Here is a 121039-nt window from a genome sequence, read left to right as displayed (position 1 = left end):
TTTTTTCCTGGAATCTTGCCTCATAGATTCTAATTGCCTGAACTTGACTCTAAGCTGAAACCTGATACCGTGGGCTATTTCAGCCTCAGCACAAATTGTGCTGGACTAAAAGCAAACAAAATTCAAGACTATGTTATCACTGCAGATTCAGGACACTCCTATTGTTGCTGGCAGATGCAGCTTGTGTCCAGGTTCTTGTCCTGTCTCAGAAAGAATTCAGAGGCAAGAAGTGGAGGTTAATAAAGTGAGGATTTATTAAGGGATGGATAGAACACTCTCAGGGGAGAGCGGGCAGGCTCAGGTGAGCAGCTGCCCTGAGTTTCTTCAGCAAGTTAATTACACAGGGTGTAAAAATGAATGGGAGGAATATTCATTCAGGAGGGAAGGGTGTGGGGTCACATTCCCTGATTTTCATCCCAACTCTACCTTCCTGAAGGGAGAGTTTTTGTCCTTATTTAGTCTGGATTGGAATCAGTGCATGTTGGGTACTTCTAATCTGCAAGGCTAATTTTATTAAAATGAGGGCATAATGAGCAAAAAGTTACATTCAGATACGGAGATTCCTGCCTTTTTCCACCTTTTTTTTCAGCCTCCAGGCAAATGGTCACCCCAAAAAGTGAGACCACTTATCAGCCCAGAGGTTCCTGCTTTTCTTTCTCTGCCCAGGGACTCCTGGTGCTTACATGATGTGTGGTTTTCCTGTATCTGGCTTGTGCCCCTCATTTCTGCCCAGTTCCTTCCATTTAGCCTGTGTCCCCGCTTCTCTGCTCAGATCTAGCCATCTGCCTGCTCTAACACTACGTGGGGCCACAGGCTATGAAAACATCATGGATGCTGGCTGGACCGCCTGGATCACACAAAAACATCCCCAGGAAATGGCTTATTCTCTAATGGGACCACCTAAAATCAGGCTGCCCATCAGCTCTCTATTACTCACACAAAAAGTAATTGCATTCTTAACCTGTTATTTCTGCCTCGAACTGCAAGTTTGGGGAGGGCTGGGAACTTCCTGCCCACCCCTGGCTGACTGGACTCCTGACCCCTCTCAGGGATGGCTCTCTCTTATTGCAGATTATGTTTGCCTTTCCTGATTAGCTTCAGTTCGCAGCAACAGCCTGGTAGACTGACCCAACTCTCCTTGTACACGTACGTTAGTAAAGCAAGTTGATCATTAAGTGCAGCTACCCCTTAAAAGGGATTAATCTTTTTCTAGATGCTCACTGGATACATCACCAGTTGAGGGAGGTTTTGAAGATCTATTTCGAAATTTTTAAAAGTTCAAGATTTTCTCTTGATCAGTTCCTGAACGTGCTGTGTCTTTCTTAGTTAAGTGGTATAAAAATGTGAAAATATTTTTTATCCCTTTTGCATACAACTCTTCCTGATGAAATGTCTGGATAAGAGCAGGAAATGATTAAAAAATATGAAATTATAATGGCTAAAAAGGACACACTGATTTTGCAACAATGGGAGGAAAACCAAAATCCTAGTGGTATCTGGAAGGCATGGAGAGATGTGGAGGGGCTGGTGGTCAGCGGCACATTCATGATCTTTGTCTTTTAAAAAAGATTCTAGGAAGCCTTCCCCTCTTTCAGAAGAAAAACCCCTCCTGCATCCTTTCCAAGCAGCTGAGAAAATTCTGAATTCAGACTGACTGTTGAAACCTGATTACTCACAGTGCTGGCAAGGGGACAGTGTGGGTGGCCCCGGCTTCTGCACTTTTCCTGAAAAACATGCAAAACTAGAACTGACTGCCTCCTCGCAGTCCTTCTAAAGCCAAGGACTCATCTGAAAACTTCCAACTGAACAGGAAATCCTAGGGCAGGGCATTGGGGCAGGCTTCCGTTAACCCGTGGGACGTACTGTGTGTCCTGCTTGGGGTGCGCTTATAGCTAAAATGCACACTTGGGGATTTTCATTTTTTTGTGTATCCCCTGAGCGTTATGACACTGCTTTGCTGGAAGGCATTCAGATCAGCTTCAGTTCATTGGCCAGGGTTATTCTGTGCCTGAATTGCTGCCTTAGGTCACATAAAAAAGATTCCTATAGAAACTTGAGGAGGAAGCCCTGTTTTTTTTTTTTTAATAAAGCTTTGTAGTTAATGGGATTTATTTTACCCCTGAGTGAGGAGGGCATATCTGAGATCAATAATGCAGGTTGGTCTTACCTGCTGCATGGGGGTCCTGCTGATGCTGGAAAAACGGATGTGGGGCATGAGGGAGGGCCGTGTCCCAGGCTTCAGTTGAGCCCCTGGGGCATGTCCCGCCAAGTGTGGATGCTTGGCTTCGCGCAGGAAAGAATTCAAGAGTGAGCCACAGTTGAGTGAAGGTAGATTTATTCAGAGAGATACATTGAAAGGCAAGAGAAAGGCCACGAGGTGTGGGAGTTGGGTGCTCAGATTAAAAGTAGGTACACACTCCATAGACAGAGTGCGGGCTGTCTCTGAAGAGGGAGAGAGAGAGGGGTGGCTGCTAGGCACTAGGCACTGTGTTGCCAGTTTTTATGGGCTTGGTGGCTTCATATGCTAATAAGTGGAAGGACCAGTCTAACTAGCTTGGGGAAGGGGCTAGGACTCCCAGGAAGTTGGCCGTTTCCCACTCTGACCTTTTGTGGCTAGCCTTGGGACTGTCATGGCGCCTGTGGGCATGTTATTCACCATGCTAATATGTTACAATGGGCGTATAATGAAGCTCAAGGTCTACTAGACATCAAATCTCCCACCATCTTGAGCCTCGAGGCTAACTGGGGGTTGACTCTTCCACCAGCTTGATGTTAATTGCTGTATCATTCCTTGAATGGCTGTGCCCTGCCCCATTCCTGTCTCACTACTGATAACTGTTTTGCTATAAAGACAGTTTGGCCAAGGCCAAGGGGATGGCTTGTGCTGAAAAGAGTTAACACAGTAGGCCTGAGACATCATTCTTAGGAAGGTTTGCCTGAAAGGGGGCCCTTGGCTGGTATCTGAGAACATGGATTTTATATTAGTTCTCATCAACCCTAACTGACATGGGTGGCTGGCTCACTGTGCCTGAACCATACAATGTGGTTTAGTGCTGAATACCTGCTTTCCTGCTGGGAATCTGGAATTTTGGTACACAGTAGGCAGAGGGTACCTACATGACCAGCCCTTAACCTTGGCCACTGAGTCTCTAATGAGCTGTCCTAGCTGGCATCACTCTGCATTGTCACACATCACTGCAGGAGGAATTAATCCGCCCCCCTCCATCAGATGTCAGCTTCACTTGGAAGCAGTGCTTGGATTCCTCCAGAATTTTGTCCACGTGCCTTTTCCCTTTGCTGTTTTTCTTCTGTATCCTTTCACTGTGATAAATAGCAATTGTGGAATAGAACAACTTTTGGGTCCTATGAGTCCTTCAAATGATTCATCAAGTCTAAATGTGACCTGACACAGAGGACTTTACCTAAACATGTTCTTTTTGGAGAAATATATGGAATTCTGGGATGTTCACAGGTCATTTAAACAATCTTTCAATAATATCTCCCTTTAGTGATCTCATAAATACCAGAAGAGAATATCTCACCAACATCAAAGTGTCAATGTTACTGAACTCAGATCTGGCTGTGCGCCTCCTGAGAGGCAATTGTTGGTAGAAAGTTGCCTTTAATCAAAATGCTGGCTATCTGGGGAGAAGGCAGACTTGTGTCCCCCCTCCCCCCCAAACCAACACTGAAGATTGTGCTTGGCCATGAAAGTTTTTCAAGGGGAAGAGCGGAAGTAATCTTAGTTAATCATTCATGTTGGAGGTCAGAGTTGTCACCATCCCCTGCTGCATGCAGCCTTGTCAATTTCTTGTGAACTTTCTTTTCGATGCTGTCTTGTTCACACATTTTGTTCATGAGATTACTGAAAGGGAAGCTAGGGAAGAGATCTGGTCATCTATTAATAACTTATTCTTCATTGTCACTTCTTTGATCCATGGAAAAATCCAACAGGTTAGTCAAAGTATAGTGTGATCAAAAGATTTGAAAAGTGTGCTTGGGCTGGAGGTGAGTAGAGCATGGGAGTGCCTGGTTTAAAAGTTAGTTACAAATAAAAGCAAGTTTCTACTGTATAGCACTGGGAACTATATTCAATATCTTGTAGTAACTTAAAATGAAAAAGAATATGAAAAGAAATATATATATATATGTACATATATGACTGAAACATTGTGCTGTGCACCAGAAATTGACACAACATTGTACACTGACTATATTTCAATTAAGAAAAAAGCAAGGCTTATGAAATACCATGGTGTTGGATATGATAGTCTGCAAGAAGATTTGCGTGCAGGCAAACCTGTATTCAGAATAAGTGTCTGTTTCAAGGTAAGTTTCTCTCTCATGATAGAAGCAGTCCACTGTAATCAACCTGCCACCAGAGAGTTGGCTGATCATCCCAGGGAATGGTGCCATACAGGAGACTCAGTGTTGGTCTCTGCTGCTGGCAGGTTGAACATCCATGAATGGCTGTAGCCGGGCTGGACTTGGTGAGTGGAAGTCCATGTTGTTGAGCAAGTAAGCGTATAAGCTCCATTGCTGTCACCACGGCCATTTGTTCATAAGCTCATTGGGCAATGACAGGAGTGGCTGGAGTAAAAGACTGACTGGTGTCCACAGAGCGGATCATTCAGCCCCTTAATTATCAAAATCCCCCTCTGCAGAGGTCACTGTTTGGTGAGCATTCACATGAGGCTCTAATTTCTTCACATTTTTCTCTCATTCAGAGACGTCTACCTACATCCTGTTTCTCTAGACTTCCTTGTCACCAATTTCCCAGTCACGTTCCTTCCAAGCCCCTGACCAGGTAACACCCAGTTCATGATGGGCAGCTCAGGTCTCATGGTAACCAGGTGGCTCTGATTAAGTGTTCAGTCCCTCTACTAAAGCCCAATGGCAAACGGAGCTCTATCTCAAAATGAAAGCAGTTATCCACAGAGGGTGCAGGGCTTTGCTCTAAAACCCTAAAGGTCTGTGCTGTGATCCACTTAGAGGGGACTTGCCAAAGTCTTCAAATAGCTTCTTTATCTGCCACTGGTACTTCAAGCACCGTTGGATCTGCTGGATATGGTCCAACTGGCAGTGCAGCTTGAACAACAGCCTGGGTGTGTTGCAGAACCTTCTTTTGTTCTGGGCCTCTCAAAACTCACAGCTTTTTGGATCACTTAGTGAATGGGCTGGAACAGCACATGCGAGTGTGTCCAGAGGCCCATGAGGCAATGTGCCTTGTTTCTGAATACAGGAAGGGCCAGATGTGACAACTTATCCTACACCTTAGAAGGGATAGCGTGACATGCTCAACATCACTGGACCTCTTGAAATTTCACTGAGATAGAATGCTCCCTGAATTTTTATCAGATTTATTTCTCACCCTCTGACAAGCAAACCTCTCACTTAATAAGTCGAGAGGAGTTGCTACTTTTTGCTCAATATATCAAATCAACATAATGTCATCAATATCAGACCAGCATGACGTCTTAAGAAGAGAAAGGTGATCAAGATCCCTGTAAACTAAATTATGACACAGGGCTAGAGAGCTGATATACCCTTGAGGTAGGAGCAGGAAGGTGCATTTTTGGCCTTGCTAGTCGAAAGCAAACTGCTTTGATGGTCTTTAGTAACAGGTATGGAGAAAAAAGCATTTGCCACTTCGATAGTTGTATACCAGATATAAGAAGATGTGTTAATTTGTTCAGGCAATGGTACCACGTCAGCTTTGGAGTCGTTGCCTGGTTAAGCTTAACATAATCCACTATCATTCTCCAAGATCTGTTTTCTTCACAGGCCAGACAGGTGAGCTGAATGGGGATGTGGTGAAAGCCACAACTCCTGCATCTTCCCTGGCTATGTTGGTGGCATATGTGTCATTAGTTTTGGTTTATTATTTTTCTGGGTAGAGGCAGTGTTAGTGGTTTCCGCTTGGTCTTTTCAACCATAATGATCCTCACTCCACAGGTCTGAGAAACAGAGGGATCCTGCCAGTTGCTGTTCCCAATGATTCATTCCAGAACTGGGGAAAGAGCCACAGGATGGGTCTGGGGACACAGAGGACCCAGTGCGAGATGGAGATGAGCTAAAATCCTATTGATCATCTGAACCCCGTAAGCCCCTACTCTGTTCAATTACAGAGAAATTGTCACTCGGATGAAAGACCAATAGGTACCTTTATGGCGAGAGATTAACAGTATGTTTTGACGATGTAGCATGGTCCTTCCTCAAGGGAATCCAGCTTCCTCTTCATTCAAGGGGTTACATAGTTTGTAAACTGGCTCAGTCTGGGAATTGGCTGAGGGTCCATGACTCTGTTTTTGTTTTTAAATTCCAGTTAGACTTCTGTTCACTTGATCTAGCGCCCTTTTGCTTATACAGATCAAGTAAAAGGTTTAGAAGATCGTCCGTCTATTTTACTTCAAGGAATGCCATCGCCTTTGTCCACGAGGGCTGCTATAAAAAGATACTACATACTGAGTGCCTTGTAAACAACGGAAATTTATTTTCCAGTTTTGGGGGCTGGAAATCCAAGATCAAGGTGTCAGCATGTTGAGTTCCAGAGAAGGCCCTCTTGTAGGTAGCAGAGTGCCAGCTTCTCTCTGTACCCTCATATGGCAGCAGAGGCAAGGGAGCTCCCTGTAGACTCTTTATAAAGGCACTAATCCCATTCATAAGTGCTCTGCCCTCATGACTTAATTACCTCCCAAAGGCCCCACCTCCCAATACCATCACCGTGGGGTTAGGTTTCAGCATAAGAAGTTTGAGAGTTCGTGGATGTAGACATCTATCAAAATTCATCAAACTGTACATTTGAAATATGTGTAGTTTGCTGTACAGGAACCATACCCCAATAAAGGTGTTAAAAAAATTTGAGGGGACACAAAAATTCAGACAACAGTGACCACAATCGACCTGCCAGCGCTTTGACTCTTCTGTCCATCATGGAGCCCATGCCCACCCCACCTTTGATGGTTAGGTGCCCCTATTCGTTCCCTGTCATTCTGGGATCCATTTCTTCCCCAATGCATGTAGGTTTCCAGTTCAGTGGCAGCAGTTCCCACTGTGACTTGTGACCTACAGAGAAATCTTTGATGCTCTTCAACGATCTGGGGGCTTCCCTCACAAATTTATTTCTTGCACTTGTCATGAAAGGCGGGTCCTCTGGACCCTTCTGAGATGAATGAGCAGGTCTACCATGATAAATCCACTCTAAAATTCTAATCTGTCTAAAGACTTTGGACCCTTTCCTCTGTAGTATATGGAGGCTGTCTGATGTTTCAACTTCATCTGGTAGGAAGTTGGTTCTTGCTGCAGTCAACCAGTCAAACTGCCAGACCCCCTTTCTATTCCTTTGAGCTGTAGCATTGAATTCAGAATCTCTTTAGTAGGCTCGTATCAATAATTTAGCCTGATCCAATTTTGTATTCTTTCTATGATTTCATAACCTTAATGTTCATTCTCACACATACTCCCCAGAATTTTGTTTGTATAAATTGGAAAATACCATGTATTCTTTTGGAGTGTAATGTACCTCTTCACTGGTCATATTTTGTATCTCACTTTTCAGGGCCTGCTAAGGCATCTAGGACAGGTGTAGAAGCAAACAGGGGTAACAGAAGTGGGTCCAGAGAAGTTGCAGTGTCTGGGTCATCTCAAGTATTTTTCATTGGCACCTTCCCCTTGATTTTGGATCACATTAATTTTATATTTGTAGTAATTAATGATTGAATGCCAGCCATTATAGATAATATGTTGCATAATTTATGAATTAGATTTTCTTCCGTTCTAAGAATTTGAATTTCACGTAGGTAGTTGAGTTACCTACCTAAACGCACAGCCTAGAAGTTGAGAATTATGTTTTATTCAGTGGTTTTTTTTTAAGACTTCAAGCCAGACAGGCAGCCTCTCAGATAGCTCTGAGGGACTGCTCTGAAGAAGTAAGGGAGGAGCCAGGATATATAGGGGGTTTTGCAACAAATACCAGGTAGTTGGTACCTCCAAAGATTATCATAATTAAAGAAAACCAGATATCTCAAGTTAATAAATGTAGCACTTTTCTACATATGGGAAGATGCAAAAGTCTGGACTCATTGAAATCCTTGCTTTGACATGCATCTTAGCTATCTAGGGCCAGTATCTTGTTCTTTCCCATCCTGAGTCCCCTCAGGGTGCATCCTTTAGGGGTGGCTGCAGTGGCTAAGGGCTTGGCAGCAGGCAGTCCATTTGTCTCCATCCTGAGTTCCTTCAGGGTTCACGGTCAGAGGTAGCTGTAGTAGCCTGATGGCTGCACCCTTGGTTTACTGATATGGGAGGCAACATTTTCCATTCACAATACCCATCACTTTACATAGTTAAATTTTATTTTATTTTATTTTATTTCATTTATTTATTTTATTTTATTTTATTTTATTTTATTTTATTTTATTTTATTTTATTTTATTTAGCATGCGGTGAGAACATTTAAGATCTACTCTCAGCAACTTTCAAGTATATAGTACAGTATTCTGTCACCATTTTGTACATTAGATCTCAGAACTTTTCTATCTTATCACTGAAATGTTGTGCCCTTTACCACACTCATTCCTTTCCCCCATCTTCCTTCCCCTAGCAACCATCAATCTACATTTTATATCTATGAGTTTTCTTTTTTTTTTTAAGATTCCACATACAAGTGAGATCATACAGTATTTGTCTAATTCTGTTTAACTTACATCACTTAGCATAATGTCCTCATGTTTCATCCATGTTGTTGAAAAATGGCAAGATTTCCTTTTTCACAGCTGAGTAATATTCCACTGGGTAAATATACTACATTTCCTTTATCCATTCATCTGTTGATGCACACAAGTTGTTTCCATGTCTTGGCTGTTGTAAATAATGTTACAATAAACATGAAGGTGCAGATATCTCTATGAGACATTGATTTTATTTTCTTTGGATATATACCCAGAAGTGGGATTGGTGGATCACATGGTAGTTATATTTTTTATTTTTCGAGGAACCATTATATTGTTTTCCATGGTGGATGTACCAATTTACATTCTCACCAACAGTACATGCGTTTTCTCTTTTCTCTGCATACTCACTATCACTTGCTATCTCTTGTCTTTTCAATAATAGTCACTGTAACAGGTGTGTGGTGGTGCCATATTGTGGTTTTACTTGGCATTTCCCTGATGGTTAGTGATGTTGAGCAGCTTTTCATGTGCCTTTTGGCCATCTGGATGTCTTCTCTGGAAAAATGTCTATTCAGAGCCTCTGCCCATTCTTTAATCAGGTTGCTTATTTTTCAATGTTGACTTGTATGAGTTCTTTGTATATTTTGGATATTAACCCTTTATTGGATACTTCATTTGCAAATATCTTCTCCTATTGAGTAGATTTTTTTCTTTTCATTCATAGTTTTCTTCACTGTGCAAAAGCTTTTTAATTGGAGCTAGTCCCGTTTGTTAATTTTTACTTTTGTTTCCTTGCCTAAGGCAACATATCCAAAAAATATTACTATATTACTAAGACCGATATCAAAGACATTATTGCCTGTGTGTTCTTCTAGATGTTTTGTGGTTTTACTTCTTGCATTTAAGTTTGGCCCATTTTGAATTTATTTTTGTGTATAATGTGAGACAAAGGTCCACTTTTTTTTGTAGGGGGGAGGTAATTAGGTTTACTTATTTATTTATTTTAATGGAGGTGCTGGGGATCGAACCCAGGACCTTGTGCATGCTAAGCACACACCTTCCCACTGAGCTACACCCTCCCCACTACAATAGTCCACTTTGATTCTTTTGCATGTAGCTGTTCACTTTTCCCAAAACTTTTCCCCATTGTATATTCTTGCCTTATTTGTCTAGGTTAGTTGGCCATGTGTGGGAGCACTTCTGGGCTGTCTATTGTGTTTCATTGATCTGTGTGTCTGTTATTGTACCAGTAGCATACCATTTTGATTACCCTAGTTTTGTAGTATAGTTTGAAATCAAGGAACGTTGTACCTCCAATTAGTTCTTCTTTGTCAAGATTGTTTTGGCCATTCAGGGACTTTTGTGCTTCCATACAAAACTTTAAAATTATTTGTTCTAGTACTGTGTATAATGCCATTGGTATTTTGTTAGGGACTGTATTGAATTTGTAGATCGTAAGATATGTCATCTTAACAATATTGATCCTGCCAATCCATAAACACCATTTATCTTTCTGTTTCTGTCATCTTCAACTACTTTCATCAGTGTCCTACAGTTTTCCAAGTACAAATCTTTTACCTCTTTAATTAGATGTATTCCTAGGTATTTTATTCTTTTTGATGTGATAGTAAATGGGATTTTTTAAAAATGGAAGTATAGTTGATTTACAAAGTTTGTTAGTTTCTGATGTACAGCAAAGTGATGCAGTTTCTCTCTCTCTCTTTTTTCTTTTCCATTGCGGTTTATTACAGGATATTAACATAGTTTCCTGTGCTATACAAGTGTGATCTTATTGATTATCTATTTTATATATAGTAATTTTTATCTGCTAATCCCAAATTCCTAATTGATCTCTCCCCCACCCCCTTTCTCCTTTGGTAATCATACGTTTGTTTTCTATGTCTGTGAGTCTGTTTCTGTTTTGTAAATAAGTTCTTTTGTATGAAACAGTTTTGCAAAAGCATCAGAATACAACAACTATCTATAAATGACAAAAGACTTAAAAAGGCAAAGTTAAAGACCGGATCACAAGGCAGTTGACAAATTTGGTTACTGCTCTGTGGCATATAACATTTTAGAAAATACCCAGAATTATGACATAACATTTACCAGGACATACCAAATTTTTAGGAGTTTCATATAATTTCTAGAATATCTGTATCTTTTATTTTTTTAAATTTCATTTTATTGAGTTACAGTCAGTTTACAATGTTGTGTTTAGAATATCTCTATTATTAACGTTTACCTTAACGATACAACATAAAAAGGTTTATCACCACTCACTTGCCAATGCTTCCCATGTAATTTAACATACCGACTGAGTGTGCATGCATACACATTTTCTTAATCCAGTCATCTGTTGATGGACAACTGGGTTGATTCCATGTCTTGGCTATATAAACATCGGGGTGCATGTATCTTTTCAGATTAGCGATTTCATTTTTTTTTCTGGGTATGTGCCCAGGAGTGAAACTGCTGGATCCTATGATAGTTCCATTTTTAGTTTTTTGAGGAACCTCCATACCGTTTTCCAGAGTGGCTGCATCAATTTACCTTCCCACCAGCAGTGTATGAGGGTTTCCTTTTCTCTGCATCCTCTTCAACTTTTGTTATTTGTAGACTTTTTACGACAACCATTTCGACAGGTGTGAGGTGATACCTCGTTGTGGTTTTCTTTTGCATCCTCTGATGATTAGTGATGTTGAGCTTTTTTTTTTTAAGCCTCTTGTCCATCTGTATTTCTTAGTGGGAAGAAAATATCTATTTAGGTCTTCTGCCCATTTTTAAATTGGGTTCTTCATTTTTTGACTTTGAGTTGTTTAAGCTGTTACTAATTTTGGATATTAATCTCTATTGGTCACATCATTTGACACGGCTGTGTTGCACCCCTCCTCACACATACCAACAGTGCTGCTTTTTTTTTAATGGGGGGTCCCAGGCTGTTCTGATTCACACCCCCCCCCCCAGCCCTCCAGTCCCCTGAGGCTGCCTCTGTGCCTGGGCTCCTCTCCCATCTCCAGCAGCCAGTCCTCACATCTAGGGACGGGGACCGCAGGGACCCTCTGTGTCAGTTTCCCCTACTTCTGTCTGCTTTCACTTTCTCCTCTGAGCCTCAGAAGCTCCGCTTCTGTCCCCAGCTACCTCCCAGCTGGAGAGGGGAGGTCCCAGTGTAACGGTGCCTTTCTTCCTATGCCACTCTCTCCTTTCAGGACTGGTACTGCACTGATTTTTTTTCTTTTTCCTTTTTTGTTCTTACCGGATTTTGTGAGAATCCTCTTGTATTTCAAAATGAGAGACACTCTGCCAGAGTTCAGTAGGTGTTCTGTGCAATTCAATGGGTTTGTAGATGTAATTCTTGGTGTATTTGTGGGAGAAGGTGAGCTGTGAGTCTCTCTACTCCACCATCTGGGCTCTGCCTCCCCTGGTCTCAATTTCTCATGTTCATATCTATCTTTTGCAGTGAAGCCACTAGGTGTCAGCAGAGCCTTGTGCCCTAAGATAGAGTCTGAACTGGTCAAGCTCTGGTCTCTCTTGTCAGCCTAGGAGGACACACTTTATCTTTAAATAACGATTTCATGATTTCTTCTCATGGCATGACATACTGCACCTGTAAGCTGAATTCAGTATAATTTTTCCTTTGCATTCTTATTTGCTTTCTCCCATGAGTAAGAATGTAATAGAGAAAAGAGTTGGAAGGATTTTTGACCAAGCTTCCTTGGGTGGATCCATCTTTCTGTCAGCTCAGATCTCAGCTTGAACCAGTATTGGTGGCGCCATGGCTGGATCTTCAAAGCTCTTCTCTCAGAGAATAATTTTTTTTTAAACAAATCATTTCCTCCAAAATTTTAACATGAATGTCAAAGGCATATTTACAAGGGAAAATTTCCTCAATAGCCTAAATATAAAACAGATAAAAGAAAATAAAATATGTTTAGTTGACACTGTATTTAATTTAGTTGCTTATAAAATATTTATTCACTCAACACATATGGATCAAGGATCTACTTTGAGCAACTGAGATCGAAAGAAATTACAATCTACTTAGCATGAATAGGTGATCAGAGGTAATAACAACTTAACGCACCGTCTTTCCCCCAGTGACCTTCTGTAGTAGAAAGGAGAGAGAAGGGAAATGAAATGCACTGAGGGAGTATTTGACAAGCTATGTTTTTCATACAGTATTTTGCATAATTCTAACAAATTTGCAGGTGAGATAACTGGGGCTGAGAGAAGCTATGGTTCTAGTGTTGGGTCAGTTTTCAAAGCATTTGCATCGCTGTTTAGACCAGCCTTTCCTGAGCACCAAAAGTGGCCAGCCTGGGACCATGGAGGCGGTCTACCAGTTTTCAAAGCCTGTGGAATTACGTAGGGTCATCTCCATGTCTTCACAGTTCAGAGGCGAGCCTGACTATTCATACACAACTTGGAATCACTCTTTTGATCTCTGTCATCTACTCTCCAGTCCTGTTTCGAGAAATGTGGGCATCAGTTTCCCAGCTCTACGCTTTGCATCTTACATCTGTATCTGTATCCAGAGCCGAGTGACACAAGCACAGAGAGGGAGAAAAAGCACCGGGGATTCACTCTGTGTTCTTGGAACCACAGTTTCTCTGGTTAAGAGAGAAGAGCCCCTCTCCTGAGGGTTAGGTGCCGTCTGCTCGTGGCTGTCGCTGTCCCTGCCTGGCTGCCACACGACACTGTGGTGTGGCCTTGGTTTTGTTAGAAAGGAAAACAGAAATATACTAGGGAATTCACCTGTCTCTTTCTCACCTGTAGGGGCTTATTGTTTTTCCTCTTAGACCAGAAAGGGAGAGATTCTTTTGGGATTCTTTTTGTCTGTACTGAGGATCTGTTTAGCTTTCTCTAAACCTCCTCTGACTGGCCTGTTTTGCATTTGCTTGTTCTTAGTTTTCAAAGTAAGAAAAATTGTGTGATTCTTCTGATGCTCCATAAGCCTAGGTTTTTAGATTAATGCAAAAGAAATTAAAAATGTGTTTTCTCCAAAAGTGAAAGGGCTCCAAACATTCCCACTTTCCATTTGCCCTTGGGTCATTTTTACACGAACATCTCTGTAAAATCTGAAATTGAGTATTGCTTCCAGGGACTATGGAGAAAGCACGTATAACCTTGACTTTCCCACTGAATACAGCCGTATATTCTAGACAGAATTCATGGAGCAGCTGTATGGGAACTATGCAAACTGAATGGTAGCAGACAGCCTGGGAAAGAAGAGCAGAATTTGAAGCTTCATCAAACAGGTGATGAATTCATTTTCTCCTTCTGGCATCACTTGCTCTGTGACTAATCCTGGCAAGAGGTGACGTGGCTTGCCCAAGGGCGGTAGTGATGAAGATGGAGAGAAATGGCAGGTCAGGGTACATTTCATAAGTCGATTCAGACCTTGATGGGAGATGAGATAAATGTGGGAGAATTAGGAATCTAGGGTGACTCCTGATTCTGGCTGGAGTGACTAGATCAGTGAGGGTAACATTTGCTGATAGCGAAGATCCAGGGGAGGAGAAGATTTGATGTTTGTTGTAAATATAATAAATTTGAGCTGCCTACTGTATAGCTAATGGGAGATGACAAGTAGGTTGTTTATGTATGGCTTTGTGGTTCAAGAAAGACATCACAACTGAACGTTAAAATTTGGGACCGTTGGACATATATCCAAAGTAATGGTCACCATGACTTTGAATGAGAGGGCACCCAGGGAGAAAAGAAAGGGATGAGGGCATAGTCATGTGGCTGCATCACTCTCGGACACGTGGATAAGGGGGGTCACAGAGAAGACTGAGAAGCAATAGCTCATCATATAGCACATGTATTTCAACTTAGAGATGTAGAGATATTTAGATTTATTCTTTGCCAATCCCAAGGACCTTCTTTAGAAAAGCTGCCTTTTATGAGAGTGAAAGATCATCTTGCTAAATGGGAAAATCAACAATTGCAATTTAAAAAGTATTGTGTGTAAAATTCTTCCTAAAATTCATATGTGATCTCAAGGTACCCTGAATAGCTAAAACAGTTCTGAAAAAAAAAAAAAAAGAAAAAGAAAAAAGAACAAACTTAGAAATCTCATACTTTCTGATTTCAAACTTGCTACAAATCTACAATAATCAAACAGTATATTACTGGCATAGAGACAGATACGGATCAGTGGAATAGAATGGAGAGCCCAGAAATAGATCCTTGCACAGATGCTAAAACCCACCACCAAAGAGAAGAAATTAACTACTTGATGATTGAGAGCACGTGGCCCCCAGACCTTCTGGTGCCTGAGGGTTGGTAGTGTTGCCCGCAACGTTCCCTCAGCATCACCCAATCAGCGAGTTGTGCACGAGCTGATCACATACACTGCGACCCCTCCCCTACTTACCTGGCCTTTGAATATGCTTTGCTGAAACCCTTCAGGGAATTCGGGGTTTTCTTGAGCACGAGCCACCCCATCCTCCTTGCTCAGCCCTGCAATAAACCTTTCTCTGCTTCAAACTCCAGTGTTTCAGTTTGGCCTAATGGTGCGTCAGGCACGTGAACTTGCCTTCAGTAACAGAGAGAGTGCCTGTTTTTACACACAGTCTCCTGTGCCAGGCAAAGCCTGTTTCTTAGTCTGTCTCCACTGGTAATGCTAGGGCTTTGTGTAAGATTCTGAAGTGACCTGTGCATCCCCATCCTGTCCTGGCAACGACATTCCCTTCCACTTGGGAGCAATTCCTTCGTTCCTGAGGCCCTGGGCTGTCGCTCCTGGTCCCCCGCCTCACCCCCGCCTTGACCCAGTCAGGGGCCTCCATGAGAGGATCCCAGTCCCTGAGCAGCAGCGGTTAGTCAGGGCACTTGCCTGGGGCAGCGTCTTTCTCTGAATTGATACCCAGACTTTGAGGGCCAGAACATCTCTTTTCTGACGGTATTAAAGGGATTGGAAGAATTGGCTCTGGGATCGGAATAACCATTTCCCCCTGTAACAGGGAGGAAGCCCAACTGCTTTAGGAGGAAATGAAGCCAAGAAACAGGAAAATAAAACCAAGAAGGGAGAAAAAGCTCTGATGTCATCACAAGCATATGGACTGTAAGAATCTTTTACAACAGGAGTTGTAAAACAAACTGTTAGGTAGTTAGATAAGTGGGGGCACCAGGCAGATAGGTGGGAGAGAGAGACGATGGTCCAGAAGATGACATTATGCCTGCCTCCAGCATAAAGAGATTTTACTTCTAAATGAGTGCCCGCAAGAAACCCATTAGAACCCGACAGCCATGACTGCCCGGAGGCAGAAAGACTGAACTGGACGAGACCCAATGGTCATTGCGTTATAGTTAATATTGTGGTTTAGTTCCCCACCCTGGGTTTTTCTGTGCACACCATGCGTAAGGACGTGCGCGAAAGGGCCAAACATGACTAAACGTTCCAGGGACAAGAGCCATCAGTCAATCAGAGGCCACCTCTAAGTGAGGGTATAAGAGAAAAGAGAGACAAAAACTGCCACTTTTTCTCCACTGGGTCAGCCCACCCCCCATTCTTGGAGGCGTAATTTTCCTTTTCTAAATGAATCTTTTAAAATTTTTTGCTCTCCAAAGCACCATCTCCCAACTGTAAACTTACCTTTTGGGTATGGCAAGAACGGGGGGCTTCACTTTTGGAAGTCACAAAACCTGTAAGCTGGGAGAGAAGAGGGAAGACGTAAAATGAGTGAGTTGATCCCTGGAGTTCCTCACTGCACTGAATACTTGACAACTGGGTTGGCAGCCCGGTCCTTACCCCTGCCCCCATTCCCTTGGTTCCTCCACTGGACCAGAACAAGGGTGAACCCATGAGCTGTGGAAAGCCAGCTCTGCTTTGTGGCCCGGGAAACACAGATATTCAGCCAGCTGAGACAGAAGGGGGAGGGATAAAGCTGACATATAGACATGAGAAAGAGAGGAAGAAAGAGAGGTAAACATCCAAGCAGTATAGGTGAGGAGGCTTGAAGCTTGAAAATAAAATTCCCTTTTTGACTTAACCTGCCTCTTTTCACTTTGAGCCAAAAGTCTCTCCTCTAACTCTAAAAACATATTTTGGTCTAAGGATGATGGTAATTTGGGAGACGACCTAATTGATTTCTCATGATCCTCCCCCAGGGCCATCTTCTTCCCCGGGTCTGGGACCTCGTCCACCACCTCTGTGACCCACCACCTGGATCCGGATGCCCCTCGCAGACAGCTGATGCGGGTCAGGACAAAACAGAATCACAATTAGCTACCACGTGTGCTCACTGTGGAAACGTAGAAAGGATATGGCTCAAGAGTCAGGTGCATTCTAACAATGAAAAGTGAATTAGAATTCTCATAATGTTTCTTATGGCAGATTGACAAGAACATAAAAGTAAATGTACAGAACTTCTATTTAGCCAGGAGAACTGGCAAGACATTTACATTAAAAATAATTTTTTTATTGAATCATAGTCAGTTTACAATGTGGTGTCAATTTCCAGCATAAAGCACAATGTTTCAGTTATACATGAACATATATGTATTCATTGTCACATTTCTTTTTGCCGTGAGCTACCACAAGGTCTTGTATATATTTCCCTGTGCTGTACATTATAATCTTGTTTATCTATTCTACATATGCCCATCAGTATCTACAAATTTCGAACTCCCAGCCTATCCCTTCCCACCCCCTCCCCTCTGGCAACCACAAGTTTTTATTCTATGTCTATGAGTCTGTTTCTGTTTTGTATATATGTTCATTTGTCTTTTTCTTTTCTTTCTTTCTTCTTCTTCTTCTTTTTTTTTTTTTAGATTCCACATATGAGCGAATCTCATATGGTATTTTTCTTTCTCTTTCTGGCTTACTTCACTTAGAATGACATTCTCCAGGGACATCCATGTTGCTGCAAGTGGCGTTATGTTGTCATTTTTTATGGCTGAATAGTATTCCATTGTATACATATACCACGTCTTTATCCAGTCATCTGTTGATGGACATTTAGGCTGTTTCCATGTCTTGGCTACTGTAAGGACATTTATTTACATTTTGCTGAGAGAAGTCAGGAAGAGGAGTGCAGTCTTTGCTTGAGTTACTTTGGAGAGTTGAATCACACACTTGGGAGGTAGGGAAAGGGGAAATAAAACATGGAATTTCCTAAACTACCTGAAAATCCGAAGGCCTTAGGAGAGCCAGTTCCTTAATTCCGTCAATTATTCCTACTATGCCAAATTGCATGATACTATCAGACATGCCCCCTCTTGGCAGGATGTTTCCCACCATGGGCTGCCTGAGAGATGGCAGTTATTCCTCAGAGATCCAAACCTAACGTATCATATGGGACCTGTCATCTCCAGGACAAATCAGAGTGTTGATGTCTTCCTCAGGATGAGCTCATAACACTCTCAGAAACTGCCATCCGCCCAGAGCAGTGGGGCCAGTCATGGGCAAGGGTGAGTGAGGTCTTTGTGGAAAACTGCTGTCAGTCTGCTGATGTCTGAATGAGACTTTGTCACCTCCAGGTTCAAAATCAGAGCCAGACAATCATCTGCACTGTGCTGATGAGAAGAAACAAGAAGCTCGTTCCTACCTGGGCCATCAGTTGCTTTTCATGTCTTGGTTCCCCTTGAGTTTGCTTTCTTTTCATCATATCCCTTCTCCTTTCCATCACCTCTGCTTTTGCTGGTAGCAGTCTTCAGAACTTGCCAGAAAGTTGACAACTTGAAGCGTATTTATTTCTGCTCATTTTTACTTAGTTTTTGAGGGGAGCAGTGGTCCAGGCAAGACATGATACTACCTCATCAAAGATGAGCTGTTTTTATTCTCCTTTTTATGGGGCGCTCAAAACACTTGATATATGCATTCTATTATCATGTACAATTGAATGAAAGGCTTGACTTCCTAACATTACTTTTGAATGGGAAATTTTTTTCTACTTCTTCCATGAAGGCATTTAAGCTTCAAAACAGGGGGAGAGAAGCCATTCTTCCTTTAACAGAAGTATTTTTTGAGCTGGCCCAAGTTCTAAAATCTGAGTTAAAAGGTTTCCCATTAAGACCTTTGAGATTATTAATTTTATAGGAAGTCATTCACTGTGCACATCTAGATGGACTCTTGTGTATCATTAAGTAGAGACTTTGTTTGGGTCTCACCCCACTTTATGTATTTCTCTCTCTTTGGCTTCTTTAAAAATACCAGGTAAATACATGGAGAGGCCAAAGGAAATGTGCCCTGCCCATAATTTGCCAGTTGAGCTGTTCACAGCATTTGTAATGATGGGGAATGAAAAGTGAGGGAACAGTGAAGTGTGGGAAACGAGAAATTCAACAGCTGATCATGGTAATGAGTGCACTTTGAACAGAGAACCCGTGTGATGGGTGATAAAAGACTGAGGTCATCAATGGAAGGGGATCTCTTGTTGCCAGATTAGCTCATCTTCCTCATGGCACGTTTTACTGGCGTCTATACGATTGCCATCATCACAGATTGTCATCAGGGTGATGATATGATTGTCATCCTCTCTTCCACCCGACCGTAAAGTCCATGAGAACAAGGGCTGGGTCTGTTTTGCTTAGCGCTGTATTCCCACCACCCAGCCCAGTGCCTGACACAGAGAAATTGCTCATTGCCCTTGGAGTCAAATGTAGATCTTTTGCTATGGCTCACACAGCTCTGTGTGACTGGCCTCTGCCCCATCCAACCTCACCAAAAATTCTTGGAAACGACTCCAGAGAAAGTGCTGATGCCTGGATCGGAAGAGGGAGATGGAAAGCTTTCCTGCATGGCAGAGTAGCAAGTACCAAAGCCATAGCCCTGCTCCTTGTTTTATTAGACACTGATTGAGAATTTTCTGTGCTCCAGGTACTGGGGAGACAAGAGTAACTTAATGAGATATAGGTCCTACCACATGACTCCTATTCTTCTGGAACTTCCAGTCTAGTGAGGGAGCTAGACCTCAGCGAGACAGCCCCAAACGGGAGTGTATAATTACAGTCTGAAGTCAGCTGATCAGCCCTGTAAACTCAAGGACTAGGTACCCATAAGTGCATCTGATGGAGCCCGGCGTGGAGCAGGGGAGTCAGAGAAGGCTCCTCGTGGGAGGTGACACTTCTGCTGAGAGATGCAGGAAGGCAGAGTGGGGCCTGCGCAGAGGCCTGTGTCTCAAAGAAGCGGGACTTCTTCAAGAACCTGCAGGAGGATGAGACGTCTGAGTCTTTGGAAGCAGGGGAACCTGGTGCTAGATGAGTTGGCAGAAGTTAGCAAAAACCAGATCAGAAAGGCCTTTAAGTGTTAAGGGTTTTAGTCTTTATTCTTAAAGAATGGATGGTTTTGAAGTAAAACAGAGGATGGCATGACAGGTGTATCAGTTATCTGTTGCTGAATAATAAATTAGTCCAAAGCTTAGTGGATTAAAACAGCTCACAGTATTATTTCACAGTCCTGTGGATAGGAAATTTGGGCACGGCTTGACTGGGTCCTCTGCCTCGGGGTCTCCCACAAGGCTGCAATGCAGCTGTAAGCTGGGGCTGCCGGTATCTCAGGGCTTGACCTGGGGGAGATTCATGGCCAAGCTCACTCATCTGGCTGTAGTCAGGCTTCAGTTCTCACTGGGTCTTGGCTGGAGATGTCTGTTTACTGACACATGGGCCTCTCCATAGGGCTCCTCACAACATGGCAGTTTGATTCCCCCAGAGTGGGGAAGAGAAGAGGAGAAAAGAGGAGAGGAGAGGAGAGGAGAGGAGAGGAGAGAAGGAAGAGGGGAGAAGAGAAGAAAAGAGATTGACTGAGAAAGCACGAGAGGACATACGATCTTTTTCTAAGCTAATCTCACACGTGACGTCTCATCATCTTTGCCAGATTCTATTCACAGGAGCAAGTCACTTGATACAGCCCACATTCAAGAGGAGGCTATTACACAGGGTGTGGCTATCAGGAGGTGAGAATCACTGGGGCTCATTCTAAGGGTTACTCACTATAGTGTGGAGAATGGACTGGAAAGGTCAGAGTTCATGTAGAGAGAAGGATGCAGAGGCTGTGGCAGGAGTCCAGGCAAGAGACGAGAGCTGATTGAACCTTGGACTAGGGTGATGGCAAACACCAGGCGAACGTGTTGGAGAGACGCTTAAGAGATAAAATTGACAGGTAATAGATTACAGACAGATTGAATACGGGGGAATGAGGAAGGGAGAGATGTTATGGAGAATTCTTAGGTGTCTGCCTGGTATGCTGGATAGATCATGATACCACTCATGGAGATAGGGGACATGAGAAAAGGACCAGGCTAAGGGAGAAAGACCAGGGGTTTGATATTGAATGGATTGACGTGGAAACTGAGCACAGGCGACTTAAGACCTTGGGTCATTTTACTGGAGATCCTGAACCGTCAGGTGGATGTGTAGTCTTGAGCCAGAGGTGAGATCCAGTTTTGAAATTTAGAAGTGGGATCATCAGCACATGGTTGCCTTGTGAAGAAAGTTCAGGGTGATGAGAGGGGGTTCAGGACTGAGCCTTGGTTAGCTCCACATGATATGGTGGGCAGAGAAGAAGGAGCTTAAAAGAAGGTAGATGAGGCAGGGCTGTATCAGAGAGACAGAAGGGAAATCAGGAGAGGGGATGTTTCAGAGACCTAGGGAGGAGAGTGTTCCAAAGGAAGGAGCAGCCAGCAGTGCCAGAGGCTACTGGGAGGCCGGGTGTGGTGAGAGCCACTGGAGGTCACCGGAGACCATCACTTACCAGCAAACACTTCCCGAGCACTTGCTAAGAGCGAGATTCAATGCTGGGCCCTGAAAGCACAAAGGTGAATATGTCTCCGTCAGTTGCTGCCTTCTGGACCTCTCATTGTGGGGTATATAGGAACGTGTACTGTTAAATCCTCCAGCAACAGACTGAGAGCTGCCAGGTTAATGATTATCAGCTAATTTAAAATCTGGATTTCCCTGAGCCCCTAGGGTAGCCGGATGGGGGTGATGACTCTTACATGCAGGAAATTTTTAAATAAATAGACCCCAGGTCCCCAGACTCTGGATATTCTAACTCTGTAGGTTAAAGGGACCTGGACAATTGATTATTTTTTTTTTATTGTGGCATACTTGATTTACAATATTATAAAAGTTTCAGGTGTATAACATAATCATTCATAATTTTTAAAGGTTATACTCCATTTATAATTATTACAAAATATTGACTATATTCCCTGTGTTGTACAATATATCCTTGTAGCTAATTTATTTTATACATAGTAGCTTGTGCCTCTTCATCCCCTACCTCTCTCTTGCCCCCACTTCCCTCTACCCACTGGGAACCCCGAGTTTGTTCTCTACATCTGTGAGTTTGTCTCTGATTTGTTACATTCACTAGTTTGTTTTCTAGCTTAGATTCCATATGAAAGTAATATCACACAGTATCTGTCTTTCTCTGTCTGTCTTATTTCATTAAGTATAATACTCTCCAAGTCCATTCATGTTGCTGCAAATGGTAAAATTTTATTTCTGTTTTTTATGACTGAGTAGTATTATATGGTGTATGTAATGCACATCTTATTCATCTATTCATCTGTTTCTGGATTCTTAAGTTGCTTCTATCTGGGCTATTGTAAGTCATGCTGCTATGAATACTGGGGAGCATGTCTCTTTTCCCATTCATGTTTTCATTCTCTTTGAGTAGATAATGAGTAATGGAATTGATATCGTAGTTCATATCGTAGTTCTATTCCATACTGCTTTCCATAGTAGCTGCACCAATTTATATTCTCACCAACAGTGAACAAAGAATCCATTTTCTCCACATGTTATTTGTGGTCTTTTTGATGACAGCCCTTCTGAGGTGATATCTCATTGTGGTTTTGTTTTTTATTTCTCTGATGACTAATGATGTAGAGCATCTTTTAATGTGCCTGTTGGCCATCTCCTGCCCATTTTAAAATCAGGCTGGTTTTTTTTTTTTTTTTTGATGTTGAATTGTATATGCTGTATATATATTTAGGACATTAACCTCTTCTGATTCATATCATCTGAACTGTTTTCTCCAGTTCAGTAGACTGTCTTTTTATTTTGCCCATGGTTTCTATTGCTGTGCAGAAAATTTTAAGTTTAATTAGGTCCCATTTGTTTATTTTTTGCTTTTGTTTCCTTTTCCTTTCACATATAGCTGTCCAGTTTTCCCAGCACCACTTACTGAAGAGACTGTCTTTTCCTCATTGTATATTTTTGCTTCCTTTTTGTACATTAATTGATCATATATTCTTGGGTTTATTACTAGGCTCTCTATTCTGCTTCATTGATCTATGTGTCTATTTTTGTGTCCGTACCATGCTATTTTGATTACTGTAGCTTTGTAGTATAGTCTGAAGTAAAGGCACATAATACCTTCAGCTTTGTTCTTTTTCTCAAGTCTGTTCTGGCTAGTCAAGATCTTTTGTGATTCCACACAAATTTTAGGATTATTTATTCTGGTTCTATAAAAATGTCATGGGTATTTGGATAAGAATTGCATTAAATCTACAAATTGCTTTGGGCAGAATGGATATTTTGACAATATTAATCCTTACAATCCATAAACATGGGGTATCTTCCCATTCATTTGCATCCTTTTTAGTTTCTTCCATCAATGTCTTACAGTTTTCAGAGTATAAGTCTTTCACTACCTTGGTTAAGCTTATTCCTAGATATTTTATTCTTTTTGATGTGATCCTAAGTGGGACTGTTTCCTTAATTTCCCTTTATGGTAGCTTATTGTTAGTGTATGGAAATGCAGCAGATTTCTGTGTATTAATTTTGTATCCTGCAATGTTACTGAATTTATTGATGAGCTCTAGTAGTTTTTTGATGGTGTCTTTAGGATTTCCTGTGTAAAGTATCATGTCCTCTACAATCAGTGGCAGTTTAACTTCTTCCTTTCCAATTTGGATTCATTTTATTTATTTTCCTAGTCAGATTGCAGTGGCTAAGACTTCCAATAGTATATTGAATAAAGTGGTTAGAGTAGGCACAGGGAGAGTAGGCATTCCTAAGTCTTGTTCCTGATCTTAGGGAAAATGCTTTCAGTTTTTTACCACTGAGTATGTATGATATTAGCTGTGGTTTTATCATATATGGCCTTTATTATGTTGAGGTTCATTGCTTCTATACCCACTCTGTGGAGAGTATTTATTATAAATGAATGTTGAATTTTGTCAAAAGCTTTTTCTGTATCTATTGAGATGATCAAATGACCTTCAATTTGTTAATATGCTGTGTCACATCGCTTGACATGTGGGTATTGAACCATCCTTGCATCTCTGAAATAAATCTAACATGATCCTGTTGTATGATCCTTTTAATGTATTGCTGGATTCATTTTGCTAATATTTTGTTGATGATTTTTCATCTATGTTTATCAGTGATATTGGCTTGTAATTTTCATTTTTGGTGATATCTTTGTCTGTTTTTAGTAACAGGGTGATTCTGGCATTGTAGAATAAGTTTGGAAGCATTCTTTACTCTCCAATTTTTTGCTAAATTTGCTGGTTTTGTTTCTCTGTATTGGTAGGTTGGTCACGTTTCCCAATCTTGGAGAAGTATCCTTTTGTAGATGTCTTATGCATCCCAGCAGCACAGTCCCCTCTGGTCACCAGAGCTATATGCTCTGGGGTGCTCCCTACATGGGTTGTGTGAGTCCTTTTGTTGTCATGAGTTGACTACTGTGGGTGGTCTTGTGGCCATGGATGGCCTCTGGTCCAGGTGATTTTCAGGTGCTGCCTTATTTGGAGGCTGACAACCACTGGTAGGTGGAGCCCAGCCTGGAGGCCACTGCTGTGGGCCCCAAGTGGTCCCAGGTGCTGGCCACTCATGGAGTTCTGGAGTGAGTGGTTGCAGATTGAAGTCTTGGATCTGGTGTTGGTCTTCTGATGGGATAGGTCAGTTCATGACACAAGTAGCTGCTTTGTCTGGGGTGTCCCAAAGCTGATGTTGGCACCTTGGTGAAGGGCTGGATCCGAGGTGGCTGGATGGTAAGTCCAAGATGTCTTGGAGCTTTTATTGACCTCCTAGAAGGTGAGGCTGGAGTTCAAGGGTTCCTGGAACTAGTGCCAGCTCACTGGTGGGTGGAGCTTTGTTCCCTGGTCCTGGTTGTAGGTCCCTTGAGGTTTAGCGCCAGTGCACTTGTGTGCAGTACTGCAGCCTGGGCCCTCTAGTGGACAGTACTGGGTCTTGGGATGGTTGTGGGCTCACAGGGTTCTTACAGCAGCCCACCTGCTTATGGGTGGGGCTGTGTCTCCGCCCATCTAGTTACTTCCCTGAGGAGTCCCAGTACTGGTATTGATAGCCTGGTGGGTGGGTCTGGGTCCTGGAACTAATAATCAAGAAGGAGGATTCCAAAACTGTGCTTGCCAGCACTACTGTCTATGTGGCAGAAGGAGCTCCCCCAAATTGCTGCCACCAGTGTCCATGTCCTCAGGGTTAGCTCCAGATTGCTTCCTGTCTCCACTGGAAGCTCTCCAAGATCAGCAGGTGAATCTGACCCACGCCCCTTTCAAATGACTGCTTCTGCCCTGAGTCCTAGAGCATGGGAAATTTTGTCTACATTCTTTTAGGAGTGGAGTCTCTGTTTCCCACAACCCTTTGTGTCTCCTGAAAGTCAGCCCCACTGGCTTTTAAAGCCAAACATTCTGGGGGCTCATCTTTCCTGGGTAGGACTCCTGGGTCAAGGAGGCCAGTGTGGGTATCAGACCCCTCATTTCTTGGGGAGAATCTCTTGAATTGTAATTACTCTCTGTTTGTGGGTTGCCAACCCAAGGATATGTGTTTTGACTATACTCTGTAGCTGTCCCTCCTACCCATCTTGTTCTGGTTCCTTTTTATATCTTTTCTGCTATTCTTCTGGTTTTTCTCAATCGTTTCTCTGTAAATAGTTGTAATTTTGGTGTATCTGTGGGAGGAGGCGAGTTCAGGGTCTTCTTACTGCAACATCTTGGCCACTCCCCTTTAACTACTCTGTGCCTGTTGCCAGTGACTAGGTTCTTGTCTCACTGCAGAAAGAATCTGGAGACCAAATGCGGAGATTAAGACAATAAAGGGGGGTTTATTTAAGAGACAGTACACTCTCAAGGGGAGAGTGAGAAGGCTCAGGTGAGAAGCTGCCCGAGTTTCTTTGGCAAGTAGGTTACACAGAATGTAAAAATGAATGGGTGGAATATTCATTGGGAAGGGACTCAAGAGTTTGGGCTCATAGTCCCTGATTTTCATCCCAACTCCACCTTTCCAAAGGGAGGAAGGATTTTTGTCCTTATTTAGTCCAGATCAGAAGTGTCATGGTATCAGTGCATGATTTTATTGTAATGAGGGCTAATTTTATTGTAATGAGGGCATAATGAGCGAAAGGACACATTCAGATACCGGAGATCTTGCCTTTTCCCACCTTTCTCTGTTGGCCTCCAGGGTACTTGTCACCCCAAAATGTGTGACTGCTTGTCAGCCCAGAGGTTCCTGCTTGTCTTTCTCTGCCCAGGGCCCCTTGTTGTTTACATGATGTAGGTTTTCGTGCATTTGGCTCCATGCCTCTCTCCTTTTTTTGTCCAATTCCTGCCATTTGGCCTGTGTCCCCCTTTCTCTGCCCATATCTATCTATCTGCCTGCTCTAGTTAGTGAAAAAGCAAAATAAAATAAAACAACAAACTATAGATTAGAAAAAATAAATTTAGGTCTTAACATACTTGTATAAGCCTCTATTAACGTTCTGAGTCAGTTCATTTGCTAAAATGATCACTGGTGCCTACTTTTGTACTCGGGAATGAGAGCCATAAAGATCACATGAAGGAACTTGACAAACCTGTCTCGAGCAGGACCCCAGAGGAATGAACAACAATGAACTCTTCCAAACTAAACAACTGAAACCTTACCTCTTTGGCATTAATGCATCTAATGTGAGTAAGACACAGCCTCACAGCAGAATGGCAAAACTTTGAAAGCATTCTCAAAGGACAAGAAGGGAGCTGAAAAAAAACAGAGAGTTTGGAAAAATGTCACAAACCATGGATAGATGAAATAGGGATAAACAATGTAAATTGCTTTTGAAAGCACTTTAAAATAGCACACGGAGGGAAAGTCTAAAAGCCTTTTCCTATGATGTCTTGTAGAGACTATGTTTAAAGGAAAGAGCCAATAGCTCAGGAAATAAGCTGTCGGGGAAGGATGGCAGAACACTTTACTTTTCTCTGGTGACCTCCAGGAAAGACCAAGTTCTCTACAGTGTCTCTCCTCTGCTCCTCCCAGTGGGGCTAAGGGTTCTTTCCATCCTTCTATCTGTGGGAACCTGATGCACCCCTGAGTGCATGGCGGGCAGGGGAGAGGTCTGAAGTCATCAAACTTCAAAATAAGGCAGGACACTTCAAAATAAATGTCCAGAGGAGTAGTAATTAAAAAAAAAAAAAAAAGGATTTCATGCTAACTAGAGCCCTGAAAAATCCTTCTAAATCCTACCTTCCAACTATTTAGATTGCTAACTTTTTCTCCAAAGAGAACTTCAAAAAATTGAGTAGGTAAAATCCAAACTCAAATACCATTGCAGCTCTATTTTTGGAAAAAATCAATCTTTGCTATAAACTTTCATGTTGCGTGGTATGATCCAATCAATGATTTAATAATAACAGTCATTAAAACAGAGCAATCGGCTCTCCTTGAATGTTCAGAATCCAAAGAGTAATGGCATTCTGGCTTTGATGCCTTCTGTTCTTGTTTACATAGCAAATGAGACTAGTATTAATAGCCTTTGGAAAGATGCCTTTTCATATTTGACACTGAGTTCATCTAGTACAAATAGAAAACCTTGAGAAAAGTGAATCTGTCTTCCCTGGAGGCCACCATTTATTATGTAAACACTGAGAGCCCCTTGTCCTGGCTGGATCTGTACATCATAGTTACCCTGGCGCCCATCCAGCCCAGGCAGCTGCCCTCTGATCAGCCCTTCAGCTGGACCCGCAGTTCCCTCACTTAGTGATGGGCTCCCCAGGCCCCTTGGTGACCTTGATTCTGTTCTTCTCTGGGGCATGTGAATGTCCTATGGTAACTGGGACTTTCACTCTAGATGGAGCCCAGGGACACCCCTCACCTGCTCACCACTGCCCGCTTATCTGGTATCAAAAGCAACCTTGCAGACCACCACCAGCTGTAAAAACCGATCTGATGTCCTAAATGTGTATGTCCTCCAGTGCCTTTGTGAAAAAAATATATAGTCCCAGCATCTACATTAGGAAGTCTTAGTAAACTGAGACTTGCTTGAAGTTTTTGATAATCATGACTCTAAGAACACCCAAGGCAGGACCCTGCACATGGTGGTGGAAAACAGATGTGCTGGCATGGATGAAATAATGACGCTGAATGATTTTCATTATTATTGTTAGTCCTGTGGTGGGTGATGTTAGGGTACTTGCCAAATTATAGAATTATTTCCTTACCAGCTTCACCCCACTGTCATACCTGGTCACCTGGAACAGAATTCTTAAATTGTGAAAAAAAGTGTATTTGCTGGAGGAGGAGGAAGAAACAGTTCCTCTGTTTGTTCAACCAAGTGGCTAAATGCACTGTGATTAAGTGCTGGGAACCTAAAAAGAGTCGCTTCAATTTACACCAAGCAAAGTAACGTCTGACGTTATATTAAGCATGAACACGGCTGTGGCAAGGATTTACAAAAAACAAACAAACAAACAAAAAACCAAACATATAAAAAGTTGTCCGTCAGTTGTCAATGTGAAGCAGTGAAAAGACTGTATGCCCCGGGTGTTGGATCTGGTCCGTGGTGCAGATGCTCCAGGCTGGGAGATCTTGGGCAAGTCACTGAACGTCTCTAAGCCTCTGGGTTCTCATCCGTTAACCTCACGGGGCTGCTGTAAAGAGTAAATGTGACCACGAATTTGGAGACCACTTTGTCAGTGCTACTGAAACATTCTTATTTTGAAGTTTATTGCTTTTAGAGCTGTATGGATTGGGTGTTGAGGCCTTTAAAAATTCTTCACCACATATGACAGGGTTCAGAGAGCCCTGATTCACATGACACTAATTCACAAATGTTGGCCACTTCCAGCTTTGGGGCTGCGTGGGGAGGCTGTGGCAGTGACAACTGCCTTCCCCACAAACCGTGGCTGCTGCCACTTTGGCTCCCTCTCTTCCTCCTTCCTCTTGTCCTCAAAACTCCATCCCCACCCACCACCAGCAGCACAGACCATAACTCTGGGCACAAGGTAGATTACACACACTTTCATACCTGGCTTATATAGTTGAGCACCAAGCATCATTAGGTGTCCATGTGAAAAGATTGCAACTTCCAAAGGATTGACGGATACATTTTGAAGATCAGTATATTTGGAATTTAAGGAACGCCCAGGCAATATTTTTTTTCATGTGTAGACCTGGCTTAATTTTTCTATAAATTAGATAAGGGATATTTGCAGCTAAAGGCAACACTCTGGCTAATGCTCAAAGTTATGAGCAAGGAGTAAAGCCATGAACTGTGATTTCCTTTATATGTCTATTGCCAAGGTTTAACCAAATTAGCAATAGAATGGAACTTCCTTAATCTGATAAAAGTTATCTAAAAACAACTTACAGATAAATATGGTGAAATATTGAACGTGTTCCCCTAAGTTAAGAACAAGACAAGGATATCCACTTAGACCACATATATTCAATACTGTACTGGAGGTCCTAGACAGTAGAGAAAATCAAGAAAAATAAAGGGAAGTTATAAAGATTAGAAAGGAAGAATCAGAGGTGTCTGTTTGTAGACAGTGATTGTGTGCATAGAAAATTCAAGGTAAATCATATGATGAAACTTTCTAAGAAGCTGAGAAATGTTATATATTATATATAACAAAAATATTATATATTTTGATCTAGGTGGTGGTTGCACAGCCATACACACATGTAAAGCCACCCAGCTGTACACTTAAGGTTTATGAATTTTACTTTATATAAATTTTACCTCCAGCTATAAAGCTTTAAAAATAATTTGCATTTACCTATAACCATTGATGGTTTCAAAACATGTCTGCAAATTATCTGACACACCTCCCTTCAAAATGTGGCACTTAATTCCCTTCCCCTTGAATGCTGACTGGACCAATGACACCCCTCTCATCACATTGGCTCAGTGGGAGGCCAGCTGCCATGACATCTAGACATTCAGTCAGCCTTGCAGGGACGCACACGTGGCAGAGAATTGAAGCTTGATACCAACAGCTGGCCAGCTGTGTGAATTGGCCGATATGCGTATAGGTCCTCCAGCTCATCCAGCCATCAGATCCTGGCAGCCTTCACCTGCATTTTGACTGTAACTTTGTGAGAGACCTGGAGCCAGAACCACGCAGTTGAGCTGTTCCTAAATCCTTGCCCCGCAAAAACTGGAAGAGATAATAAATGTCTATTGTTTTAAGTCAGGAAATTTTAGAGTAATTTCTTACACATCAGTAGATAATATCTGTCTTCAGGAACAGTAGTTATGTTTCAGTATGATGCTCCATGACAGTAAATGGTTAGAATGTCTGTGGTTCTTCATATCTTGTATTCTAATCTGAAACACCAGTGTGGAGTGCTGTGTATAAGGCATTACTTAAATTAAAACATATTCAGGCCTGAAAACAAAACAAAAAAATCCAAGTCATACTATGTTGTTAATTAACTAGAAATTTGTCCCTTCCTACTTTGGGATTGCTAGTGAATACAGTTTTCACGTATTCTGGAGAGGTTTTCTATAGCTATGGTGGGTGATGTTGGAACAACCTGCTGAGTAAGAATGAGAGAATCATAATAAAGTTACTCTCCGGGGAATTTTTTCCATAGAAGCAGACCTAAACACAAAGACTGAGGACCCTTCTTGTCCAAGGGACAGTGCGAGAAAGAACAGGAAGGAGAAAGAACAGCTCTCAGCATCTACCAATTTTGTTTTTCTAAACTAGATTTCAAGTCCCTATGAACCATCTTCTTGTTTATGCTTTTTTTAGTACCACATTTTTATTGAAGTATAGTTGATGTATAATATTGTATGTTACAGGTGTACAATATGGTGATTCTTGTTTATACTTTTGAAGCACTGAGAAGTCACCCAAGGATGAATGTCTGGTGAAGACGGTGTCCCCATTACCACAGTGGCCTCCCCAGTTGGCCACCTATTCTCCCAGGGCACCTTCAGATTTCAGAATGACTGTTTTTGTTGCTACAAGACACAAATCCTCCTACACACGCTGAGTGATCACACACAGACACCTCCAGTAACCCTCCTTTTTGCTTAATACTCAGAACACTAAGAGGAATGTAATTTACAACACACCGCCATGCTCTGCCGCTCAAGGGCTTCTCTTTCAGATCAACCCTTTCAGGGTTAACAGAAAGAAAGCTACACACATGTGTTGACTGAAATAAAATGCCCCACCTAAAAGTTGAGAGTTATGTTTTATTTGGCGGACTTTCTGAGGACTCGGTCCCGGGACACGAGCTCTCAGATCACTCGGAGAGGCTGTTCTAAAGTGGCAAGGTAGAAGCCAGGATACGTGAGTTTTTGCAACAAAGACCACATCAAAATATTACTGTCAGTTAAAGGAAACCAGACATCTCAAGTTAAGGAAATTAGCGCCTTTCTATATATGGGAAGGTGCGCAGGTCTGGGCTCGCTGAAATCATCCCTTTGATGTGCACCTGGCTGTCTAGGGCTAGTGTCTTGTTCTTTCCCATCCCGTGTCCCCTCAGGGGGCGCCGCTGGGGGTGGCTGCAGAGGCCGGGCCGCCTGCTTGTCTGCATCCTGAGTTCCCTCTGCTCACTGTCAGGGGGGTGGCGGCAGCCCCTGATGACTTGATGGTCCCAGCATTATCTGTTTACTGATATGGCTGGCAATATATTCGCTCACACGTGTTTCCAAATCAATGTCCTGTTCTTGTCCAATGCCACTTTTCTAGCCTTTCCTTTCTATACATGATTGCAAAATACAGTCATGAATAATTGTAAGAGTAAAATAATTTAAACCATAAGTGCTGGTAAGTAAACACCTGATTATGGAAATGTAAGACTTTCCCCTTAGAAAATCAGTATTTCTCTATAACAGCTAGTGGCTTTCTCAGAGCATCAATTTTCTCTGAAGAAGTAAGGAAATGTTGAGGGACAAGAATAAATTCTTGAACACTCAGGGCCCTCCTGTGCCTCTGAGTTGTCATCCCTGACCACAGGCACATTCTCCATGCCTTTTGCACACAGTGTGTCCTTGTGTGAAGCTCGTATGTTAGAAAAACACCTGGGGGTGGGGTGGGGAATGAGCAGGTATGGATAATAAAATGCAGACATCCGTGGAAATACTTTTCAAGCTGACAAAGTTAAGATTCAACAATAAAGCTATTAATTTCAAAAAATACAGAAGCAGAACGTTCTTATGTTAAGAGAGAGAAATTTGTCAGGATCAGAGTGGAAGTCAATGCTAAATGATAATAATAATAATGTTGATTTAAAAATCATGAAAACAATATAAAACCTTTTCCTTCTGTCCCCAGACAATCTGAAGTCCTTTCAGAAGCAGTTGGAAGACGAGACCACTGTAGAAAGAGATGAAGGAACCCTGGAAAGATTTCTTTTGAAACAAAGGAGCTTTGGAAAGATGTAAGTAGATAATAAAATTTGGGGGGATGTGTGACTACATTGCTGTGTGAATCAAGCTAAGTTACCTGCATTCTGCTCCAGTTGGAGTTTTGTTGGTTGACATGAAAAGAAATGAGCTGTGGCCAAGGGGAGAGGAGGTGAGGGTCATGGGGCACTGAGGGGAACACGCAGCAGAGGTGATGAAAGGCAGATTCGTGGAGATGATAAAAGGAAACACGGGGAGATAGGAAATGCCAGACTAAGGGACATTTTTGGTCACTGGAACCTTTGGCTCAGTGGGGCCAAGTATGGACAGGAGTGGTGGTGGCGAGGGGACAGGTGTCAGAAGGCTTTGGTCCATGACCTCATGACAGGCGCCTCTCTCCTTTTCATCACCTCCTCAGCCAGGAGCGCACAGGGTTATCTAAGCACGCTCTGGTCCTGCATGGGAGCCTTATGCATTTTGTTCTCACTTTGATCCAAGAGATTAGTGTGTTCTTCACCGTGTTCTCTGTGAAGAGGGTGGAGACAGGCAGGATTTAGAGGAAGCCCAAGGGACCCAGCCTACCAGAGGCTGTGCTTGGAGGCAGAAGGCATCCTGGCTTTTCCCCCAAGATTAAGTGAAACTTTGCAGAATGCCAGGACAGGAACCAGCTCCAAGATGGTGTCTGCATGAGGACATACTCTACAGTGGAGCCAGAGCCTGGGGATGGCTCACGGGGCCACTGCATTACCAAGCAGTCCTGATCATCACGTGATACCTCCAGACTTTTGATCAGCACGTGAGTGAAAACACGCTTACTGAATAAGCAGAGTGTGCAATTAAGTGGCGAGAGTTCAAGCACATTAAAGGGCCTTATCATCATGGGTCACATTTCATTCTGCTTTCCAATAGCTTTACCCATGATGCAAAGTGACCAGACGGTCTTTATTTATATCATTTCTAGGGTGCTGTTATACTAGAAGTTGCCTCTAAAAATGACATATTGATCAAAGTGGATTTAAAAAAAGCAAGGGTTTAGGCATCAAACCAGGTGCCAGATCTAGCCTGGTTCCTGGCTGAGGTGTGCTGGGCCAGCTGCCTGACCACTGAGTGTCCCCCCCACCCCCCTTTGTAAAGCTGGGATGCTCTCGTTGGTGTTGCTGCTGCTCCCCAAGAGCTCCCGGTGTTATGAATAACCCATAACGTGTGAAGGGTCATGTGGATGTCAGCTGCTCTTGCTGTAATGCAGGGTTGGTGTCCTTGGTCCTATGAAATCCCAAATCTACCCGGTCTGGACTGCGATGCCAACTGGTGCCCTCTGAGGCCCTGCAAACTCCATTCCTGGGCTCTCAGATGTCCGCCTGCAATCCTTCAAAAAGACCAAGTACAGCCTTTTCTGACGTGGGTTTGTCCTGGCAGAATTAGCAGCCCTGGGAAATGGCTAACCTCACAAAAGCTCAGGCTGACTTGTCTCAGCTCACGTTTCCTTTTCATTGGAGTCATAAATCCAGCCACCCTCCCATATACCAAAGCCCCTTGCCTCACTTACAGCCAAGTCAAAAATCTGTTTCCCCATCCCTTTGTGTGCACAGCCCCTTCAACGATAAAAGACCCTGCACATTCACCCTTGGAGCGCTCACACGGTCACCTCCCATCTGTGTGGCCCGCTGTTGACTGTAGCAGCAGCATATCTGCTAAACATTTCCTTCATTTCTTACATTTGCCTTTGTCTTTGTAAATTCTTTTACCGCCCACAACACCAGCTGGCCGTGTTCCCCAACCTGGCCTGTAGCAGAGCTTCCTGGAGTCAGGTGTGAGAAGTTCTCCATGATGGTTGTGGGTGCTGACACACCTCAGGTTCCAGGGAATGCCATCTCCAGACCCCACTGTCAGCCCCAGTGAGTGATGAGGGCTTCTCTGCAGATGCCGTGCGGCAGCAGCAGACTGGATGTCTTGCAGGTGTAGGCAATAAAAAACTCTACTTTACATTAGTTTTTGGAAATTACAAAATTCTTCAGAGATCTGAGTCTAGATTCAATAGTTTTGAAAACCTGATGAACAGAATCAAAGGAAAAGCTATGATTTAAAGACCATCAGATGTTTTCCTCTTTTAAGAGATAAAGTCTAAGTTAATAATTCTTCTACTTGAGAAAAGGAAAAAAATGCCCCTCATTATTGATTTTAGTTTTCCAAACATGAAGTCAAGATGCTGCTCTGGAATGGAGTTCAAGATGATGCAGAACCACGTGGTTTTCTAAAATAATGTCAAAGACGCTCTGTCCTGGAGGTGGACTTGCATTTCTTTGTTCATTCATTTAACTAGGATGCACTCAGCTCCCACTGTGTTCCCAGCACACCTCTCAGCCCTGAGCACTGCCCTCAGGGAGCTCACAGTCTAGTGAGAGAGAGCAGACACCAATGAAACATGCATAGGTTTGTTGCATGCTGAGTGCCGTGCAGCCAAGGGAATGCGTGACTTGTGCCAGGTCTGGTCCCGAAAAGTTACCCTGAATGAATAACTTTTAAGCTAAGATCTGCAGGATAAGTCGGACTTTATCATCAAAAGGGGAAGGGTGCTCACTTCAGCAGCACATAGATTAAAATTGGAACAATACAGAGAAGACCAGTATGCCCCTTGTGCAAGGATGACATGCAAATTTGGGAAGTGATTCCTTTTTTTTTTGCACAACAATGTGAAAGTGTAATGCTACTGAACTGTATACCTAAAATGGTTAAAATGGTAAATTTTATGTTATGTGTATCTTACCACAATTAAAAAAAAAAGGAGGATGCTGTTGGGATGGTCCCATTGCAGGCAAAGGGAAGAGAAGGTACAAATGTCCTGTGGGAAGAGGGACAGTGGATGAGAGGAAAGCCAACAGATCTGGGTTGTCAAGATTTGGGGGATGTTGTATGACCCCAGATGAAGCCAGAGTCATGGGCAGAGGCTGGACCACAGCGAACCTGGGGTCGATCTCTGTCCTGAGATAAGTGGGAGATTGCTGAAGGGCTTCCATCAGGGCAGCGAGAACTGTGTTTCAAAAAATGACGACCATGGACCAGGGTGGAGAGTGGGTGGAGAGGCAGTGGATGTGGCTGACCAGTTGGGAAGGTGTCAGAGTTCTTCAGGAGAGAGAGATAGGTGCTGGGGTTGAGATGGAGAGAGATAGATAGATTTGAGAAAAGTCAGAGGGCCGATGGTTGAGTTGTGGAATGGTTGCTCTGAGGGTGATGGGAAGAGACAGTCAAGAAAGCTTTCCATGTTTCTGGATGGATGGACTGTGCCAGCGACTGGGATAGGAAGCAGAGAGAAGGCGTTCGGAGAGGTGGATCGTTATTCTTGGTTTGGATGTACTGAGGTTGTGAGCCTCAGGAATTTTGCAGCTGTCAGTTCCGGGGATCCTAGGCTTGGAGCGCTGGTGCAGGGTTCACTGAGGCCCGCACTGATTTCTGGCAGAGTTTCCAGCGATGCTGCCTGGCTCACAGCACAGTGCTTGTTCTCTGAGGCATGTTTGTCACGGGACATGTGAGGACTCAGGATCACTCCCGAGAGAAAAGAGGTGGAACACCCAGTCTACCTCATGCAGCCGGCTGGCCTGCTCCACCGGGCAGACGACAAAAACAATTTCTTCTTCTTCTGAAAGGCCGCTCTGGGACAGAATCTTGACCAAAGCATACATGGTGTGGGTGGTAGATAAGATGGGGTTGGATGCATGCAGCTGGGGTACAACCTGTGTGTCCAACTGTAGCCTTTTAGACCCAGGGGTGAGAAGTGCTCACAGTGCTTCTGAAATGGCAAGCATAAGAGGCAGATACCCTGTGCTGACTAACTGAAACCAAATGTCATGTCCAGTCGCAGGGCGTGAGCCTCTGCAATCCTTGCCTTTTCATTGAATGATATTGGAAAATCAAAAACACACACATCTGAGATCCAGTTGCATTGGTGTTTTTGAGCTTCTTCCCTCCCTGTCTTGAGCTTGTCTGTAACACCTACCACTGGTCCAGACCCATCTGAAGTAACCTCATTCTTTATTTACCCCCCACTGATGAAACATACGCAAAGGCTTCGAATGAACGATCAAATGTCAAGAAAACAACACTTTAAAAGGCTCTAGCTTTAGGACATACCATCTAGGCAACTAAGCGTGTAATAAATGCCTGCAATTAGTCACACATGCCTCAAGAAGTAATCACTGGCTAGATTGAATGGCAGCTTTTAATCTCGCTCATGGACTGAGTTCTCACAGTGGTGTAGAAAGGTGTCCAGGCCGAATTCTGGGGTAAGTTCAGAAATTCACTGCTCTGGAATTGGCTAGTCATAATCAATTTAAAAGTGGATCTGAGTATGAGAGAGATAAACTGTCAGGTTTGATGGTAAGTATGTACTAAGGGAAACTTGTTAATCCATAAAGGTCAACCTGGATGAACTTGATGTGTCCTCAAGGAAATATGACATGATGAGAACAAGGCTGCATATAAACAAACAAATATTACACAACCTACGGAATGAGAGAAAATACGTGCCAATGATGCAACTGGCAAGGGCTTAATCACCAGAATATACAAACAGCTCATACAACTCAATAACAAAAAAACGAACAACCCAATAAAAAAAATGGGCAGAAGACCTACAGAGACATTTCTCCAAAGAAAACATATGGATGGTCAGTAGGCCCATTAAAAAATGCTCAATATCACTAATTATCAGAGGAACGCAAGTCAAAACTACAATGAGGTATCACCTCACACTGGTCAGAATGGCCATCATTAAAAAGTCCACAAATGACAAATGCTGGAGAGGGTGTGGAGAAAAGGGGACCCTCCTACACTGTTGGTGGGAATGCAGTTTGGTGCAGCCACTATGGAAAACAGTATGGAGATTCCTTAAAAACCTAAAATCAGACTTACCATATGATCCAGCAATCCCACTCCTGGGCATATATCCAAAGGAAACTCTAATTCAAAAGGATGCATGCCCCCTAATGTTCATGGCAACGCTATTTACAACAGCCAAGACATGGAAGCAACCTGCATGTCTATTGACAGATGGTTGAATTAAGAAGTTGTGAGATATATATATATATATCATTACTCCTCAGCCACAAAAAAGAAGGAAATAATGCCATTTGCAGCAACATGAATGGACCTGGAGATTGACATACTAAGTGAAGTCAGCCAGAAAGAGAAATAGCATATGATACCACTTATATTTGGAATGTAAAAAATGATACAAATGAACTTATTTACAAAACAGAGACAGATTGACAGACATAGGAAACAAACTTATGGTTATCAGGGAGGAAAGGGAGGGTGGAGGGATAAATTGGGAATCTGGGGTTTGCACATACTAACTGTATTAACTACTATATATAAAACAAACAACAAGGTCCTACTGTGTAGTGCAGGGAACTATACTCAATACCTGTAATAGCCTATGTGAATGAAATACACTGCCACCCATATCAGTAACCATTATGCTGTGACCATCAAGTCATCAGGGGCTGCCGCCACCCCCCTGACAGTGAGCAGAGGGAACTCAGGATGCAGACAAGCAGGCGGCCCGGCCTCTGCAGCCACCCCCAGCGGCGCCCCCTGAGGGAACACGGGATGGGAAAGAACAGGGCACTGGCCCTAGACAGCCGGGTGCACATCAAAGGGATGATTTCAGCAAGCCCAGACCTGCGCACCTTCCCATACATAGAAAGGCGCTAATTTCCTTAACTTGAGATGTCTGGTTTCCTTTAACTGACAGTAATATTTTGATGTGGTCTTTGTTGCAAAAACTCACGTATCCTGGCTTCTACCTTGCCACTTTAGAACAGCCTCTCCGAGTGATCTGAGAGCTCGTGTCCCGGGACTGAGTCCTCAGAAAGTCCGCCAAATAAAACATAACTCTCAACTTTTAGGTGGGGCATTTTATTTCAGTCAACACTTATAATGAAAAAGAATATGAAAAGGTATATATATGTGTGTATACAGTGATTCACAACTGAATCACTATGCTGTACACCAGAAATTAACACAACATTGTAAACCGACTATACTGCAATGAAAAGAAAAAAAGAAAAGGAAACAGAAGGGTGAAAGTGCACCTGGAGTGAAAGAAAAAGGGTCAAAAAATGAGAATGTGTAGGGTTTTGCCACTGTTATGCACCGTTCTCTTGTTAATTTGGCCCTGAATGTGGAAGGCACCGACAATTTGGAACAATGATTCTGAATTACCTAATCAAAATATTCTTGATTGTATATTGATGTACCGCTATTCAGATTCATATAATCTCTTTGATAAGTTTGATTGGCGCTAATCTGTTCCGTAGCCTCTAAACTGGTTTGATTCTTCTCGGGACCCCGCAATCTATGGGAGGGGGCAGGACACTTTAGGCCTGCCAGTTAACTGTATTGTGGTTTAAACGGAACATTTTGAACTTGAGCATTTGATCTATTTAAATGCTATTAAATCGCATTATTTGATCTATTAAACCGTATCAGGACTGGTTTAAATATTCTCTTACGTATGGCTCTCAGACAGAAGCTCAGTCTCTGAGATGTCACCCGTCTCTCTTCTACGACATGGTGTCCCAGAGAATGAAGCTGGTTACGCATAATAAAGAGTTTGCCTGGCCTTTGTCCCCGGTTCCTGGGACAGAGACTAAACCCTAGGAATTTCCTGAGTAATAGGTGTGACTTTGTTATTCATGAGCCTCTGGGGTCACACCAGAGTTTGTCCTAACAAGATGACTCAGAATGGAGACTGGTCACCAGAAGGACCAGCCATGTGATTAGAAGGATGAGGTTCTGAGTCACCCTGGCCTCGGGGAAGGAGAGGGGAGCTGGAGACGGAGTTCCATCACGTGGCCAGTGACTCTACCACTCGGTGGAGCTTCCCGGTTGGTGGACCCACTAATGTGCTGGGAGGAGAATGCGCCCCGATTCCACGGAGGGAGGGCATGGAAGCTCGGGGTTCCAGGCCTCGCCCTGTGTGATTCTTCATTTGTCTGGTCCTGATTTGGATCCTTTATAATAAAACTGTACTTATAAGGATGGTTCTTTCTTGAGTTCAATGAGTCAGTCATTCCAGTGAATTTTTGAAACTAAGGGAAGTCATGGGGACCTCCTGGACTTGTAGTCATTTGGTCAGATGTGCAGGTGGCCTGGGCATCCCTGACCGTGTGGCTGGCGTCTCAGAGGGAGAAAGTCTTGTCGGGGACTCTGCCCTTTAACCCGAGGAGTCTGACGCTCACTTCGGGGGTTTGCATCAGAACTGAATTGTGTTGCCTTACACAAAGGCTGTGCTCATGGCGGACAAGGAGAGAGATCTGCTCTGCCTGGTGTCCTTGGGAGTCCTGCTGGGCCACATCCCTCAGGTAAGATTACTTTCTCTTAACTCATTTATTTTCTTACTGGCTTTTGTGTCTAGAGGCACATGCATCTTGGGAAAAAAATCATAAACATATAAGCTGGCATTTTTGGTCATTTTTATACCATTGAAACTGCTTGTAATTTTTCTTTTTCAAGTAAAAAGTCAAAATTTCTCAGGAGGTCTGAAAATCATATTTTCAACAGCTGGTGGTTAAGCATTAAGCATATGGGCTTTATCCACAAGGATGTTGACCCAAGTGATGCCAGGGCCCTGCTCTGAAAAGCGAACTCCAGGATTAAGCACTGACGGGGACAAAAGGAACTACTCATGAATATGGACGTTCTGCTGCCTTAAGAAAAACACTCACCCAGGGGAGGCAGGGTTGGGAGTCAGCCCTCCCCACCGTTATTCTTATCAGCCTGCTACACAGAGTTCCTAGAGCATGGGGTCTTCTGGTCCATCTCAGGGGCATCTTCTGTTCTCCTGGGAGCAAGAGATGCTCCTTTGGCAGCCGCTGCTACCCTCCACCTCAGCACTAGTGGAAGGGCCTCAGTCCTGGCTGTAGGTTAGAATTACCAGGGGAGGTTTGATAAAATGCCCACAGCTGCCCTTATCTTCAGACATTCTTGCTAGGTAGTTCTCCTGGGCTCTGCTGGTCATGACCTTGCAAGGCATGGCCCCTGCCTGCAGCCTTCTAGTTCGGTTAACTCCAGGGGAAAAAGGTATCTCCCTAGCTTCACTCTCGGACCGGGCACATTCTGTCTCACTCCTAGTTTTAATAACTAGAAATAGAGTTGTCAGTTTGAAATTCTTCATCTAGTTTTGCACTTCCAATTACGCATTTCCAAAATCGTATCGACAAAACCAACAACTAACTTGCTTAATGAGAACTTACACGGTGCTAATGGTGCATGCGTTTTCTTTTTCTTAGCCTTTTGATTGTGCAGTAACACATCTACAGAAAGAGTTTATGGGACAGAAATGTACGTCTGAGAGAATTATCACAAAGCAAACTCTCATGTAGCTATCACTTAAGTTAAAAAAGAAATACGACCAAAAGGAATATGAAAACGAATATATGGATGTTCATGTGTGACTGAAGCATCATGTTGCATATCAGAAATGGACACATTGTAAACTGACTATGCTTCAATAAAAATATAGATATGCAAAACAAAACAAACAAAAAAGAAATACGACAACCAGAAACCACACTGTCCTCACTCCTCACTAACCCCTCTTTCCCCATCAAAGGTAGCCTCCGTTCTCACACTGAAGGTCATCACTTCCCTGTTCTTTTTGATTGTCCATCACCAAATACGCATCTCCAAAGTTAGGTTTTACCCTATAGTTTGTGCGAGTCGCACATGGAATCTCATGGTATGCATTCTTTTGTGTCTACGCTCCGTTGCTCACCGATCACGTTTGAGATTCACCCACTTGCTGTACGTAGCTGTAATTCATTCATTTTCATTGCTGCATAACACTTCATTGCATAAAAAAAAAAATCCAGTTATCCACTCTGTTGTTAGCATCTGAGACAAGTCCAGGTTATGGACCTTGTAGCAATGCTGTCATGAACATTCTTGCATGCGCTTCCCGACACACACAGGACTTGCTGGACTGTGGACCCTGCTCATCCTCCAGTCCACGAGAACCTTCTTCCCAAGTGGCTGCATCAATTCACATCCCCATGCTCTATCCTTTGCCATCTGTACCAGGTGTTAGCTCTGCTGGCGAGTGTGTATGGCTGCCCACCGTGGTTTTGCTTTGCATTTCCCAGTACAGTGAGGCTGAACCGTCACCCTCTTACCTAGTTCATTGGTCACCTGGGTATCTTCCCCTGAAAAGTGCCTGTTTACTTCCTTTGCTGATTACTCCACCGGGTTATCTGTTCATCTCTTCCGATTCTCAGGATATTCTGAACCTAAGCCTGTTATAAGTGACAAAACACCCCCTTCACTTCAAAGCCTGACTCATTTCTCCCAAATGATACACCTGGATGAATCGAGATTTCAGTTTTAAAGTAGACTTTGCACAGTTTCTTAAGCGATTCTTCCAAAATTTCTATGAAGTAGAATTGTTTCCCCCATCCTAAACGGTGAGGACACTGATGCTTATGGAGGTTCACTAACATGCCTAGTAAGTGGTAGACCTGAGATTAGCTCCTGTATCTGCCTGACCGAAAGGCCATACACATAACCCCTAGACTCTACTAATATCAACTTTGTATTTGAGTGTTGGTTGCAGCCCCAGCACGCAACACGTGGAAACCACATTTGTATGTTTCTGTGCCCTTTGTTAATCATTCCCTAATCACTGCTCTTTGCCCAGGACAGGTGCCCATTAACAGTTGACTGTGAATTATTAAATACTTACTTAAAAATACTGTGAATTTAATTCTGGGAAGAGTCTTGGAAGGCGGGCCACATTCAGTAAAAATTAACTCCAAGTTAGCTTCTCTTATTTTTTTTTAACCAAGTTCTAACATCTAAACTCCATCACTTGGCTCGGTCCTTCCATTCAAATTCAAGTGGCATCTTCTGGGTCCCCCACATGTCCACTCATTGTCACAAGGTCCCCTGACCCTGTGCTGCATTTGGGGGCACGCAGTCTAACTGCATGTGCCTGAGTTGGCAGGTAGACAGGACCAGAGTGATGTCAGATGTGTGGTGTTTCAGCCTAGTTCAATGTGCGGTGTCGTCCCCTCTCCTTATTTGGGGTTTTTACTTCCTAGGGCATAGAAGGAAGTGAGCCAGGCCTCAGTGGGAATCTTTGTGCACACATGTGACCAGCTTCTCTCCCCAGCGCGGTCACTGATGCTGGGGCGCCTGTCTCTGGCCAGGCTCTGGGCCAGTGTCCAGCCTGGGATCAGTCACCGTGGCCAGACAGCCAGGCGGGATCACTAGGTGCCACCTAGCCAGGGCCCTGGGGCTGGCGCTTGTGTCCTGGGGGCCAGGCCCAGAGAAGGACTTTTGACTTTGTGTGTGTGTGTATTCGTTATTTCCTGATTCCTTAATTTTTTTAATTACAAGAGAGAGAAGGACAGCGAACAATGATCTAATTAAAAAATCAGCTCAAGAAATCAAAGGACCCAGAGGATAAAGTTGGCTTCAGATCTGTCCAAATCCAGGGACTAAAATAAAGTCCCCTCCACCTCCCCATCTCTCAGCTCTGCCTTCTCATGCTTCGGCTCCACTGTGGACAGCGCTGTCCCCGTGGGGACTGGCCGCAGATCCGGGCTCCGGCAGCTTTGCTGCTGGCAGACCCTTCAGTTCCCGCCCAGGCCCTGGACCCACTTGGGTCCTGGGTCGTCCCTGAGCCAGTCTTCAGCTCTTCTTTGATCAGCTAGGCTTGGGTCACAGGCTGAGAGGTGGGCTTCCCTCCCTTTGCCACGTGGATGGTGAGTTAGGGGTGGGCCTCTCCCGCGTCCCCTGCCCCACTGCAGTCTTTTATAAGGGAAAGGGGGCCAGACACCGGCCAGGCAGATCCGACAGCTCCAGTATGAAGGGGTCCAGAATGAGCCAGGATCGGCTACCCCTGCGTGGCTCACTCCTTGACAAAGCAGGTCCACCTCTGAGAGTTTATCCTAAGCAGATAATGGACAGACATGTAAAAATAAAAATTAAAAATATGATGTTCGTTGAAATGTTGCTTGTAGTGAAAAACTAGAAAGTCTGCCAAAAGGGAGATGTTTAATTATTCACATCCAAATAATATACAGCCAGCAAAAGGTCTTCTAGCAATTTTAAGATGACCAGACCATATCGCTGAAAGGAAACACAGTTTATAAAAATCATTCGTGGTAAGATTACACTTTTGAAAAATTAGTTATCTTTTTGAATATACATAAATAGGGAGATGCTGGAATGTTTAAAAATATTAGCAGTGTTTATTGCTGGGTGGTGGATTTGGGGTAATTTTTATAAGCATTTTACTTTCCTGAAATTTTACCACAAACGTGCCTATTTTTATAATCAGAAATTATTTATTACAAGTGTGATTATTTATCCTTTTCGAAGAGAACTACTATTTTCTAAGCTAATTAATCGGAGGTTCCTGCCATGAGGAAATCCCATGTTCCCCGCAAAAGCATCCGTATGTTCTCGCTGAGAACGCGGGCAAGCAGAGGCTGAGGGGGTGCCTGGGGCTCCTTGTTCCTCATGTTGCCAGTGACCAGGTTCTTGTCCTATCCTAGAAAGAATTCAGATCCAAGACGCAGAGGTTAAGAATGTAAAGTGAGGATTTATTAAGGGCTAGACAGCACATTCTCAAGGGCAGAGCGGGCAGGCTCAGGTGAGCGGCTGCCCTGAGTTTCTTTGGCACGTTAGCTACATAGGGTGTGAAAATGAACGGGCAAAATATTCATTGGGGAGGGAAGGGTTTGGGGTCATATTCCCTGATTTTCATCCCAACCCCACCTTCCCGAAGAGAAGGAAGGATTTTTGTCCTTATTTAGCCTGGATCAGAAGGGTCACAGCATCAGTGCGCGATGGGTGCTTCTCATCTGCAAGGCTAATTTTATTGAAATGAGGGCATAATGAGCAAAAGGTTACACTCGGACACTGGAGATTCCTGCCTTTTCCCACCTTTCTTTGTCTGCCTCCAGGCTGCTCATCACCCCCAAAATACGTGACCACTTATCAGCCCAGAGGTTCCTGCTTTTCTTTCTCTGCCCAGGGACCCCTGGTGCTTACATGATGTATGGTTTCCTGTTTTTGGCCCCTGCCCCTCCTTTCTGCCCAATTCCTGCCATTTGGCCTGCGTCCCCCTTTCTCTGCTCGTATCCGGCTATCTGCCTGCTCTAACGCTAATGTACCCTCGCCTGTCCTATCGTGGCCCTCTGGGGAAGCCTGGCTTTGTGCCTTGTCATCACTTCAGCAGTGTTTTAGTGCTTGTGGTGTTTGGGGACGTGGCCCAGTGCTGTAAGTAATCCTCTGATTTACCCCAAGGTCTTTGGGTGTGGCCCCTGTCATCTGAATGCCTGGGACAGTAAATCTTTTCTAACCAGTGTCTCCCTCCTTCTCCCCGCACCCCCACCCACCATGTCTCTGGTGGCAAAGCCTCCAAGTGCCATGGTGTCTCCTGGCTGGATGCACGCATTTCAGCTTGTCTGCACCGAAACCAGGCCTGAAGTCCTGGGCGCTGGTCTGCAAGTTGAGAGCCCTTCACAATTTTACCATTTAATTGCTTTGTGAAAAGGGATCCTTTCTGCTTTCATTCCTTCTGTCACCGATCCTAAATCATTTGTCCAAAAGACAAAAGGATCTTTTACAGCTACTCATTATCAATCATAAATAAGGCTGCGGTTTAAATTTATTAAAGCCTTTTTGAGTGGCCGAGCTCACGTCTAATTTGGTGCAATTCAAGATTTTGCCATTTTTCAGTTTATGTTCCACATGGGGTCGTTAAAGGAAACGTGCGAATTAATTTTGAAGTAAAAAGCCAGAAGTTTAAAGGTGTTTGTTCTGAGTCACAGCATAAAGCAAATTAGGCAGCTTTGACCTCTGTATTTCATCACTTTAGACCACATCGCTATTTGTATTTTCACTCACCTTGAACAGGATAGAGACCACCTAAGGGGCATATTTTTAAAGAATCAAGCTGTTTGGATAAACCGAGTTCTTACAAAGACAGTCCCTCGCCTCTGTAGAGGACATTCCCCACGCCACGGCCACAGCTGTTTGACTCAGTTACTAAGACGAGTTCTTAGCAAGTTCCTGCCCTGCTTAGAAACCTTTGATCAGTCTCCATCGCTTTCGTGATAAAGGCCCAACTCCTTAGCCAGCATTTCAAGGGGCCTCGCCGCTTAACCTCATGCCATTTCTCAAGCTGAAAACATGGCTGATTCCTCAGGGATGTTGCTCTCCCTCCTTCAAGGCCTGATCTCCCCCTCTCTGAGAGCCCTCCCTTGCCTCTCCCAGGCTGGACCCCTCCCGTAGCATCTCATGTGCCTTTCTTATGGCCTTACCATGCTCGCTCAGTTTCCTCCCCTCTTTACTGAAGTATGTAACTGACAGATTGTCTGTATCCAAGGTAAACAACGTGAGGTTTTGTTACACGTGCACTTTGTGAAATGATTACCACAGTCAAGCTTATTAACATTTCCAGATCTCACCTTTTTTTGTATGTGTATGTGTATGTGTACTGAGACAACTTAAAGTCTACCCTTTTGACAAAATTTTAAGTATACAATATTGCATTATTAACTATAGTGGTTGCCGGGGCTGGGGCCTGGAGAAGTGGGAAGATCTGCAACGTTTTGGTTGTGCGGGATGATTAACTTTTGGAGCTCTAGTGTACACCCTGGTGCCTGACTCAGCTTTAACTGTTTGTCTTTCTCCGTTAGATCCTGTGCCCTCTGAGGAAGCTATTCCCAAGTCTGGCTAAGCAGCAGAATCTCCCGGGTAACCTGCTAAAAATACAAAAGTCCCTGAGCCCCAGACCAGACCCAGAGAGTTGGAATCTCTGGAAGGGGAGTCCAGGGGTCCATACATTTTAGAAGGTTTTCTGGGTGATTCGGACCAGCACGGAGGCTTGGAAACCACTGCTTCAGGATGAGCTGTGCATTTTCCCTAGGCCCACCTCAGTGAGAACAAGGAATGCGACGAGGCAGAGGGGTGAGGTACACGGAGGACTCGCTCTGTACCAGCTCCTAGCCTGGGAGCTTTTACGTCAGCACATCCAATCTCAATGACCTCGAGAAACAGATGGTAGCAAACCCATTACTACAGATGAGAAAACCAGAGCTCAAGCAAGGGGTTAGGGCCCTTGTCCAAGGTCCCCACTGGTAACAGAACCAGCTTTGCTATCTTTTTAAGCTCATATTCCTTTTACTTAACCCATGTACGTTTAATGCTAGTTACAATAAATGAATATTTATATTTTTAGAATCTCTGTGTCTTGCTCCCCTACATTCAATCAGCCTGCAAAACCCATCCACTCTGTCTGCCCATTTCCATTTTCTGCCATGTAGACGTCGGAAACAGCCTTGTAATTTGTCTCCGGCCGTCTCCTGCCATTTCATCTTGAGTCCGTTTTCCCAGCTGTAGCAGAGTGATCATTTAAATCTCCACATGTGCCAAAGCCACTGCTTAAGGTAACTTTTACCACATATAAACTTTTTATGTTTAATAGATTAATATATTTTACCTTTGTGGCTTCAAAGTTTTCAGACTTGATCATGGGTGTTTAAGTGGGCCTTCCCTGCCCTCAAGACTCCTAATGCAAATGACAATTTATTACAATGAATAAAGAGTTTGTGTATAGCGACACAGGAAGGCAAACCTCAGAAAAATGAGCACTAGGTCTCAGTAAGCGATTCACAGGAGAGGAAATTAAACTAATAAACAAATGAAAAGAAACCCCCAATCACTAAAGGTCAAAGAAGCAAAGTGATGTCACTCAGCACCCCCCCAGATCAGGAAAAATTGAGAACAGCCATGACACACATTGCTGGCAGCCATGTGAGAGAAGTGTACTCTTGTAAATTGCTGGTTCACGTGGGAGTTTGCACCAGCCCTTTTGGAAAGCGTTCTAGTAACATAAAAGTAGGAAGTGCAATGCTGTTTGTTCTAATTTCCCATTCCTGGGAAGCAATTTGCTTTCCAGCTCAAAACCACTAGAATAAAGGACCTGTGAACCAGCATATTCACTGCAGCATTGTTTAACTGGCAAAGACCTCGAAATAGCATGACTGTCTGTCTCTTAAAGAATTGTTGACTTTATTATGGAATATCCACATCGTGGGACAATATGATCCCACTAAAAATACGACCTCGAAGCATTTGTATCAGGAACAGCTGAGTGAGGAAGGCAAGATGCAGAAAGATGTGGTGTGTTCCTATTTGATAAACTGTTACCACATGAACACATTCATTCACACACAGTCCTTTAGATGTAGAGTGTGCGTGAATGTGAGTGTGTGTTGGTGTGTGTGTGTGAGTTTGTGAGTGTATAAGTGTGCGTGAGTGTGTGTGTGTCTGTGCGTGGCTATGTGACCACAGAAAAAAGTAAAGGAGAGCTCACACCAGGTTATTAACATGAGATGGGGGTACCAGGGTGGCTGAGGGTCGGGAAGGCAGAAAAAGGGAGGGAGCAAGCCCAGACAAGGGATGAAAGGCTAATAAAAACTGTAATAAAAATCATATCAACATGTATGATATGGTCATATTTATGAGCTTATATAAAATTATATACAAAATTTGAAAAACTTAAAAATGCAAATCTAATCGGTTCATTTCTCTACCTGAAAATCTCCCAGTGGCTTCCTGATCCCCTTGGATCAGGTGCAGAAGCCTTAGCCTGGGCTCCAGAGTCCCCTGCTCACCTCAACACCTTCCTGTGAAACAGCTGCCCTCCTCATTCTGTGTCACAGACGCATTTTCCGGTTCTTCGCCTCCCAGACCCCCAGGCGCCCTCCACCCTGCAGCCCTCCTGCTTCTCTTTGGTCCCTCACACATGCTGTTTCTTCCCTTCGGCATGACTCTTACTTTTATAGGTCTCACTTAAACATCGGTTTCTTAGAGGGGCTTTCCCTTAATTTCAGCCATGATTAGGTGTTCCAATATTTATTCCCATGGTTCTCTGTCCTTCATCAAGTTCTCTTTTATTTTTAGCCTCTTTTTCCCAGATTTTGCTCAGGTCTTCCCGGCTGTAATTCACCGCTTATTTGTTGCGCCTGAATTGGATAAGTGCCTAAAGCAAAGACCTGAGCGCTGTACCCTGGACCTCACAGCTGTGGGGGTGCGGAATCCTCTCTCCAACCCTCCTGCCACCCCGTGGCCCTGTCGGCCATAAGGATCGCCTTTAGTTTTCCGGGGACAGCAGTTCATGGCACCATGTAACATCTCTGAGTGCTGTGACGCCCCGCCGCCCAGCACTGTCTGTGTCAGTCTTTGGGTCCGTCTGGCCGTGTGCGTTCCTTGGCTGCCTAGGGCCTCCCCCTCTGCTCCTGTCTCCAGTGAGGAATCCCCGGGCAGGGAGCGGAGGAGCCCTTGTGCCTGTGACTGGCAGACTCCTCCTGCCCTGAGACCACGATGCTGGTCTTGAAAGAGTCGGAAACTAACCAACAAAATGGCCTCCCTGATGCTAAAGCTGTTCGCTGATTCGTTCTGACTTAACACGCGTGCAGCTTTTCTCTGACAGATACCCATCTCTGCTTCCCTTGCTCAACCGATTTTGTGCTTAAACAGCACCCCCCCCCATCTTTCCATTATGCATTCTTTACCCGGAATAGCTTGTCAGCTGTGCTCCAGAAAGGTGCTCACTGGCTGACGGTCTCAGAAGAATGAACAGACCCTCTGGAGTTTCTCTGTGATGCCAGGTGGATTCATCAGGATAAAGAAGAAGACAGCACCTGGGAAAATGCCCTGACAGTTGTCACCTTTCTGTTCCGTCCAGTTTTTCTATAAAACCTCAGGACACCAACCCCAAGATGGGTTCGCAGTCTGTAAGGCACAGCCTGCTATGACTCCCCTTCGTCTGGCAAAGCATTAAAGCTGCTCTTTTCTAATTCTTCCAGAACCATGTCTCCGAGTCCCAATTCAGCTATCGGGGTACAGAGGCTGGTTTCTTACAGAGACTGGGTAACACCCTGGCCCCAAGAGGAGGCTACAGTGAGAGTGACTTTAAATTCCAGAATGTGTCTAAGGGCAGCTGGAGCTGACACTTGCCGTAGCATCAGAGGACTAACCGAGGCAGGCATGAGGGAGTTAACACAGGGCACACGCCAGTGAGGACACAACAACCAAGTTTATTAAACATTACCTTGCTTTCACCACATTTTTTCTAATTAAACATGTTTATGGAAAAAAAAACCCAATTTATATGAAGAGAAAATAGGTTAGTTCATTTTCAAACCATATTGTTAATAAATTATTCTTTTCCTAATAACAGCTTTATTTCTGTAAGCAGTAGCATTTTTGTTTTCATGAAAAAGTGGGAACAGGAAAAAAAAAAAAAAGCAAAACACGTTGTATAACTTTTTTCCAGAAGACCTAGGGAAGCCAGTTGCCCGACAAGGTCATTGCCCCTGGTAAGCTTGGATAAAACATTCAGGTTTCAAAATGAGAAGAAAATGTGGAAACAAATTATACTACATGGATCTTTGAAACCTCGCAAGTGCTAATTCCAAGAGATTTCGATCTTAGATAACCCGAGCTGCACCTCCCATTGGCGGCCATCCCGCCCTCTGTGCAGAGAGGATTTGGCCGGATAACGATGCCCATTAGCACCGGGGGGAGGGTTCACATGTAAATCCCCTCACAAATGGGAGAGCAAATAGTGTCCTGCTTAGTAAGTCAACGTAGCGTGGGTGTTAGTTTATTCTCCTAGAAAAGTGCCCTTGGTGGCTTGTTGTCTTTGAAGTGGACGAGGCAGGAAGCTCTCAGCCCACCGTGTCCGACTGCTTTTCCTTCCCATCAGGATTGTCCAGCATCCTCAGCCTTTTCTCCAGTCTCTGCTTCCATTCTTCTCTGAGCCTGAGGAGGGGAAACAAGATTCATGGTTACACTCCACATCCGGTGGTCCCCAGTAAAGTTTTATTTTTTCCTTCTGAAGAATATTCTTAAGAGCAACACATAGCTTTTTACAAATTAATGAAGAAGAAGAAGAAAAAAAAAAAAAAACTCAAGAGGGAAATGAGCAGTCAATGAACATATAGTTTTCTCCAAAACGTACACCTTCCTAAATTGATACATGCATTTAGTGTAATCTCAATCAAAATCTCAGCAGAACTATGCTGGAGACACCGACAAGCTGATTTTAAATTTTATATGGAAAGACAAAAGAAGTGGATTAGCCAAAGCAAATTTGAAGTAGGAGAAAGGTGGAGGACTCACACTGTGTGATTTTTGAGATTAATATAAAGCTATCATCATCAAGACCGTGTGGCACTGGGGAAGGAAAAAATAGATCAATGGGGCAGAATAGAGTCTAGAAATAAATACACGCAAATAGAGTTGATTTTTGACAAGGGGCAGAGGCAACTCAATGAAGGAAGTTTTTTTTTTTTAGTAAATGGTCCTGGGACACTATATCTCCATATTGAAAAATGGACTTTGGTTGAGGAGGAAGGCGTAGCTCAGTGGTAGATCACGTGCTTAGCATACACGAGGTCCTGGGTTTAATCCCCGGTAACTCCATTTAATAAACAAATAAACAAACAAATAAATAAATAAACCTAATTACTTTCACCCAAAGTAAAACAGACAAAAGAAAAAAAAAAAGGACTTTGATTCAAATACCACATCTTTTACAAAATGAACTAAAAATGGATCATAGACCTAAAATGTAAAATGTAAGACTAACACGTCAAAAAAAAAAAAAAGCCACAAAATACTACTTTTGCGACCTTGGGATAAGGAAAAAAATCCTTGAGCGATACAAAAAGCGTGATTCATAAAAGGAAATTTGGGACTGTAGCAAAATTGAACATTTTCTCTGTTAAGGATATTGTAAAGAAAATAAAAGACAAGTCAGAAGCAGGGAGAAAATGTTTGCAAGGCACAGATCTGATATGGGACTTCCTTACAGAATATATAAAGTCTCAAACATGATAAGAAAATAAACAATATAATGGGCAAAATATCTGAACAGACATTTTCCTAAAGAAGTTACATGGGTGTCAAATAAACACATAAATATGCTCTGCATAATTAGGAAAATGCAAATTAAAACCACCATGAGGCACCACTCATCTCACAGAATGACCAAAACAAACAAACAAACAAAACAAACAAAAAAAACCAACCCTCTCTCCCCTCTCCTCCTTTGGCAAAAACAAAAACCAACCCCTGTCCCCCCAAACCAAAAATACTCTCACAACAAAACCCAAGCCAAGGGTCGGCCGGGGTGCTGAGTAACTGGAACTCTCTTACGTCGCTGTGAAAATGCAAAACGGTGCCGTCAGTTTGGAAAACCATTTGCCAGTTTCTTACACACTTAACCATGTATTTACCATACGAACCAGTAACCTCAATCCTGAGTATTTACTCAAGAGAAATAGGAATTCATGTTCATACAGAAATCTGTGTGAGTTTGGTTTTTTTTTTTAAGTGGGGAGGTAATTAGGTTTATTTATTAATTTATTTAATGGAGGTACTGGGGATTGAACCCAGGCCCGTGTGCATGCTAGGCATACACTCTACCACTGAGCTATACCTTCCATGTGTATGTGAATGTTTATAGCAGTTTTACTTACAGTCATCAAAAACTTGAAATAATCTAAATGTCCTTCAGTGGGGGAGTGGATCACCAAATTGTGATATGTCCATAGCAGAGACAAGTACTCTGCGATGAGAAGGAATGGATACACACAGTTGAAACACACAACTACAAGAATGAATCCCAAGTCCATTTTGCCACATGAAAAGAGCCAGACACAAAAGACTCCATACTGTATAATTCAGTGACGACGTCCTGGAAGGTGCAAAACGATAGGGATGGGGAGCGGATGAGTGGTTGCTAGGGACTGGAAATTGGCAGAGGGGTCAACGCCTTAAAGGAGAAGCATAAGGGAGCTTTTCAGAGTGATGGGACTATTCTCTACCTTGACTGTGTTGACTACATGATTCTGAGCATTTGTCAAACTCGTCGATCTTTACACACACGCAAAACAAATGCCTGGTGCTTATATATCAATTAAGAAAAAGAAAGTCTGTAGTCAAACGGGCAGAAGTTATACAAAGGCATCTCCCGAAGAGGAAATCCAGCTGGTCCTCTGCATGTGAAAGGATCGCAACCAAACTTGTAATTAAATTTAAATTGTTTAAAACAGTGGCATGCCATTTTCTTCTGTCAGACTGACAATGATTAAGAGTTTGACAACACACAGCGTGAGTGACTGGGGAAACTGAAATTCCCATACTTAGAGTGGAAATTTAAATTAATGCAACCTCTTTGCAAGACAAGGAGGCAATAGCCATCAAACTTTAAAACACTCATCCTTTGACCTAACATTTTCATTTTTATAAACTGATCCTGGAATACTTGCCCACGTATGCAAAAATGCATGTACAAGTATTCTTATTACAACACTGTAAAGCCAGAAAATGAAAAACAAACCTACCCCTGTCCCTGGTGTCACATCATTTCAGTTCAAGACATCAAAGGAAAACGGAAAGCGCTGATGGAGAAAAACTTCCAAGATAGAGTAGGTTACAAAAGGAAGATGCGGAATCGTGAGGATTGTTCAGGGCCCATTTTGCATAAAAATACAGCGCACACTTACTTGTTTACTGAGACAGGTTTGGGGGCGAGATATACAAGAAGCTAGTGATGGCAGTTGTCTCTGGAGAGCAGGTCTAGGAGCCCAGGTGAGAAGGGAACTCCCTTTTGTGATGTTTGGTTCGTTTCTTGGGCTGGGCAAGTCCTTTTATTAGTTTATTATGGGTTGGGGCCGCCAGAACAAAACGCCGCAGCCTGAAGCAGCAGACGTCTATTGCCGCTCGGTTCTGGAGGATGGAAGTTCACGGTCAGGGTGTGAGCAGCTCTGGTCTCTCCCACGGCCTCTCTCCTTTGCTGGCAGATGGCTGCCTGTTCCGCCCTCAGGCGGCCTTTCCTCTGTGTCTGTGCCTATCTGGCGTCTCTTGGTGTATCTAATCTCCTCTTCTAATACGGACATCGGTCAGTCTGGGTTAAGCCACCCTAAAGGGCTCATGTTAACTAAGTCACCTCTTTTAAAGACCCTGTCCCCAAATGCAGTCACATTCTGAGGTACTAGGGGTTAGGACTTCCACATAGGAATCTGGGGGGACATAATTCATAACAATGCTAAAGCAGTGCATGATTGTTACAGGAAAACCAGAATATACAAGCAAGAATAAAGAAAAATTGGATTCAAGCTCAATTTTTCACTCTTGTAAATAACCCTGAAATGAGTATAATAATACTTAATACTCTTTCCATATACATGTCTATTTTCCGCAAAGAGATTTCCAGAGATAAGCAATTAGAGGGTATAAATATTTTGAAAGCTCCAGGCGCCTATTACCAAGTTGACTCCAGGAAACGTCCTACTTAAAACTCTGCTCAATTATGGGCCCGAGAAAGAATGGAAAGAATCTGGAGTGCTGTCCTGCTGTTTGGTGGTGGTGGTTGCTTAAAACAGAAGCAACCAGGGGTTGAAAGTTGAAATACTGAGAGTAGAATTAGGGCCATCGGAGACTATGGTTAAGACATTGGTTTTCATTCTCATTCGACCTCAACTTTTAATAAAATGAGTGACATAAAAATAACAGTTTGCTGCTTTGAAAGGAGTGATTAAAAAACCATGTAACGGCTGCTCTGCCATCAGCGGGCAGCTGCCTCGCCCATAGGTTCACGCCCACTTAAGGAGTGATGATTTATTGAGTTTATATGACCTTCTATTGCTATACATCTATTAGTAATTTTAATAATTTATGTTTTAATAATTTTATTTTATAAGTTTAATAATTATATTTCTTAATTTTAATTTTCAATAATTATATTTCTTTATTATGGTTATTAATATTAATAACCTTGTTATTTTAATTTGTCATCAACCTTTCCAACTGGGGAATATCCAAGCTCACAAGCTCCCCTTGGTAAGCATCTCTGAAAGTCTCTGTAACTAAACCTGCCTCCAAATGTACGTGACTTTTGTCACCTGGGATATTTTAAAGCTCACTAGTAAGGGTTGCTGCCTCTGTATCTCACTGACCTTGAGGGACGTAATATAATGTGGCTTCGTCATTAACTAAAGGGGCTTCAACGTTTCCTTGGTGTGGTGGGCATGAAAATGTGCCGCTCAGGGTTCCTGCTGGCCAGTTGCCTGCCTTTTTTTTTTAAATAAAGTTGTATCAGAATATAGCCCTGCCCATCTGTTGACATATTGTCTGTGGCTGTTTTCACACAACGGCAGACTTGAGTAGTTGCCACACACAGCACGTGACTCACAAAGCCCAAAATATTTACTACCTTGTCCTTTATAAAAAAAAAAAATGCTTGCTGACTCTTCATCTAGATTTAAGAAAGTGGTGGAGAAAATCTTTAATAATGCAGATTAAACTTAGAAGGATGTCCTGTCTCCTGTAGCTGTTATACTGTGAATCACACACACAAAAAAGAAGCGGAAATGCTGTTTCAGCACTAGACAGCCGTCATCCTTAGCGATCTGACTTTGCTAAACTGAATAGTAATTAAGCATTTATTCATTGATTTGGTCAAATCATGGCCGAAGGGCAATCATAGGTTGGCTATAGATACAAAAGGTTGACAAAAGCAACAGAAGGATGCTGTGAGACTCAATTGGCTATATGGAGTTTGTAATAAAGAGCATTATATGTTTTCTTATTATTTGTAAAGTGTGTTACACATCTTTATACCAGTAAAATTTATAATAAACTTACGTATGTATATATGGGTGTACATTTTTTCCCCACAGAAAACCAGTTAGACGTTTATGGGCACGCTGCAACTTGCTTCCCATTTTTCCCTTACAGGTGCTTCCCCCGATAAATCTCACACCTAATTTTTGTCTTGCCCTTTGCTTCTTGGAGGCCCCAAGTTAACACATTTGGAATGATGAATTTATTCTAGGAACAGAATTTAGAAACCTGGACTTTATGACGCATTGATTCACTTTTTGTAGTAACGATGTCACTATGGATTGCCAGGCGGTGAAGGAGTCAGGGCTCTGCCTAAGTTCCCATTAAATCCTGTTTTATGAGTATTTAGACTGTGTGCTGCCCCTTTCTGGTCAATATCTTTCAAAACTGTGTTACTCCCCTTTGCGATCTCAGTAAGCTGGTGCATGAAAGTGTACACAGGGACCTTTTACTTTGTAGTAAGGAGCGAAAAAGCCAGCATTCAAGCTTGAAGAGAACATTTTTTTGCCTTAAGCCTAGAAACATTGACCTCACTTTTCAAATGGAGACCAAATGATATTTACTATTTATTGTTCTAGATTCATCTGATGGGTGGAGGAGTTGTAATTAACATCTAAGAATACAGATTCTGTTTGATTATATGGGATTTGAGTAGAAAGGAGGATTCTTTTTTTTTTTTTTTTTAAGAATCATAAACCAGAATCGTAATGTCCTTACTGGGAACCAGGGAAGATCAGTCGGGCACATAATTAGGTTTTTTTTTTTTTTTTTCTGTCATGCGCTTGCTAGGCACTAAATGGATGTGTCAGTCTGGGTGCGCCCCAGCACAGTTCTGAGAAGGCTTGGCTGATGGGTCATCGCTGAGTTGGGAGTTGCCCACCAGAGGGGCCCTGTCACTCAGGAATTTCACAGGACCAGTTACTCCTGTCATGCTGTGTCATCGGCTAGAAGCAGTCAAGGGTAAGGGTGACCTCAGCTCAAACGCAATGGCAGATGCAGAAAGTCAGCAGCGAGAGTTCTTTCTATAATCGGAAATCTCTGTGCTTTTGTTTTAATATGAAAGGTCAGGTGATGCTTTTGCTGCCCTAATTCCCGTGTAGTAATGAACACGCCTCTTCAGTTGTTTTTCCCAGAGTGGGGAGAGACGAGCCTGATCCTGGGTCCCTTTGACCTGCCACTCAGCCCAGCTGGACCTGGTCGTGGGCCAGCCTCAGCATGCCGATCTGAACAACTCAGCTCACATAATTCACCCCCTCAGTGTGAATGAAAAAAACGAAAACTTTTCTCACTGGTTATGTTTTGTAGATTAAATCTTCTATTATAAAATAATGATTGAAATAATGATTTCATCTGAGCAGGAGCTTATACGTTGGATATTTTGTTACCTGCAGCTGAAATCATCCTGATTGTCATAATTGGGAAGCAGAACTCTTAGTCAACTCTGCTCCCCACTGCGAGTTATCTTGAAGGCACTCTGAATCGAGCACTTCTGTGGCTACCCCAATATGTAAAGAACGTTAGTAAAACAATAATCATTGTCATCAAGGAATTCATAGTTTACTGAGTCCTTGATCTCCCATTTCAAATTTCAGTACCATAATCATAATTCAATACTGTAATTGTTATCAAAGCACAGGGAGGTGAGTGGTCTTGGGGTGAAGCTTAATAAATTCCTCTCCCCACTCAAGTCCACCAGATTTAACGTCTACTTGACACTGTGAGTTCTGCTCAATTCTGAAGAGCTATTTTGAAGATCATACTTTTTGCATTAAAACATTTGCTTTTCATATAAGCACTGGACAGTTTCTCAGTTATAGCTGGTTATTTAGACTTCAGTGTTCACATAATTAATCGCCTAAATTGAGATTCTTTAAAAAATAAAAGGGAACACAGTCCATAATTAGAACCAAGTGATACCCGTACACCTGGACTGTCCCCACCAGCCAGGAGGTTTGCGCACCGTACCTACACTACACCTGCCTTCTCTCAAATGGCCTCAATCAGTTGTTTGCAGACAGTTTTCAGCTTCTCTGTGGGACTGAGCCCTGCTGTGTTGCTTCTTTCTAGCCAGACTCAGAGAGAGGAAGAGGGTTTCCAGTCCACGGAGCACAGGGGTTCTCTGCAGCCCGGGCTACGTCCCTCTCCGTCAGTGAGCCTGCAGGCGTGTGCTAACGAGCCTGGTCATGTTAAAACACCTGCTGCCACTCCGCTCAGCTCTGGCACAAGGCCTGCTGCTTAGCTCAGCTGAGGAACGTTAAGGCCTCATTGGCTCTCTTCTGCCATCAGCAAAGGCGTTCGTGGAAGATTTTAAGATTTTTGTCTTCTACTGTTCGTCTAGAACATCTCTTGATCGCACAGTGGCTTGAATTTACCTTTTTATAAATGGAGTGTTATGTGTGTGTCTCTGGGGATGCACTCATATAAATGAAGTTTGGAAAGGCATAGCCCAGGGGGCTGAAACACAGAGCCAGAGCTTCATGCCATTCATTGGTCTGCAAATGTATATTAGAAGATTATTATTCTATTAGGATGGCATTTCAAACTGTATGCTTAGATACTCAGCATTTAAGGAAATATTCTGACATTCTGGTAGTGGTTTGAAAACATTTGCATTCTTCCTGTGCAACTTGGTTCATCTGGATATACATGGGTGTGTGTTTTGTTTTGTTTTTTTAGCAAAAGTAATTAACAAAACCACTAGGTTATCATTCATTGGTTACCCAATTAAGAAAGTGAGTTTTATATTCACAGTTGATATGGGCAACAGCTCTGGTGAGTGAAGCTCAGAAACAGAGGAGAAGACCCCAGGATGCTGCCGCTACTCCCCCAGCTCCTACTGATCTACCTCTGCTCCAAGCAATGCAGAGGCGCTGCCCACATCTTTCAGCATTTCCTTGGGGGAGACAATGATGAAATGTTTCATGATAAACAGATTTGGAAGATTTATTGCCCGGGCTGTAGAAAGAAGAGCCTCCCACCTTGAAGGGAATCTTGTCAGAGGCACGTGAGAGCCTGGAGAATTAATGCATTTGTTCTATGGACCATTTGCCATCAGTAGCTTTTCTTAAATAACTTTTTTTTCTCAGTTATAAAATGGCTCAGTATCACTGTAGAAACTTTGGAAAACAGAGCAGAGCACGTGCATCACAAATTTGCCATTCCATCTGTCAAAGATAACCCTCAGTTCATCAAGATATAAATTACAGAAGCTCATTTTTGTTTATACAAAAAAAAAAAAGGAAAAATTCTTATCTGTATCTATAAGTCATTGGTTCTCAATCAGAGGCAGCTTTGCCCTTCAGGGGACATTCAGTAATGTCAGGAGATACATTTGGTGGTCACAGTGGAGGAGGGGAGTCATAGCTGCATCTAATGTTTTTGCCAAACATCTTACAAACACAGGGCAGCCACCCCTCCCCGTCAACAAAGAATTTTAAGGCCCTAAATGTTAGGAGTCCTGAGGCTGAGAAGCCCTGGTATAGATGGTGGCAAGACTAAATGGGTAGATGAATTAATCATGTCTTTAATTTTCCATATTTTATGATATTTTGACAGCTTAAAAAGTCTGCTGGCCGCAGAAAGACTGCCCTTCCCAGGGCCAGCCGTTCTCTCCTGCATGTCGACCATTCCTGAGTCTGTGGCCCCAGCCACTTCCTTATCTAAGTCTCACACATAAAGCCATGCTTCCCCCGCCCTGTAGCATCCCCGGGCCGGGCCAGGCACCAGCCAACTAGGGTTCACCCCTGAGTCCCCAAGCCCTCGGGAATTATTCGAACTCGCCAACCCTGAGCAATTTACTCTCCTGTGCTTTGCCTTTTCCTCGGAAAGCCCGACAACGGCTCTGGCTAAGACTCTCCCCTTGCTTCTGTCTTCTGCCACCTGCCCAAAACCTAGTGCTTCCCCTGCGACCCTGCGTGGTGCGCAGTGACACTCTCTCTGACAGCTGTGAGTATAAAAAATCTCTTCTAAGCCTCAGTCTCCTTCTGTCTTGTGGCTGCACGGACTTGATGCATACCGCATCCAACATCTGCAATCTTAGAAAAGTGGGTAATGAAAATAATTGCTTCCTCGTCTTCCCACCCGGAATAATTCTGAAGACTAAAAAGACAGTGGAGACACACGCCACATACTTTCTCAGGGCACTCCTTTCCTGACGGCCTTCCTCCAGCTCCCGGTAACAGGTCTGTTTCCTGATTTCTTTCTCCCAGAAGCTTTTGAGCTCATGACACGTTTCACAGCAGAAGACTTCCCGGCGGACGTATTGGTTGTTCATTCCCTGAAAATGAAAGATAAAGCGAACCCGAGTACTTCGAATAAAGCCACTGTAATTTTGGAGCGGTGAGGGATGAGCTCGAATCCTTACACTGGCGCTCGCACTTCCTGCGCGTGTCGACAAATCACACGCTCACTGTGACTTCGTTTGTCAACCGCGGACGGGGATGATAATGGCGATCATCAGAAAGTACTGCGAAAAATGCTGAAATGAACAGAAGTGCAAAGGACGTCTAATAACCCTTCCAGATGATCTGATTCTACAAGGGCTTGCCCCTTTCGCTGTCCCCGAGCCATTTTACAACTCTGTAAATTACAGAAAAAAATGGAGAATGCAAATGATTTTTGAACAGAGATTCGAATGTATATTGTTCAGTGGAATGAACTGACATCCCTGTGAATAGCAACCAATTTTCACCTGCTTATGAATTCACTTCTGTCTCCTTAATTGCTTGTATATGTGTGGGTTTTTTTTTTTTTTTTTTGAATTCTCTTAGAATCTGTTGTAGTACCTTACTCATTTTCTCATTAATTATAATAAGTTAAGTAAAATATTTGACCCGTGTACATTTCATATTTGTAGGGGAGTCATGATTTTAACTTAAAACGTTATCCTTTAGCAGTTACTTCACAATCGTGTGTGTGTGCGCGCGTGCAGAATGAGATGGTGTACGCAAAGCTCCAAACACAATGCATGACAGTAAGAGGCACCCAACCAATGTTATGCTTTTTCCATCCTTCCTCGCAGAATGACAAGAACGTCTACCATTTACTGAGCAGGTGATGTGTGACAGGCATTTCTTACACACTGTCCCATTTGATCCCCACCACAGCTCTCTGAGATGGGTGATTCTTGTTTAGATAAGGAATTTGCCTATAGCCTTGTCACTACTGGACATAAGAAAGCCAGAGTTTGGACTGAGGTCTGTCCATTTTCAAAGTGAATGCCCTTTGCTCTACCAATCCTCATCACAAGAAATGGTGACTGTATTTGGAATTGGCTACATCCAGAGCAAGCTCGTGTGGCATGTGTGTGTGCAGGACCCGTGAAAGTATGCATGTTTAACACTAAAAAAATTTACTTTTTTTTACCTAAACAGTGCCCATTTTCCAGATCTTAGTGGCTCTGGCGAGCAGGTAGATGCAATGAACTGCAAGACAAATCCTTCTCTGCCTGCTGGTGAGTTCCTGCTTAGGGGAGAGCTTTGGCCCTAGTGGGAGATTGGCGAGAACCTAGACTTTCTCTCTCTCACTACAGAGTCCCAGGGGTCCCATTCAGGCTGGACTGGCCGATCACAGCCCAGAGAACTGGGGGTGGAGTTCAGAAAAAGCTTCAGGGAATAAATAAGACATTTATTATTTTATATATATAATATAGAATAACAATTCTATATTATAGAATTATAATATTTTATAATATAAAATATATTTATAAATTTATATACAGAATAAAATAGAATATTTTATTTATATTCTATTTTTAATAATAGACTCTTACACTTGTATCGGAGAGGTGGCAAGACCTTCCCACTTGGAGAGAGATATAAATGTCCTGAAGCAGGAAGAAGCTTGGTTTTCTGGAACTGAAAGCAGCTTTGAGTACCCTATAAAGATTTTTATTTAAAAATCCATGTCTCCTATTTTTCCTCCTAGACCCATCTTCTAATCATCTGGTCATTTCTGTAGCTGCAACCGACCTGGGCAAAACTGTGCTCGGAGCACCTGGGGGAGCACTGGCCCCTGGAGTGTCTCCAGATGTTCTCTGCACCCCGCTCTGAAGGGTGGAGCAGGGGCTGGTCCTGCAGCCTCGTGGGAGCACATGCTCTGTCTTATAAGGACATAATCCCACGTATTTTCTGCCCCAGGCTAAGGGATTCAGTGCACAGATTTCTAATAAATTCTTAGTGTCTTGACATTGAAAGAACTGTCAGTGAAAGTATAGATCAGACTTTTAAATTTTCATTCGTAGAACTAGAGTATGAGACAGTGCAGTTAGGTTTCCTGTGGATTTTGTCCAAGCTGCAGGGACATCGGCGGGCTCTCACTTTCCTGATGTGAGCTCTGCCTGTATAAACGCGAGGTGAGAAAGCAGCACTTGCTTTGAACTGGGAGGAAGGTGTTAATGCAGACGTGCCACTGAAATAGACAAAAAGGAATGCACGATGTAGTCACACTTTTATTAAAGATGCTCCTAAAAACTGAGAGTTTATATTCGGTATCTGGTATTCAGAGAAAGGACAGTTTGGTCAACTAGGAACTCACTAAAGTTTTTTTCTTGAAATTTAGATTTATTTTATTCTAAGGAAGTTTTTGTTTAAAAAAAAAAAAGAAAGGCTTAGGCAGGAACACGGGCTGCCCACAACATCATGTCATTTCACATTCATTCCATTTGGCACAAAGGTGTGGTGTTCACATGGAAGGAGGATTTATTCTAAAAGACACTGTAGTTGCATAATTATGAGTTAGGTTAAGAGAGATGGTGGAAAGCAGGGTGGTGTTCTACACACCCAAGGGTGTGATTTAATTTAAATCAGGGTAAGCCCAGAGGAAATCAGGCAGCAGGCTCTGAGCAATCTGAGGCATATTGCCTCTGCTTCCTATTCCCTTTGGGTCAGGAAGCACTTCTGGGGCTGTGATATCTTGTAAACTTCCGGAGGGGTCAGACTCAAACACACTCAGGGGCCAGGCCAAGCTCCCTTCAGTCAGGAGGGAGTGAAGCTACTGGACCTGAGCAATGGGGAGCAGTGGGCACCGTGGTCATCAGCAGAACACGTTCTCTGCTTCAAGACATCACATTTAAGAAGGAGGCAAACAGCGTGCTCACTGCAGAGAAGAGGGGTTTTGGATGCCTGCAGCCTGAGGGCTACCTAGCCGCTCCTCTTAAGGGATGCGTTCTCTGACCTACAGTTTTGGCCTTCTGTCTTTCTTTCTTAGCTTTTCTTAAAACCTCCTCCCCAGGCTCTCCCTGCAGGGCATCCTGAACTATTTCACTTTTGTTCTGCCTCCCTTCTCTCTACAGTCTCTCTGAGCATCCACTCTCCTGCCTCCAAACCTGAGTGTGCAAATACTATCCTCACTGGCCCGACTGGCTTTTGCTGTCATCCCGGCAGCAACTGGGGTTGGAACTTTCCACCAAGCCTCACTGTCACCCACTAGAGGACATGTGGACGCAGCCACCTGCCAAACACAGCTTGGGTCCCCGCCTCACTCGCCAGGCCTGGAGGCTGTGTTCTGACAGCCAGGATGGCCAGGGAGCTAGGAAGGAGGACAGGGGACGATTGTCACTATTGTCACTTTGGGCAATAAGTCCTTCAAGGGCTCCGAGCCCCGGTTTCCTTATTCATGAAGTGGAGATTAAATGGCAATATAGAGGAAGGCACTTAACACACTACCATTCATTCCCCAATTGTTCATCTGCCAACACAACGCATGCTTGCCCTCTGGGAGCTCGCAGTCTATTGTCTCATCCCTGATAAGAAACTGCAAATGTTAACCGAGGCGGGAGGGTGCAGCTCAGGGGTAGAGTGTGTGCCTAGCATGCACCAGTCCTGGGTTCAGTCTCCAGCACTTCCATTGAAATACATAAATACATAAATAAATAAATGCCTAATTACCTCTCCCCAAAATAAAAAAAATTAAAATAGAAACAATTTTAAAATACTAACCGAATTTGAACCATCACCTATATAAATTCTCATTGTCTTTATACATGATATTAAATGCTTTGCCCCTTCTTGATTCAGACCATATTTAAGGTTTATTTATCTCCGTTGCTGGGTTTGTTGGAACTGGAAAGCCTTAGATCTCAGGGATAAGATGCTTCCTTTCTTGTCCAAGGTCAAGGGTTGGACTGTAAACAGAGAACCCCTTAGCAAAACAGTCTTGGTGATAAGTTCCACCCTTACATCATTTAGGATATTATATTTGGGGATCCTTGAGGTCAGACTTTATAACCACAGTCACTGAGCAATGCCCGGTATGTTTAAGAAGTAATTGTCTTACTGAAGTTGACAGTTTCCACTCTGCTAAAGATGGGACTCAGTTCTCCCATGTTACTTTATAACATAAACCTAACTGCTTGTTTTGCTGGAAACTTGAACTTCAGCACTGAGGGTCACGGCAATCTGTAAGAGCTTCTGCAAGAGGAAATGCAGTTTGTTTTAGACAAGCTATGCCACCCTCCCGGCGCCCCGCCCTGCTTTGTACTTTCTGCATCCGGTGCCTCGCCTACTGTGCTCATGGTGGTAGCTGCTGCCCTCCCCTTCGTACCCTCAAGAAACAGAATTGACGGTAATTTTAAAATAGCATTTTTAGGAAGATATCAAAATGAGGCAGGAAACAGAAAATTGAAGGTGTCCGCTTTTCCCCAGGGGCGCTGGTGGAACCAGCACCTCCACCTGGTTCAGGCAGAGAAAATCATCAACTGTGTATGTGGTCCCGCCCCTCCAGGGGCTCCGATGAAAGTGAAAAGGCACTTCTCTCCCCAGCCGTCCTCTGGGTGGGGTCGGGAAGAAGGCAAAGCCACTCTGATCTCCTGTGGGACAACTCGGTGGTGCTTTTTATAGCCCCAGAAATAAGAAGTGCTGAGGAACGTCCGGATGCCTAAAACCCATCGGTACCAGCAACCTCCTGAGTCACTTTTAAAGATCTTTGAGATTAAGATCTGTTTTTTTTTTTTACTGAGGAAACTTTAAGACTCAGCTGTCTCCATTATGTTCTTGTGAAACTGATTTTTTTTTTTAATAACCTAAGTCTAGGTCTTTATACTTATTCCTTTTAAATTTCAACCTGCTACTTTCATCCCGTGGTATAAGCAGATTAGAGGGGAGCAGACTTCTTAGATGGGTACATGCATGTGCTTTTAATGTCTTTTTAGTCCCCCCTGATCCTGAAATTCTCTAAGAACACAGGATAATTTCTTTTTCTTGACACCTAGATAGCTGTATTTTCCTCTACCCACCATGGTTCAAAACTCAGAAGCAGCAAGTTTAAATAACTAATGTGTCCCTAAGTTCACATAAATGACTCATTTTGCATTTTTCATAATAAACACTTAGGAATAGTATGTGATTCCCAACCTTTAAAAATATATATCAGAGTGAAGTAAGCCAGAAAGAAAAATACCATATGATATCATCACTCATATGTAGAATCTAAAAAAAAAAACAGAAAAAAAAAAAAAAGAAGACACTAATGAACTCATCTACAAAACAGAAACACACTTGCAGACATTGTAAACAATCTTATGGTTTCCAGGTGGGAAAGGGTGGGAAGGGATAAATTTGGGAGTTTGAGATTTGCAAAGGTTAACCACACTATATATAAAAATAGATTAAAAAAACCAAATTTCTTCTTTATAGCATAGGGAACTATATTCGATACCTTGTAATAACCTTTAATGAAAAAGAATATGAAAATTAATATATGTATGTATATATACATATATGCATGACTAGGACATTATGCTGTACACCAGAAATTGACACGTTGTAACTGACTATACTGCAATAAAAATTTATTTTTAAAGATGAAAAAATATATATATCGGTTTTACTGTATTTATCTTTTTGTTTCCCCAGTGTTGATAAAACCATAGATACAGAGAAATATTTCTCCTCTTGAAGGTAAGCAATAGGGTAAAATGAACTGATATTAAACCCTGGGTGACAGAAAGGAGTGGATGTGAGTTCAGGTATGAAGTGAGTTCACGCCTCCACAAAGGGGCCAGGGAAAACCTGCTATCATGCCTTTACCTACTGGCTGGTGGGCTGCTAGCCTGTGATCTCTGGCTTTTTTTTTTTAATTGAGGTATGGTCAGTTTCAATGTCATGTCAATGTCTGGTGTACAGCACAATGTTTCAGTCATACACGAATATACATATATTCATTTTCTTATTCTTTTTCACCATAAGCTACTATAAGATATTGAGTATATTTCCCTGTGCTATATCTGGCTTATTTTTATGCTCTTTATTGAGTATTTACTGAACACCTTCATTCTTCAAAATACTTTATATCTTGCATTCATTTCTCACAACCCTATTCTTACCCGCATTTGGCAGAGGAGGTGCAAGCCGCTGCCCAAGGTCATCTCATCCTTGGTGATGGAGCTGGGGTGCAAACCCACCCCGTCTCCTAAGCCTGTGCTCACACACTCGTACACTACCCGGCCAGCCCATCAGAAAGATGGCAGCTCATGGGAAGAGAACGTAAGAAGCACACACCGTGGTTAAATCCCTTCTGAGTGATAAGTAAATCGTTCATTCTTCATCAAGGCAGAAGTACATTGGCTTTTTGCCAGGATTATTTTACACTTATTGCACTAAGACAAACTTCCCTTCTCTCCAATACCTCTCTGAGAGGTGCCCACTAGTATCAGTTTTATGTGCATCGTGATAAGAACTAAAACACACATACACACAAACCAGGAGCACCTTCCCCCCATCTCACACAAATGCTAGTCCTGTCACCTGGAAATCCTGCCTCTACAGGGGTCAGGGAACACAGCCATCATTACTTCATGTCCTCTTGTGTGGTCTATCTCATCCACAGTGAACATATCTTTAGGAATAATGCTTCTAGCATCACTTGCTAAGATGACTACAACCGACGGTGGGCCTGAGACATGTTGATGGGTTTTCCTCCCACCCGGGCCTTTGGCCCCCTCTAGGCAGAGAATAAAATAAGTTTCCTTCACCTCTCCTCCTTTGCAGGTGGAAGATGGAGCATTATGTGAAAACAGTCCTCCTCAGTTTAGCACTTTTTCAGGAAACATTTTCTCCTTAACCTCTCCTCCAAAATTCAGACAGTCTATTTGAATTTAAGTCTTGAGTCGCTCTCCATAGTTCTCTCTCCAGTTAATATCCTTCAACTCTACCTCTGATTTGGCCCATAGTAGGATATTTGGGTCTTAAGAAAAGCTGCAGGTGGAATGAAAGACTGCCTAGGGCAGTACGAGTGAGTTCTGAGATAGTTGCAAATTTTAAGTGAGGACTAATAAGAAAAAAAGGCTTGTACTGAATGTGTCCATAGTAACTCCGTCCTGTTGTTTCCTCTGGGGTTTATCTGAATTAATTGGAAATGACACTAAGTCATGAAGGAGGGACACCAATAATTATTAGACAAGTAACTGACAATTGAGTAAAGAAGTGACCTTGAGTCCATGTGACCTTGGGGAACTTCTATAACCTTTCTAAAGCTTAAGTTTCTCAATAAAAAAAAAAAAAAAGATTAAGAGGGGGAGGGTATAGCTCAATGGTAGAGTGTGTGCTTAGCATGCATGAGGTCCTGGGTTCAATCCCCAGTACCTCCATTAAAAAAAATTAAACAAATAAACTTAATTATCTAGCCCCACAAAAAAAATTAAAAAAAGAATTTAAAGAAATGGCATCTTAGCAACTGGTGCTAGAAACATTATTCCTGAAAGAAAAAAATCCTCTGAGAATTAAATGAGATTAACATCTAAAATGCTTAACGTAATGTTGTGGAGAGACACTCATCATTCTCACCTATGTTCAGATTAACAGCCTGAATCAAGTACAATGCTAAATGTTATCTCATTCAGTCCTCAGTATATTGTAGGTTTTATTATTTCTGTATTTGTGAACGAGAAAGTGAGTCTGAGAGCTTAAGTGACTTACCCCCAGCCCCACAGCTAACAAGAAGGAAAGCCAGGATTTGGCCTCTTGGTTCCCAGTTTTTGAGCCCTACATGGTCTAATGGGAAAAAACTTGGAGTTCTCCGTGGGCCATGTAGCTGTGCCTTAGATTCCAGTAGAAACATACACTGGGCACATGCAGTGTTATAATAAAACACTACAAACCAAAAGCAAACAGAGTTCAGCCACCTCCATGTCCTGGGTCACCGCTAACCACTGTAGGTTTATATTGGCCACATCCGGGCTATTCCATCTGACGCCCAGTCACCTAACTGGGGACCGGGAGGTCACAAAACCCATCCTGTCATGCACAGAGAAGCCTCTGGGTCTGCGTTCGCCCAACACCACTGAAGCACAGAGAGCCTCTGTGCCTGGCTGAGTTGGGACCAAGAGCCAGCTCTCCATAGCCTTGTCCCATGAACTAGACTCTAATTACTGTGGACAAGGACCTTGCTTAATCAGACATCCTTCACCCAGCGCATCGTAAACTTGCTTGTCCAACGGACACAATGCTTATGATTCCCTCAGGCTGACATCACTCATCTGGTCAAAATTCTCCAAAGGATTTTGAGCTAAATGTGATAACTTCTCCAGCAAATGTTATGTTCCACTCCCATTAAAAGCTTTAACGATAAACGTTAAGATGGTTAAAATACAAAATTCGGCTAAAATGTTGTTTCTCCTCTCCCCACCCCCAAATTCCAGCGCAGCGGCTATCTGACTGTCACTAATCAACATTACTTTTTGTTCTGAACAGGAAATGAGCTGTGTGTCTTTTTTTAAAAGTGGGCTCCAGCCAGGGTCCAATTTCCCAAATAGTTGATGTTTCCAGAAATATCTTTTTCTTCTTTAAGAAAACGGAATATCTGGAACAAACCTCCTTAATCACCTAGGACAGTTTTAAAATCTGTTTCCTTTTGTTGTGTTGGCCCCTATGTTTGGGGATCCATATGAAAATGACTGCATGCCATAATTTATTCAATCTTTCTCATCAGTAAATCTCCCAAATAATTTGATCGAGTTATGAACTTCTACATTATTAGCAAATACGCTCCTTTAAGACTGCATTTAAAAAAATGTAAATGGAGTACAGGTACCCAGCAGAATATTTCAAGTACTGAAGGATATAAAATTGAAAGTCTTTCTTCTCTTTCCTTGCAGCCACCTGATACACTTCCCAAAGATGTCCATTGTTAATGACATCTTATTTATAGTCTCTAATTGGGGGGGGGTCATTAAATCTATTTATTTATTTATCTTTAGTTTTTCTTTTTCTTTCCTTCTTTTTAAATGGAGGTACTGGGGATTGAACCCAGGACCTCGTATATGCTAAGCATGCACTCAATCACTTGAGCTATACCCTCCCCACCATATCTCCATTTTAATAAAACCACATGTGTGTATGTTTTTTGCAAGCAGAACCTGTACTACATAAGACTGTTCTGCGTTTTTCTTTTTTTTTTTTTTTAACTTACCAGCCCATATTGTTTTTCATGGTTGCCATTGTTTATGGATATGCTGTAATTTATTTAAACAATCTTATGTTGATGGACATTTAAGTTAATCCCTATTTAGATCTATTCTCCCCAAAATTGCAGAGTGAATCATACATTTTTTTTCACATGTATGTCTGGAGCTGAAACGCCTAGAAATATAATTGCAGGTCAAAATGTTGAATATATAACCCCATATTGCCCTCTGCAGTTACGGGACTGTTGGAATGTTTATAGACTGAGAAAACCCTCTTCTGTAAAAATGCTTCCAGTCTCCACTAGGGAAGCAAATACCAGATTATCAGTGTATTCAGCTCCTAATGAAAAGACACAGCGCGGCTTCTGGTCTTGTACTCAGGAGAACATACCTGAATGTGTCACCCCCTAGATGGACCATGGAAAGTAGTCGGCACTCAAAAAAATATTTGTTGAATTAATGGATAAACAGATCACACAGTGCCGATGTAGAGTTAGTATGTATTTTAACCCAACTGTGTTCAAACATAAAAAGAACTCATCATTTAAACAAACGTAAATTTTATCAAGTTTTATTGCATTCTTGTGCTAACAGAAAACATACATAGATTAGGGTGAGTAAAAAGAAATGTTCCAAGTGCGCACAGTAGATAGCCATCTTAAATGGCCAATTATTAATTTCTATTTCTCCTATTTTCTGTCTTCTTTGGATTATATTTGGCGTATAGTTATTTCAGCCATATTGCTATTAACATATAGTTATTTCCTAAATACAGGTTTAAATGCTTTTTATTTTATGTGTTTCTTTCCCTTTGTTTACAAAGTTTCTTTTTAGATTTTGGCAAAGGTATTTCCCTTCAGTCTGCTCGTCTGTGGAGTGAGGTGTTTGGTTTAGAGGTTCACTGAGGCTCCTTCTGGCTCTAACAGTCAGTGAAGTCCATTAGTATCAAGTTCAAGGGAATAATCTGTACCTTCGGCATCACAGGAACCTTGTATTTCAGTCCAGTGTCTTCCAAGTGAGGATGTCTGGTTGCCTTACACGGATGAGCAGGGCAAATGTCAATGACTGGACGAAAGGGGACTTTAGCAAAAGGGGACTGTGCTTTCATAAAGGAGCCTGTTCTATTTCTCTGCATCCCCACAGCAAAAGTATTTTTTTTTCCACTAAAGTTTATTTTTATTTATTTATTTTTATTGAAGCACTGTCAGTTACAATGTGTCAGTTTCCAGTGAACAGCACGGTGTCCCAGTCATGCATGTACATACAAATACTCGTTTTAATATTCTTTTTCATTGAAAGTTATTACAAGGTATTGAATATAGTTGTCTGTGCTATACAGAAAAATTTGTTTTTTTTTTAACCTGTTTTTATATATGATGGTTATCATTTGCAAATCTCAAACTCCCAAATTTATCCCTTCCCACCCCCTTTCTCCCGGTTACTATATCTGCATTTACTAAAGTTTGTATCTATTAACATAATTAGTTTTATTTGCAGCAACTCGTTACCAGTTTGGAAAAGTCATATTTCCAATGGCAATTAGTAAATTTACTTTACTAAATAACTTACACTGAAACGGTAGCAGAGCTCCCTTTAAATAAATATCAGTTTAGTCAGTAACATTCACTGAACCTTGATTTTGTGTGAGGCTCAAGCACTTATGTCATCTAACAAGGGGCTAGATAACGGTCAATTGTATAAACTAAAGCGAAAGAAAATTCTACAGTTTAATTTCCCAAGTCCCGGGTTATTCAGCCAAGTAAAAAACTCAAAGATTAATTCTCTTGACCTTCAGTTTTCTCAGAAGCCTCCCTGATTCTGGCATCCATAATAAATGTTTCCTTGGGATTAAGTTAGCCATTAATCAACATGAGATACGTTCTCTATTTTATTTAATTTTAAGAGTGACTTGCTCAGTGAGATCAAAAACTGATTTCTGTTTTTTCATACTCTTTAACTTGAAATTCATGCATAATTGACACGTAGAAGTCAGGGATGGAAAAGCTCCCTTGGCCTGTTAAATCTATTCCCAAACTGGTGCAGGGTAGGGTGTTCAAAGTGAGGGGAGAAAATGAGTCCAAGTGGGCAAAAAGACACGTAGACAAGGAGTGGGTCTCAACTCCCAGCCCCAGAAAGGAGCTGTCCCCGCACCTGACAACACAAGCTGAACACACTGTACCTTAAAGACGGATTTGCAGGTGAACTGATCTCCTGCTGGGGTGCAAAGGCAGGCAAAGCTCACAGTCCCACTCCTGGCTCCGCAGTGCTGATTTGTGAAGACGGCGGGTGCTGTCTTGAAATCTTATTGCTAACAGCCCTTTATATACGGAGTAGAGGAGTTAACAGAAATCCCTCAGCCTTTCAAGGTCATTTGAACCAAATTAGTAGCAGAATCAGACAACATCTTTCCAGGGACATTGTAGCCTTCACTTGTGGTGAGAGATGGCTCTAAACAAATCCCATCTCTCTCTGCCCTACCCACCCCAGGGTAGGGGAGCTTCTGTTTTGGCAGATCCCACAAGTGCCATGACTTGGCCTGAACCAAAAGGGATGATTTAGAACATGTATTGGATTATCCATGTGCCTTGTTCCTCTGAGACTTGTGAAAAGCCATCCTCTGCCCCTCGGTGTGCAAACGAGACTGGAACGGGCAGGCTGGTCACTATCGGGTGTCATGTTACAGGAAGACTTAGAGAGGCATCTTGTTCTTTGCAGCCATTAATCCTTGAGTGGAATCTGGTGATGACATATCACGGTCTGCTTAGTTCTCTACCAGTTGAAGCAGGAATTGACCCCTGGTGAGTGTTTTCCAATAAAATGCATCCAAGTGAGATGACTTCTCATTTTAGAGTGGCTCTTATCCCATTTTGGAGGAGCACATTTTGTCCTTAGGAGAAACATTTAGAATACTCACTCATCTGATAACAAAAATAGCTCTACTTTTCATCAAATCCTTCTACTACGTTACTAATTGCACACCCATTACTTGATTCAGTGGGTTAAATTCTTTAACTTACATGTGACAACCTTGTCTTATATTGATGTTCAAATTTTATCTTGTTGAAGTGGTAATGTTTATATTGTGTCCATGAAAGTACTTTAATAAGCTCATTTACTTTAAACTGGATTTCTACTTTAATAGAGCCAAATTTTATATGAAATTTTATTTTCATTAGGAGAGAGAGGAGCGAATTCTGAAACCATTTTGTAGGGCACCACTTGTACCAAAGCAACAATTTAAAGGGAAAAAAAAACTCAATAAAAAATGTTTCTAAGGAGTACATTGAAATCACAGAAGGGATTCTCTTGTTTAAGAAAATACAGTGAAACTGAATAACTAGCAGATGACAGCTTTCTAGATGACAGCTTCTTTCTTTCTCTCCTACTCCCTCCTAGTGAAATAAAAATATTCATATTTTGTGGCAAGATGAGAAAAATTTAAGCATAAAATTTTGTGTTGCTGAGTTAGGACTCCTTCCTCCCTTTTTGTGTGTTTGTGCACGTGCATTGACCAGACCTCCTTAGGAGACAGCATTCCTTCTTAACATTGTCAGGGGCCATGATGACCCATGACCCACTACTCACTTTGTACATACAGATCTGGATGGTGTAAACCACCTATAATACGTTATTTAATGTACAGCTGTCTGTCTCAAGAACTTACATGACAGTGCTTTGACCTCGAGTGGGCAGGATAGTTCTCAGAGTTTTCTGAGACTGTTCCCAGGTTATAACCCTCAGTTTGGCTCATGAAAATTTTCTGTTTCTTTCTTAGTCAACTGATTAAATTTTTTTGATTTTTTTTAACATTTTTTATTGATTTATAATCATTTTACAATGTTGTGTCAAATTCCAGTGTAGAGCACAATTTTTCAGTTATACATGAACATATATATATTCATTGTCACACTGTTTTTCTCTGTGAGCTACCTGATTAATTTCTTCTTCAAGATGCATGGTGTAGCTAACAGGATGTCAGAGATACCCACCAGAGGACACCTGGAGTCGACCCGGAACTGGTGTTTGGTACCAAGCATGGGCCCACTGAGGCCCGCTGGCTTCTCAGCGCGCCTCAGGTGTTCTGGTCTTTTCCTAACATCCAGATTTCATTGTTTGAGTGATGATCCTGAAGATTTTACTCAAGCTGTTCTTACTTGAGACTTGGAGTCTTAAGGGGGCACTTAAGGGGCACATTTCCTAGGCAGGGACCCAGGGGAATCTGGACAGGAGGCCCAAAGAAACAGAGGTGGCTGGGTTTTTGTTAAATTGGGCTTAAATTGAAGAATAAAACAAGTTGGTATATGATCTGAACAAAACTTCTGCTAGTTAAATGAGGGCCTGAATTACTCAGCTCCAAGGGAGACCTACGACAACCATTAAGTGAAAACTGTGTGACAGAGGCTGGTAACCAAGTGCCCCAAGCACCCGCCATGGTTTTAGACTGTTGGAGGGAGAAACCAAGACATGTAGAAGAGTCATACTGACCCAAGGATAATTCCCTGGGTATCGACACTCAGAGGTGGGTCACATTTGACTCACCGCACTGTCCTCAGAAAAACTTTGAGACTGTATCTCATAGCTGAATTAGGCTACCAAATTAATACGGGGAAATTGTGCCTCAAAGGCCAAACAGCTCCCATGCAGTCAGCCACCTATGAGAATACCAGTTGGGTTTACATATGCTTGCAAGTATTTAATTGAGAATTAAAAGAAATTCCACCCTGAAATGGCCAAGATAGGTTCCTTTTTATTTGGCATTCCAAACTCATTTTTCATGAGAAAGTTAAACCTGGCAGTCTCCTGGATTTTACCTGTAGGGTCTACTGGAAACAACACTGGTAAGGGTTTTCCTTTTCGTCTAAAATTAGATTAGCAGGAAAGAAATTTTGTAGGGCTAGATCCTTGGATCCTTTGAATTGGAAAGTCTTCTAAACTATTAAAATTTTAGAGAGCTCTCATCTTAAATTATTATACCTACTTTCATTGTATGCAGAAGACCCAAAAGGCTTCAAAATTCCAAAATAGTCTCATTGAAGGATTTGTTGTAGGATAATTAAAGATTGATGATGTAAAATGTACCTAAATCTCTAACCTTTATCTGAGCAGTGATTCTAGTAATCCCCTATCTGAATTTCCTTTCTACTCTGAAGACACTATTAATTAAATGGTTACCTTTAGAAATAGGACCGCATGAGGCCACTGGCAAGCCTCTTCAGATCAAAGGCTGAACTGAGGGTCATAGCTAAGCATTTCTTAAACCCAGGGAGGGGCCTCCACAGTGTTTGTAAATGGATTTCCAAAATGAGAGGCCACCAGACTGACTACTGACCAGAGCTAACATTTAGAGCGTAATAGGAATTTATTATTATTATTATTTTTTTTGAGGAGGCCCTCTTCTCTAAGCTAAATGAAGAAAAGTAAAACATGCCAACCCAGGTGAGTATGTCAGTCTTCCGATGTCACTGCGGTGGCCAGACAATTCTTTGAGAAATGGAAATCAACTGTCCTTATTTTACAAATCTAGTCTTTGTAAGGACCAGACGTTATGACTCCAGAAATAAGCCCAAACCCACCAATCCTTTTACCATTTCCCAAACTTCCTCTATTTATCTTAAGAGGCTGGTAAGTATTGGGAAAAAAATTCTAGCCATAAGGGAACAAAGTCCTTCTGGGAGGACCTGGCCTTTCTCCTCCTGTGCTTTTGAGATGACAATGTCCTGCCTAGTCTTCTCCAGCAACTCTCATCTTGGTCATCCTTTAACATACAAATTTCAGGGAGGCAAAACAACAGAATAGGTGACTTGGAACATGAATTATCAAGGACAAATAGAAATCTTAAATGTCTTCTCCATAAATATTAGTAAAAAGGATTTAGCCATCTAAATAGGTGACCTCAATTTGTTCCATCTGCCAGAAACCCAATTTGAATCCAACCTCCTTTGTAACTGATTCATGGCTGAAATTTTGGAATGGAAACTACGGAATGTCTGCTTGTGTCTTCTTGTATGTTTATGTATATATGTGTGTGTTGTAGATGTGTGGTAATCCCAAAGTTAATTTGTAAAAAGCTCTATTTAATTGGCTTAAAGGAAATTAGGCACTGATATAAATACTTACAAATATAAAAGAAATTGTCTAGAATGAATTTTGAGTTCACATGACCTGGGAAATATTCAGTATTGAATTAATATCTGGTATTAAAGAGATTATCTTGTTGGCTTAATTAATATAGACATCTTTAGAGTCATGAGAATTAAGTATAATACATTTATTGTAACTAGGTTTACCAGAAACCAAATAAGATCTTATTTTTCCTGTTACAAAGTTTGTCAGCAATAAAAATAGATTGGTATGATGAAACTTTTAAGTAAATAAAATAGAGGTCAATGAGACAAGAACTTTTAGGTAAATGCTTTAGGAATCCAACTTTGTGTAGCCATAGCATTTTGTCCCTTATTTTCTTTTCCATTCAGAAACAAACAGCTTTAGGACAAAATCTGCTTTCTTTTCCCTTAACAAAATGCAATTCCATTCCTCATACCTTCTTTTACTGAAAACACACATCTTACTTTCTGGCACCCTGCCATATCCCCCTTATTCATTTAGTAGCTTTAATGTTACTTCCCTTCCTAGGTACAGCAGAAAAATTATACTTAATACTGAGGACTCTTTAGATGTCTGTATCAATCAAACCAACAAGCTTTAGCTAGCTTCAATACCAGATTTTGATTCAGTGCTGAATATTTTCTAGATCATATGAATCTGAAATTCACTCTGGCCAGTTACATTTGTATTTCTAAGTATTTACATAAGCACTTAATTTCCTTTAGCCAATTAAATAGTGCTCTTTTACAAATTAATTTTGGCAATGCCACATATCTACAACACACATATAGATCCACAAACACAGAGATCTCATAGTTCCCATTCCAAAATTTTAACTATGAATCAGGTACAACAATTTAAAATTCACCAGCTACAAAGGAGGTTGGGTTCAAATTGGGTTTCTGGCAGATGGAACAAATCAGTCACATGTCTAGATGACTAAGACACAAGATTTATATTTGTCCTTAACAAGTCAAGTTCAATTACTTACCCCCTTTCTCAAAATTTGTATTTTAAAAAGATGGTGAGATAGGGGTTTCTCAAAAAGATGAGGTAGAACGCATGCATCTCAAAGGCTTAAGGAGAAAAGCAAGTTACTCCTAGGATGACTTTGTTTCCTTGAAGCCAGAAAAAGCTTTTTCAATACACACAAGTTGCTTAAGATAAATAGGGGCGGTTTTGGGAGTGGTAAAATGATTGATGGGCTTTGGATTATTTCTAGAGCCACACCTCTGGTCCTGTAAAGGCTAGATTTGAAATACTTTTGAGGATCCTTCCTGGATTTGAGAAATTCTCTAATTATGGACCTCAGTTCAGCCTTTGATACGAGGCTTGCCTGCAGCCTCAGGTGGTTTCATTTCTGAAGGTAGCCTGACGGAGCAGCTCTGCCAGGGACCTCAGTGTCCCAGACATTGGGTTCACTTGAGAAACAATACGGGGTGGAATGGAGCCCTCCTCTGGCTTGGGCCTGAGACAGGCTCTTACGGCCAAGAGCAGCCATTTTTCTTGGTGATTACATTCCCCATTAAAGGTCTCTGAACTGGACCATTGTCAAGGATCGAGGGAGCAAGTCCCTTCCCAATGATGGGATGGGACACTCAGGCATGAGCAGAAACTGATGTGCAGAGGTAGAATTTTCTAGCAGGCAGCTAAGTGGAGGGGAGTGGTGAATTGCTTGGTTTGGGGCGTTCCATCCCCATTATACAGGATTGGGAGGACAAAGGTCCAAGGAAATCAATCAGAGTTGGCAGCCTCCATATCTAATAAGAAAACAACCTTCCCACCTGCCATGTCGAGTTACCTGAGGCTTCTCCGGAGAAATGACCAGGTGTCCTTTGGGAGCCAGGGAGAGTCCTGGGCCCATCAGTCTTCGGTCCTCTTGGCCATCATGGTTTGGGTGTCCCAAGCCCCCTTTGGGACTGGGGGCAGTCCCCTTCCAGTGCCTTCTTGTTTGCATATCGGGCAGGGTCCTGGTGGACTTTCCCATACAGGGAGCATTTGTCCTTCCAGTGGCCCTCCTGGCTGGCTTGCCAAAGATGTTGTGGGGGGATAGGTTCTTGCTTCGTGCAGGAAAGTATTCAAGAGCAAGTCATGGTAAAGTGAAACCAAGTTTATTTAGAGAGGTACACACTCCATAGACAGAGCGCAGGCCATCTCAGAAGGCAAGAGAGAGAGGGAGTGACCACAAGGTGTTAGGTTTTTTTTTTTCATATTTCAGTTTTATTAGGTAGAACTGTTACAGTTTGACTGCACATATACAATGTATTGCATATAAATACATATACACAATATACTGCACGTATTTTTAAAATTTACATATATGTTCTGTTCATTGTTTCTAAGAATGTTTAGAGTTTTAGCTTTTTAAACTTACATAGTTATCAATGGAATAAAGCCAATCACAAAATAAGAATTAATTAAAAAAGATACATACACCCTGTTATTAACAGCAACATTATTTGCAATTGCCAAGATATGGAAGCATAGTCACTGCACATCAATAGATGAATGGGTAAAGAAGATGCAGCATAAGTATGTAATGGAATACAACTCACCCATAAGAAAGAAGGATATTGTGCCATTTGCTGCCCTTCATGCACTTTTTTTTCCACTTCAAAACCCATAATTTTATAACTGGCATAAGCATTTCCATTGCATCTAAAACAAGAAAATACCTAGAAATAAACTTAACCAAGGAGATTACCTATACTCTGAAAACTGTAAAATGTTGACAAAGGAAATTGAAGATGATACAAAGAAATGGAAAGGTATCTTGTGCTCTTGGATTGGAAGAATCAACATTATCAAAATGGCCATACTACTCAAAGCAATCTACAGATCCAGTGCAACCATTGCCAAAGTACTCACAACATTTTTCACAGAACTAGAACAAACAATGCCAAAATTCATATGGAACCATAAAAGACCCCGAACTGCCAAAGCAATCTTTTTGTAGGTCTTTTTTTTTTTTTTCTCTTTCTTCTTTTTGTTCTCTTTTCTTATGGTTTGATGACTAGAGACATTCCTTTAACATTTGTTGTAAAGCTGGTTTGGTGGTGCTGAATTCTTTTAGCTTTTGTTTATCTGTGAAGCTTTTTAAAAAAATTTCATTTTATTGAGTTATAGTCAGTTCACAATGTTGTGTCAATTTCCAGTGTAGAGTATAATTTTTCAGTTTTACATGAACATATATATATAGTCATTGTCACACTCTTTTTCACCATGAGTTACCACAAGACCTTGTATATATTTCCCTGTGCAATGCAGTACAATCTTGTTTATCTATTCTATATATACTTGTCAGTATCTACAATTTCAAACTACCAGTCTGTCCCTTCCCACCCCGCTCCCCCCAGCAACCACAAGTTTGTATTCTATGTCTATGAGTCTGTTACTGTTTTACACTTATGTTCATTTGTCTTTTTCTTTTCTTTTCTTTTTTTTAAGATTCTGCTTATGAACAATCTCATGGTATTTTTCTTTCTCTTTCTGGCTTACTTCAGTTAGAATGACGTTCTCCAGGAACATCCATGTTGCTGCAAATGGCGTTATGTTGTCAGCTTTTATGGCTGAGTAGTATTCCATTGTATAAATATACCACATCTTCTTTATCCAGTCATCTGTTGATGGACATTTAGGCTGTTTCCATGACTTGGCTACTGTAAATAGTGCTGCTATGAACATTGGGGTGCAGGTGTCATTTTGAAGTAGGGTTCCTTCTGGCTATGTGCCCAGGAGCGGGATTCCTGGGTCATATGGTAAGTCTATTCCTAGTCTTTTGAGGAATCTCCATACTATTTTCCACAGTGGCTGCACCAAACTGCATTCCCACCAGCAGTGTATCCTTGAAGAAATGACTCATATTCCAAAATAGGAATGTATCTGTCAAGCATTTACTGAACACTTGACTGGCACTGAGCTCAGCCATGCACCTGCATTATTTCATGTCACCTTCACAACAATCCCAGGATCTGAGCACTATTACTATTTCTTTCCCTTCCTCAGATGAGAAAATTGATGCTCAAGTCACACAGCTGCTGCACCTCAGTCCTCAGTCTGACTCCATCCATGGTTGTTAACATACCACCTGACAAAAGAGGAGGTGTCTCCACATCTGATGCACATCAGAATACCTGGGAGCTCTTAAAGTTCCCATCCCTGGGTCTCATTCCTAGACAAATTGAATTAGCACCTCTACATGGATGGGCTCCAGGTAAAGTCAGGTTTGGAAAGGTCGCCTGGTGATTCTAATGGATATATAGTGATGTGACCCACTGCCTTAGAACTCTTAGGTTATAATGAAGGCCACGATTTCCGTTAAATAAACCTTCATATCCAAGCCCTGAGTGTCTGGGTATATAAAAGTCTAGACACTTGGTAAGAGTCCAGTGAGTGACGGTCATCAGCGTGTTCACCAGCACCATCCCTCAGGTGGGATCACCGTGTCAGGGGCCTAAAAGTATGACTGCTTTTGATGCGCACTCAGAACTGCTTTGTGATAGGACTGTGCTAACTTAAAACATTCACATCTAGCCTAGGTAAGCAGTAGGTTGGTTGCTCTGAGAGCATTCCCAGTTGCCCTGGAGTAGCTGTTGACAGAATTGCTGCTTCCAGGTATCTTGGGGCCCTTCAACTCCAGACCTGGATTACTGAGAGTGTGGAAGCCTTGGGGTTTGTTCCCATATTTTGTAGAACAAAACCACAGTCTCTGCTGTGCCTGAACCCTGGCTGCTCCTTGCTGCAGAGAATGGCTTCTCCACTACATGGAGCTTCATCCTGTTCTGAATTCTCTGCTATATTTAGGGGCAAACTAACAGCACCAGGAGCCAGTAAACCAGACATTCAGCTGGGTCCAACACCACAGACCAACCCAGTAGGAGAAGCTTAGTATAATGTCAGCAGGTGGGGAGGAGGCAGTGATTTGCAACTTGCAACAGCTACCCAAGCCTACCCAAGCCTGTGCAAATAAAAAGCAGGGAACGTCAGCTATCTGGTAGAAAGACCTCTCCATCTATCAGACTGCATGTTGGTTCTCAGCACTGATTGAGGCTGGCGTAGGAAGGTTCCAGGCTGTTCCTGGCGCTGTGAAATCTGTCTTCCTCTCTGGGTGATGGGGAGTGAACCTTACTTAGCTCTGTGTGGGAGTGACTGCTCAGAGGTCTGCCTCATAAATGGAAAGAATTAATTAACTTCTACAACTGTTATATGTCCTAAGGCTGATAATCATGTCTCAAATCCTTGTAAATTCTATGCCGGATTTAACATTTGGACTTTGTGCTTAATGTGTGACACATCTCCCACAGAATCATGGAAGCTGGTACCTGAATGGTCCTAGATTCACCCTGTCCTGGAGTGTCCAAGACACATCGGACCACAGGGGCAGGATGTGTAGCCTGAGCTTGTCTTAGCACAGCCCTCAGGGCAGCCACTGTCAATCAAATCAGAGGGAATCCTGTGCTCCCTCCCTGACCAGTACCATCACTGCAGTTTGCAGACAGAAAGCAGGATTAACATGATGTAGGGGGAAAAGCAGCTGTCTCTGAGGCTCTGCGCTACTCAGGAGGGGAGCTTCTGGTCCTCTGACTTAACGTGAATGATGTGAATGCCTCATTCAGATGCAGCATTAACATCAGCATTCTCAAGTCAGAAAATCTCAATAATAATAGCAATGTACCTTGAAATATTAAAATAGCGCATTCACAAGTGAAGGCTCCATATGGGTAGAGACTTTTTTTTAAATTAACTGTCTAACAAGTGCTCCATAAATATTTGTTGAATGGACAAATAAAAAAAATAATGGCCATGGCATGAACTTGTCAGATAATGATAGACAATCACAGGCAGGTCCTCTGAACGCAGGCGCTATGTATCCAGCTGGGAGACGGTGCAGGGGCCCACGTGGTTCTCCAGAGTTACAGCCCCAATAGGTTTGGGCTCCGTGTACTTGGACCCCTAGCTCTTCAAGGCACAGGCTTCAGTTCACCAATGAACACAACCCTGTGCCCTACTCCAGAAAGTCTCACGATTTCCCTCTCTCTTTATTCCCATTCATCCTGGTCGTGGTCCTGGCCTGTGATGTGGGCAGGGAAGACTACACACTTCCCAGGAACAGGCCTCACCATGGTTGGCATCTTCAAGGACCCAGGTAGTGTTGCTATGCCAGACAATAGCCATGTCCAGCTCCTAGCTGCCTCTTGGTCATCACTTGCAAACTGCCACAAGATCTTACAGGCTATCATCTTATTGTACCTGGAACCCAACAGTGTTAATTGTGTTGCTCAGCTAGATTGCACTTGTTTATTCAGAGATTAAAGACAAACTACCAGGGGAAATGGTCACAAAATGTGCCTTAATAAACTCTACAGGGAAAATTCTGAAGCCCAAAGTTAGACATTTTCCTCCCTCTCTTCCTCCTTTCCCTCCTTCCCTCTCTCTCTTCTTTCTTCCCTCCAAAATGTGATTTTAACTCCAACAATAATGGTTTAATAAAATATTTAATGCAAGTGTTTTAAAGGACCAATTTGGGGAGGAGCGAAGATAATGGAGTAGAGAGACTCAAAGATCATCTTCTCCCACAAATACACCAAGAATTACATTTACAAACCCATTGAATCGCACAGAACACCTACTGAACTCTGGCAGTCTGTCTTTTGTTTTGAAATACAGGAGGATTCTCACAAAATCTGGTAGAAAAAAAAAGGAGAAAAATTCGGAGCAAGACTGGTCCTACAGGGAGGGAGTGGCATAGAAAGAAAGGCACCCTCATGCTGGGTTGCCCCCTCTCCAGCCGGAAGGTCAGCAGGGACAGAAGCGAAGCTTCCGAGGTTCAGGGGAGAAAGTGGCAATGACATGGCAGACAGAACTAAGGGAAACTGACACTGAGGGTCCCTGTAATCCACGACCCTAGATGCGAGCCGGCAGGGATGCCAGGACAGGCTGCTGGAAATTGGTGAGTTGCACAGGCAGAGGGCAGGGGCCCACTGCACAGAGGCAGCCTCAGGGGACTGGAGGGCAGTGTGAGCTCTGGCTGGGGGTGTGTGTGGAACAGAACAGCCTGGGACCCCTATTAAAAAGCACTACTGTTGGTGGCGGGGTGGGAGAGGGATGCAGCACAGCAGCGCCATAGCTGCTTTCTCTGTTTGGTTCCAGTGTTCTCTTGAGAAGAGAGGTGGGGCTTGGTCATAGCCAACACTGCTGCACAGAGAAGGGGCTGAAAGCTGAATTCATACCCAACAGCCCTGTAACTTCACAGGCCAGACTGAGATTTGTTTACAACCCCAGGCAGAGAGGGCAGATTTGCTTTCTCTGGACCCTTTGTGGACCCATGCCTCTGGAACTTACAGGCAGTGAATGGAGTTCTGACTCACGGGGGGCAGTAAGTACGGGTATTTATAACAGGCCAGCATATGGTACCATATGGGGAGGTGGGGCTGGGGTCTGTGCTGATCCTGTGGTGGGCCACAGATTCAGGTGTGTGACTGCACGCCTGCTACTATGGCTCCAAGCAGCTGACTTGGAGGATTTGGTGGATTGGTGGTTCCTGGGGCTCAGAACCTGGGGGACACCAGAGCAGGTGGCTGACATTCCCGCAGCTAAGGTGGGGACAAACGCAGCACCAACAAAGAGTACTTTGTAAGCCCACATAGTAAGTGACTGACAACGCCACAGAGGGCACTTCCCAGTAGACATCTCCTGCCTACTCTTCTTCCCACAAATCTAAATCATACAGTAGAGTCACAAAAACCAAAAGGAAACTAAGCTAATACAAAAGAAAATTATCAAACCACAAAGAGAAAAACAAAAAGGAAAAGAAAGGAACAAAGAAGAAATAACAAATCAACTGGAAAACGAAGTTCAAAATGGCTATAAATACACATCTATCAATAATTACTATAAATGTGAATGGACTAAAGGCTCCAATCAAAAGACATAGAGTGGCAGATTGGATAATAAAACAAAAGCCTACAATACGCTGCCTAAAGGAGATCCACTTTAAAGTGAAGGACACACAAAGATTGAAAATGAGAGGATGGAAAAAGATACTTCATGCAAATGGAAATGGCAAGAAAATGGGAGTAACATTACTCATATCAGACAAAATAGACTTTAAAACAAAAACCGTAAAGAGAGATAAAGAAGGACACTATATAATGATCAAAGGAGCAATACAAGATGAGGATGTTACACTTGTTAACATATATGCACCCAACAGAGAAGCACCTAACTATATAAAACAAATACTGACAGACATAAAGGGAGAAACTGATGGGAACACAATAACAGTAGGAGACTTTAGCACCCCACTAACATCATTGGACAGAGCTTCCAGACAGAAAATCAATAAGGCAATGGAGATACTAGATGACACAATAGAACAGTTGGACTTGGTTGATAGTTTTAGGACATTATATACCCCCAAAACAAAATATACATTCTTTTCAAGTGCTCATGGAACACTCTAGAATAGAACACATGCTCGGGCACAAAAGAAGCCTCAACAAATTTAAGAGGACAGAAATTATTCCAAGCATCTTTTCTCACCACAATGTCATGAAACTAGAAATCAACCACAGAAAAACAAATGAGAAAAAAACAACAGCATGGAGACTAAACAACATGTTTTTTAAAAAAAATAGGTCAACGATGAAATCAAAGAAGAAATTAAAAAATACCTTAAGGCAAATGACAATGAAAATACAACCACACAAAATCTATGGGATGCAGTAAAAGCAGTCTTAAGAGGGAATTTCATAGCAATATAGGCCTTCCTCAAAAAACAAGAACAATCTCAAATAAACAACCTAACCTACCATCTAAAAGAATTAGAAAAAGAGTAACAAACAAAACCTAAAGTCAGCAGAAGGAAAGAAATAATAAAGATTAGAGAAGAAATAAAAAATAGAGATTTTTTTTTAAAATAGAAAAAAATCAATCAAACCAAGAGCTGGTTTTTTGAAAGGGTGAACAAAATTGACAAACCTCTGGCCAGGCTCACCAAGAAGAAAAGAGAGAGAACACAAATAAACAAAATAAGAAATGAAATGGAGAGATTACAACCAATGCCACAGAAATACAAAAAAATCATAAGAGATTACTATGAACAAATATATGGCAGTAAATTGGACAACTAGAAGAAATGGACATATTTCTAGAAACATACAGTCCACAAAAACTGCATCAAGAAGAAAATAGATCACTTGAACAGATCAAGCACTAGAAGTGAAATAGAATAAACAATAAAAAAACTCCTTGCAAACAAAATTACAGGCCCAGATGGCTTCACTGGGGAATTCTATCAAATCTACAAAGAAGACCTCATACCGATCCTTCTCAAACTCTTCCAAAAGACTGAAAAGGAGGGAATACTCCAAAAATCATTCTATGAAGCCACCATCACCCTGATACCAAAGTCAGACAAAGACACTACCAGAAAAGAAAGCTATAGGCCAATATTGCTAGCCAACATAGATGCAAAAATCCACAACAAAATATCAGCAAACAGAATGCAACAACACATAAAAAAGATCATACACCATGGTCAAGTTGGGTTCGTCCCAGGGGCACAAGGGTGGTTCAACATATGCAAATTGATCAACGTGACACACCACATCAATAAGAGAAAGAACAAAAATCACATGATCATCTCAATAGATGCAGAAAAAATATTTGATAAAATTCAACACCCACTTATGACAAAAACTTTTGCCAAAGTGGGTACAGAGGGAAAATATCTCAAGATAATAAAAGCTATTTATGACAAACCTACAGCCAGCATAGGTATTCAGTGGTGAAAAACTGAAAGGCTTCCCACTAAAACCTGGAACAAGACAAGGATGCCCACTGTCATCACTTCTATTCAACATAGACTTGGAAGTCCTACCTACTGCAATCAGGCAAGAAAAAGAAATAAAAGGGATCCAAATTGGAAGAAAAGAGGTAAAACTGCCACTATATGTGGATGACATGATATTATATATAGAAAACTTTAAAGCTCCACAAAAACAAAAAAACAAAAGAAAACAAAAATGACTAGAACTGATAAAAGAATTCAGCAAGGTAGCAAGATACAAGATTAATGTACAAAAATCAGTTGCATGTCTTTACACTAACAATGAATTAGCAGGAAAAGAAAGTAAAGAAAAAATCCCTTTTAAAATTGCACCCAAAACAATAAAATACTTAAGAATAAATCTGACCAAGGAGGTGAAAGACTTATACGTGGAGAACTACAAAACATTGATTGAGGAAATTAAAGATGACTTAAAGAAATGGAAAGATATCTCATGCTCTTGGATCGGAAGAATCAATAATGTTAAAATGGCCATACTGCCCAAGGCAATCTACAGATTTAATGTGATCTCTATCAAATTACCCAGGACATTTTTTTTTACAGAACTAGAACAAACAATCCTAAAATTTACATGGAGTCACAGAAGACCTAGAATTGCCAAAGCAATATTGAAGGAAAAGAACAAAGCTGGAGAAATAACTCTCCTATGACTTCAGACAATGCTACAGAGCTACAGTAATCAAAACAGCATGGTATTGGCATAAAAACAGACATAGTATTAATGGAACAGAATAGAGAGTCCAGAAATAAATCCACAGACCTATGGTCGATTAATCTTCAACAAAGGAAGAAAGAATATACAATGGAGAAGAGACAGTCTCTTCAGCAAGTGGTGTTGGAAGAACTGGATAGCAGCATGTAAATCAATGAAGTTAGAACACTCCCTCACTCCATACACAAAAATAAACTAAAAATGGCTTAAAGACTGAACTATAAGACAAGACATGATAAATCTCCTAGAAGAAAATATAGGCAAAACATTCTCTGACATAAATCTTAGCAATATTCACCCAGAGCAGTCTACCCAGGTGATAGAAATAAGAGCAAAAATTAAAAAATGGGACCTAATTAAACTTATAAGCTTTTGCATAGCAAAAGAAACCATAAGCAAAACAAAACAACAACCTATGGAATGGGAGAAAATATTTGCAAATGATGTAACTGACAAAGGCTTAATTCCTGGAATATATATAAACAGTTCACAGAACTTAATAACAAAAAAACAAACAACCCAATCCAAAAATGGGTAGAGGACCTAAACAAGCAATTTTCCAATGAACACATACAAATGGCCAACAGGCACATGAAAAAGTCCTCAGTATCACTAATTATCAGAGAAATGCAAATCAAAACTACAATGAGATATCACCTCATACCGGTCAGAATGGCCATCATTCAAAAGTCCAGGAACAATAAATGCTGGAGACTGTGTGAAGAAAAGGGAACCCTTCTACACTGTTGGTGGGAATGTAGTTTGGTGCAGCCATTATGGAAAACAGTATGGAGATTCCTCAAAAAACTAAAAATAGACCTACCATATGATCAAGCAATCCCACTTCTTGGTATATATCCAGAGGGAACTCTAATTTGGAAAGATATATGTGCCCCAATGTTCATACCAGCACTATATACAACAGCCAAGACATGGACGCAATCTAAATGTCCTTCAACAGATGACTGGTTAAAGAAGTTGTGGTCTATTTATACAATGGAATACTACTCAGCCATAAAAAAGAATAAAACAGTGCCATTTGCAGCAACATGGATGGACCTGGAGAATGTCATTCTAAGTGAAGTAAGTCAGAAAGAGAAAGAAAAATGCCATATGACATCACTCACATGTGGAATGTTAAAAGAAAAAAAAAAGGACACTAGGAACTCAACTACAAAATAGAAATAGACTCGCAGACATAGTAAACAATCTTACGGTTACCGGGAAAGGAGGTGGGAAGGGGTAAATTTGGGAGTTTGAGATTTACAAATGTTAGCCACTATATAAAAAATAATTTTAAAAAGCACAGAGAAGTATGTTCAATATCTTGCAATAACCTTTAGTAAAAAATATGAAAATGAATATACATATGTATATAAATGACTGGGACATTGTGCTGTATACCAGAAATGGACACATTATAATTGACTGTACTTCAATTAAAATAAAAGAGACAAGAAACTAAAGGAAATCAGAATAATGATGTCTCTACAAATAGAGATGATCAATGAAGAGTTAGAAATGATTAAAAAGAACCAAAAAGAACTGAAAAGCACAATAATTCAAATAAAAATATTTACTAGAGGATTTCAATAGCAGATTTGCTCACGCAGAAGAATCAGCAAAGTTGAAGTTATCTCAACTGTAATTATCTAGTCTAAGGAAAAGAAAGAAAAAAGAACAAGGAAATACGAACAGACACTAAGAATCCTGTGGAACACCAGCTAGAGTACCACCGTTCAATTAATGTGAGCTTCAGAAGGAGAGGAGATAGGTAAAGAGATAGAATATCTGAACAATAATGGCTAAAATTTTCCCAAATTTGCTTAAAGACATGAACCTACACACCCAAGAAACTTAACAAACTCCATGAAGGATAAATACAAAGACATCCGCATTGAGACAAATTAAAATAAAATGATTGAAAGACAAAGACAAAGAGAAAATCTGAAAAGCATTAAGAGTGTGGCAACTCATCATGTACCTTTATAAGACTTATTTTATTTTATTTAATTTTATTTTATTTTATTTTATTTTTTGAAGAGTGATTTTATTTAGGTTTCTTTGGGGGGTGGGTGGGTAAGTAGGTTTATTTATTTATTTAATTTTGAATGAGGCACTGGGGATTGAACCCAGGACCTCGTGTATGCTAAGCATGTGCTCTACCACATGAGCTATAACCTCCCCCTACCTCTATAAAATTAACAGCCAATTTCTCATCAGAAACAATGAAGGTCAGAGGGCAGTTAAATGATATACTTGAAGTATTAAAGGAAAAACATAACATTAACCAAGAATCTACATCTGGCAATTCAAAAAGGAAAAAGAAATTAAGACATTCCCAAGATAATCAATGATAAAGGAGTTTGTTGCTAGGAGACCTGCCTTACAATAAATAATAATTACAATGGAGGTTAGAAAATACTTTGAGAAGAATGAAAATAAAAACAAAATACCAAAACTTATGGAATTCAGTGAAAGCAGTGCTCAGAGGAAGTTCATAGCTGTCAATGTCTACGTTAAAAAAAGAAGGAAGGTCTTAAATCAACTAAATTTATACCTTAAGGGACAAAAAAAAAAAGGAAAGGAAACTAATCTCAAAGCTACCAAAGGGAAATAAATAATAAAGATTAGAGCAGAGAGAAACTAGAAATCAGAAAAGCAATGAAGAAAACCAATGAAACCAAAAGTTGGTTCTTTGATAAGATCAACAAATTGACAAACATGTAACTAAACTCTCCCACCCCTGCTGCCAAAAAAAAAAAAAAAAAAAAAGACAGAGAGAGAGAGAGATAAGATTCAAATTATTAAAATCATAAATGAAGGTAAGGGCATTATTACCAACCTCACAGAAATAAGAAGGACTATAAGAAAATATATGAATAATTGTAGGCCAGCCAATTAGATAACCTGGATGAAATGGACAAATTCCTTGTCAGTTCTTATCAAAACTGACTCAGAAACATCTAAAAAGATTTATAACAAGTAAAGACATTGAAATGGTATTCAGAAACCTCCCAACATAGAAAAGTCTAGGACAAGATGGCTTCACCGGTGAATTCTCCCAAACATTTAAAGAATTAACACTAGTCTTTCTCAAACTCTTCCAAAAAATTGAACAGGAGGGAACACTTCATAACTCATTCTATGAGGCAAGCATTACGCTGATATGAAATAAGGACATTAAGAAAGAAAACTATGGACCAACATCTCTAATGAATATGGGTACAAAAATCCTCACAAAATACTGGCAAATGGAATCTTAACAACATATTACAAGGATTATATGGCATGGCCAAGTGGGATTTATCCCAGGACTGCAATGGTGGTTATACAAAATCAATCAATGTAACACACCACATTAACAGAATGAAGGAAAACCAGTATTTGATAAAATTCAACACACTTGCATGGTAAAAACACTCAACAAATTAGGAATAGTAAGAAACTACTTCAGGGGGAGGGTATAGCTCACGTGGTAGAGTGCATGCTTAGCATGCATGAGGTCCTGGGTTCAATCCCCAGTACTTCCTCTAGGAAATAAAGAAAGAAACCTAATTCCCCCACCCCACCCCAAAGAGAAACGAACAAAAAGGAAAACATTTTTAAATTAAAAAATGAAATTACCTTAACATAATTAAGTCATATATGAAGAACCAGCTAACATCATACTCTATCATGAAAGACTGAAAACTTCTCCAAGGTCATGAATAAGACAAGGATGCCCACTTTTACCACTTCTATTTAACATAATACTGGAAGTTCTAGCCAGAGCACTTAGGCAAAAACAGAAATAAGAGTCATCCAAATTGGAAAAGATGAAGTAAAATTATCTCTGTTTGCAGATAACATGATCTTATACGTAGAAAACCCTCAAGATGCCACAAAAAATGGTTAGAAATAATAAACTGAGCAAAGTTGCAGGACATAAAATAAACATACAAAAATCAGTTGCATTTTTATACACTAATAATAAAAAATTGATCAGAAAATTTAAAAATCAATTCCATTTACAATTAGCATCCCAAAACATAAAACAGCCATTATTTGTGGCTCTGCAAACTAATATGCTTTCAGCTATTTTTTGTTTAGTCTAAAATTTTGATTAAAAAGAATTAACTTCATAAACCATATCTGTTCACAAGTTGGATTTTTAGGGTATGTATTTGAAATACATATTCTATTTTTTGAATTAAGATAGCCTTTTCTTTCTTTTTTCTTAACTATTTGAGCTACACGCACAAAGCAGACAAGGTGGAGCTACAAAAAAGGCAGCTTTGGGATATACCCTCATAACAATCTGTGACCTGATCATCATATTTTGTGAGTAATTGACAAGATATCAAAATAATGTCTTATAAGAGGAGAAAATCGCTCTTGCATCACAGTTGAGTTGACAGCTCTCCTCACTCACAGTGGGGGACAAGGGGAAACCTCCCTCTAACCAGAGCCAGCCAAGTGGAGCTGCTCCCTGCCAGGTAGCAAGCTCCGCAGTGAGCAGGTGGCCTGAAGCCTTCTAAATCCCTCACCAATACTACAGCCTGGGGGTCTAGAGCTGGTGGGGGGATGACTAGTGAATACAGTCCCAGGTCTCTGCCAAGAAGTCTAATCCCAAAGTCATGATGGAGAGTTATTTGAAAAAACTCTCATCCTTTACTTTTGAATAAATTAATTTTTTCCCCACATATCAACAGAATGTTCATGGGGGGGGAATTCATTTTTGTTAAGTCAAGTTCATATAAGTGATTTTTTCATTTAGGAAGAATTATGTTCTTTTAATGTATCACTAAGGGTGATTTGTAAATTATTAAAACTATTTAGCTAGAAATGATAATTTTACAGTTAATGGGGTTTACAGTAGGATTAATTAACAGACTCTGTGGAACAGAAGATCAATTTTGAAAGGTCTACCACGAATAGATAACGGCTTTTTTGTTTTTAATCCGTAACATTTATTTATTTATTTATTGAAAGTAAATACCAATACAATGAACTAAGGCAAAACATATATAGAAAAATTGTTTTTCCAGATACGGCTAAGTGATTCTTTTCAGTCCAAACCGTTATAGACATATGGCACAACTGGCAACGTAATTATAGTACTGAATTTTTTAATTAAAATTTTTTTCTTCTCCAATAAATTCTTGCTCTACGCCATGATAACTGGGCGCTTCTCCTATCTCATTGGGTCTGTGTCATTCTGCATATACCTTTTTTGGTGTTTGTGGTACCAGCTTTTCTAGAAGCAGAGATTACTTTTTTATTTTCTTTGCCAGAAGAAGTGGAATTGGGTGGCTGATAGTGCAAAAGAATAGCAACCTACCGAGTTCCCCTGCCACAAAAAATATTATCCAACTGACAAGGCTGCTGCAAAAGCTGGCTTGGTAACTGACCACATGCATCTTTGGCTGATTATCTCTAAATGATCAAGTTTCCTTTAGGATATCTTAATGATATTGTACATTTTAAATAAATTTATACTCAGTGAAATTAAACTGCATCAACATTACTGTCTATGCACTGAGTTGCTTCGCACCATATTAAGTTAAAATTCATAAGGTATATATCTTCTAATGAAATACTATCATTTGAAAAAAAAGTTGTTTATACAACCAAATCTCCGTAAATATGTCTATTTAATTACCTGTGGAAAGATAACAGAAACACAAAAGAGAAAACAGAATGCTTTTTTTCTAGTCGTCTGCGTTAAAAAACAAAGCAAAGCAAAGCAAAACAAAACAAAACATTGCAAATAGGTACACCAAAATAAAGCATCAATAAATAAAGCCCTTTGCCTGCCTGTGATGCTGCAGGACTCCATCTGGCGGTCACTGAAACTCCCCAGCGCCCTCTGCTGTACTGGGATGGGATCTACCGCCCTGTTGCCATAGAAATAAGCCTCGGGCAGCTCTGAAATCCCTACCAAGGGACTTCCAGGAGCCCAAGGGGCTAGTAAGAGAGCCTGAATATAGACACAGAAATACAGGAGAAAAATCAACAATTATGGCAAAAATATTTCACAGTATTTAGTACAGGAAAAACTGCCCTTCCCCTTACTTAAGACACCAGAGGAACTGAGTTCGACACGGTATGAGACAGCTACACCATTCACTGGTGAGGAGACAAGTTAGAATTGTTCTAACGTAAGATATTACCTGGAGTTGGGAGTTAAAACATAGGGGAAAAATTAAGTGTCGAAAAGTCCTACAATGGGAATTAGCGCACGTCCAATTGAAGAGAAGTTCGACTTTTTAAAAATCTCATCTAAGAGGTAATAATGCATTTTGGCATTATGTAGTGTAAGTGAAAGTAATTAAAATGAGTTGAAATAAAAACAAATGAAATAATGGGCTGCATTTTATTTTGAATATGCTGGATAAAAGTAACGAAAATATTTAGTTACCTCTATTTTTCTAAAAGCTACGTCAAACATCTTATTCTGTAGGTGTTTTGTGTATGGTGGTATGTGTGTTATTTAGGAATATTTAAAAGCCATTTTTTAAATATTGACTTGCCAGAAATGCTTTAGATTTGCCGTTCTAGTAATCATTTTTTTGTACTAGGTGCTTTAGACAAATACATAATCGAGAGCTATATTCTAATGTTAACTCAACACAGAAGGTAACAGGACATGACATATTATGGTACAGAATGATTTTTAAAATAGTGCTATAGAATGTTCCAGAAATAAAAAATAAAATAAACATTTTATTATTTCCAATATTTGAGTTTAATATTAAAAGGCTCATCACAATCATCGACTAATTTCACCTAAATTACAAGTGGAAATGCCTATGACATAGTTTCTCTTTACAACCTCTGTCTTTATCTAAGTTAGAGGTCTGCAAATGTTTTCTATAAAGGGCCAGATAGTAAGCAATTTAGGTTTTGTGGGTCACACATGGCCTCTGTCATGCATTCTTTTATTTTTACAAATTAAAAAAATATATAAAACAATTTTTAGCTTGGGCCTGTACAAAAACAAGGAAACATCTGTGTCACAGGTAGTTGCTTAATTAAATAACTTCTCAGTAAAACATTTACCTATTGTATTGGGGTTTTTTTTTTGTATATTAACTATATCCAAAATGACCAAATATGACCTAAAAATAAAAAAAGAAAAAAGGAAAAAATATTTCGATGATGAACATGAAAAAACAAAGATGTGCTTTTATTTGTCAAAAGGTAATTTTAAAGAGGGCAAGATCCAGACTTTATATAATTATAAAAAGAACATGGCAAAGACTCCATTTAACTGACTAATTAATGAGGGAACCAGTAAGACAGTACAACTCATTCTGGTTTGAAGAAGAATTTAAAAACCACAGATATATAAGCAGAAAGCGGCAACTAATAATTTACTTATAACGTAAAATTATGTGTAGCAAATGGTCAAGTCCTCACTTGAGGTCAAGCTGACCTTTATCTTGAGAACAGATGTGTAATGAGTTGTATCTGCCTGATTATATAAACGACTGAGATTTCTTTCTGTCTTTACACTCTTTAGCGATTGCCTAATTTATACCTTGCAGTCTGGTTTAATGTTTATTCAGTAATAAAACTGTTTCGTTCTTTTCTACTTTGTGAACAGAATTGACTAGGTTGGCAGGTGATTTTATCTTTATTTCCCCTGCACTGGTTCCCTCATTAATTAATGACTTAGATAAAATCTTTGACACGTTTGCATTTTGTATATGTGTGTATGTCATGATTTGACCCTTTCTTGCAAACAAACAAACAAACAAACAAAACCTATTCATGAGGAAATGGAAAGTAGGCTTACATTTTTTTAAGATAAATAATATCCACACCTCCTGCCCTGCTCTGAATACTTTTGTTTTGTCTTGCACAGTTTATCTTGGATCAGAAGTGGATATAGATTCTAACACGCAGGGGCTTGCATAATTGTTCCAGCGAAACAACGTTTTATTCAAACTTTGATACAAGCAGAGATCTGCTCTGTACACCTGTACGTGTGCTGCCGAAGCAAGCACTACTTCGTACACTTGTAAATCTAGCCTTTGGTACTTCTACGTAAGCAGCAGTCTAAACCTCACAAGAAAAAGGGCAAATTTCAGGAAAGCTGGGGAACCCCTTGTGAGATAATGAGGAAATATTCCCGCAAGAGTACATGGGAAACTGAATGAGGAAGAAGTCAGGAATCAAGAAGGAATTGGTCTCAAAAATGATGTAAGAAAGGATCTGGCGTTGGATGGATTTTTCTCATGGGAGTGAAAAACAGATTTGTCTTTCAAGAGTTTGGACTATGCTCCCCAAAGCATTAAGCTTAGTCTCATGAGAAAAGGGGCAAATTAAGAGATTTGCAGAACCCCATATGAGAGAAACAGGTGATATTTTCCTGAGAGTTGTAGGTTTATGCTTGCCTGAGAAGGGAATCCATAATTGCAGAGAAAAGAAGTTAGTCTCAGGAGTGGAACAGGAAAGAATCTGGTGACGGATGGAGTTATTCACAAGAGTTAAGAATAGGTTCAGTCTGCAAGTGATGGCCCTATTCTCACCAGAAAGCTTATTTTCACAATAAAAAGAACAAGTCTCATGAGACTTGGGGAGATTCTTGCAAGAGAATGCAGGTAGGAGAGAATCTGCAAAATGATGGAGTTCTTCACAGCGAAAGGAAGAGATTTCACCTGAGAGAGGTGGTACCATGCTTGCCAGAGCAGTTGGATAAGTCTCACAAGAAAAAAATGACAAATCTTGGGAGACTGGGAGACCCCTTGGAAGGAATATGGGGATATTCCCACGGGAGTGGAGACTTGTGGCAGAAAGGGGTTCATCTCGAAGAAGAAAAACATGTTAGGTTTGAGAATGTTGTTTGGAAGGATCTGGGGAAGGATGGAGTCCTTCACACAAGAAAGAACAGATTCCTCTAGGGAGCAATGGGACTATGCTGGCCAGAGCAGTTGGCTAAATTTCGGGAGAAAAGAGGCAAATCTTGAGAAAGCTGGGGAACCCCTTGTGAGACAGTAAGGGAATATTCTCCAGAGAGTGGCAGGTTTACATTTGCCTGAGAAGGAAATCCATAATTTCAGAGAAACGCAGTTAGTCTCACGCTTGGAAGAGAAAAAGAATCACGAAGGATGGAGTTATCCCCAGGAGCTGAGAATAGATTTGACTTGCAAGGGATGGGACTACTCTTGCTAGAGCAGAAAGCTTATTCTCCTGATAAAAAGGGCAAATCTCCCGAGACTTTAAGAGATTGCTGCAAGAGAATGTGGGTAGGGGAGAATCTGCAGAAGGATGGAGTCTTCACCGGAAAAGGAATAGCTTTCTTTTGAAAGAAATGAGACTATGCTCGCCAGAGCAGTTGGATAAGTCACAGGAGTTAAAAAGCAAATCTCGGGAGAATTGCAGGACCCTCTGGAAGGACTGCGGGGATATCCCTGAGAGAGTGGAGAAATGAAGGCTTGTGACAAAAATGGGTCTATCTTGAAAAAGAAAAAAAATTGGACTGTAGAATGCGTACAGGAGAGTTTACAGAAGGATGGAGTCCACGTAAGAAAGAATAAATTCCTCTTGAGAGAGGTAAGACTAGGGCCACCAGAGCAGTTGGCTAAGTCTTTCGAGAAAAGGGGCAAATCTTGCTAGAGTTGGAAAACCCCTTGTTAGAGAATAAGGGCATATTCTTGGGAGAGTAAATGGGTCACTTAACAGGATAGAAAAGAAGTCCATCTTGGGAGACAAAAGTGAATGAGTCTCGTGAATGAAGAAGGAGAGAATCTGGTAACAGAGTTCTTCACGGGAGTGAAGACTAGATTTCGTCCTGTGAGGGGTGGGACTATGCTCCCCAGAGCAGTGGGCAGTCTCATGAGAAAAAGAGAATGATTTGTGGACCCACTTGTGAGAGAACAAGGAAATATTCTTCCGAGATTGGCACGTTTAGGAACACCTGAGAAAGGAATCCATAGTTGCAGAGAAAAGAAGTTAGTCTCAGGAGTGGACTAGGAAGGAATCTGGTGATGGATGAATTTATTCCAGTGATTTAAGAACAGATGCGAGTGCAAAGAATGGGACTACTCTTGCCAGAGCAGAGAGCTTATTCTCGATAAAAAGGGCAAATCTTGTGAGTCTTGGGGAGATTCTTGCAAGAACTGCTTATAGGGGAAAATCTATGGAAGTACAGGGGGATATTCTCCCAAGAGTGGCTGGGTTACCTCTCAAATGGAAAGCGGGTCCACCGTATGTAGGAGATACCCTGTGGGGCCCAGCAGACCACTCTCCTCTCTGGTCACCAGAGTTTTATGCTCTAGGGAGGCCCTCCATGTGGGCTCTATGGATCCTCCTCTTGTGGTGGGCTGACTATTGTGGATGTGCTGGCAGGTGTGGCTGGCCCCCCCATCTCATTGGTTACCAGGCCCTGGCTTGTGCAGAGGCTGCCGGCCACTGGTGGGTGGGGCAGATCATGAAGTGGCTGGCCACAGGGCTGAGGCCCTGGGGCTAGTGTTGGACTTCTGGTAGGTGGAGCTGTGGCCCAGGGGTTTGGCGGCTAGTGTCAGCCTGCTGGTGGGTGAGGCCAGTTACTGACATAGCTGGCTACAGGATATGGGGAGTCCTGGAGTTGGTGCTGGCTTGCGATGAGTGATGCCAGATCTCGGGCAGCTGGCTGAGTGTCCCAAGGTGTCCAGGGGTGATGCCAGCCTGCCGGCAGGTGGGCTGAATCACATCATGGTTGGATGCAGAGCCACAGTGGTCCCAGGGCTGGTTTCCACCCACTGATGGGGGAGGCCACGTCCTGGCACTAGTGCTGGCCTTCTGATAGGTAGAACTAGGTCCTGGAGTCTCAGGCTGTGGGGCCTGTAGGGCCTGCGGGGCCTTGAGCTGGTGTCAACTCCTGGTGGCCAGGCCAGATCTGATGACCAGCTGTGCACCCCAGGAGTCCAGGGCTAGTGCTGACCCGCTGTGGGTGGGGCTGGGTCCTGCAGCAGCCAGGGGGAGGTTCTGGGGGCTTTAAAGTAGCTGGTCTGCTGGTGAGTGGGTCTGTGTTCCCACCCAATTAGCTGCTTGACTTGGAGTGTCCCCAGATTGGAGCCCACTGGCTGATAGGTGGGGTCAGGTCCTGACACTCGTAAGTTAGAGGGAGGATTCCAAAATGGAGCTTGCCAGCACCAGTGTACTCTTAGGATGAGTAGGATGAGCTCCCCAAATGGCTGCTACCAGCATCTATGTCGCCTAGGTGAAGCCCAGTTCCCTCCTGCCTCTCCAGGAGGCTCTGCAAAATCAGCAGATGGGTCTGACCTAAGCTCCATTCAAGCTCCTTACGGCTTCTGCCCTGGATCACAGAGCATGTGAGATTTTGTGTGTGCCCTTTAGGAGGGGAGTCTCCATTTTCCTCAGCCCTCTGGTCCCTCAAAAGTAAGCCCTGCTGGCCTTTAAAGCCCAAACATCCTGAGAGCTCATCTTCCCAGTGCATGACCCCTAGCCTGGGGAGCCCCTCCTACCCATCTCACTCTGGTTTCTTTTTTATATCTTTAGTGGTAGAAGACTTTTTCTGCCAGTCTTCAGGTCATATTATTGATAGTCACTCTATAAATAGTTCTAATTTTGGTGTGCCTGTGAGAGGCGGTGAGCTCAGGGTCTTCCTACTCTGCCACCTTGGCCATTCCTCAACTTTAAATTTTACATCAAATTTTAACATACACTTTATCAAATTTTAGATGTAAATTTTAAATGCATTTTTTATTGTATGTCAATTATTCTTCAATAAAGCTGCTTTTTAAAAAATGGAACAGAGACTCTTAAGTATGTGAGACAATATCAAATAGTTTAACATGTATTACTGGAGTATAAGAAGCAGCAATAATGAGAGCAATGATATATTTGAAGATATGATGGCCAAAATTAGTAAAATACATCTAACCACAATTCCAAGATGCTCTCTGTACCCCAATCAGGATAAATTTTTAAAAATCCACAGGTAGTACATTCTAGTCAAACTGCTGAAAACCAAAAATAATAAAATCCTTAAAGCACTGAGAAAAAAAGATAATGCATGTAGGAATGAAAAACACCTGACATGTAATCAGAAGCAATGGCATCCACGAGACAATGGAACTATATCTTTAAAGTGATGAAAGACAAAAATTGTCACCTTACAATTCTGCATCCAGTGAAAATAGTCTTCAAAAATGAAGTCAAAATAAAGAAGAGAAATGATAACAGGAAGAACCTCAATTCTACAGGAAGAAATTTTAAAAACACTGGATGGAGTAAAATCTTTTCGAAAGACTGTTATGTCAGTTGGGTCTTCCAGGAAGCAAATGATAAGACAGAGTTAGGAGTACAAGGGGTCTATTGAGGGCATTTTCTGTGAAAGATAAAAAGGAGGGTCGGAATTTGGCAGGGGAAGCATTCAGAGTACAATGTAAATCGAACACCTGAGAAAGGAGTGGGAGAGCATGATTTGGCAGGGAGATCTGTGAAATTTCAGAAAATCTAACAGGGAGCTCCACAGCCTAGAAAGCCCATCAGAAGAGCATCGCACTGGTTGAAATGGTCACTCTTTAGCAAGCCTGCCATTCGTATTCACTGGCTGGGGACCGCCTGAGAACTCACTCACGGCTTCAGTTCTAATCCTGAAGGCATTGTTACTGGAGGCTCTCAGGTAATTGCACATCTCATAGCTGAACAGTGAGGTTTTTTTTAAAGGAAGCTCTAAGCAGCATACTTCAATGGGTGCCTCAACCGTTTAAAGTAAAAATGACTATAATGTGGGGGTTTTAGCATTTAGAAAAGAGAGATACATTTCAACAGGAGCACAGAGCATGCACAGCTATTGGAAGGACATTGCTGCAAAGTTCTTACACTGCCCACAAAGCAGTATAATATATTTTAAAGGTAGACAATAAGTTATCAACGAAATTGTATCTCCAGCAGTGGTTCCTGAATGTTTTGATTTCAGAACACTTAAAAATATTGAAGACACCAACAAAATTCTGTTAAGTGGGTTAACTGTATCAACACTTACCATATTAAAAATTAAAACTGAGGGAAAATTAAGTACTTTTTTATTTTAAAATAATAGTAATCTTATGTTAAGATAAATAACATTCTATAAAAATAACTATTTTCAAAACAAAAAAAGGGGGGAAAGATTGGCATTGTTTACATTTTTTTGCAAATCTCTTTAATGTCTGACTTAATAGCAGACAAGTAGATTCTCATACCTGCATTTTCATTCAGTCTTCTTTCGTTTAAGTATATGAAGAAAATCCAGCTTCACGTAAATACATAGTTGGAATAGGGGTCATGTGTTTTAAGAGTCCTTTTAGACAGTTAGGGATATTCTGCTCTGATACTATACCAAAAGTCAACAACTGGTTGTTTCTTAATGGCTAGTCAAAATGTGGAATCTAAATACCTATTGGTAAATTCTCGTATCGTTACATTACAACCCCTCAGCCTACTTTTCTGCACGTCGAGCGGAACGTTTTACCCAGATGATGCGCGTTACACCACGCGTCAGTCACTTGGGAAAAGCTGGTTCACTGAGATGTGCAGGTCTTTCAAATGTTGACATATTCTACACATAATATCAGAAATATCATCAGTATCACCTCTGATCTCATCAGAAGCATTTTTAAATATTGGGAAACTGACAAACTCTCAATGGTATTTACAATTACAAATTACAACGTTCACTGGAAAGCTTGAATTTTATCACTGACAATAAATACTGTCATAAGCGGCTGGCTCTTATTCATTTCTGAGGAAATGCCTACCAAATACTCAGATGTGAATATTCATATTTTAACTGTCAGTAGTTCTTTCAAGGAAAAATGGTTTCCCCTGAAAAAAAAGCAGCTACTTCAGCTCACAAATTTAAACAACTGTTCAAATGCTTTTGTATACTTCCTGTTTTGTCACAGAGAATATTACAGTCATGTACCAAAGGGTTAAGATTTGCATCAAATTAATAAATTTTACTTCATCAAGGACAATCTTAAGTGAAACTGACTTTTTTAAAAAAACCTTTCATTGTGTGGCAGTGCAGAAAAGAATGAACACTAGTACAGCTTGGTGCCACTGCCTTGATTCATGATAAATGGGCAAATAGTTTCACTTTTTGCACCATCTTTTGCAAAGATTAACACATTAAAAAAGGAAAATATCATCTGAAATACTATTATAAAATAATTTTGCTATTTTGTACCTGTTGAAAGGATCTAAGGGCCCCAAGGAGGTCCCAGGACCACAGTTTGAGAACTGCCAAGTGATCAGGCAGTGAGCCAGCTCTTCATTTATGGTTCTCCTGGGATCAAGGTCAGAGGTGACACTCTACTCAACTTTTGACACCCTGTTGGCCACATTTAGAGCCACTGGATGACCATTATGTGCATGTGGTCTGTATCCACACATAACCTTCCCCTGCCTTTCATGACTTCAGGTCTCAGGTGGATGCTGTGACACACCACCTAGATCCATCTTCAGGAATGAAGAATCATTATCGCAGCTGCTGGCGGTGCTGCTGGCAGGCAGCATTCAGCTTTCAAACCCTTTTGGGATTGCCTCAGCTGCACAGAGCCAGATCACACAAGGTACACTGCCTTCACAGAGTGGCAACCGTCCAGTAATTGATCAGTGTGGGAGTCGAACGCTCACCCCACCTCAAGAAAACTCTGAAGGGCCATGTGAGATCCTTAGATCCTTAAAGGGCTGGCTGTTGTCATTGTTGAGCATCACAATTCAATTTTTCCCTCTGCCCTATCCTTTTTCTTCCCCTCTCCCAAAAACGTTGACCTCGAGAGTCTACCATAATAAATGTCCTGCAAACTTTCTTTATCTCAGAGTCTTGCTATCTGGGGAATCCACCAAATCTGTGGCAAGGTCTAAATACTGCCTTGATTTTATTGGCAGGACCTCTTCCATATCATTACTTCCTCCTTGGGTACCATTTTGCAAATGTGCACACAGATGCAAAAAAATTAGAGTTCCAGTCCTCGAGGGGGTTATATAGCACATCCCAGGATTATGGGATAAAAAGAGCAAGTAGCTTATTCATGCCTCACTTTACCTCTTGCCTAAAATAGATTACCTGCCCAACCCAAAATAATTGTATGAAAAGCACTGGAGTCCTATCTCTGCCTCTAGTTAGTTACATGGCCCAAGTAGGTCATCTCCACCCCTCTGCGGTGATTCCTCGTCTGTAGTGACACCTATCATGTACTGAACAAAATGCTAAGGATGTTACTTGCATTATTTCCCATCATCTATACGACCATGCTTTCAGGTATGTACTGTCATCATGACATTGGAGCTTAGGAAGCCAAAGCAGCTTGCCTGAAATCACAAAGGTCTTCACTGCTCATTCTGAATTCAAACTAAATTCTAAACTGTTCCAAAGTCTAAGCTCTTAATGATTTCTCTGCAATCTAAAAAGGGGCACAATGTTAGTACTACGCTTTCTAGTGTTAGGTGTTAAGTGTAAAATGAGGAAAACGAGGGAAAGATTGTGGAATGACTTTGTGAGTAATAACATGCCAGACAGGTGATACTAGAGTCACTCTACAAATGCAACGGTTTTGGGGGGAGGAGCAAGGAGGATTTATTTACTACGTTATGATAGAAAGGGCTGGCTTATTCCAGCAGGTCCAGCTAAGACAAGGAAACTGGCATCTGCAACACAGAACTGCTCAGTCAAGCAGGAAAGCTATCTATAGCCGACGCAGCACCACCTCTGAGCAAATTTCCAGAACTGATTGCTGGGATGATAATTTGAATTAAAACACTGTTCACCCAAATGAACATCCTTCATATGGCTAAGACCTAAGATTCTTAGGAAGATGGGACTTCCAACATGGAGGAGAGTGATAAAGAGGCTCAGCAAATCATCTCATTGAAAAACAGTAAAACTAGACAAAATTGTCAAAAAAACAACCATTTTGGGACTCTGGAAATTATCAAATTGCAAACAAACTGAGAAATGTTCATCCATGAAAAACTACTGAACAGTGGAAGTCTGTGGCATTATGACCTGCATTATTACCTAGACTGCTCCCGTTCACCCACACCAGCTGGGTCAGTTCTACCAAATTGGAACAAGTCCTGAAAACCAAAGATTCACTGCTGCCAGAGGAAATCTACTTTATTTGGAGCAGAATAAAAACAAAAACAAAACCCAACACCAACACCACCAACAAAAACACACAAAAAACAACTCTTCACTCAACAACGTTATCAGGAAGAGTAGCGACCTAGGAAGCGAGTGGAGAACACCTCTGACTCAGCTGCCATGGATCTGCAGTCCTGACTGGGGAAACAAGCGGCCAGCACATTAGCCAGAAATGTAACAAGGAGATCCTGAAGATGACAGACACAGAAAACCTTGCAAGCTCTCCACACATCCCAGGCTTACCAGAAGACCGCATGCACGTGTAGGGGAGACCAGAGAGAACTCAGGCTATCCATACCTTTCTGGATGTCCATAAAACTGTCTTCACGTGAAAGAGCCCAACAGAAATAAAAGCTAAAGGAGACTTGTAAACTTGCTGAACTTTGAATATATTCTCCAAACTACACGTAGATCTATCAGCAAAGAGTGGGGATCTTAGTGGCTCAAGGTGTTTGAACAGAACCAGTTACCAGTGTTTGGCCGACAACTAAGATATGCTGAAGCAAAAGGCACTTCTGGAAAGCCAGGGTTTTTAAAAACTGTGAGCACAGACATCTGCAGCCTCGCACTGAAGGCAAGACAAATGCCGCAAAATTAGCCCCGTCAAGTTTACTAAACAAACAGCAACAACAACAACAAGCCTCAGGGGTAGAAATCAAACTCCAGAGTTCCTATAATTGTGGTCCAGAATCCCAACTTTTAAACAACAACAAAATAATTACAAGATATGTAAAGAAACAGTGTGACTCATACTTAGGAAGTAAAGCAGTCAGCAGAAGCTTTCTTTGCGTAATCTCAGACAATGGATTTAGCAAAGATGTAGTGGTTACTCTACATAAAAAGATACCAATTCCATCTAAATAACTCTATACAACTCCTATCAAAATCCCAGCTACGTGTTGCATAGATATAGATACACTTACTATAAAATATATGTAGAAAGACAAAGGAACAAGAAGAGCTAAAATAATTTTGAAACAATAACAATAAAGAATACAGAATCACTCTACTCAATGTTAAGACTTAGTATATAGTTACAGTAATTAAGACAGTGTGGTACTGGCAGAGAGATACATACATAGACCATGAGACACAACAGTAAATCCCAAAGTACTCATACATATAAACCCAGTTGACGTCTGACAAAGGTACAAAAGCAATTCAATGCAGAAAGGATGGTCTTTTCCACAAATGGTACTAGAGCAATTTAAACAAATTAATCTCAACCTGAACCTCACACCTTTTACAAAAATCAATTCAAAATGGACTGTGGATTTACATATAAAATGCAAAACTATAAAACATTACAAAAATATGGGAAAAAAAGCTTTGGGAGATACAGCCGGGCAAAGAGTTATTAGCAAAGTCACTAAAAATAATAAATAAAAGAAAAATGACAAACTGGAGTTTATTAAAATAAAAATGTTTGCTTTTGTGAAAGACTCTTTTCAAGGAAGAAAAGACAAGCTATCAACTGAGAGAATTTATTTGCAAAACCTATACTCAACAAAGGATTCCTGTCTACAGTATATTTCAAAATTCTGAAAACTCAACATTAGAAAATCAAGAAAGTGGGCAAAAGGTATCGAATAGGAAATAATGATGGCACTTAAGCACATGAAAAGGTGTTCAAGCATCATTAACCAGCATAGAAATTCAAATTAAAACCATGGGAAAATATAACTATACACCTATTGAATCACTAAAACAAAAAGAATTAGCAAGATGTAGGAAGCTCCAGGCCCTCATTCCCCCAAGGAAACATTAAAAATACAATTAGACACTGACTAAAGTAACATTATAGGGGCTCCGGAAAGCAGTAAAAGATCTATAGTGACCAAGCAAATATCCAATCAAGAAAAAGCCACATTCAAATGGTAGGAAATCTGTGACCTTTTCACCCACCCTCACCCCACCTCCTTCCAGGTGCGGCATGGTTGAGAGAAGGCGATCCGACTCCCTGTTCTCTCACTTGAGCCAGAAGGACCCGTCTGTGGGACACCTGTCTTACCTGACTCAGCCCACACAGTGAACAAACAACAGCATAGCCCAGATCTCGGACTGGCAGAAGTCACTGAAGGAAATGGGAAACACGGCAGCACGTGAAACTGCAGGGGGACCACAGACCCACGGATGCCTGCCTGGGTCATGAATTCTAAGCAAAGGAACACAACAAAACGTGTAAGGCCCTGAGAAGCTGCGCTAAGACTCTTTGAGAAGTTACCACATTTAACAGCAGCCACGTGTTCTGGGGAAATTGGAGGGGAAATAAATGCACACGTGTGGTCCAAGCAAGACGCAAGCTCAGAGAAAACCTGAGATGTCAGTTTCATCCCAGGTGGATCCCAAGGCTGAGGACACGCCCTGCCAATGACTAAAGGTACTGCATGCCTGTCTGCAAAGACAAGGAGAGGTGGCTCTTCCTCACATGCCCAGTTTTCAACAGAAGATCACAAGGCATACACAGAGACAAGAAAAAGGGCCTATTCAAAGGAACAAGATGCATCTCCAGAAACCAGCCTTGAATAAACACAGGCATCAGACTTACCAGACAACATCTCTAAAACAACTTACTCAGACGTGCAAAGAATTGAGGGAAACCTGGACAAAGAACTAAAGGAAATCAGGAAAATGATATACGAACAAAATGAGAGTATCAACAAAGAGAGAAAGTGTACAGAGGAGCCAGAAATAAATTCTGGAGCTGACAATACAATAACTGAATTGAAAAATTCTCTGGAGAGGTTCAACAGCAGACTCAAGTAAGGAGAAGAAAGAATCAGTAAACTTGACGATGAGTCATTTGGAATTGTGTCTGAGGATCAAGAAGAAAAAAAAAGAATGAAGAAAAGTGAATAGAACCTAAGGGATTTACAGGACACCATCAAAAGGACCCATATATACATTATAGGAGTCCCAGAAGATGAGAGAGAGAGTGGGACAGAGAGACTATTTAAAGAAATAATGGCTGAATGCTTCTGAAATTTGAGGAAAGACAAAGCAGTTTAGAAAAATACCAAGTAGGATAAATCTAGAGACTCACCAAGACAAAAAGTGAAAAAAACAAACACAAGAAGAATCTTGACAGCCGTGAGAGAAAAGCAACTCATCACATGCAAGGGATCCCAAATAAGATTAGTGGGTTTCTTGACAGAAACCTTGAAGGCCAGAAGGCTGTGGGATGATATATTTAAAGCGCTAAAGGGGAAGAAAAAAAAAAAAACCAAAAAACCTGTTAACTGAGAATTTTATATCCAACAAAAACTGTCCTTCAAAAATAAGAGAGGATTAATGAATTCCCAGACAAAAAGCTGAGGGAATTCATTACCACAGGATCTACCCTGCACGAAATGTTCAAAGAAGCCCTTCAAGTTGAAATGGAAAAACAGTAGGCTTGAAACTATAAAACAACTAGAAGAAAACAGGAGAAAAAAAAATCTTTGACATCAGTCTTGGCAAGGAATTTTTGGGTATGACACCAAAAGCACAAACAAGAAAAGCAAAAATCAACAAGTTGGACTACAAACATCAAACCAAAAAGCTTCTGCAAAAGAAACAGTCAACAAAATGAAAAAGCAGCCTACAGGATGGGAGAAAATATCTGCAAACCATCTATCTGATAAGGGGTTAACATTCAAAATATATACAGAATTCCTTCAACTCAGTAGCTAAAAGCAAATAATTGGATTTAAACAACGGACAGAAGACTTCTACAGACATTTTTCCAAAGAAGACATACAAATGGCCAACAAGTACACAGAAGGGTGCTCAACATCATTAATCATCTGGGAAATGCAAATTAAAACCACAATGAGAAATCACGTCACACCTGGCTAGTATCAAAAAAACAAAACAAGGGATAACAGATGCTGATGAAAATGTGGAGAAAAGGGAACCCTTGTGCACTGTGGGTGGAAATGTAAATTGGCATAGCCACCATGGAAACAGTACAGATGTTACTCAAAATTTTTAAAAAGAACTACCATATAATCCAGCACTCCCATTTCTGGGTATACATCCAAGAGAGATGAAGTCAGTATCTCAAAGAGATATTTGTATTCATGTTCAATGCAGCATTATTCACAACAGTCAAGATATGGAAGCAACCTAAGTGTCTACTGACAGATGAGTGAATAAAAATAAACATCGCCACACACATGAATATAACTCAGTCATTAAAAGTGAAGGAAATCCTGACATTTGCCACAACACGGATGGACCGTGAGGGCATCATGCTCAGTGAGGTAAGTCAAAGACACTGCGTGATCTCACTTATATGTAGAATCTAAAAAAGGTTAACTCATAGAAGCAGAGAATAGAATGATGTTACCAAAGGTTGCAGGGGAGAAATAAGGACATGTTAGACAAAGGTACAAACTTTCAGTAATAAGAAGTATAAGTTCCAGGGATCTAATGTACAGCAAGGTGACTACAGTTGGTAATACTGGACTGTACGCTTCAAAGTGGTGTAGTAGATTTTAATGTTTTCACAATAACAGCATAATGGTACTTATGTGAGGTGAAGGATGCTAACTTTATTGTGGTAAACATTTTGAGATAGATTATATATATATATATATACATACATACATACATACATACACATACACATATACACATACATACGTACACCAAATTACCATATTGTACGCCTAAAGCTTTTAATGTTACATGTCAATTACACCTCAATAAAATTGAGGGGGAGCTACAATGAGATATCACCTCATTCCTATTAGGATGCTGATACAACCCAGAAGTTTAGAGGAATTAGCTCCCACAAGAATTTATGACCAGTGGGTCCTAGACTAAGTGAGAAGCAAGTCATGGAAGAGAGCTGGGCATATTTTAAGAAGCAAAGGGGGAGTACATACACAGGCAATTCTTGCTTTGCATGGTACCATGTTAATGCAAATGCATTCATACTAGAAACTTGTTCCTTACTTTCATGGTTCTCTATCAGAAAAAGCAAAGGAAAAACACAATTCTCACGAGTGTGGATTTTTGTTAACAAGGGACCATGCAAAGCAAGGACTACACACACACACACTCAACACACTGCATTTACTGAGAGCCTCTCATGTGAAATGTGCTCACACAAAGTACTCTGGATAATATACCTCTGGGTATAAAATGGGGTGTTAGAAACTTGTTCTACATTACCTGTGAGAAATAGATAAGCTATACAGTTTGCTTTTAAAAATCTGTTTCTACATCAGTATTTCATTGCAAAGACATGAAATCAAAGAGGCTCTCTCCTTATGAATAGTAAGTTCTGCATTAGGGTAACTGTAGAATTCAAAATTTGCAGTTACCATTCAAAAGCACAAAAATGTAACTTAATCATTTTTTGGAAGACTTAAAATGCTCCATTTCTGCTAATGACAGAAAACTGAAATTTTGATGTAAAGCAGTTTGGGGGGAGGGTATAGCTCAGTGGTAGAGTGCATGTGTAGCATGCATGAGGTCCTAGGGACAATCCCCAGTACCTCCATCAAAAAATAAATGAGAAAGCCTAACTACCTCCCCCAGGCCAAAAACAAACAAACAGAAAACCATAAAAAATCATTCAAAAATTAAAGCAGTTTATTTTAATAGTCTATCAAACTCGGTTCTCCCCTGTCCCATTTTCCTCCTTAAGGGTGATCTAAGATTTCAAGGGGATCTCAGCATCAGGAAGGGATGTGGTCCACATGTTGTCTGAACTTGGTCCTTGCTGACCGCCAGTTCTAAGACCTAGGTTTCTGAACTGTGGTTTTTGGCACCAGCCTTTCCCCACAGCATACTGTGGTCCTGTTCAGGGTCCCACCATGGCGTCCAGGTGCCAGAGATCTCGTCTCTATCACCTTTATCCTAGCCACAAGGCTCCTTCCCAGTTGATGGTTTCTTCACACCTTCACTCCTCTCTCATACTTAAGCACACTCAGGGGCTTTCCTTAGACTTCCCTGAGTATGAGGGATCCTAAAAGGGAGCTTTCCTCTGTAAAAGCAAGCATACACACTCAGTGTGGGGCAGTTTATTTTTCTCACATAACTAGAAGGATGGAGGTGGGCAGATGCTGGCATCAGCTCAACAGCTCAATGATGTCAGAACTCTAGATTGGCACTGATCTCCCTCCCTCCCTGTGGCCTCAAAGTGGCTGCAGTAGCTCTGGTCATCACACAACCACATTCAAAGGTAAGCAGGGTGCAGCACAAGGCACTTTCTCTTCCACAAAATTCCTCTTATGAAATCCTCTCCTCTTCCACCACTCCTTACATCTCACTGGTCAGATCCCGTCCTGAGACAATGAAACTTGAGGTTCTCCTGACGGAATCATTTGGATAATAGGCCTTCTACAGCACCTCCATGGAAAGCCACAGTCCTCCAGCCCCCACTGCCGAGGTGCCATGCTGCACTCAGGCTTCCCTACAGGTCTCCCAGTATTTGTTCTGGGGGAAGAAGGCAAATCCGCCACCCCCTGATCCTAAACTCTCCCCAGTCAATGTATGCAGTTCCGCCATGACCACCCCAGAGCACTGAAGACAGGAATTTCTTCTCCAGCACTCACTGAAGTCTGACTGCAGTCTCACTCCGTCCTTACTTGCTGGTAAAACTCTTCTGGGGTGGAATGTTCATTACACATTTTCTTCTACTCTGTTGCCATAATGCAACTCATTGTCCTCTGTCCTCCAAGTTTATGCAAAATTCAAAACAAATCACTTTAAGTACCTGCTTCTGGTATTAATTTTCAGAGCCAATTTTGGCACTCAAAGCCAAGTATTTGTCCCTTGGTCATTGTGTGCCCTTCCTTCCATGGGGCAATAAGCTAAGCCTCTTAGCCGAATTCTAATGGTGGAAGAACTTTAAAGGCTTTTTTAAAAAATGTTTTAGTAAAATGCACCACTGTGGTCAGAATAGTGGTCGACAGTGAGGAAGTTTGGGCTTGGGTTGGGGTGGGAGGTGGTAAAGCGTATGTGAATCCTCTGTACATCCTGCTCAATTTTGCTGTGAGCCTAAAGCTGCTGTAAATTTAAGATCGGGGTGGGGGATGGGGGGGACTTCACTGGTTCCAGTTCCATACCAGGCCCTATGCTGGAGGTGATACACACTGAAGGAAGGGTCCATGCAGGCCCCCTCAAGAGCTCAACCGAAATGGTTAAGTCCCGCACAGCCCTTCTGTCTTAACCTCTCCATCTCAACTGGTATTCCTCAAGTTCAGGGCTTGGAGGGGCCCTGCCAAAGGCCACCCAAGTATGGCAAGGGTGGAAGAGCCCACAGATCTTTATGCCAAGTTTTCCCCTAATGCCCTCCGCTGCAGAGTTACGGGTGCACTTCCTTCTCTCATCTCCTTACTAGTGGAAACAGTTCTGTTCAGCCTGGAAACTGGCCTGCTAAGGCACTTCCCAGCCTTCCTTGCAGCCACAGTAGTGTGCTGTGGCACCAACTGATGACTCACTAGTCACCATGTGGCCCTGCTGGGAAAACTTCAGGTTTGACAGCCGAAATCTTTCCGCCTGGAAAAGGAGTGATGGCCAGTTAACAGTCATATTGTGACAGAGGTGATCTTAAGAATGGAAACCATGTGCTAGATTCGGCAGGAAAGCTAGAAAGTCTGGGACAGCAGCCACGAAGCTTCCATACTAGCACTGGGTAACGCTGGCATTTCTTTTTTTTTAGTGAGGGGAGGTATTTAGGGTTACTCATTGATTTATCCTTAGAGGAGGTACTGGGGACTGAACCCAGGACCTCATGCATGGTGAGCATGTGCTCTACCACTTGATCGATACCCTCCCCATAACCTTGGCATTTCTTTGAAATGCAAACGTATCTAACTCCTTACGTCCAATCTCCAGAGCTCCTAAGCTCCCCTCCCACCAAGATCCCAACCAGGGGAGGCAAAATAGGAAACACTAAATAGAACAATCTGAAAATTAGTTCAGTGGAATGGAGGGGAAAATGAGGGCTGGCTGATGTGGCACAAATACTTTAATAAAATGGCTAAAGATCTTAGAAGACTTTTATAAGCAAAACTAGAGAAAATTTGGAATATTAAAAAATCACCCCTCTGTTACAGCCACTATCATTTGCACTCAGTATATATGAAATTGGTGCAGTTCTGCTACTCAGCAACTGAAAATTTTAAAATCTGATTTTAGAGGGCTGCATAATGTAAACAATGCCACACACAACTAAAATTTAGAGAAAATTTAAAGCCCCAATTGGTCAGAGGTGTGGAACATGCCTAGAACCCACCTCCTGACCTTTCTTCCACTGTAAACATTTTCTAAGAGAACAGGATGGGAAACTTCACTGACCTTGTAGACTTTTAAATGTATTAACTGTACACACACCCCAGGCTCAGCACCACTCCTAGTGTGGTAAATGTTTGAACAAGAGAAGGGCTGAGAAGGGCTAATGAGCAAAGCAGTGTCTGCTTTAGTAAACTCAAAGACTGAGATTTCAAGAAAGTAGGATGTCCTGAGCAGATGTAACTATATGTACAAAGACACAAAGGCATTTATAAAAATGGAAGAGTAGGAGACCACTCAGGTTAGCTTAATATACATCTGAGAATGGTACAATCAGCAACTCACTGCAAATAAAAAGTGAAGTACTTTAACAGACCTTAGAATTAAGTCCAAATACTTGCAAAAAAAAAAAGCATCCAACTCTGCAAGCATGATGAAGGTTAAGAAATGATTTTAGAAGCACAATTTTAAGTAAAAGTAATATTTTATTAGAAAGATGTTTAACAAATTATAACACTACTATCTTATAACCATGTTCATTTCTGTTGACTTTCCAGTCCTTGTACACATCAAAGATTCAATCACAGGATTACATACCATAATGGGTGCTCAATGCAATGATGGGTTTTCACAACATGCAATAATGCCACCCCTAAGAACTGCTCCAAATTTTAAGTCCAGAAGACAAATAAACCCAGAAATTTAAGATAAATATTTACAAACACAGTGTAGGGAAAAGTAAAAGATTTCAATAGTCTTGTAAAATGCAGTTCTTTCAGGTTTAACAGAGTCGTCTCTGGATCAGGAAAGGGAACTTGACCAAAACCGAAAAACTGTGCTTTCCAAAACCTGCCAGCAACCCCAAAGTGAGATTACATAAGCAACTAGCTAGACTTCTGACGTCTTAAACTCTCAGGAGTTGACGTTTAGTAATTGATGTTGGTACCATGCTGCTGCTTGTACATCATTAATGCAAGCACCGCTTCCTTTGGTACTCCTACAATGTTTTCAGGAATTCAGTGTTCTGCAGAAAGAACTCTGCTTCATCAAAGCAAGGCAGCAAGGAAACAGGTTACCGTGGAGTAATAAGGCCCTAAGAAAGGCAGCAGGTCGTATAGTTACCTCCTTGTGGGCAAAATCCCTGCCCTAGAACTATGCAACCTACTACCTCTTCCTAGGAGCCCATTTTTTTCTTGCCGGTCTTCCACTTAGCAGGTGGACTTTCAAATTAACCTGTTAAATTAGGCCGTATTTCTTTGGTTTTATTTAAAATTCAAACCAATTAGAATTCTTTCACTGATGCTTTTAAAAAGTTACTGGCCACATGACCTTGGTAAAAACCACAACTGTTTGCTTAGAATCAAACCTCTTGCTAAAAAGGAGTAAAAAGTAATTCAGTTACATCGGAGGATGCAAACCAGAAGCCTAACACCCAGCCCACCATGTATCACTGGAGACACAGACTTTTAAAAACATTTAATATACTACCAAAACTTAAACATCATTTCATAAGATCTCTGCCTCCCCTGATAAACTAGAAAATTAGGTGATACCATGTATAAATCCTTCTTGCCACCGTCAACTGAAACAAACTAATTTGCCGACTTTAGATGCCATGTTTTCTAGTTACAGCCAGCTACTTTCGGACCGAGGTTATCTGGGTTTTGACCCTTAGAGTAAGCAGAAGCAGCAAATGCTGATCACGGTTTTTGTCACTATCAAAAAGCTTTCAGACTTGTCACACTGCACCATAAAGGTACTTTTAAACGTTTTTTACAAAATGGAGTCCACAAGTTGATTTAATTACTGAACCTGGCCAATAAGGGTAAGAAATGAATCCTTGTGTAATTAATAAAAGCTATAAATACATTTTTTTTTAACATCACCAGAACTTAGGTATTCTGGAAGTTTCCAACCGCACAAGGGAGGTGATACCCACATGGGAGGCACACATACTGGAAACCCACAAAACTCCATGACTGTACTTGCCTAGCGATTTCTTGAATGTTTCTACTTTTCTTTGGCACACAAAGAGGCAACGACTACAAAAGGTTTCCGCAGACGTATACATACGTACAGTTCGTAACAAAGCCCAATTCTGGACCAGGCAGGTTTCCATCTATATGCCAGGGATGAAATAAAAAGCATAAATCTGGCCCAGGATAAATCACTTGGGTTGGGCCCACCCGAGAGAGAATTTGATGTTTGCTCTCATATAAATTCCTGCTGCCAATGGCACCACACAGTGATTATCTTAGATATTAAGATTTAGGATAGATGGAACTATTTGGGAAGAGGTGAGCTCTCCTTCACCTCCACTTTGCATCTTTTTCTTCTCCCAAAATAAAAAAAATACCAAGCACTTACAACAGGGAGCTTTTAGCCTTGCTTGATTATAAGGGCCCGAGAGAGCATACGGTTCGGCCGCTGGAAGAAAGCTGAAATAAGGGCTTTCATAGGTGTGAAAACTCAAGTAGCTCTTTCTAGCATTATCCTCAAACTTTCCCTAAAACAACAAACTATGGATTTCCCCATCTGACAGCGTCAGGGGACCTCCCTTTGTGAACGAAGTCCCACTTCAAGTTTCGTGGGCAGTGCAAAGCTAAGGTCATGAGGACTTATCCAGGGAGCAAGGGTTGAACCCAGAGCCCATCTCTTCTTCTCCAGGTTGGAGAGTGAAGCTGTCCTAAGAAACAGTGGTTACAACACTGTCCAAGGCCGCTCAAAAAAGCAAACTGAGGAATGAATCATAATCCACATGATTCCATTTCAGCTTGGACAGTGCGTTTCCAGTTTGTATTGACTTTACCACCAAGGATCACACCCTGGACATCTATACCAGGGGGCAGTGAGCCTATTCCAAAGGGACCTTGGTCTCCTATTAAGATTTCCTGAAGGTTATTTCTTTCTCCACTCTTTTGAGATTCCTGCTTAATTTCAAATTTCTTAAATATATCAGATACCAAAATTTTAAATGTTAGACCACTGTCTATGCTTGAACAGAGAATATGATTATCAAATGACATAAATAAACTGTAAGTACAAAACAATGTCAAAATTAATTTTTCTGAGTTTTACTATCATCTAGATAAAAACAAAATGTAGCAAGTCTACTCCTCAGGGAAGGCAATAGATTGTATAGTTATCTCCTGAACAGGGTAAAATCACTACCCCACAACTATACAATCTACTACCTCACTCTGATAGAGCAATCTTTTCTTGTGGAATGAAGAGCGCAATCTCTTTATGTTGCATTATCAGCATCTAACAAAATAAAATATACACTTATTCTGACATAGAGAAATGAGAAGCAGAAAGTATCCCCACTCCCAACCAGTCTACTTGGTAACACTTTTAGTCTCTAGAAGAAGCAACCATAAAGAAATGATGCACTGCAGCATTTTTACACAAGTTAATCTTAAATGTCAGGCAATTAGTTATCAACTTTGCATGAGGTTTCCTGGATGCAGATTTTTCTATCACGTTAGGAAAGACAGTAGATTGTATAGTTATCTCCCAGTGGTGGGTGTGACCCTAAAACTATACAACCTACTACCTCATCCCACAGTGAAGAGAACGTCCAGGGTGAATGCTGAATAGGGACCACAGCTGAGCACCACAGGAAGGCTTTCTCCTAGGGAATTCTGGTTCTCCTGTGTGATTAAAGGAGAAAAAAAAGTATTAGACCACCTTCATTCACTTAACTGGAACCAAGTTTAACTGTACAAACCTTCCAAAAATCAGCAATTTAAATTGTAGCTACATGCATGATCTATACAGGGCTCTTATTTCCTGTATTTGGGTATTATTTTAAATGCTTGGTTATCTGAATCCATATATTTACAAGATTCAGAAATCACTGTTTTACCGTATCTCTTGACTATTACCAACTTTTAACCTTCTTACAGTTACCAGAAATCAATCACTTATCCTTTCTTGAGAATCCCTCCTCCAAAATCCATTACAAAGGATAAAAGAGCCTCTAACAAAGTTTAATAACTCCAAAACCCGGAAGTCCTATGCACATGCATAATCCATGATTAAATGCACTAACGTACCAAAGGGATATCAAAAAACATGCATAAAGGGTACCTAATTTTTAAACTAACCTACTCATGTACTCCATGTCAGCAAACACTAAGTGCTCTTATTAACAGAAAATCAAAGATAATCTCCTGGATCTGAGTCAGGATCAGGATCCTTCCTTTAGCTAGAAAGGTACTGTGAAGATCAAAGACAAGAACCAAGATATTTGACACTTTGGCACAATACTCTCTGAACTAAGCACTATGATTAGTTTAGTTTCATAATCAAAATCTTAATTAATCTAAGCCATATTAAACATCAGTCTTCAATTTACATACTTCATGCTTAACAGGTAGCTACTACAGAGGTTAATTTTTCAAGAACATACTAAATTTAATGCCAAAGGAAGTTACTAAGCAGTGGCTTAGCACCAACCAAAATCTGTAACCAAAAACACTCTTATGACATATAGCTCACCATAGTAGAACTGACTGAAAGTCTCGAAGTAAATGCCATATATTGGGTCAACTGATTTTCAACAAGAGTGCCAAAACAATTTAATGCAGAAAGAATAGTTTTTTTTTCCCCAACAAATAGTGCAGGGACAACTAGATACCCACATGCAAAAGAATGAATCTGGACCCCTACTTCACACTATGTATAAAAGCAACTGACAGCAAATAACCTATTTTAAAGAACGGTGAAGACTTTGAACAGACATTTCTCCAGATACAGCTAATAAGCACAGATGGCCTATAATAAAAAAATCAGTGGGACAGCACTCTCAGATCCACAAGGATGGCCATAATTAAAAATAAAGAAAGCATTGTCCAGATGTGGAGAAACTAGATCACACCCCTGCTGCTGGCAGGAATGTAGTAACATAGTGCAGGTGCTTTGGAAAAGTTAGCAGTTCATCAAAGTTAGTTACCAAATGATCCAGTAGTTCCACTCATAGGTAAATTCCTAACAGAATTAAATATAAAACTCATACACGAATGCTCACAGCAGCATTACTCATTTGGAGTCAACAAAAACCCAGGTTCAAATCTTGGCCCTACTCACCCACTGGCACTGAGACTTTATGCAAGTAACAGCTTTTCTAGCCCCTCTGTAACATCAATACACTGGAATAAATGATGTGAAATAATAAGGGAAAAGATTTACCACCCCCCAACAAACAAAAGGTCCACATCAAGCCCTTCATGTGTGCCACCTCAAATAGTCTCATCTCTATTTTACATGGGCAAAAACTGGTGCCAAGAACTCTAATACAAAAAAAAAAAAAAAAAAAAAAGTTTAGCAACTTGCTCCAAATTACAGGAGAAAGCATCCGATCTCCAAAGTCACCGTTTATCTAAGCCCATCTCAGTTCTGCAAGGCCAGGTGATTCGAGGTATGAACATGCAGACTGTCCCTAGAAAGTCAAGCCCAGTATCCTTCACCATAACCAGCACAGTCCTTACTTAAAAAAAAAAAATGACAGCAACAGTTAAAACTAACTGGAACGTCTACCCTAACCCTCAGGCCCAGCACAATTTTCTCATTTAAAGCACGTTTGAATCTTCATCAAACACAGGAATCTAAAATGAAATAAACGTAGAATCTAAAATGTATTCATTTTTCAATCTTGTTAAGTCTGGCTTGTTTACTCTGCACTATTTTTCTTGATCCAGCAATGTAAATAGGTACCCGTATTGGTAGAAAGCAGTCCGGCAATTTACATACCAAGGGCTATTAAAATGCTCCTCAGTTGGGGTGGCATATATATAAAATACAAAAGCTGCGTGTTTATGTTCCCTAGAGCAGTGATTCCCACCTTTCCACAATCCACACAAGAAAAATACTTTGTATTTCTAAATAGTACTCATATATATCTCTATAGATACATAATACTAAATACTAACACAATAAAATACTAATATTCAGTATTGTTCACAGCTCAACACTAACCCTTATTTTATACTTTATTATACACATTAAATTGATTTTATGACCCACTGATGGTCTTTAACCTGCAATTTTTCAGGTAACATTGATTAGAAGAAATTTTGGAAATTAAAATCCAACAGGAGAGAGGAGGCAATGTTTAGTTAAGCAGCTTTCAGAACACATAACACAATCCATATACTAGAATTTATGGATTATAAAGACCCATGGAAACGTTCATTAAGAAATAACATGTACACTGATCACAACTATGTTGGCTACTGGGAAAGAGAAAGGATTTGGGGAACTTTCAGTTCAGTGTATTTTCAGTTCTTGAGAATTTCTCCTCTACGTTCAAGTACACTTCAGAATCAGAGACCTGGTTTGAATCCTGAATCCCCATTTACCACGTCTTTAGACACATCATGTAATCTCTGGGCCTTTTATGAGTTAAAATAACTCATAAAAATGAGACAAATCTTACAGGGCTGCTAAGAGAAATTGGAAATAAAATGCAAAAGGCATCCAGTACAATGCTAAGTGCATAGTGGATGCTCAATAACTGGAAGCTGCAATCATCAGTGTAACTAAAACATTCTTAAACAAGATTAATAACTAACAGTATCTGAATCTATTATTTCAGATAATCCCTTTTCTGAAAGTAACATAACTTTATATCCATTTTCTACTCTAATTCACATACTACCTCAACTTGAAGCTTGAACTCCTCCCCTCCCCATTAAAAATCTGATTAAAAGTCACAACTCAACTTGGACAAAATGCTTCTGCACAACACAGCAGTATAGAAAGAGTGCAGAGCAATGGCTTTGGGGTCAAGCAGCTACTTAGTGGCTGTGTTCTCGGGGCAAGTTAAACCACCTCCCTCAGGTTCACTTCTCATCTCCAGTTGCGGAACTAACATCCACACCTCACAGGGTTGTTCTGAGAACTATGCACACATGCAAAGCACCTTAATAACCTTGAAATAAGTAGTCAAAAAATAGTAACCACTTTTCTTAATAAATTAAATCAATTTGAGAAATTAAGTAATCTTATTTTCCTGGATATACTTGTAACAGTCGAAAATACTTATCTTCAATTAAACCATGCTGTGTCAATTTAAAATGTGCTGTGAAGAGGCAAATCTACTTATTATGAATAAACTTGTTTCTATCTGCATTTATATCACGTAAAGTTCCATAACTAACACTCACATTTTAAAATCCACTTATATTTTAGTAAATGACAGTGTATGTCATCATGTAATGTGAACATACTTGTACAGTTAACACCTTAAACTCAGGGTTTCTTAACCTGCATCTGTAACAGGCTTCAGTAACTACCAGAAATTTATATATAATTTTTTCTGCAAGAGCCCATAGCTTTAACGTTTGCAAAGTCTATAACCAAAAGATTAAGTGTCATGGTCCTAAAAACATACTTGAATATACATTTTGAAGGCTACATATTGAGTAAAATACCTTTGCACTTGTCAATTTTACTAAGAGTATTTTAAACAAACAAGCTTCTAAATTCTTAAAATACCCTAAACTTAGTCCTCTTATGGTTGCATAAACTTCCTTTTTGACCAAACTTCCATACAGATACAATGAAGCATTTCCTTCAGTCTCATCATTCAGTTTCATGATAACTACTGGCTACTTAATACAGATTTCCTTCAAGTACTAATGTTGAGTATCGATGAAAGCATTTATCTGATGCTGGCTGAATATTAAAACACTATGCAAAAGATAAAATGTTTCTTAAATATAAAACATGCAAACTCTCCAACAGTATTTTGATTCATTTGACAGAATATGCCATTGTTTTTAGCAATGGATCACTTCATCAATGTATAAGTTAACATGTGAAACTGACAAGATGATTTAAGCTTTTAGATGTAACTAAGTTTTGCACCTTAACCTACTTCTAAGATTTCAATTTCCTTTTTGGGGGGGGAGGGGGTTAACTGAGGTATAACTGACTTACAACACTATATTAGTTTCACGTATACAGCATAATTCACTATTTGCAGACACTGCAGATCACCACAGTAAGTCTAGTTTCATCCAGCTCAATTTCTTATCCTACCAAATACTGCACCTAAGCTTGTCACTCATGCTAAATTTTAAATAGCCAAGTACTAGGTAATGTAGGTAATGGTTTCCAAAAAGACCATTTCCTTTACTTCACTCTTAGACACACAGTAAGTATATAAGACACTCTTTTTGAGGGGGACGGGGATTATGTTTATCAATCTATTTTAATGTAGATACTGGAGATTGAACCCCGGACTTTGTGCATGCTAAGGACACACTCTACCACTGAGCTACATACCTGCACCCAAGATACTCTTGATTAGATGAAATTATCTAAATTCTGAAATTTTCTTAAAAGGTAACTAATGTCAGGTCAACTCTGAGTATTCCTTTGTAGATTCAACGCAAATTGTTAATCCGGGGCCAGTTTCCCTGCTATAAGTACATTCTGTGCTACCCATCACCGTTACCTAAGAAAAGTAAATTCTGCTACAAACCCTATATTGCACACAAGTAAGTAGGGTGAGGCAGAGTATTCCACCTGGGTGACCTGTTCTGCATAACGGTCCCTATATATACACCATTATTTCTCAATCCTTCATCATCTTGTCTTCCTATCCTTAGTATGGTCCCAGGTAGAAAAGTCACTGTATAATCCATACATCCCCAAAAGCCAAGAAAAAGTGGGTTATTAAACCCAGATCCCCCAGTTTACTATAATTAACAACTGAGTCTATACTGTACAAGAATGTTTCCTCCTATGCATTAGGCAATCATAACTGACTGAATAAAAATTGGGGGAAAGAGAGACAGCCAAGTGAACAGTTCATAGTATAACTTCAGGATAATGAGTACTGACACAAAGCAGCAAATGACTACTTATCAGAAGAACAAAACGCTCCCAAATTATATTCATCACTAATATGTCATTTTAAAACAGATCATCCAAAATCTTTTAAAATATTCCTAGAGAAGCAAAGTTAACACTTAATAAAAGTGTAGTTGTCAGCTGCCTCAGAATACTTAAATCTTAGACCTAGAAAGAGCCTAAGAAATCACCTGATGCAATTTGCTCACATCTGAGATGAGGTTGTGGAGAAAGGGAACATTTCTGGCTGACAATCTGAAACAGCAAATACTTAACCAGAGAAAGCTAATTTCTGAAAAGCAGCTATGCAATCCCCTGTAACGGCACTATCCATTTGGTCACTATTACCCACATGTCACTATTGAGTACTAGAAATGTCACTAGCCCAAAATGAGATGGGCTGTAACTATAAAATGCATTCTAGATTTCAAAGACTTAGTATACGTTCTAGATTTCAAAGAAAAAGAAAAGAAAAGTAGCAGCTCTCATTTTATCTGGTTATTTAATGAATTCCACTCTTTAAGTGGATTGTGCAATGCTTAAAACACCCATACAGTTAAAGAGCACGCAGTGACCAGGCCTCCTTTCCTCTAGTCCAGAGGTCACATGAGGGCAATGTTGACAACTCATTACTGAGTATCCGGGTTCTTCTATTCTCATCTAGACATGGAAAAATCATTGGCAGTTAATATTCTGGGATGGAGAAAATCCTTTACTGTCTAAATAAAAGCTTCTCAGACTATCAAAAATATTAAGTGATTAAGATGCATGCTGGCCCTTGATGGCAAATTTATTCCCCCAATTCCTGAAAATTAAAGGGAGGGGAACAAGTTCTACCAAATACAGAAGAAACAGGGTTGCTTTTAACACTCCTTGGAGAACACAGGTGCTATGAACGAGAAAAACATCCATTAGAAGAACTGATTTTCAAACTTTTTTGACACTTACCCTCCGAAAAGGTATTTTTGCAGGAATAAACACATATATAGCTGAATCAACAGTTTGATGTAAAAAACTAAAATTTTCTGTTTTTAAAAAAATTATCACCACCCACTAAAGTGATTTCACGATCCAGTAAGTCAGGATCTACAGCTTGAAACACTGGTTTAGAGCTCTTAATACTGAGCAATTCCCACTATTAATAAAGCTATCACTGTATTAGCTACTGAAAGAGAAGATACACAAATATCTAGTGTGCCGTACACTAAACCAAGAAATTCTAGTTAACGCTAAGTACTCTACTCTCAGACTTCACAGGTTTCAAAATACTTTAACTGTGTATAGTAAATCACCCTCACAAAGCCCAAAGTAGCTCACAAATTTCACTGCCTTAATTACATACTGCCCCTGAATATACTGTAAAGGAACCTGACTGCCATACAGCAGAAAAACCTGGATAAAAAAAACGATTTTATTTTCTAAATACATAATTCAGAATTTAACACTAAATTTTCTCAAACTACTGTATAATTTTCAGGCCAACAGAAATAAACGGGGACTGCTAGATGAAGTTCTAACTCTAGCAACTGAGTGCCAAGAAAGCAATAATCATCAGTAAAGTTAGAAAAAGGAAAACTCATCCAGTCTCCTGATTCACTTCAAGAATTTAACACTCACTATCCCTAATGCCTTTTTACCGGTTGCCAACCCTCTCATAAATGATCAGGCTATTAAAAAAAAAATCGAAGAGTTAAAAATGTGCAAAACATACACCCTCACCTCTGACACAGAAGGAAGGGGGCCAGGCCCTACTGTAAAAGTTGGAGGAACCGAAGGCCACTGCTAGCCAAGGACAGAAAGGTTACGCATTCCTCACACCGGAGTCCTCCGGGGACATGTATCAGCCAGCCTGCTTCCAGGCTGTGCAGCCCGATTCAGGGCTGGGGCCGCTGGCGGTGGCCCAGGTCGCCATGCACGAGCCCGTCCCCCGGGATCCTACTTCCTCCTGCCCCCTCCCCCGCCAAGGACGGCTGCCGAGGTGGACCCGGCCTCCCAGTTGCTCCGGGACAGGAGGCTGTGCGCGGCAAGATGGACTAGGGGCAAGGAGCCAACCCAGGGCCCGCCCGCCAGCTCCCGCACGCCCCGGCCCTCCCCCGCACTTCCTACCTTCCTTCTCACATCCCAGCCCCCAAGGCCAAGGTCTCCCCGGCCCACAAACCTGATAGCGGAACTGACGTCAGGGGGACCTGTCGGCACCCACAGCCAGTCACGCCACAGTGGGAGGCGACGCCGACCAATGGGCACGGCCCGGAGGTGGGACTTCCCCCGTCCAAGTTTGATTGAAGTAGGGGGAGGGGCAGGGTGAAGAATGTGAAGAATGACCCCTCCCCCCCGTCCGTGAGGCGCTGGGCGGGAAGCGGAGGGGGTTGGGGCTGGCCGCGCCACGCGGCGCCCATCCCCCGCCAGCGCCGCCGCCTCCTGAGGCCTCCGCTCTCAACCCGTCCGCCCAGCTCGCTCCGGCCCGCAGGCCTCCACCAACCGACCCGCAGTGCTCCCCTTTTCCCACCGCCGACTGGGGTCCGAGTGAAGGAAAATGGCGACAGGCCTGCGCTCGCCGTCCCGCCTCTGTACCCACCTCAGGCTCTCGGAGGAGGCCGCTGCCTTCCGTCATCTTCCGCAGGGCAGCCCGGACCTCAAGCCGGCCGTCCGCCACCACCCGAGAGCCGCACGCGAGGACCCGGATGGAGGCGCGGGCGGGCGGGCCGCCGCGGCCTGAGGGAAGGCAGCGCGGGAGCCGGGAGGCCGAGGCGAGGGCGGGCTCGAGGGCAGCGCGCGAACTCATTGGCGGGGCCGTTCGATTGACGTGCGTATCGCCCTTTTGCCTCGGCCGAGCCGGGTTTGCCGGGA

At 41.6% G+C, this 121039-nt stretch overlaps 1 protein-coding gene, 1 long non-coding RNA gene and 1 other non-coding gene across 4 annotated transcripts; 1 reads left to right on the top strand and 2 right to left on the bottom strand.

The window, feature by feature from the left end:
• Positions 1–11376: 11376 nt before the first annotated feature.
• Positions 11377–16394, bottom strand: LOC116663021. Its single transcript, XR_004319029.1, has 2 exons — positions 16267–16394; positions 11377–12564 (listed from the first exon to the last, which is right to left on the bottom strand). It is a non-coding gene; the product is annotated as an uncharacterized LOC116663021 (long non-coding RNA).
• An 18378-nt stretch (positions 16395–34772) lies between these two features.
• Positions 34773–34879, top strand: LOC116663422. Its single transcript, XR_004319675.1, has one exon. It is a non-coding gene; the product is annotated as a U6 spliceosomal RNA (small nuclear RNA).
• A 14442-nt stretch (positions 34880–49321) lies between these two features.
• LOC116663020 (protein FAM240B-like) lies at positions 49322–120818 on the bottom strand. Of its 2 annotated transcripts, XM_032477443.1 has the most exons (3): positions 120768–120818; positions 59040–59185; positions 49322–50040 (listed from the first exon to the last, which is right to left on the bottom strand). In XM_032477443.1, the coding sequence occupies exons 1-3, from the start codon at positions 120801–120803 to the stop codon at positions 49947–49949; spliced, it is 276 nt and encodes a 91-aa protein (XP_032333334.1). In that variant the 5' UTR covers positions 120804–120818; the 3' UTR covers positions 49322–49946. The 2 variants fall into 2 exon arrangements, 1 of the variants encoding a protein (XP_032333334.1); XR_004319025.1 differs by lacking the exons at positions 49322–50040; positions 120768–120818 and adding an exon at positions 70488–70861 and having other exon boundaries at positions 57700–59185.
• Positions 120819–121039: the final 221 nt, after the last annotated feature.

The sequence above is a fragment of the Camelus ferus genome, chromosome 4, assembly GCF_009834535.1.
Source record: "Camelus ferus isolate YT-003-E chromosome 4, BCGSAC_Cfer_1.0, whole genome shotgun sequence".
In the NCBI taxonomy this organism is placed as follows: domain Eukaryota; kingdom Metazoa; phylum Chordata; class Mammalia; order Artiodactyla; family Camelidae; genus Camelus; species Camelus ferus.
The sequence above is the reverse complement of the archived record's forward strand: the minus strand, read 5'-3'. Positions and strand labels throughout refer to the sequence as shown.

Coding starts and splice junctions, on each gene's coding strand:
- LOC116663020 (XM_032477443.1), bottom strand. CDS start 120,803: ATGACGGAAGGCAGCGGCCTCCTCCGAGAGCCTGAG. Junction 59,186..120,767: donor GCCTCCTCCGAGAGCCTGAG/GTGGGTACAGAG, acceptor TTTCATTTTCAG/GGAATGAACAACCAATACGT. Junction 50,041..59,039: donor GAAAGGAGTGCCCTGAGAAA/GTATGTGGCGTG, acceptor TCCCCTCCTCAG/GCTCAGAGAAGAATGGAAGC.